Genomic DNA, 106,945 nt, shown 5'->3' on the forward strand with positions numbered 1-106,945 from the left:
TCTGGCATTTCTTCCCATTTCTTCGACCATTCGTCTCTGATTGAAGAAGGGAATGGCTAGGGTTTCGTGGCTCTTGGAGTGTCGGTTCCTCTCGAAATTGTGGTAGGAATCGCTAGGGGTTTTTTTTTTTTGGTAGGAATGGTTGGGTTTTGATGCGTTTGGTGGGAAAAAGTTTCGGAAAATTCAATCTTGTGCCTTTTTTTTTCTTGCATTTTGTGTGTTTTTGCTGGAATTGCTGCGTTTCTGGAAATCGCTTTTGATTTCATCGGAGAGAATTAGGTTTTGGATGCGGTAGATGTGGGAGAAATCCCAAAGGTTTTATTTTTTGCATATTGTGCATGAGTTGTGGTTTGATTTGTAGGAATTTGCTTTGGAGTTTCTGAGATTGGCACCTTTCGGAGATCTCTCTTTGACTCTTTTGTTTGGAAATTAGGGTTTTGGCCTTTTTTTAAGCAATGCTGCGTCTGGTGAATTTTCAGAGAAGTGGAAATTCAACAAGCATTTTGTCTAATAAATCAGATACTTTGATGTTCTTTTCTGAGATTTTGTCTAATGCACCTGATTTGGAAGCATATATGTGTATAGGGGAGATTGGTGATGTTGCTTCACCTCTTCATCAACACATGGAAGGTTGCTCGTCATATGGGTATTGACTGTTGCTAGTTACCAAAAAATCTCAATTTTTGTGAAGAAGTTTCATGTACCATCCTCTTATGGCTGATTCTCAACTTCTCTGTTAATGTTTCTTGGTTTAGTATGTTCTCGGCATGCCCAAGTGCTCATCGAATGCATGTGATCCTTCGACCAGCTGCAATCCACGTGAAGCAGGTTCACATGTTGCAATGGAAGGGAGTTGTCAATCTGCAAATAATAGTGGTGATGTTGCTAACCTGTGCAAGGTTAATGATGAGACTATTTGAATTTTCTCAAATCACATGAGTTTCATTAAGTCATGTCATTGTTATTTACAATCACCTTTCTCTTTTGTTTCCTAGGTATTCTTCTTGATTGATAAGCTTGGTTATGTAGGGTAGAGGTTTCGAATACCTACCAAAGGGTAGTGCTAATGTGTATTATGGTTGGATTATAGTATGTCCCATGTTTGAGGGGGATCCGAATTGTGCAGTGGCATAAGAATCTTGTGTTGCAGTTGTTTCTATCTATAGCTGCAATTCTTCATTAGGTAGTTAATGGTTTCTGTCTAGGCTTTTGATGCTTGTTTTGACCTGTAGTTGTAAAACAATCTGCTTGTGCTATGTAGTTTGTTGAATATGGGATTGAGGGAAGCATTGTACTGCTCCAAGCCTGCTTAGATCAAGTGAAATTTCAGAGCGAAGACTTTCAGTCAAAGCCAGATCTTCTATCAGCTATCTTTAGATACTTTTTGGGTAGACCAAATTTTGCCACAGTTTTCTGTGAAGCACTGAGAAGTAAAGTGATCAGTGAAGTATTTCTAGAAGGTCTCTCCAAGCAATTGCATTTGTCTACACCTGAGAAAATTGTTGTTGGTCTTGCTCTGTCAGATTCAGGAAATACGGATTTCAAAATCAGAGGTAAGTTGAGTTTCTTGGAGGAATGTATCACACGCTCCATGAATGACATGGTGTATTTTTATGACATGAGTTGTGTTTTTAGCATTCCTTGAGTTGCTTGATTTGGAGATAAGTTTTGAAACATATGTTCTAAGATACCTTTGTACAAAGATTCCTATTGCATTTGTTTTTTCTCCCATGGTGTTTGCATTTAAATCTTGGTCATTTTTCCAGGGCAAAATTTCTGCATGGCACATATTGAGGAATTATGTACAAAGCCTGCTTCTGTTTCTCATAAGAAATTCAGAACATTGTTTTATTTCTCTCTTAGTCAGAGGGCCTGGCAAAGCATGTGGATTCTTTTACAAAGATGTTGTCCTTGTTACAACTCAAAGAGAGGACTCATTTTGTACTAGCCCCAGTACTGGTGGATGATTCATCTGATGTCAACTCATTGAGGTACTTTTTAAGGACCACCTTTCAGTTGATTAAATATTCATGTTATTGGTCATTGTATTCTCCAGTTAGAAAGTCATATTTTTTTACTTCTATTTTGGTCAATTTTTCTGCAGGTATTTGGAATCATTCTTTGAGTGCACTGAGAATGATTTTGATGCTGTTCTAGCTTAGATAGAGAAGGAAATTAGCATGGAAAATATTGATGTTTTTGTCTTATTGCAAGACGTTCTGCGAATGATTGTGCCAGCCATTGATGCTTGAATTGGAAGCAACGAGCATGTTTAGGTCTTGTGTGGGTAATCGAGTCTTATGTGATGCTAGGAGTGAATTTTGGTAGTGATAAGTTCTTTTGGTTTCTTGTTGCAGAATTGAGGGAGTAGAGATCAATAAGAGCCTTCTGGCACTAAAGGAATGTATCTGTGCTCTTGACAATGATCAGGTTCATATCCCATTTCATGGGAGCAAACTCACAGAGGTGCTTCATGATTCTTTTATGGGCAACTCGAGGACTCATGATTTCTTGCATTTCCCCAAATGCAGACTCCTGTGAACGTACACTTAATACCTTGAGATATGCTGATCGGTATGATCATTCCAATTTTGAACCAAAACTAATTTAATATATTTTTGCAGTGATGATGTAGAAGTCAAGTTTTAATAAATGACAACATTTGTGCAAATAGGGTTAAAAGCCTCTCCAAGAGTGGTAATGCTAAAAAGGATCCAGTTCCAGGTCCCACTGCTGGTAAGGAATCTTCATCAGCATCGTTGTTACCTGTTTCTGGGAGGTTAGAGGATCCTTTTGACCAAAACCAAGAGGTTAAAGTGGTTGATCCGAGTGGGAGAGTTGTAGAAAATTTCTCGTATAATTCTACTGCCGACTTTGATAGACACTCTTCCAGCTTCACTGCAAATTACCCCTTTAACGGAAGGGAGGAAAGCGGGGCAACTTCTAGTTCTCTGGATTGAGAGATGGTTGATGTGAAAAATGGCTTTGGAGGTTCAATTAGTAATAAACCATTTTCATCTGCTCAAAACTCATATGATATAGCAAAGGATGAGAAAGTGCAGAAGGTGTCCCCTCGCAGAAAAGTTTCAAGAGAAGAAAAATCTGAAAAGCAGAGCAATTGGACTAAGAAAGATGGCGTATCTGATCCGCCCACCGTCAGTTACAAGCAACATCCTATGTATGATTCTAGCTCAAACAATGTTGCACCAAAACAATATGAGCATGAACCTCGTACAAGTCACGAGGGAGAAATCAATGCAATACTTGATGAGGTAGGCTTATTTTCACTCCAAGCTTCTTTTCTGTCATTTCTTCATTTTTCTGTAGCCAGTTATCATAAGGCATTTTCTGTATGCAATGGTTTTTCTTTTCTTTTTTTGAGTTTGGTACTGTGTTCTTGCTTCACTTGTGTAGGAAGAAAAGGCTCTCATTTTAGCTCATAGAAAAGAAATTGAAGAGACGATGGAGATTGTGCGTGAAGTAAGTCTGTCTTACATCGGCTCTCTGCTACCCTTTTAATTCAAGATCACCAAAGGTTTCTTTTTCTTTTGCTCTCATATGTTTTTGCTCGGATATCCATATGCTTGTACATGTGTGAAACAAGTCTATTTTAGACTTCATATGGTAACTATGTTTTTTTGACATTTAAATGCTGAGAAAGAAACCTCTATAGTTGTTAAAAGTAAAATTAGGAGCCAGGGACATGCCAGTGGAGCAATCTGAACTGTCAATATGATGGACTCCACTATAAATTATTGCTAATGGCGAGTTCTTCTTCTTTGCAGATACTTTCAGACAGCCGAACAAGCTGTAGTTGTTCATCAGCCAAGCATAAGTCATACCCAAATCTTGTGTTGTGACTTTGTATTAATTGTGGAACCTAATGTTGTGTAATAGTTTGATTGAGTTTGTTTTGAAAACTTTAAATAGTTAACAAGTGAGATTGATTGTTTGATTGAGTTGTTAACTATTTTGTTGGTATTATGGCTTTCATGATTGATTATTTCATGAGTGGATTGAATGAATGGATTAGTAGTTTAAATAAATATTTAAAAAAATTAAACAATTTTAGCCTCAATTTTTAACCGAGGCTTGGATTTAGCCTCGGTTGTTGAGAACCAAGGCTAAAATTCCCGTGGCTAAAGGCTTTAGCCTCGGTTGTTGAGAATCGAAGTTAAAAATAGATTTAGCTTCAATTGGAGGCAACCGAGGCTAAAATTTGGATTTGGTCTCAGTTGAAAACAATGGAGGCTAAAATTTTGATTTAGCCTCATTTCGAGAAAACTGAAGCTAAAAAGTCCTTTTAGCCTCACTTGAAGAACTGAGGCTATAAAAGTCATTTTAGCCTCGGTTGCTAAAACTGATGCTAAAACCTTTAGCCACGGGGGTTTCAACCTTGGTCTGGATAACTGAGGCAAAACTGAGCCTTACTTTAGCCTCAGTTTTTAACCTTTTTAGCCTCAATTTTGAACCGAGGCTAAAGCCCCCTTTTCTTGTAGTGCTGGCACAGTGTAATGAATGATATACAAGCACTTAGAAATGCTAGACCTAGCACAAGTAATTAAAATTAAGTTGTCCAATTTATTATGGATCCTAGTTTAGATGTATGATGAACCAAAATTTATACTTGATTATCTAACTATGAGATTGGTTGACGTTTATTGGACAGTTAAAAACTATATATATATATATATATATATATATATATATATATATAGAGTCATGCTCACCTGCGCACGTGTGCACCTTTGCACACGTGCAATGGGTGTCTAATCTGAACAGTCCATGTGATGCGGAATCCCATAAAATCCCATATGACAAATTTTCACCCCGATCTAATATTTTGGTGGGCCATAGCAAATAGAAACGCAAATCAAGGGAGGAAACTGTTTTCATTTTTCATGGCCCAGCAAAGTTTTAGATCAAATTAAAACTTGGGCCCGAGAGGCTTCAGGAGGTGCTGCTTCACATGAACGGTTCAGATTTTGGATCCACATCACGTATGATGGGTTCTCAAAAAAGTTACGAACTGGTTCGCAGGTGAACGTTTCCGCGCGCGCGTGTGCGTGTGTATATCAAATGGTCTTATTTTAACAAACAAGTGTTCACAAATCAGAAGATAGAATTGTTTGATTAATCTAGTTTTTTTGGGACTTGACATAGAGACGTTGAGTTCCACAATTTCACCCCGCTCATATATGGCACTCACATACAGCAACCCAAGTTCTGTGCAAGGTGTGGATGAAGATAATGATCAAGATATCCAAACCATCTGATTGGATGGTCCGGATAAAAGATTGGTCTTATTAGCCCATATTGGCCCATAAGTAATGGTTTCAGTGGTGATTGATGCAGTGTACCAAAACCAACTTTTAAACCTTAATTGGTATCAGCAATTCAAGACTCATCTTTGTGTACTGACTCGGTATGTCCGGAGTGACTCAGATGAGTTGGGCCAAGGCACCCTCGCTATTCTCAGGATATGCTGAACCGGATGAGACTTAACTCGTCCCAGTCAACTCAGTGGAGTTACCTGTCGCTTGGTATTGACCAGTACTTCCCTCTTGAGTCCATTGACATCAATAAAGGCCCCCAACTGGGCTGAGCCCAGCTCAATTTTTTTGTTGGGTTTCACCTTGGGCTGAAGATTATTTGCTTCATGGGTCCAAGTTCAGGCCCAAATTTTCAAATTTGATTGAATGACTTTACAGCTGATGGCCAGGAAAATCAATGATCCATGATGTTTACACTAGGAGACGTTAGGATTATTAATTTGGATTGTCCATCATGTAAAACATTCCTTTATTTCTCATTAGGATTATTAATTTGGATTGTCCATCATGCAAAACATTCCTTTATTTCTCATTAGGATTATTAATTTGGTTTGTCCATCATGCCAAACATTCCTTTATTTCTCATGTCTGGACAATCCTAATTCCTAACCAGCTGAGCAATGGCTATGAAAATGCATGTTTGTTCCTGGATGAGGGTTGTCTATCACTTGTGCCCCACCTTCAAGAATCGCTTGAACCGTTTGTATCCATTGAATGAATGGCAAGAAATAGATGATGGTGAATTCTTACTTGATCATTTAGGGCTTGTTTGGATTCATGAAAAGTATGAGAAATGAAATAGTATTTATTGGGAAACCTTATAATTTTCAAAAAACTATGATAAAAGGAAATATTTTTTTCCTCATTTTTTTTTTTTTGAAAAAAAAAAAATCCTAGAAATTTAGAAGGTATTTTCAAGTTTGTTATTTGGCCCAAAAAATTCTTGAATTTTTTTTTTTTTTTTTAAATTTTGAAATGTCATTAACATGTGTTGGTTAGTACATGTGGCACATATGGGATGCTTAAACATGAACAATGACAAATATGGCATACACAGCATATGTAGGAACTTTAAGTTGAATTATGACACACATGGTACATGTGAGATGCTTGAAGTTGTTTGGTAGCACATGTGGCACAAGCCACGCATTAGCACATTTGGCATATGGACACTAAAACTAGATGACAACACTTATGCACATTGGCAACATTAGCACATGCTACATTTGGAAGATTGAAGATAGATAATGGCATGTGTAGCACATTGGCACATGTGGGGTGCTTTGCAAATGCGGGGCACAAGTAAGATGAATGATAGTGCATGTGACATAATAGCACATGTGGGGTACTTTGCACATGTAGGGCACATGTAAGATGTGGGACGCAAGAGGAGATGAATTGTAATACGTGGCACATTAGCATTTTAGGGGCTCTTTATACATGTGCGGTACAAGATAAGATAGATAGTAGCACATGCATAATGGCACATGTGGGGGCATGATGAAAGATGGACAATGTCTTATTTAGCACATTTCACATGTGAGGCGATTGAACATGAATAGAAGTGCATTTGGACTTTAACCCTCGAGAAACAAATTTTTCTTCTATATATAGTAAGAAAATGTATTCTCAGGAATGGAGGTGAGAAAATAAATTCATTTATTTTCTAATAAAGATAGAAAGTTATTAAAAAAAAAATGATATTTCTCACAATTTTCCGCAATATATATATATATATATATATATATATATATATATATATATATATATATATATATATATATATATATATATATATAATTTAACAAACAATGAAAAGTAGGGCCTTATTGCCTATGCATCTCACGTACATCCCAAACTTTCCATGACTCCAAACATGCCCTTAGAAAAGGTGAACATTAGTGATCATATGGATCCCACATTTATTGGCTATGCATCTCAAACACTTTGATCATATGATCGGGGCCATCCAATCAATGGTTAGGATGGAATAAATTGATGATGGTGATCATTAATTTGATCTAGAGCGGACCAGCACATGCATCTAAAATGCAATCCCATTTGGTAGAAAAATCACTTGAATCCAATTTACATTGTTTAATTTGGACGTACAGTTGATTTTGGGTCAATGGTATAACAAAAAAAAAAGGGAGGTGTTTCTTGTAATCTAGGGAATGAAAATTTATCACATTTTTCAAAAGACATCAACCTTCATAAATTTCGAGTGAATCAAGGAAATGAAAAGCTATTTCCATTGCTGCTGCCCTTTTTTCTTTTTCTTTTTTTCTCAAACTCTGAAAAAGTAGATTTCCATGTAAATTGATTTTGTTTGTACAATCCCATTCCTAATTTCAGTTTGTACGAGTGCTGCAGTGGGGCCATCATCATCCAATGATCTAAACAATTGACAAAGACCTCCTTTGTGGACGGCCCATGTATGAAAAGTCCCTCAGGTTAGAAGAATGTGGTAAACAAATTGGCTATAATGAAAGAAAATGCACTACTAAGGAAAAAATATTATTCTGCTAGAATCTTCTAATTGTGGGGTGCATGGACTTTTATATTCTTCTACCAAAATCCTAATTTCTCCCATAGTGTGAAAATGCTCTTAGTAATAACGGCTCAAACATCAACTATTAAGTAACATTAAGCCTAAGAGAAGTACCGTACAAAATAATTTTTTTTCCTTGTAATAGGCTTTGTTAGCATATTGTTGTTGGTATTTATCTTCTGCAATGAAATTTTATCATTTTCCTCCATGTTACGGACAAAATGACATTGAATATCAATTTGCTTGGTCTAAGTATGAAATATGAAATTTTTAGCTAAGTGTGATACTCTCTAACTGTCACAACAAATTACCATTATTTTTGGCTTCAATGTTAACTCTTCCAACAATCTCTTTTGGTAAAATCTTTCTCTACATGCCTATATAATTGACATATATTCTGCTTTGTACTGTTTAAGGCCATCATAGATTACACCTCAAACCATAATATTTTCAAACAATCAATATAAATCATACATCAACTTTCCTTTCACAATTACTATTGCTCCTTCAATCATCTTTAATCAACCATTTTCTCTTAAAAAAATTATAACAATTTTCATCAAACTTTCCAAACAACACAAGAATCTCTTTGTGATCTAATGCTTTCTGTAAATATCGTATGACATCATAAAATGTATTGATTATAACATCTTTAATCCTTATAAAATTTTACACATGCTATCATCACCCATTTAAATTATACTTCAATCACATCATCAATATTTGTAAAAACAAATTTATGTGATGTCATATGGAACAAAGCATCCCAATCAAAATTTCATTGATGGTTCATATTTTCTGCGGAACCATATATAATAATACTTCTTCACCCCCAGGTGAATCACTTTCTTAATTAAATTTTCTTAAAACTCCTTTAATCCTATGTTAGATTATATGAACTAAATTTGAGGTTTTTGTGATTTACTTTTCTTAATTTACAAATTTAGTGCAAGTAATGATTCTTTCATCAATTCAAGCACTTTGTTATTTTATACCTTCTTAACTTGAATCTTAGCTATCTCTCTTATTGATATCTTTGCTGGTGAATCTTTATCTAATCATCACAACATTACTAGAAGTTGTTTTTTTTTTTTTTTTTTTTTTTTTACGGAACTTCTTTGATAAGTAACATTGACATGACTGACCACATCTGGAGATGAGCTGTCCCAAATTCAGGCCCTTTCTGTTTTTCTTTTTTTCCATACATAATGATCAAAACGGGCTTAAATGTCAGGCTCATGCGGCAGGACAAGGATTGCCTACCAGACCCTGTCCCAGTAAGTTCCTGCGCACAGAAGCTAGGTGGGGCCCACTGTGATGGTTGTCAGAAATCACAAGGATGAACTGAAAAGACAAAAATACTAGCCTCACCCAAAACTTCCGTGACCTATGAATGTTTCAACAGTGGACGTTCAATCCTTACTGTTTCCTATTACGTGGTCCACTTGAATTTTAGATCTACCTCATTTTTAGGCTCATGTCCTAGTATGATCTGTACAAACGGATGGACATGGTGGTGGGCCCCACTTAGCTCCTGAGTTCTTATAACAGATTGTCCAGGTAATCCGCGTCCCATGCGGCAAACCCAAAAGCTCACGGGCTAATCTGGCCCATTGACAGCCGCATGACCAACGGACGTAGTTTGGCCCGTGACCCCGCATCAGCCAGGTAGCTGGTGTTAAAGCTCTGTGGGCCCATCATAATGTATGTGTTTTATCCACACGGTCCATCCATTTTTTTCAGCTCATTTTAGTGCATGAGCCCAGAAATGAGCTAGATCTGAATCTCAGATGGCCCACACCACAGGAAACAGTGAGAATTGAACGCCTGCAGATGAAAACTTTTTGGGGGCCACATAAGTTTTGAATCAAGCTGATATTTGTCTTTTCCCTTATCCAGCTCTGTGTGACCTTATCAACTGGTTGGATGGTAAGTAAACATTACAGTGGGCCCTAAGAAGTTTTCAAGCAACAATATTTTGGTGTGGTGTGGTCCACCTGAGATTTGGATCGCCTCATTTTTGGCTCCTAGCAAAATGGATGGACGGCGTGGATAAAACGCTTATGGTGGGGCCCACAAAGCTTTGACACCAGCTAGCTAGCTGATGTCGGGGTGATAGCCAAACCGCGTCCATTATTAACCGTCTTAGACCACTGAAAAAGGGAAAACGGATTGGCTACTCCCCTGCCATCAGCCTCGGGGCGATGGACGGTGCTCTGTGTGCCCATCATGATGTATGTGTTTCATCCATTCCGTTCATCTATTTTTAAAGATCATTTTAAGTCTGGAACCAAAAATTATAGGATATAAATCTCAGGTGGATCACACCACAAGAAAACAATATTGATTGGATATCCACCATTAAAATCCTCCCAAGGCCCACTGTACTGTTTATTTGAAATCCAATCTGTTGATTAGGTCATACAGACTCAGATGTAGGGAAAAACAAAGATCAGCTTGATCCAAAACTTTTATGGCCCCCAAAAAGATTTTAATGGTTGACGTTTATTTAACACTGTTTCCTGTAATGTTGTCCGGATGAGATTGTGAAATACCTCATTTTAAGTCTGATACTATAAAATGATCTAGAAAAATAGATGGACGGAATGGATGAAACACATACATCATGGTGGGGCCCACAGAGCACCGACCATCAGCCATTGGCTGGTGGCAGGGGGAGTAACCAATCCGTTTCCTTAAAAAGGCGCCCAACAAGCATGAAATCGAGGGGCCCACTAACACCTGTTATTCCAGGTGGAGGCAATTGGATGTGGATTCCATCATACGCTTGTAAACCAGCATTAATGAACATCATTGCTGTTGCTCTTCTACTCTCTGATATGAGGGGTAGTTGGGATTTCAGACGTCAGCTGGAGTACCACAGCCATACAAAAGTAAGATAGTCCCTGGCAACTGTGTCGGGCCCACCTATCTAACGCTCGATGTGGCACAACACCACACATCAGCCAACAACCATCACCAACAAGCCCATCTGCGTCAACACCTTAGCCTGCCTTAAAGTCACGGAAATTAGAGACTGATGCTCTGGGCCCATCTCAGCCATACATTTGGCAGATACTTGAGTTGATTACGTTAGCCTCTTGTGGGCCCATCTGTGGACGCACCATATCAAACATTTGAATTCCACCGACCAAGCAATTCTATACACTGATTACAAATGTTCGGTTGGGAGGAAAAATGATGAAGCATAATATTAAGTAGGGTCCACAGGAGATTCAACTCAATGGACCTCGTGATTCCACCTGGGTCCACGGTTCATTGATCCAGGCCATTGATCTTGTGGAAATTACTTCAGATGGAAGATAACCCAAAAAATAAATTGAAGATCCTCTAGCCATCCAATCTTGAGCATTTGTTCTGAACCGTTGCTTCCCTATTTCCAGGCCACCACTGAAGGGTGAGGAATCTCTGATCTAAAAATTTAAAAAATGGGTTGTCTCCCATACACAAAGGACCGTCAGATTAACGGTATGGATCACCGAAAATTGGACCCATTTGCACGGATTGGAGCATATGGACACTATTCACGTCGTGATGAATCAGGAGATTCAGGCAGGACTAAATGACAATTCTCGCCATTTAAATTCCAATTCTCTACATCAGCCGGCGAAGGTGATACGGTAAGACGGCGGAAACAAAATAAAGTAGAGACAATCTCCTCACCGTACACATCACGCGGTGATGTATCAATCGGGACCGTTCATGTAATGATAGCTATCATGGATGACATACTCGTGAAAATTATTATCAATTACAAAAATCCTTTGATCATTTTGTCCACTTTCCTGCCTGAGTGTCAACCGTTGAAACGGTTTTTGTTTTCTACCGTCTCTTTGAAGGGCCCACATGAGGTGCTTTGGACCGTCCGGTCTCTGTGTATTTTAAAGAATTTGTCATCCAAAGCAAGAGAAACTAGATGGACGGCCCCAAATGATAAGTCACATGCCACGTATATTTTGGGAGATGGCCCTACCAAATTCCTGCTACGAGTTCGTTTTGCTTCCGTCGAAGGTCGCGACTCAGAAACCAGCGTGCGTCGCCGCACACTGGGGCCCACCTTCTGAGTGATCCCGTGATCGGAACCGTTCATGTTATGAATTTACGCTATAATCCTTAAAAAAACACTTTTTTTGAACAGATGATCGTAACCATCACTATATGTTGATGAATTTAGAACAATGAAAATAAAAAGTTTCGATGGCTCACATTCAACTATAAAATCAAAGGTTAGGATCATCACTGAAGCTTACTTAAATAGCTTATTTACGGTAGTGAGGAGAGCAGGGACGGTTCAAACCATCGGACCATCTAAACATGGGCGCCAGTCGGTGGCGACGCACGCAACGGCAACATCGTTAGTCCCGACAGAGGCAAAATGAACTCTTCCTGTTCTGCCCCTGAATGGCGCCCGGAGATCTCGTTGATTGTGACGTCACGCAAGGGTATTTTCGTCTTTTCATTGATTCTCTCCTTTCTGCCTCCTCGATCGGCTTTTGCTTCTGTCCCAAATAACAGACAAGCAGCCGGGAGACGCATCCACCCTACAAAATCAAAAACGCAATTAAGTATCCAGTGTCCGTCGAGTGCTGTTTAGAAAATAGTACTAACCCTCCAAACGGTTGGTTGGTGTATTTTTTGTGATGGATCTAGACCGTTCAGTGAGTGTATCACCTCCCAAAGTTCACTCCCATCTGGAAATTCCTTCTAATTGATTCATCATCCAACTTTGGACGGTCAAAATATTTCTAGATCAATGATCCAGAAAAGAGCCATAGATCAAATACTTAGGAACTTTCAATGGCTAGATTCTTTTACGTTAGCCCATCACGAATTGGTCGGTCCAGATTGACTAACATGTTCACTCACCAGACTGCACTTCCAAAAGAAATTTATCAATCTTGATTGGTGCATTCCAGTAAGCCGACCCATAATCTGGACCGTCCATCCGGTGGGCCTCAATCAAGATCATCCGTAAGCAAAAAATCACTCCAATAAGATTATCTAACCATCCAATCAGAGGATTCCTTTAAACCGTTCACTTTCCAGCCCCTCGTTGGATAATTAAAACTCCCTGATTCTCAATGTCTAATCCAAGATACGCCAACCAAACGAACGGTAAAGATCAGATTCCCCACCAGCTAAAATACGCACCAGAGTTCGATCTTCTTACCTTCCGTTGCAATCGAGCGGAGCCCGAGTCGACACGGACGAACCCGACCTGGTGAGGCTCCGAGTCATCGAAACGGGCACGAACAAGTTCAGCAGCACACCTCGCCCGCTGCCGCTCACGCTCTTGCTCTTCTTATGCTTTCCCTTCCACGTCAGCCCGCCAGGCCGATTCCTGCTCTGTTCGGAAAAACTCGACTCGACGACTGAGTCATCGACTGCCGATTGCTTCTCGACCAGGTCCGTGAGAGAGAGCTCGTAGTCCGATTCCGGCACGTTGCGCAAAAGTCCGATCAGCTCTTCCCGGTACTTAGCCATCTCCTGCGCACGTGCGGAAGCTGTGACAGGGTATACAACCGTCTTCCCTGGAAACCAGAGAGACGGAATGGGAATCGGATTCGGATTCTCCGACTCAGCGCCGATCATTTTTTTTTTTCCTCCTCTGTCGGAGCCGCTTGTCTCAGTCGCTTTGTCTCATGTGGTTTTGGGAAGAGGGCATTTTATTTCAAGAGGAAGTTTAGGATCCTCGGCCGAGGATATGCCAAATGTACTCCGGGGTTCAGTTCTCGCAAGAGGTCTATATCTTTATTAATCCAGACCGTTTGTCTGTTGAGGCCCAACGTGGATGGATAATTATAGGAAAATATCATGGATTGAAAGATCCTAACCACCAATCACCGTCCCTTTTTAGTTCAACGTGGACTGTTGACTGATTTCTCTTCTTAAGCGTTCATTTGCCGGTGAAGTGAATTGCGTGGTGTGCCAAACACCACTGACCCTCGGTGGTGTCTTGACGTAGCTAAGTTCTATGGGCCATCATGATGTACATGTTTTATTCACATGATCTGTATATTTTGTGATATCATTTTAAGACTAAGCGAAGCAATCCATATTGAATGTCTATCATTTAAAACTTTTCAAGGGCCACCGAAGTTTTCAATCAAGCTAATATTTGTACTTTTAACTATCTAAGTTCAAGTATCTTTATGAACAAGTTGGATGGCAATTAAATAACATAGTGAATTTTGATACATGAACAAGTTGGATGGCAAATAAATAACATAGTGACGACAGTGGGTATCATTTTTCCTTTTTTAGCCGCGTATTCCATCTGAACTTTGGATCCTTCTATTTTCTAGCCACATCCTAAACTTGTTTTGCAAAAGGATGGACGGTATGGATATAACACATGCAGCAAACCATCTTGGTTAGGACTAGGTGTTTAGCAATAAACTTCATCATAAAAGTCTCCATGGGAGAAAGGTTACCTTTGTCAATGTACAATATGAGATCCTAGCAACTGAATTGAGTGAGCCCAGCAGCTGCAGGGGTAAGCCCTTAGCCTGATGGATCTCATTCTTCAATATAGAGATCTTTAGGTTAGTAGAATTTCTTGAAGTCATGATGGGTCTGCATAATTTGGTGACTTCAACACACCATTAAAGTTGGCGGTGTGTGGCACACCACACAATATGCTTCTACAAATTAATTAGAGGGTTAGGATGGTGAAGGAGATTTGGGGGAAGTGGATGGGACGGTATATCACACACTAGCCAACATTGCCAGTGTGTATTAGGGGTGCACATCAAACCGGTAGAACCGTGGAACCGGACCGAAATCGATCCAACAGTTCGGTTTGGTCCAGTTCTAGACTGTACCGATTCTGGTTCCGGTTCCAGTTCCAAATTTCTAAGAATCGTTGGATATGGTTCGGTTGTGATTTAGGGCCATGTAGAACCGAACCGAACCGTTGATCCGAATTGTGGATCCGAATCATTGATCCGAACCGTGGATCCGAACATTGGATCCAAACCGTTGATCCAAACTTAGGTTTTTTATATAAAAAATTAAAAAACATTAAAAAAAAACCCTAATCTCTATCACCCTTGCCCCTGCCCTCTCTCTCGCCGTCCGCGTGGCTCTCACCCCTACCCCTGCTCTCTCTCTCTCTCTCTCTCTCTCTCTCTCTCTCTCTCTCTCTCTCTCTCTCTCTCTATCTGGGTACTATTGTCGGCTGCCCGGGACCGTGGAATCGATCCGGAACCAAATTGTTTTTCACGGTCCGGTTCCGGTTCAGTTCTAAGGTGCTAATGGTCCGGTTCCAGTTCCGAAAATCGTAGAACTATTAGGAACGGTTCGGTTCTGGTTTCACCCCAAAACCGGAGCGAATCGACCCATGTGCACCCCTAGTGTGTATGTGTCGTGCGAAAGATAAGCGCTGATTAATATTGCTTATGTATAACTCAATGTAACCATTTAGATATTGGACCACAATTAATATGTTTTATTTTTAAAAATGATAAAATAAAAGCTTGATTGGTTACTTATTAATATTTAATTAACTACAACTATAACTTTTGGTATTTGATGTTGGTCCAAATGGACTATTGATCTTCATTATTAGTTTGTTTGGACCATTCGTTGTCAATATCAATGGAAATAAACCGTTCATCTTTAACATCCACTCAATTTGACCATTCTCCTTAAATTCCACCTAATCAAATTGTTCTCTTTTATATTAGCCTAATAAGGTTGCTCATACTCGATATGCAACCAATTCAATACATTTTGATGAAGTATTTCGGACTTCAACAGATACTAAACATTGACATGCTTTGTCAGACTTAGATGGATGGACCGTGACATATTTCAACATATTTCAATTCCCTTAGATGGACTTTAACATACTTCGACAAACATCATATGTAATGCAGTTCAACATATTGGGATGTACATCGATAGACATCCATGGATTTTTACATACTTTAATAGATTTTGATGAACTTTGAAGTATCAAAATCTTTCAGAGTTTTTCGAAGACTATCAAAATCCGTACATTAAAGTTTGTCCAAGTCCATTAAATTTCATTCGAGTACTTATAAATCCTATTTAAAGTCCAACTAACTTCATTTAATCAAAGCGATATTGAAGATGAATACACCGATTACACTTATATTAAAGTTGAACAATTAGATATGACTAATAATTAAGACAAATGGTTAGATAAGGCTAATATTGAAGATCAAATGTTTAATTCCACTTATATTGAAGATGATGAATTCAAGCAAACTTTAGTAAAGATTGATAGTCCAATTAGGCCAATGTTGAAATCAACATCATGATTAAGCTAATAGTGAAGATAAACGTATCAATTATATCAATATTTGTAGTGAATAATTAGATTAGTCGATAAGGATAATACAAGTAATCATACATGATGGACAAAGACTCCAACATATGCATCCTAGTATTATAAATGGACATTAAGCATGCCACTCTCAAACTCAGATATGACCCCCTAAATGTACCATTAATCTTCAATACCCCATATATATATATATATATATATATATATATATATATATATATATATATATATATATATATATATATATATATATATATAACTTTTCATCTCCAATATAGGTGGAAATATTAGATTCTTCATTAAAATTTACCTAATTCGACCACTACGCAACAATATTGGCCTTATCAAATCAATCTTCTTCTATATAGACCTAATCGGATTATTCAAATTCAAAACCAGTCTTCAGATGGATTTAGATGGGCCTTGAACACATTTCGACGGACTTCGATGGACTTCAATACACCTTGACGAATGTCAACAAATTTTAAAGAACTTTGATGGAATTCGATAAGCTTTTGTCTACTTCACATACTTGGCCAAAGCTCATCGATGTTTGTAAATGTATATTAATGTCCATTAAAGCACATTGAAGTCCACAAAGTTCTTTGATGTATGTCAAAGTATGTCGATGTCTACAAAGTCGATGGAGTCCAACAAACTTTGACTTACCCTAATGCATATTCATAAACTTCGACATACTTAGCAAATTTTGATAGACTTTGACAGACATCAATGGGCTTTGATGCAATTCGAGGGGCTTTAATACTTCAAAGTCGACCAAAGTTTATTGAAGTATGTTGAAGAGCATCGAAGCCCATCAAAGTAAGTCAAAGTAGATCAAAGTTTATCAAACCCCATCAAAGTATATTGAAGTACGTCTAATTATAGTGATAGTAAAGATGAATGACCTGATTAGGCTAATATTAAAGTTAAGCAGTTAAATTCAACTAATATTTAGGACAAATAGTTCATCCCATATCCAAGGTGAAAGGTTTGATTCTACATATATTGAAGATGATCAGTCCAAATGAATTCATAATGAAGATCAAAGACTTGATTAGGCCATTGTTGAAGACAAACCTTCTAACTAGGCTAATATTAAAGATGAATTGTTAAACTAACTAAAGGCATGAGAGAGTGCATATGATACACAAACACCACAAAAGATGCACCTCACAAGGATGAATGGACACCTAAAAATTGAGCCACCCAAAAATTAGGGTTGAAAGTTGGGTTGGGTTGGGTTGGGTTGGGTTGGGTTGCGTTGGGTTGGGTTGGGTCGGGTTGGTGCTCAACCCTAGCCCAAACCCAACCCAACCCAACCACGGGTTGGGAATTCTCAACCCAAGAGGGCTCGGTCGGGTTGGTCGGGCTGGTCGGGTGGATACATGCTAATATTTTCATTATTACATTAGTCTATTATATTTCAATACACATCTTATTTTTTACACCTATGAATTTATTAATTATTTATATAATTATTTATCATAACAAACTTTATTTTTTTTCTAAATAAACAAAATAAAATATAGGACAATTACTCCTGTAAAAGTCACGTTGTATAGCACGCAATCTATTTGGGAGAGAGAAATCCAGCATTTCATGTTAGCTTGAGTCATCGAAAATGACGTAGACTAATGAGACCCAACGACACTGGAATCTCCTATGCCTTCGACACAGACGTCCACACTCAATTATAATTTATAAGTAATGTATATATCGATCGGGTTCGAGTTGGGTCGAGCAACCCGGGACCTCAACCCATGCCCGACCCAAGTTTTATCGGGTTGGTGTTTGTATAGACCAAGCCCATGAACCAAACCCGATGCATTCTGCCCAAGCCTAACCCAATGTCAGGTCGATCATGGTTCAGTCAGGTTGAACCCGCCCGACTTTCGGCCCTACCAAAAATCAGGCAGCCACTTCCGTGATTTTAAAGGTTTTAGGCATGATCTACTTCATCCATTATTTATATTAGCTCATGTTAGGAGATTATCCCAAAACTCAAATAAGGCAGCCTCCATTATGCATATATGCCATCCACATAACTCAAAGGGATTCCAAAACTAATTAAATGGGTCACACCACGTGAAATAGTTGGGACAGGGTTGCCCACCATTGAAACCCTCTTGTGGCCCACCATTTTGTTTATAAGCCATCCAACATTTCACAAAAAGTGATTAAGAATGAATGGAAAAAGGCAAATACGAACTTGATCCAAAACTTTCTTCCTAAAGAATGTCTCAACGGTCGATGTCACATTACCACTTTTCTAATGTAATGTGATCACTTGAGCTCGTATCAAGCTCATTTTTTAACTTGTATTCCTGTACGAGATGAAAATGATAGATATAGTAAATCTCACATATATGCCAGAGTTAGCTCTACAAAACTTTACATATTTATCATATAAAAGGCCTGAATCACGAAAGACCCGGATTTAAAGGCTAAAATCCAAACATATCTCATATATATTCTAATATGTAAGGATCTTTTGGAGCAAACCTAAGCTTGGGGCTACCATAACATGTGAGTAACTTCACACCTGAGGATATCCTCAGATCTGCCAAGACGGCTGGCCGGCCATTGCCACCGCTACGATACCATATTTAACTTTTTGGCCAAAGAATGCATCAAGGTTGATGTCTCATTCCTACTTTTCCTGCAATATAGTGTGGACACTTGAGCTCGGTATCAAGCTAATTTTTTAACTTAAGCTGATGAAAATGATAGATAGAGTAATCTCACACATACGTCACAATAAGCTCTACAAAGATTTATATATTTATCATATAAAAGGCCTGAATCATTAAAGGCTAAGATCCAAACATATCATATATTGTAATTTGTAGGAATCTTTTGGAGCAAACCTAAGCTTGGGGCCACCATAACATATAAGTAACATCCACTACTCACATATTTAACTTTGGACTATTTCATATTACCAAAAGAAAATTGATTTATAATAAACTTGCTTTGGCAGATAACGAGAAACATCACATCTATATATATATATATATATATATATATATATATATATATATATATATATATATGGGCCAAAACGGCCGTCCATTGCCACAGCTATGATACCATGTTTAACTTTGGACTATTTTATATTACCAAAAGTATATAAAATGATGATACTACCAAAAACTGGGCGGATTAGTGAGACCAGGGATTCACCAAAGACAGTGCAGTCCATACCATGAGGCCCATCTTGATGTACGTATTGTGTATCCACGCCATCCATCCATTTTTCTAGATAATTTTATTGCATTATATAAAAAAATGAACTAGATCCAATTATCAGGTGGACCATACCATATGAAATAGTGGTGATTTAACTCCCTATCATTAAACACTTATTAGGGAGCACCTTCATGTTTCTATAGTGTGTATTTGTCATCCAATCTGTTGATAAGGTTACATAAGCTTGGATGAAGGTAAATAACAAATATCAGTTTGATCCAAAACTTTTATATCCCATTAATGGTCAATCAAAACTGTTTCCTATGATATGGTCCACCTGATATTTGGATATGCTTTATTTTTTGGATAATACACTAAAATAATCCGAAAAAACAGATGGACGGCGTGGATTAAGAATACATACATTAAGGTGAGGCCTACGGTAAGGGCCTCATGGTCTTGCATGAGTCGGGGGTATCACCTAATCAGTTCCGTCACTTCCTTAACTAACTCTACCATGATAGTTCACCATCACTTGAAGTTCAAATTACTCAACCGTGGAGAGGTATGACCAAAAACTAAAGTATCAAGAGGATAGAAACCATTTGATTTGTCCTTGAAACTGAAACAGCTCAGTATTTTATTCTTAACTGTCTGTTTCATAGCCATCAATTGGACGGTTAGGATTGCTTGACCGGTGTGATTTTAGATATATCAACCACCCACAAAAGTTGGATGGTCTGGATAGCTCGTACATGAGTGCCAGGCAGGGGATGATCCACCACCATTTTAAAAATGGCTGTGAACTAACCTACGAAGCTAGCCCTTAAATAATGAAGGGTCTTCCTTAGATGCTGGTTGTATTGTCGTCGTTATACATGCTTTTGTATACTTTATTGCTTTTCGAGCCCTTACTCCTTACATACCGGTGATAATGTCGCCACTCATTACATTACATGTTTTAGAAATGCTCGCAATCTCACATCCTACACGTTCTGTACAGATCGATCTTCACCGTACACGTGGATCAGGTGGGCCACCTCATGGATGAGCTATAGGCTAAAAATTAGTAGTCATCGGAAGATCACATAGAGATGCTCGTGACAAATCCACTCCGTCCATCAGTTTTGCATGACCACAATAGTTCAGGATTCGAAAAATAATGAAGATCCAAAACTTATGTGGGCCACACCACACGAAACATCAGTTATTGAATACCTACCATTGGAAACTTCGTGGGGGCCACAGAACTTTTGTATCAGGATGATATTTGTAACTACATAATGGTTTCAATGGTGGACGTTTCTTTTTTAACTGTTTCATCTAGTGTGGCCCACCTGAGTTTTGGATCTATCTAATTTATGGAATCCTATCCTATTACGGTCCTTCGAAACTGACGGACGGAGTGGATCTTTTCATGGGAATCTCTGTGGGCTCCACATAGCTTCGGACCACCGGAACTTAATGTGTCCAGGGCAAGTCATGTCCGTGATCAGGAGCTGCATAGAACCTCAGCATTATTTAAGTTAGCATAGAGCAGTACTGTTATCTCCACACGTGGCATACACGTACAAGATCTGAACCATCCATTTTCTGAGCCCGAGTAGACATGTCCCAAAACTAACACTACAAGAGTATCCTATCAACTGAGAATTGCAAATGGACGGCTAGAAAAACAAAAGTCCCACAAGAGAGTTAACCGTTGATGGAAAGAGGTCCTCAAATTGGGCTGCTAGGATCATTCAACCTATATGATATCTGGTGAATGGCTTAGTATCTTACGGATCGAATGATGAACCGTCCAGATCTTGTATCCGTATGCCACGTGTACATAGATAGAGAGCTTGAAAAACATGCGTTTCACAATCGATTTTTCAATCAATATTTTATATCTTCTTGAAAATTAGAATTTTGTATGGATTGGGTCCATTTGTCCTTTGTAAGAGTCTTTTCCTTTTTCTTTTGTGTCGGTCTCTCTGATTTTTAGTGCTTTTGCCATTTCCATCCGATTTTGACCGTTGAAAACAATGTCCTAGCTAAGAAAAGTAGACCTGCGAAGAGGCGTTGTAGATGATCGACCAGAGAAGTGGGGCCAAGAATGATTGATCCAAACCGTTGATACAATGTCCCCACCGTGGATGCGACGAAAGCACTCTCTTACTCGAATATCCCTGCAACTGAAACTCCGGAAATGTTTTCTGCATGTAGACTGTAGCTGTTTTTTGTTGCTTAACCGTCTATTTTCTAGATTTGAATTGAAGGGTTAGGATCTTCCTATGTAGGAACTTTTTGGCGCATTGCCAATCTAGAATGGACCCCACAGTATCAATGGTTTGTATAACCGAATCATGGACCCCACTTCTACAATTAAATACAGGAGCATATTGCAAATATCCAGAGTAGAGCATTATATGATACCTCTTGGAAAAAAAAGTCTCGTCCTGGCTTCTAGAAGCAGCAAAATCGGAGCAGGGAATATAGAGATTAAGAACGCGTTTGGAGGTGGGTGCATTGAATTGTGAATTGTCATTTTATAGATAGTAGGAAAACGCCAATTTAAATGTTGTATCTGCAAAGAAAAATAAAAATATCTATATGATTAGTTAAGTGTACGTTTGGTTGTAACAAATATCATGAAATTATATGATGTTTATGGACTAATCCTCAAATTTGCTGCAAGATATCATAAAATATTACGATACTTGGTGCAACCAAACAGGGTATAAATGTTTAAAATAATATATATTTCACAAAACAGCTAGTCTTTTTGGACAAACTGAATTAAATCTTCTTCTTTTTTTTCAAAAAGCTTGTTTTATTTAAAAAGAAACTTTTAAAGGTGGTTCAAATATATATGTATATATATAGAGAGAGATTGGACGTCACCATCCTTTAATATAATGCGTAGAATGCGGAAAATTTTAGAGAAAAGTAGTCAATTTATCTATAAGTTATTTGATAAAGGCAAAGAACAATAATAATATGCTATTTAAACATAGAAATATAACCACTTTCATTTAAATTTCATGCATTTCTTGGAATTCTTTTTTCTTTGACCTCCTTTTTCAGTTGAAACCGTGTTAAACCCCAAGCTTTTCTTTCTCTAGTTTTTTAGATTTCCACTTGTTTGACTGAATTTTCAATGTCTATTTAAGAATTCAAACGGCTTAAACATGAATATTTTCCACACCTTTTTATTTTATTTTATGGCGCTTTCTCACCATGGTTTTGACCATAAAAGATGACTAAACATTGTAACGATGATTTCATGTTAACTTGTATTCCTTTAAAGTCCCATTAAAAAAGCAAAGCTTAGGAAAAGAAAACATAATGATGATTTTTATGAGCACTATTAATTTTCATATTTTTTTAATTTTAAGTGAAAATGTAATGATTATTATGTGGAATTTCCAATTATTTCTTAAATCAATATATTATAAAATACCCCATCATGGGAGAGTATTTTATTTTCCATTCTTATAGTGCTAACCAAACAAGCGCTTAATTGCAAGTTGGGCCCAATTAACATTTAATGCTAAGAAAGTAATTGCTGCTTGGCCATTACCAAAAGCACCTATAAATGAATTATATGTAAGCAGCACAAATACAGAATTATATGAGAGGGTGCAATGCAGCGGGCGGCCTGTCGGGCCAAGGTTTGGGCCCCTCAACTTGTTTCAAAGGCTAAGATAGGCTTGAAATCTATGCCCAGTGCCCTAGACTGATGATGAATGACCCCTCAAGTTGTTTCAATAATCCAAATTATTTATAAGACTTGGTTAAAATCGGTGAATATATCCAACTATTATTAAGAATTTCATCTTTGACCCAAAAACAAGTAAGAGGTGAACGAAGGTCAAAAGCCAAGCTTCGAGGGCTAAGTTTCTTTTCTTCTTTTTCTTCTTCCTCGATTCAATCCTGGATAACTCATATAAAACTTGGTGACATCAACAAACTTTTTTTAAAAAAAAATCAAATTGTAAGGCAGAATCAATACAATTGTGTTCATGATCCAATAGTAACCAAATTCCATTTAACATAATCCTAGCATTTTCTATTCTCCTCAAACATTGGATGAAGTTTGTACGGGACCAAAAGCATTTTCATCCCACCCAATCCCATCTAATACCATGAGCCAAACGCCCCCTTAACAAGCTAAAGACAAGCTAGGGTTGACCCCGCTCAACCCATGACCACCTCCTAATTCACCATACATGGCACTCAAGTACAAAGATTCAATGTGTTCATCTAGTGGGCCTGAGCATTAGTCATCTTAGCTTTAAACTAATTATTAATATTCATTTTGATAATGCATCCAAACGCAGATACCGATGGACTGAAAGCATCTTTTTAAGGAATGGATCTTTACACATGTCATGCATGTACAAGTTGTGTAATCTTCATCTAGTTGCAGTGCCGTGAGAGTTTGTTCACAAAATCACATTAGTTGGATGATCTTTCTAACTTCCAAATTGGGTCTCTAACCTGGTCTCTAATCCCTCAAGTTTTGTTTTCTTTCTTCTTTTAGCCAAGCAAAATCATACATCATCCCCGGAATTTCCGCATAGGTGGGCCACAAATAAGAAATTGCATAAGCTTTTTTATATGGGTCATCCAAACTATCTCCTAACTTTCTAATAAGTTTTTCTTTTTCTCTTTTATTTCTTAGTTGAACTTGTAAGTGGACAATCTAGATCACTGAGCGAGTGATATTTTCTAGACCATGGAGTAAGGGGCACGTGCTAAGGGGACGACCCAAGTAAATCAAAGGTGGGGCCCACACGTACGTACGATAGGACAGGTGCAGAATAATGCATTGATTCCTCTAACAATGAGTTTTGACTAGCTATTCTATTCTAGGATTTTAGCCCCTCATCCCTCTGGGTTGTCTTCAGCCACATGAAGGGGAGCGGATTAGGTGAGACCCCGGCCTACCGTGGGTCCCACCTCAATAAGGCCCACAAACAAATATCAGCTTGATCTAAACCTTTTGTGGCCCATTATGATCAATCATTGTTCTTTCCTAAAGTATGGTCCACCTGATTATTGGATGACGTAGGGAAGGATGTGTTGAGGTCGAGCACCCTCTTCCTCGGAGGGATAACCGAATCTATGAAACTTTTCTGGACTCCTTGCAAAGATACATCGAATCTACAAGGCAAAGAAGAAGATAAAAAAAATAATTTCTAAAAATTCTGAAATAATTGATTGATGCCAAAAAAACAAGTTTACAACCCTTTAATTAATGTTATATATGAACCCTATGGAGAACTTCAGAATCAAACTACAACTAAGACTCCTATAAATCATGACTTACTATAAATAGTAAACTTACTATTTACAGACGGTCGTGATTTCCACTAAACTTTATGGTTTTCAGCGTAAGTATCATATTTGGCTCAACCATGCTATTCTCCTAATTTTTCCGAGCACTTTTCAAGTTTCACACAACTCCTAAAGTGGAACCGGATGAAGAGTTACAATTAAATTAAAACTTATTATAAATAGTAAAAATGAAATTAAAATTGATTTTCAAACGACAATACGGTGGAATCTCACAAATTTGGCATCGGAAACCGTGTATTGGGTTGGGTGGCTAAAGTAGCTTTTCCTACCCAAAATCATATATGGCACCTCCTACAACTCATTCTGCGAGAAATATCCGTTCTAAGTTTCTGACAGTCCGAATCACTTCCACCTCTGATCAGACTTTCTCTGGTCCATCTTGTCCATAAAATTGTTCGGAATGCGCTCTACATCATTGGATCTGCTTCATTTTTTGGAATAATGCCTTAATATGATCTGGAAAAATAGATGGACCCATGGATGCAGAATGCATACATCAAGGTAGGCCCCACTGTAACAGCCGTATCGTCTACGCTCCCCACAAGACTGCATGAGGGAGAGGACTTGAATTGGAAACGTGGCTGGCATCTTTGCACGGCATTAGCAATACAAGTGGGCCCATGATTTGGTATCCAAATAATTTATTTATGCTCATAACCTCTCATTTTGTGGCATACAGATAGATGGCTGGGATTGAGAATTACAAAGACGATTCACGTTCAACTGAAAAAGGTCCTGATATGGGTCTTAAACGCGTCGATTATGGAACCATGGGATTCACGTGCCAGAGCTGCAAACCCGTGTATACCGTGCAAAGATTTGGGCCACATACCCTACAAACGTTCAGCCATTCAAAATACCGATATGATGAGCCTTACCCGGATGGACTGGACCACCTGCCACAGAGATTGAAGAAATCACCATGGCTAGGATACTTTGGTCCGTGGGAGTTTTGTGCATGGGCCATAGGCAACAAAACCCATCATACCAACGGTTTTTATCATAATTTTTATTTGAGAAATGATTATAAACAGCTTGTGGTATGGTACTGTCCATTAATGGCAATTTTCATACTTCTTTTTTTAAATATGATGTGGCATGATTTGATCGTATGGCAGACCTCTATTAAAGATGGGGCGGATGAGATGGCACTACGTGGGCCCATAAAAAAGGTGGACCTAATCACTCTCTAATTTTTTTAGCTTTCAGAGTCTTCATTTCCACTTTTGCCTTAACAAACTAGATATTTTCAAAGGATGGTTGGACATTTTAAGAGAAAAAAAAAAAGTTTTATACTCTGGCAAAGTGGGATGGATGATACGCAGGTACTAATAAATTACTTAGAAATTGCATACATTGAATGCAAATATTTCAAATTAAAAATTGTCTAATAAATGTCTGTAATTTGGATGATAAGGTAATCAAATAAGTATAATTTTCTGTTCTTGATATGTTTAGGCCAGATCTACACCTAAGTCTTCATCCTACCTCCTCTGCCCGACCTGATATACGACTGCTGGGATGAGCCCGAGTGAGTGCTGCTTATACTATTTTCTAGTCAGTTTAGTGTAAGTTAATGGATGACCTGCATATCAAGCGTCACAAGCAGCAGGAGCATAAATAAATCCCTTCTAGAGATTTCCAAAATGTTTAATTAATTTAAATAGAAAAAGATCCAATGGCTCCATTGAAGAAGAATTTTCGTGGCCCGAAATTAATGTAGGGCACGCATGGCACATGTTTGAAACGATCTGAGCCATATGCATCCTGCAGGCTCCACTGTTGGATGGCCACTAACGAAAATTTTCTTTGATTGGCCAATCTAAGTATCCAATAAACTATTCTATTTCTAAATTAGTGTGAGCCTTTGATGAATTGTCTTCTAAGGTCCGTTAGTATCTCACTGTCCAATCTTACCCAATCATAAGATGGTCACATTGATTGTATACGTTACAACAACGGATCTATCGGGTCGATGTCATGGATTTCCGAGTAGCCTGAGTTGTACTCAACTTGTCTGAGTCGACTCGGACTCGATCAGGACCAGTAATGAACCATGATCGATATCCATTTGAAGGAACCTGTTTAATATTGGGATGTGATTTTTATGATGTATCTAGTTTTTATAACCTTAGCATGTAAATTTGGATGTTTCATTTGTTCGTGTGGTTTACTAGAATACATCCCCACAGATACGTCAGGTCTTTAGCCTTCGAACCTGGGTCATCTTCCAATGATCTGACTCATTTATGTGATGGGCCTCACTTTGTATGGTGGACTTGTTTGCACTCATTGTTGATGCCTTGTTGTGGTCCAATAGAAAACTGTAAAATGGTGATACTATGTGTTTGGTACACACGAAAGACGAACCATCCAAAGATATCTTCGGTTGATCTTTCTTTAGCGTTACGCATTCTGTTATTAATGTAATGGTACAGACCATCACGCATGTTTTTAGAGAATGAATCATCCCATGCCACGGGGCCATGATTAATTAGGGCTGAAAGTCGGGTGGGTTGGGTCGAGTTGGTGGTCAACCCTAACCCAACCCAAGGTTCTTATACCTCAACCCTAACCCAACCCAATCTTGGGTTGGGAATTCTCAACCCAAGCCCAACTCAAGCGGGCTCAGTCGGGTTGGTATATACGTGCTAATATTTTCGTTATTACATTAGTTTATTTTATTTCAATATAGGACTTATTTTTTATATCTATGATTTTATTAATTATATGTGATTATTCATCATAAAGAACTTCATTTTTTTCTTTAAAAAAACAAGCTATATGACAACTACTCATTTAAAAGTCATGTAGCATAGCACGCAATCTATTTGGGAGAGAGAAATCCGGCATATCTTGTTAGCTTGAGTCCTTGGAAATGACGTGAACAAATGAGACCCGACATCACTAGTATGCCTTCGACACAAACAATCCACACTCAATTATAATTTATAAGTAACTTATATATTGATTAAGTTCGGGTTGTGTCGGGCAACCCGAGACCTCAACCCGAGCCCAACCCAAGTTTTATCGGTTGGTGTTTGTATAGCTCAAGCTTGAGATCGGACCCGATATATCATGCCCAAGCCCAACCCAATGTCGGGTCGGTCACGGGTCGGTCGGGTTGAACCCGCCCAACTTTCAGCCCTATGATTAAAGTGTCCATTTATGAAGCAACGTACTTAGTATGGCTATAAAAAATCCATCGAAAGAATGGATCTAATCATAGATATGGCGATGATATTCTCGATGAGGTTGTTTCTCATAGTCCTTTTAAAAGGAAAGATCTTTCCAAAGACGTTTGGAGAGGCAATATCGCTTAAGAATGTTTTAAATATTAGGAGATCAGACTATTGTCCAAGTCAATTCGGCTTTGGTTCGGACCTATGTTGGTAGAGACAGACACATCGGTTCGGCCAGGTTCCCCATTCTGTACATTAATCGACATTAAGAAAATGGGAGAATTAAATCCAACAAGGTCCGATAACAAGTCGGTATCAGGTGTCAAATCTCACATTACTCTAAACCATCACCTTATGGATGGTTAAATGTAAGAGTGGTTCGATCAGCATCTAACACCTTGAAGTTGACAAGGTGGGTCATCAACAAAAATGTTGATTGGTCATGATTGGTTTAGGTTTAATCTTTAATGTTTACAAATCTTGGTCTAGTTGTCTTTATCAGAGAAACTTTGGTGATTCCAGACCTAATTTTTAGTGGGCCACGAACATCTCCACGGTGGATCAACTACAAGAAAAATATCGGAGAAGCTAGCAAGACCAAATCTAGTTGGAATCCTTTCTTCCCCATCCAAGTCGTAAGTTCCAGATCAATCGAGGAGATTCTCGTATCCAGAACTGCGACGTAAACACGAATGATCCAGAAGCAATAAGGAAGCTTGGTGAGAGGTTTCACCGCCTCAACAAGCTATAAAAGGAGTGCAAGAAGAAGAGCTTAAAACACCACACCAAACACATCTATCTACTTTTTTTAGTTTAGCCTAATTCTAGTATAAATGGCTACTATATAGTGGCTCTCACTACATTACCTTAAGACTTGGATAAAATATCATTAACTTTAAGTTGTATGATCATCGTACCAATCAAGGCACATCCGGCTGACCGCCCACCTTGATCGTCTATTCTAATAAACAACTCAGATATTTATCTTTTGTTTTATTTCGTATGCAAACCTAAAAAATATTAAAGAAAAAGCCTTTAAGGCCGTAAACTCACGCCTAATATCATAAAGTAAAAAAGAACTCATTCAGAAGAGCTGACCCTACCATTTCACAAATCACCTGAACGAAATGCAAATCGGCAATTGAGAGGATAATTGAATCTCAGTCCAGTCTCCAATTTGCTCATTTCAATGCGAGAGATATCAGTGATTCAATCAAAACTTACGAGTCGAGCAGACTCTGTCACTCCCACACATCTTAAAACTTATGAGTCGAGCAGACTCTGACACGCCCACCAATCTTACCCTCACACAAATAACTAATTCAAATCATCACTTACACGTGTGGCCTAGTTTGTTTGAATTGTCAACAATAGGACCTTTAAATAAAAGCTCCTAAATTAATCATTTCAACTGTTCGATAATTGAAACTTTAGCTTTGAACATGGATAGTCAAACTAAACCTTTGTATAAACATGGATAGTCAAACTAAACCTTTGTATAATCAAAGCAACAAGATATTCAATATGAGAAATTTTTTGGGGCATCTCCCATCCAACGGTATTCCTATCACATAAACAGTCTCATGCAAAAGAATCCAAATACAACCACTAAACTCCATACGCGTCCTATGACAACACATTGGACTGTATTCTAATAAACCTCATTGTTCTTTGCAGTATCTACATACTTAAGGGGTTTTGGTTGAAAACAAACCAAAAATAATGGGAGAATGATTCTCCTTTTCTTTTTCTGTATATGAGACAACCCTGAAGTGTTGAATATATAGAGTTTTTACAATGACTATATAAGGTAAGATGGTAAATACAAAATCTCCTATATAAGGTATGTGGTGCCTGTCTAACATCCCCCCTCAAACTAATGCTTGTCATCAACAAGTAATAGTTTGCTAACTAGAAATGACTATCGTGCAGAAGTTAGGAACTTCGTGAGAATGTCGGCAATTTGATCATGGGATGCAACATGTGGTAGTGAAATGTTCTAAGACTGAAACTTCTCACGGATGAAGTGACTATCAACTTTAATATACTTTGTCCGTTCATGAAAAACCGAATTAGAGGCAATTTGAATGGCACTCAGATTATCTACATGGAGTGGAGTAGGATCTTGTAGATAAAAGCCCCAAGTAAGAAAGAAGTCCACATAACAAGATAATCTCACTACAAGCTGCTGACATTGCTCTATACTCGGCTTCTGTGCTTGATTTGGAAATAGTGGCCTGCTTCTTATACTTCCAAGAGATGAGAGAAGTGCCGAGAAAAACACAGTAGCCAATGGTAAATCTTCGTGTGAGAGTACAACCGGCCCAATCAGCATCTGAATAAGCATGAAGGTCCAGAGGGGCTGTGGAGGAGAAGAACAAAGATCGATCCAGAGTTCCACATAGGTACCGTAAGATGCACAATACTGCGCTCATATGAAGAGTTTGAGGAGCAAAAATAAATTGGCTGACAACTTGGACCGCATAGGCAATATCAGGACGAGTCATTGCTAAGTAAACCAGACTCCCAACCAAATGGCGGTATAATGTGGGATCTGTAAGGAGTTCATCATCGCCACGGTCATAGTGAACATTAAGTTCCAAGGGAGTTTGAACTGTCTTCTGATCCGTTAAGGAAGCCAAAGCGAGAAGATCCTTGGTATATTTATGTTGGCTGACCAGGATTCCACGTATAGAACATAAAAATTTAAGTCCAAGAAAGTATGTCAGATGACCCAGGTCCTTCATCTTGAAAGATGACTGCAGAACTTTCTTTAATGCCAAGATGTTAGTATCATCGCTACCAGTCAGAAGTAGGTCATCAACATATACGAGAACAATGACGATTCCATGCTCAGAAGTGCATAAGAATAATGATGGATCATGACCACTTTGAATAAAGCCATCTCCTGTAAAACATCATGAAAACATTGAAACCATGCCCGAGGGGCTTGTTTGAGACCGTATAGAGCTTTATTCAGGCGACAGACTTTATTGGTAGGGATAAAAAATTCAGGAGGATGTTTCAAATATACTGTTTCTTGGAGGTCTCCATAAAGAAAAGCATTTTTCATGTCCATCTGAGTGAGTGGCCAAGAGCAAACTGATGATACTGCTAGAAACGTGCGAACAGTTTTCATCTTGGCCACAGGAGCGAATGTCTCATCATAATCAATTCTGTGTTCCTGTTTGTATCCCTGAGCGACAAGCTGAGCTTTATATCGATCCAATGATCCGTCAGACTTGAGCTTTACAGAATAAATCCATTTACTGCCAATTAATTGGTGGTCAATAGGTCGAGTAACAATGTCCCACGTATGATTATCATCCAATTCTGTAAATTTTTCTGTCATAGCCTTCTTCCAACAATCATGATTGGCTGCCTGTTCACTCCCTAAGTATAGGGTTGTGATGTAGTAATAAACTCAGTAAGACCGAGGTCGAATCCACAGGGACTGAAACTTGTACGTGATCTGAAACCAAGTAGAACTAGAACTAAACTAAGATGTGATCTAGACCAAATAAAATTTAAGGAATAATTGCGAAATAATTATCGAAAACTTAAGGAATTCAGAGGAAGGAAACTAGGGATTCAGAGGATCCACTTGTAGGGATCAGGGAGATCTTATGCCTGCATTAAGATTCATGGAAATCAAACTGAACCTACTTGATTTAGTCTTCATGTGATGAAAGGAATATGAATCAGAATGGATTCTATCATCAAACCATGCCCAGGAGACAGAGCAAACAACAGAATTAAACCAATTACCAACCAATCAGATGATTGTGAAGGTTAGGAAGGATACCGCCATCCAGCCATGCCCAGGAGACGATGGCGAAGAACACAGCTTCCTGACGTCACAATCAAAATACAGAAAAGGAAATACTCAAAGCCATTGCAAACCCATTGTAATGTCAGTCACAACAGGCCATTAAAGACTACAAATATTCTCATAATAAAATTAAATCAAAATTTAATTCAGTCTAAATAAAAGGCATAATAACAGTCTCCCATCACGCTGCAGGCTTCACCTCTTAGCCCTAGCTAAGAGGTTTAGCCAGACATGAATGGCTTGAACTCAAAGCAAATAAAAAGAAAAAGAAAACGAAAAATAAAAGAAAATAAGAAAAAAAAACTTATTATCTTTTCTTTCTCTCTCTCGTTTCCAGCCCCCTGTTCCAGCCTTATCCCCTGTCACCTTCAGCTTCCTTCTTTTTTTCCTCCTCAGCTCCACGTTCAGCCCTTTTTCTCCTTTCCCATCCTCCTGGTTGAATGGAAAGGCGTCATTTATAGGAAGAATTTATGCACAAGTCACGTTCCAACCGGGAGTTGGATTCCATTCCTGCGTATCCTGCTTCCTACATAGGGGTGATCGGACGCTCGTTATTGTCCACTGACGTGCTTTCGATCCCATCTGTCAGCATGGGGACAGACCAAATCCCCTTCCCTATCATCTGGATGGTCCGGATCCTACACTCAGATCGTATGAATGGGCCACAACAATTCCCAGCGGAGGCCAGTGCGTGCACAACCGAGTCGCGTACTCTGTTCAGCGCAGTGAAAATGCGAAAACAGTTCGCATGTAGTGGCTGTTACGGGGCCCATTGATCAGGCCTTCCTGATCCGATGTCCTGGCCGAGATTGGGACTTGCGTCCTGTGATTTTGGGTGGTGCGGATCGTCCGCCGATCGAGCTGAATCGTCCGGCTTTCATGGACGCAGAAATTTGCGCCAACTTCTTGCGCTGATACTTTGGTGGGGCCATGGTCGGATTTTCCAGATAAATCCACCCCGTTCATCAGTTTCTCCTCGAAAAACCGTTTGGAGATAGACAGTTTTGGATTTCCGATACTGTGGCCCACTGAGTCCGTGCTTCAGCCGTCCAACCTGCGTCCAAACGCTCTCTTCCTGTGTGTGCGTGAATTGTTGTAGATGGTCACCATCTCTATGGTCGACGCCCCCCCTTGGATGCATTGAAAGGTTTGGATCATCGAATCAAATGATGAAGATGGCCCACTGAATTTGTTGGTGCGGACGCTGCGGAAACAAAGTTCCGTTTCTTGTTCTTTGAAAGAGTGGTCTGGTGCGCTGCGAACACGCACACCCATATGCACGTTCGTACTAGTGTAGGGTCCACAATGATGTTCATGGTAAATCCACTCCATCCGTCCATTTTCTCATCTCATTTCAACGGTTGAAACCAAATTTGAAACATATCCAGATAGCAGGTGGGCCCCAGATCAGAAATTTTGGGCTGATCTGTCCGTTGGGCCACTTTCAGAGGGATCCAATGGATGAAATTTTACGTGTACGGTTAATTCATGGTTCTCAGGCCACGTATGAAGTTTTGACTTGATCAGATGGTGGGAACCCTATGATCTTGTATTCTGGACGTCTTTTAGGCCTGTTTAAGATGAGTGGCTGGACTTTCTCTGATCTCTGACGTGTAAATCCTTGATCGTGGTCCCATGGGGCCCCGTCCAATGTCTTGGTGATGCCTGAGCTTTAAATCCATGCTTTTAGCATCCTTTCCAGTCTGTGCTCGTGAATACGCCCTGCATCACAAACATGATTAAATCAGGCCGTTAAACAAAACTATGTTTGTAAATCCTGACAACAACTGGGGTCTGATATGCAATATTCGACCCTCAACACTGCCTAATGGTATGAAGTAGGAATAGATACAGTATCCAGGGTAGTATTCATGGCAGACATAGAGTATATCAAGCGATCAGGCTGTCAATGTACACGAGTGGAACGACGGACGAGGATAAGATCCGGATTGGTTACGGGTACGATAGGGAGAGTAGTAGGTGATGGATCTGTACGTGGTCGTCATGAATAAACCTGCAATGGACAAGGAGGTGTACTCGAGACAACCAGAATGTCAGGAAAAATAGTAAGACCAGGAGAGTCTGGTGTGGGCGAAGGAGGAACAGATGAATGGAAGGCAATATGCTCAAGAAAAACAATATATCGTGATACCCGTACATGACGAGAGACCGAATCATAGCAACGAAAATCCTTCTGAGTTTCTCCAAATCTCAAGTACATATATTTGACTGATTTTAGGAAAAGTTTGTTACGTCCACGTGATGCCAAATGAACATAACATACACAACCAAAAACACGAAATGTGGAATATGTTGGAAGATAACCGGTGAGAACAAAGTAGGGAGATTTACTATTTAGAACTGTGGTTGGCAATCGATTAATCGAGTAAACTGAATGCATCATAGCTTCCGCCCAAAAGGAATGGGGAACACTCATAGCTGTTATTAAGGTATTGACAGTTTCAACAATATAGCGATTTTTTCGTTCAGCCACCCCATTCTGTTGTGGAGTATCAGAACAGGTGGTCTGATGAGTAATCCCATGACCCTGAAGATATGTACGAAAATTGGTGGAGAGATACTCTCCCCCTGAGTCAGAGCGAAGAGTTTGAATTTTTACTTGAAATTGTGTGTTCACCATATAATGAAATATTTTGAATTTTTCAAACACTTGTGACTTAGAGTGCAGAAAGTAAATCCAGGTGTAATGGGTGAAATCATCAATGAATATAACATAATATCCCAGTCCAGAGAGAGACATAATTGGGGAAGGGCCCCAGACATCCGAATGCACCAGTTCAAATATACATGATAATTTTGTAGTACCTAGAGGAAAAGGAATATACTTACTTTTTGAAAGGCAACAAGAAGAACAAGAATAATCCAAATTACTTTTATTAAGAGAAATATTTCCTAACATGCCAGAAGAAAATAGCTGGCTCAAACGATTAGAATGTGGATGACCCAGGCGAAAGTGCCAGAGTTTCCACAATTTTTTTGCCGAATAAATATCCGAGGAAGAGGGAGAGAAGAAACAACGAGCTGGAGTAACGGATGGGTGAAAGTCCAGTATGTACAAACATTCATGCCGCCTACCCTTCCCAAGTACCTTCCTCGTTGCCAAATCGTGCACAAAACAACAATTTGGAAGAAATATGACTAAGCAATTATTGGATGTAAGTTGACCAACAGAAATTAAATTTGAGGAGAGTTTAGGGACATGAAACACATCATGAAGGGTAAACTAACAATGGTCAGAATGAGAGAAAGTTAAGGAACTAACGGACTGAATTGGTAGTTTAGTGTCATTTGCAGTAGAAATAGTCTGATTGCTAATATAGGGACGAATATTGCAAAGATGGGATACATCACCGGTCATATGATTGAAGCACCAGAATCGAAGAACCATGGAGAAGATGCGGTGATACCTGACATACCGGCCGCAGAAAGGGCATCGCAGGAGATAAAGGTGAGGAAAGACCTTCAACAGAACCACTGGATGTAGTATCACTAAAAGAAGGCTCGGAAGAAGTAGTCACAGAAGTAGCAGAAAGAGCACGATCACAGCCACGACCTCGACCACCACGTCCACAGCCGAATGAGGATGCGTAGGCATAGGAACGACAGTCCTGAATACCATGACCAGTCTTTCGACAATATACACACCAATCTTTGCACTGAGTGACGACATGTCCCACTTTGTTACAGCTGCGACAAGTTAAAGGAGTGGAACCACGGTTTGGTGCAGAGGTAGATACAGCAAGTGTCAAGTCAGATAGTCCTTGAGATGTCCCCTGAGAGAGGACCTGCAGTCATTGTTCCTCGGATAATAAATCACTGATAACCAAATTCATTGAAGGAGTTGAGCTACAGTTTAGGAGAGTAGCCCTGCAATGCTCAAATTTCGGACGCAGTTTCATAAGAAACTGTCTAACTTGCGCACTCTCGCGCATTGTGTGGAATATTTTAAAGTCATTTGGGAAGTCGGGATCCATCATAGTCATCTCTATCCAAATTGTAACCATTGTAGAGTAGAAAGATTGAATACTCTTGTCACCTTGAGTAAGGTGAACCAGATCTTGTTCCAGGCGGTATAACCTACCCGCATTACTCTGTTGATATATTGTCTGGAGATGCTCCCACATAGCCTTAGTAGTGTGATGTGGCGTGAGGCCAACAACTATTGATCGATCGACTGAATCAAGAATCTAGGTAATAATTCGTCCATTTTTCATTTCTCAATCAGTCATTCTGTCGGCATCAATAGAAGCGGGGACAGTAACAAATCTATCAATCATTCCCCACAAACCACGACCCTTGAGAAAACTTTGAAAGTGGATGGCCCATAGATTGTAGTTGGTGCCATCGAAACTACATCGTGGGGCCCCTGTATGGGAGTCTTTATCCATAGATAGGACGAGATTAAAAAAACGATGCAAAAGTAGAAAGTACCTTACAACCAAAGATCAGAACAGCAACCAGCAAAAGATCTGATGAAGCAACCAGCAAAAGGGGATCAGATGTAGCAAAAGAGTAATAGGGACATGCAGCAGTAGGGACCGGATAGAGCAGTAGATCGGCTGTATATGTTGTAGAGCAGGAAGTGTAGCAAAGATCGGACGCAGCAGAGATCGGAAGCAGAGACGCAGCAGAGATCGAACGCAGAGATCGGAAGCAGAGACGCGGCAGAGATCGAACGTAGAGATCGGAAGCAGAGACGCAGAAGAGATCGGAAGCAGAGATCCGAAGCAGAGATCGGACGCAGCAGATCGGAAGCAGAGATCGGACGCAGTAGAGAGGCGCGAAGGGTGCAGGGAGCGTGCGTGCGCAGGTGCAGACGCAGGGACGTGCGCATGTGCGTGCACAGGGTCATGTGCAGGAGACACGTAGCAGGGGCGTGCGGACATGCCTGGGGAAGATCGGACGAGAGTGGGGAGGGCCGGATCTGACAGGGGAGGAGCCGAGTCGGACAGGGGAGGGCCGAATCTGACAAACGGTAGGTGATGAAAAGATGCCGGATTAGGATCGCTCTGATACCATAAAAACAAACCAAAAACAATGGGAGAATGATTCTCCTTTTCTTTTTCTGTATATGAGACAACCCTGAAGGGTTGAATATATAGAGTTTTTACAATGACTATACAAGGTACGATGGTAAATACAAAATCCTCTATATAAGGCATGTGGTGCCTATCTAACATTGGTTTGGTCCCTTTCATTGATGTAAAGTTCTAATTTATCTAATAAATTCTTAGTTTGAAATTTACACCTTCACAAAAAAAGCCTACAAGATATGGAACATGGATACCATTAACAAGTAGGAAGTATTGTCCTCTAATGCCCAATTTCTAGTCCATTATCTCTTATATGTCATTTTAAATCATTGTTTTATCAAGCTATTTAAATAATTGATTATAACACTTGATACGCATGCATTTAGAACTTTTACACGTTTTATATGCTACTTGGTTTTAACTGTATCGAATGGAGAACCTTTTGAGACTGGGTCATTAACTAAAAACAATGTTATCTAAATAGTCCTAACCTTTGATTAGTGGACAGATGTCTGGTACATTCAGACCATTGGATTTTTTGTTGAACTGTCCACTAAATTTTCAACAATTCGCTATTTAGATAATGAAATCAGTGTAATATTTTCCTTTATGGTCTTTATGATTGCGGGTAACAATTTGGATTGTTTCTTGAGTTTGGATGCGGCCAAGCATAGAATTTCTCCACGCCTATGTATCAATTGTTACTCTCTACTCGAGTATCAAAGATTTTCTCTATCTAAAAAATAAATATGTTTGGCAGACATTACAGTGATTTGGAGATTTTTAAATAATTAAAAAAAATAATAAAATAAAAAATAAAAAATTGAAGTGTGTATGGTGGACAACGCAAGAATTCACCTCCAAAGTATCTAAATGCACTTATGTTTAATTTAAAGCTCTTCTCATGTCTTTAATAATAAATAGTTGGAAGTGATCCTTGAAACTATTTCCGTGGAGATTTTTTCCCTGGGCTTCTCTAGTAGGGACTCTTTTTCTTTTTCTTTTTCATAAGCATCCATCGATGGTGGCCCTATCAGCTGAGATTTTTGTTCCAATGCTGATATCAGGCATCCATTACTGTTGGTAGAGTCCTTCCCAAATATGAGTGGATCCTTCATGATTTAGGTAGGTTGATCCGTGATTCAGGTGGGCCACCTATACAAAATGGCATGTGCCGATTCATGCATAGCATATGAATTGGTTGAACGGTTTAGATGCCACATGCAGAGCACGGTGGGCTCCGTAAAAATCAAGGGTGGAAATTGTTATAAAATATTGCTTCTATATATTTTTTAAATAAAAAATATATTATATATATTATAAAAAGGTTTGCAAAATACTCTTTTCAAGTGTTTTGGGAATAGTCCCGCATTGAAAAAAGAGGAGAAAATTATTTGGTATATATGAGAATGGTGGAGTATTGTTATGTTTACCCACCTAGTTCGAGAAGTATTAGGCTCGGGCACGGGCTCAGTGCGAGGGCATAGGCATGTAAGTCGGTGTGGTTATAGAAGCGCTAGTGGTGCACTTTGCATGTCCGCCTAGGCCTAGATGAGTTTCCAATCCATTACAAAATCAGCAAATACTCCCGAACCATTAGCTGAATATAAGACCAGTGCAGTGGTCTAACATGAATTTTCTTCTTCTCCTTTTGAGATTTTTCCTTTTTTTCTGTTCTACCAGACAATTTGTGTAACAAGAGTTCCATTAGTGGGTCTTCGCGTTTGTTGAACGCAGATCCACATCAGGCTCGTTGTATCCTATAAGCGATTTGCCTGTAACCTATTTGAGTAGGGGCAAATTGCACTTTAAGGAGAGCGTTTCATACATGCTTGAGCATATCCTAATTCCATGTTATTTTTGACTTTTTATAATTTACAAAAAATCATTATTTTTGTGTTAGTTTCAACAGAAATCCTCCTCCCAACTATTTCTTTTGTTGTGGCTCATGTGAATCACGGATGTGGCTAATATGCCTAGCAATGATGCATCTGATGGTCGGTATAAATGTCACATCCTCAGTATGGTGGGGGTATCCATGCCAACTATTTCCTCTGGTGTGACCCACCTAAATCATAGATTAGCAGAAATTTTGGACCCTAAGCCTATCATAGGCTGATGCATTTGATAGTTTGAGTGGATGTCACATGTTCATCATGGTAAGGCCACTTGCTTGAATGTTCCCCCTATGCAATGAGTTCACCACGTCCCACCCGGTATTGGTGCAAGTTGATAAATACAAGAAATACGTTTTCCTCCATTAAGAATGATCAAATTATATTATTATATACAATGGAGGGCTTTCCTAAGCCCACATGCGTGTGCAATAAAGCTCATGTACAATCCATACGTGCCAGCATGGCATGATAGGTCCGAGATCCAGTCCATCTGTTAGAACAATGCTAATATATTGATGCCCTAGCCTAAGAATTAGGTTGATCCACTGTTCAGATGGGCCACGGTTTTCAAAACAAATAAAAGGCTCTGAAAAATGTTGCTGATGTTATCTAACCCATGTACTTGTTTACGATATTGGGGCCAACATGTTGAGTGGACCAGATTTATTTTTGGGAAAACATGTAGAAGGTTGGACCAAACAGAGGGCTGGATTGGACCTCGCAACTACGTGCTATGCTGGCCACGCTTAGCAAAGCTTATACAAGGGAAATGCGTGTAGAATACACTTATATGGATACGCACTTAAATTATAATAAGACAGTCCAATCCATTGATCTAGCTTGTTAATTAGGTCCAGGGCACATTTCATTGCCTACCACACAAAAGTAATACTGATCTGACAAATATTAGTCATTAATTAATGTCCTTTAACCTGGACGGTCAAGATCATTTACACAAAAATAGGTCAAATCAACAACTTAATCCATCTATTTGTTAGTAGCCACCGTGGATCGCGTATGATTCTAAAGAATCACTTTTATTAGGCAGTTGTAACCATCCCATCCATGGCATGGAAAAAAGGATGGCTATGGAAAATATACCTAATCAAGGATAGATTGGATCGCCCGGTCAATGCCATTTTCATAATCCATTCCATGAAATGTGCTGTGAACTTGATGAACAGTTCAGATCAATCGATTAGATTGTCCAATTGAATCAATGTAACTAGGAGCTATAAGTTAACAGTGCTCAAAGAGCTCTGGAGCATTTCCCATTAAATACAAATCATGCTTGGTTTATTGTAAAAATGACGAAAAACACCCGTGATGCATGCAGTATGGTTTTCAGTTTGTACTATGCCCAGAAAATATCTTCAATAAGGCAATTCTAGTATTTCAATTTCTATCCAAAACATGCTCAAGTTGGTTGGGTGGCTAGGATCTTCCAATCTGTGATATTCCTGAGCATGGTCCAACCATCATGGGGTGCAACAGACCAATGGTGTGGATCACTGAACCATAGGCCCCATTTGTGCAAACTGAAAACCTGAGTATGGTGTGCCAGTCTTTAAAATCATATAATTCTTCCACTTCAAAACACTAAAGATGATGAATGGGGAAAAGATACGAAGTGAACGATAATCAAATGCTATTATTGAAACACGATGGCAATAATGATAATAGAAGTTGGTTGCATACCACATTTTACACCATAGTCTTAAAAATCAAATCGAGTTAACTCGGTAGAGTTTCTGTTGTGTTTTGCTGAGTCTGGACCTTTTTGGTTGCATGTGAACCACCACTGGCTGTGAATTGAATGGTTGAGCTTCTTACCTGGGAAAGTTTAGGTACATGAGCCATCCACAGCAAAACCCATACTGTCAATGGCATTTGCACAAGCTAAAAATCCTAGCTTATTGCACAAATTCACTGCCCGAATCTTGCTTAATACCTCATTACTACACATACAATCAGCTACTCTATTTCAAAAGCTGTGGATGACATTAGCAGAGACTACTTTGATTTATACACAACAGTGATTCTCCATTCACCTTAATCTAAAAATAATGATATAACACACACAACAGACATCTAACCATTAATAAGAGAGGCCAGGAATGCTTAAACCTTCAAGAACTACTTATCAAGCTCCTAAGATCCCTCTTTACAAGCATTGGGGCTCTATGCCGCATCAAGTTTCCGGAGCTTCTCATATGGTTTCCTTGAGACCTGTGAAGCAAAGCTAAGATGAGCAAGTTTGATTGAAGTAATAGCATGAAACCAAAAAGGCTAAGATAAGCAAGTTTGATTTAAGTAATAGCATGAAACAGAGAGTCAAGTCAAAAGTACATCGTTTGTAGAAATTAAACAAGGAATTGCAGGATCCATGGCTCCCAAAGGCACTGCACAGTACATGGGTTTTAGGTTCTGACAAGTAGAGCTTGTGGTTTGGGAGTCCAGGTCATTTGTATGTTGCATCCAACTGTAGATGGATCATGCCCAAAAAACTCCGTGATTGGAGATCCTATCCACTAATCTCGAGACTTTTTTTGCTTCTTTTATTTTATTTTTTTTCCTTTGGAGAAGGTGGATGGTACTGCCGACAGTTATTGATTGAGAGCTAAAAATTACAGTGGGGTAGAGATTATTTTTTTTCACTTGAATGGTGGACAGTTGTATTTCTCTTATTAACCATCTACTTTTAGGCCACAAATTGAAAGGTTAAGATTGTCCTATAGAGGAAATTTTTGGTGGATGGTCCATCCACAGTGGACACAACAGACCAACAATCTAGATTGTGGAATCATGCACCCCATTCATCAGAACAGAAAAGTCAGGGATGCATCACAAACCCTCAGGTCAAGGATCCTATAATTCCTTAAATTCTAAAGAGTGTGAATGCTGTGAACCATGAACCAAATTCATTTTTGTAGGAGTTAAGTTTCAACTTCCAAGCAATCCATCTCCACGGGTTGCTTGCTGATAGGTAAAGAATCTGGCCTAGTCTAGTGCCTCTGGTGATTTCTACTGATTTTCTTCTTTCTTTTTTCCTTATCAAACATGTATGATGGTTGGTGACAACGGACGACCTACATCAAAATAATAGGGTCTTGAAATCATCATTGAAGGAATAATCACACAATTCTTCCAAAAGCAATATTTTTCATTTAAACCTAGTAAATTATGAAATTAGTTTTATACGCATAGAAGCTATAGAAGTCATTAGAGCAATCTACCATCTGCCTTAACACTTAAAAGGCACCAACAGATTTTCTAACCATGGTCCGTATGTGATTGAGGCCATGTTTGGAAGCACCATCAAATCAGATTGTGATAATTGTGTCACAGCAAAGTGAAATGTCCAAGGTCGGGTTAGTCCCACACAAATCAGAGCGAATAATCAGTCATGATTTGTGATTACGTATTTACTCTCAGTTTTGAGTTGAACTGGGAACAAAAACAAGTGCAAAAACATTGAGAAGCAACTAAAATCTCTTAACTGGAAAAACATTTTGATTAAATTAATAATCGCACTGTAAGTTGACTGTACATCAAAACGGGTCCCCAAATAAGTTCTTTTTTTCCTTTTTCTTTTTTTCTTTTTTAGGTAGGTACATTGGGCTCAAACCCGAGATGTCAGTGTTGAAATGCAGGCTGTCTATCACTGAGCCACAAGGTCAAACCCTCGAAGGAAATGGATCTGGCTGCTAATTCAATGGCTCCTAGAAAAACCCTTCCCAATTCAATTAAAGAATATAAAACTTAATTTTCGTAATTAATATATGTGATATATTAACATGATTCAAATGAATTCCTAGGTTCTCTGTGCATATCCTGTATTTCATTAGGCCCTTAGATTTTGTAGAGAGATGTGTGCGCATTTATTTGTGGTCCTGGGGAGTACTATATGTTTAGTCCAATTAGACTAACAGATACTAGTCCTAGATCCTTCATCTCTCCTCTCTCCTTCCTCTTTTCTCCTCCTCTAAATCCTTTCTTCCCCAATTGGAACCATTGTTTTGTACAGCACTGATGCCAGCCATACGGACTGCTAACGTCAACAATGATCGCTTTCTTAATTCAAAAGACAATTAGAGAATTGATTTGATCTGATACCAAGTAGAAAGAAGAGTAGAAGAAAAGCATGTAAGGAAGAAAGGATTTAGAAGAAAATAGCAACAGAGAGGAAGGAGTGAAGAGAGAATGGAGAGGAAGGATTTAGAGCACTAATGTGTTAGTCAAGTGGAATAACATTTTCTTATTGATAATAAAACATATGGTACTGGAGGCTACCAGATTTTGTAGAGAGATGTGTGCGCATTTATTTATGTGGTCCTGGGGAGTACTATATGTTTAGTCCAATTAGACTAACAGATACTAGTCCTAGATCCTTCATCTCTCCTCTCTCCTTCCTCTCTTCTCCTCTAAATCCTTTCTTCCCCAATTGGAACCATTGTTTTGTACAGCACTGATGCCAGCCATACAGACTGCTAACGTCAACAATGATCTCTTTCTTAATTCAAAAGACAATTAGAGAATTGATTTGATCTGATACCAAGTAGAAAGAAGAGTAGAAGAAAAGCATGTAAGGAAGAAAGGATTTAGAAGAAAATAGCAACAGAGAGGAAGGAGTGAAGAGAGAATGGAGAGGAAGGATTTAGAGCACTAATGTGTTAGTCAAGTGGACTAACATTTTCTTATTGATAATAAAACATATGGTACTGCAGGCTACCACACAAATAAACACACACATAACTGCATCTCTTTACATAATAGAAAGAAGGGAAGAAGGAAAGGATTGAGGAAGAAAGGATTTAAGGGAAGATAAGCACAAGTGAAGAGAGGACAGAAAGAGGAGAGAAGAAAAGAAGGATTTAGGGCACTAATGCGCTCGTCTAATTGGACTAACACTCTTATTAATAAAGATTAATACTACAATGATTCACCGTATATTGATGACACATGTCCCCTCCGTCCCTGCGTTTGCCAGGAAAGCACATGCAACAAAATGCTCTCTAAGGTCCACCGTGATGTGTGTGACATCTACTCCATGCATCAGTTTCCCCAGTTCATATTAGAACAGAAGTCCAAAAATCGGGTTGATATAAAACTCAAGGTGTGTGCTTGAGTGCATCCAGGATGAAGGGAAAAAACAAATATCAAGCGGATTGGTGGTCCCCAGGAAGGTCCTAATGCTGTGTGACACATCCCCACTGTTCCATGTGTGTGGCCACTTAACTTTTCGATCGGCCTGATTTTTGGGCTCACATCCTACCATGAGCTGCCACAAATGATGGACAGAGTAGATGTCCCACACATATCAAGGTGGGCACACGAAGATTTTTGCTACAAGCGCTACCTCCATCCAATTAAGTGGGGAGGGGACGTGTTAGCATAACAGGGTGAATCGCTCTGCTGAATAGCCATAGCCTTACTCAATAATGAAACATAAAACATATAGTACTCCAAAGGACGACATGAATAGATGCACACGCACATATATCTCTCTATAGATTTAATACTGTGTTTGTGTTATAAAAAAAATGCAAGTATCTTGTCAGTTTGTAAATGAAGCAAAAAGTCTAATGATGATTCATGATATTATCAAACATTGAGCTCCTTAAAGAAATTTTTCTAGAAAGAGTAAATTTCCCTGATACTGATAGCCAAAAGTGTTAAATGATGAGGCAAACTAGCTGTAAGCTAGAATTCTTTATTATTTCAAGACCAACTGTCATAAATATCAATTGTAATCCCAGTACAGGGTGACTCCCGATATGATTAATGTTCTATACATCATTGACCACAAATATATTTTTAAGAGGAATTAGATAATCCTCAACCTTGTAGAGTATCCTTGGATCTTCAGCTTGTGCAAATGAGGCCCATGGCTGGGTTATCTAGACCATTTGAACTGGTGGGCCACACCATAGATGAACCATGGTCCAATATCTCCCTGATGGACCAAAACCTATTTTTTAATCTGTAGCTTGCAAATAGACGGTTAAGGAAAGAAACACAGCACAGATCCACATTCAATGGAAAAAGGGCAATCAATGCATGTCTAGGATATTCCAATCTGGGAGAATATTTGAGCGTGTTCTATCAAATATTGGACCCTGGAATCAACGATCTAGATCACCAAACCAGGGGTGCCACGTGTACAATCTGAAAACCCGACGATACTTAGCATATCCTCATATGCGGGATCGTATAATTCCTCATTCCTCATACCTCAACAGTGACAGTTCCGTAAGTCAAAATTCTGCCACACAGTGAGGCCTATTTTGAACAAGTCCTAAGCAGCACTGACCATCAAACTCATGCCACAGTAACCTACTGCTCAGTAGCTAAGTTGGTAAATACATCCCCTTTACATAAGGGAAACCCTAGGCTTTGTGTCCTGTTGATGTAATGGCTACAGTTTGTCTGAAGAAACAATTGTGTAATCCACCTAAAAAAACCATGCTGTAGTAAGTAGATTGTGTATGTTTCACTTACTCGATGTGAAGCCGGTGAGTTGTGACCAGGACCTCTAAGCTCTGCTGGAGAACTTGCTAAAGATTTCCCAGGTGAGGCAGATAGCGTTGGTCTTGGACATAGAACTTGAATATATGGGGAAACAGGTGATCGCCATACAGGAGTATGATGATAAGAGGCAAGTGGGGATGCAACTGGAGTTCGTCGTGGGAAATGAGAAATAGATGAAGCTCCGGAAGATCTTGGTGACGACCTTCTGCAGGGTAGCATATTTATTCGAATCCTGGGAGGCAAATCAGAATTATATTCAAATCCTTGAAAGATAAGTGAAGAAGAAAAATGGAAATCAGATGGGTTATTACTTGTTGTGGACATCAACATACTCATCAGTTTCATCCAGTATTTCTTCCTGCAAAAACAGTTCCAGAGAAAGTATTGAGTTCCTTTACATGAGATGATAGAAAAATATAGATAGTCTCATCCATAAAACTTGGCACATGCAAACTGGGGCTTGGGATATATGAGCAATAAATTATAAAAAGAGACTTATTGGCATCTAACTCTTATGAAAAAATGTGTTATCAAGTAAGAAACTCATTCAGAAGTGGCAAAAAATATATTTGGATTTTAGTAACCATGACTTTAAGTATTCATGCAAAGGTACTCTGCTTTTGTTACTTTTTCTACTTACAGCAATAGACAAGTGACTTATTTGAGATAAGTAAGTTTGGTTAAAGATCAATTAAAACTTTTTTACTTAAAGTTAACCAGAAACAAGCATTTAATTTGTGTGTTTCAATACAAAAGCACGTTAGTGGTTAATACAATCCCAAAGGCAGCTTCATGATTCACCCTGTTGCATAACCCAGATTATCTTTTTATAGATAATCAATGCCTTGATATATTAACACAACAAAGACAGAACTGTACCATAGAAGAGAAGAAGAGGATTGTGGAAATTTTGGGAGTTAAAGAGTCTAATTACTCCCTAACCTTATTTTATTAAAACATATTCAAACCTTAATACAAGAAAATATATGGTGGAGGAGCACCAAATGTTGGCGGTATACCCTAGAAAGCCAATGTTGATCTTGACCATTGATTATGATAACCATGGATCTGGTGCAGACATGTTATTAATGGCGTCATTGATGTGCGGTTTTACCTCAACACTGCATGTATTCATGGGATAAAAAAGGGGGTTTCCTCTGGTTGTCTTCAGGCACTTCAGAGTGAACACCACAGCTACTGGCCAAGGGAGAGTTGTGGGCAATTGATCTCATGCCTAGAATGTCCATGACCATTCAAGCAGGTTTGGGCCACCTATGGTAGCAGGTGGTCATCTTGCTTGAGAGGACTAATGACGAGCTAGGGTGGAAAGTCTCCGGCATCGGGCTCAACGACAAGTTGGCGCCTTTGCCCTACCCCACATAAGAGTGATTGTTCATGGATTTGGGAAATTGTTATTAGAACCTTTGGACACTTACGTTAAAGGATCATTTCAAGTCTTTGGATCAGGAGACCAATCATGTCCGATCCAAAGCGATCGTGTATGTACCAGCTTTGACTAATCCTTAAACCTAAGGACATATGGGGATTTCAAGTTCCTACTGTAATGTACTTTGGCCCTCATGAAGTCACTTTAGTAGTTCCATATGTGGGTGTGGTTGGGTGTATGCATTAGGATAGGGATCCATTGGTTGCCTGGGAACACTTTTATGGCTTAAATCTTATTGATCAAATCATCTACCGGGATGTTTTTAGCCGGGCCCGGCACTTAAATGGTTTTTAAAAATTTTGTAAATGTTTTCAACCGTTGATCTTTTGTTTTAACCGTTAAAAATGTTTTAATCACACTTAATGGATTTCTGATGGCTAAGATCTTGTGGTTCACCTATTAATTTGCATGGTTATTGGATCAAGGGTGGATGTCCATGGTTAGTAGATTGATTAAGTCAATTTGGTTACGTGGATAGGCAGGATCACAGACTTTTGATGTAGTGGGGCATTCGGAAGTCTATAGGGATGAGGTGTACGATAACAGGTGCATCTCATGAAATCCTAACTCCTCATATACGGATCTTATCCTAGAGGAAGATAGCTAGCAGAGTCCAGACATCCCTACCCCTTTGATATCACCTAGAAAGGAGTAGAGAGAAAAAGAGAAGAAGAGAGAACAGAGAGAGAGAGAGAGATCACATCTCCAGGCTCTCCTCCTCCCACACCCACACGTCCACAAGTGCAGGTCCACCTCGTGGATGACTCTCCTTGCTCACACCCTAGCCTAGCTCTAGGGTGGTATACATTAGCTCTCTACTTTCTCCTTCATTTGGGGTAGATCAAGAGAGATATATCCTACTTTGGAGAAGCAGCATTGGCATTGTCTACATCACAATCAACAAACCAAATCAAAGATATGTGATTTATTTTGTTTTAGGGTTTTGATTGTATTCTACATAAGGATCCTTAGGCTAATAAAATCATTTGTTTTACAAAAGTTTTGCTCCCACATTTTTAAAATCCTAACACCAAATACAACCTATACCAATAAATAAATAAATAACAGCCATACTCTAACACGTATGAGCATGGTATAACGAAGCAGGCCAAGTCCATAACTGATGCAGGACATGAAATTCAAGTATGATGTGCAAGATTTTCAGGCTTTATATCACACTAGTTTAGAAACAATTACACAAAATTCCACATCCCACACAAAAGTTCAAACACTCAATCAAAGGGAATCTTATGCGGATCCAGGCCTACATATGCTAGGGCCAGATCAATCAAAATTATAGACCAAACAAGAATCAAAGGAGAGTAAATTCATCCACACATGCACAGAAATAATTCTTCAATCCAAAAGGTTCCCAGATTTCAATTCGGGAAACCCTAAGGTTGAAGAAAGGGCATAAAATTTGAAATTTGAGTAATTTAGGGTTAGGGTTAGGGATTTGGAGTGAAAGAGGAGTGAAAGAGAGGAGAGAGATGAACCAGAGAAGTACCACATGTGTGGACAGCAGTAATGGCCTAGACACACGTGAATGTGATCCCGGCCGCACGTGTGTGGGGCCCACTATTCAGAAAAATGCCACCTTGGCCCTAATCAGCCAGGGATGGACTCCAAAACTCCCAAATATCAACTCGATCAGATGCACGGTTTGTGTGCGGTGCCACATGCTGTTGAAACTCCTCCTCAGTGAGCCACATGCTGTCTGAAGCTGGGCATGACTTCCACTTAACCAGGTACTTCCAAAACTTGTCGTCCGACGTTGAAACTATCTGATGGTCCAGGATATCCTCTATTACCTCTCTAGGTGTGTGAAGGTTAGGTATGGGAAGTAGAGGCTGGGAAGAAAAGTCGGGAAGAGGTCATGTATCAAGGGACAGATCTTGGGAATCAGGATGGGTGGACGAAAGGCTAGACAAAGTATCAAGGGTCCCCTGAAAAGCAAATAGATCCTCCACATTGAATGTGGAACTAATTCCCATGGAAGGTGAAAGATTTACCACATACGCATTGGGACCGTTTTGTTTTATGATTTTGAAGAGTCCACTGCTACGCGCATGTAATTTACAAATGGTCCCCTAAGGATACCGCTCGGGCCTAATGCAGACCATCACAGAGTCCCCTACATTGAATTCCTTGAAACGTTTATGCTGATCTGCAGAAAATTTGTAATGTTCATTACTAGTATTGATCTTTCGTATGATTTCTTGATGCAATGCATGGATGTGATGTGCAAAAGACTCTGCAGACTCTGATGGCCTATGGGACAATGACATAGGGACAAGATCAATAGGCTTCCTAGGCTTATAACCAATAACGACTTCAAAAGGACTTAGACCTGTGGACCTATTGACAGAACTATTGAATGCAAACTCGGCTATGGGTAGTACGGCGTCCCATGTCTTGGTATGCTCCCCTACTAAACATCTGAGCAAATTTCCTAAGCTCTTATTAACCACCTCAGTCTAACCATCGGTCTAAGGGTGGTAGGCAGAAGAAAATTGGAGCCTAGTATTCATCATGTGCCATAGTGTCTTCCAAAAGTAACTCATTAATCGCACGTCACGGTCAGACACTGGTTTTTGGCAACCCATGAAGTTTGACAACCACACTTAAGAACAGCTTGGCAACATGAGATACATCAAAGGTCTTAAATCAAAGAATGAAGTAGGCCATTTTAGAAAAACTGTCCACGACAACAAATATGGAATCGTGTTTCCAAATAGTCTTGGGGAATCCAAGCACGAAGTCCATACTGATGTCTTGCCAAGGGATGAATGGGACTGGCAAAGGTGTGTATAATCCCGTGTTTTGTTTTCTTTGCTTTGCCAATTGACAAGTACGACATTATCCTACAATTTTGGCCACGTATCGCTTGAGGCTTGGCCAATGAAATCTATCCTCCACTAGGGAAATGGTCTTGTCTCGACCGAAATGACCCGCGACCTCTCTTGAATGTAACTTCCATACAAGAAAATCGCAGAGGGAGGTGCGTGGTATGCACAAGCAGTCACTCCTAAACAAATACCCATCTAAAATCAAGTACTCACTGCTAGCTCCTAACGGACTGTCTAACAACGACCCATATACAACTCCAAAATCTGGACACTCAGAATACTCTTCTTTGATGGGTTCGAGGCCCGTGACTTCAACACTCATAGAATAGAGTAATGCGACTTAACGACTCAACGCGTTGGCAGGCTTATTCTCTACACCGGCCTTGTGCTTAAGCACAAAAGTGTACTCTTGAAGGACTTGAACCCACTTGGCATGCCTAGGGTTTAATTTCTTCTGAGAGTTCAGATATCCCAAGGCCTCGTGATCTGAGAATAAGACGAATTCTTGCGGCAATATGTAATGATGTCAATGGCACAGTGATTGCACTACTGCATAGAATTCCTTGTCATAGGTGGAATATCTTTGTTTCGCCTCATTCAGTTTCTCACTAAAAAAGGCGACAAGGTGCCCTTCCTGACTAAGTACTCCTCCTATGTCGACTCCTGACGCGTCACATGCGACTTCAAAAGCTTTTGAAAAATCTGGGAGTCGCGTGACTGGAGCTTCAGTCATATTGACCTTTATCTCCTTAAAGGCATTCAAAGCCGCCTTTGTCCATTGAAACTCTCCCTTTTTTATACAATCCGTGATGGGAGCCATAATGGAAATGAAACCTCGAATGAACCGCCTATAGAAGGTAGCCAAGCCGTGAAAGCTGCGCACCTCATGAATATTGCGGGGTTCAGGCCAATTGACGATGGCCTTGACCTTCTCGGGATCCACCGATACACCCTCAGCTGACATAATAAAACCTAAGAAAATCACACCACTAAACAAAAACGCACACTTCTTTAGGTTGACATACAACTTTTCGGCCCCAAGGATCCCACAAATCTCCCTCAAGTGATTGAGGTGTTGCTCCTTGGTCATGCTATAAATCAAGAAATCATCAAAGTATACGAGCAGGAACTTCCCCATGAAGGGCTTCAACACTTGGGTCATCACACGCATGAAAGTGCTTGGGGCGTTAGTTAACCCAAAAGGCATAACTAGTCACTCGTATAGCCCATCCTTCATCTTGAAGGCCGTCTTCCACTCATCACCAAGGCGTACACGGATTTGGTGATAACCACTTTTGAGGTCAATTTTTGAGAAGATAATAGCATTGGTCATTATATCCATCATGTCATCAAGACGCAGTATGGGAAACCGATACTTGACTGTGATTTTGTTGATGGCCCTACTATCAACACACATCCTCCATGTGTCATCCTTCTTAGGTGTAAGAAGGGCGGGCACGGAACACGGGCTCATGCTCTCTCGAATGAAACCCTTCTCTTGGAGCCCGTCAATCTGCCTCTTCAACTCAGCGTGCTCCTTTGGGTTCATTCTGTAATGCGGGAGGTTTGGTAGAGTCGCCCCAGGGATTAAATCAATGGCATGTTGTATATCCCTCATAGGGGGAAGCCCATTTGGTAGATCATCAGGGAAGACATCATGAAACTCATGTACTACCTGAATGGCCTCAGTGTGTAACTCTACACTAGCCTCTGGTACACTCTCCCTAGCCACAAGGGCGTATACTATCGAATCTGCCTCCATTTCTCGCTCAAAGTCCTTGGCATTTAGAATATGGAGTGCTTTGGACTTGGACTTCGATTCCTTTAATTCCTTTGAGCCGCTCGCACCACACTGTGTGGTGGATTCTTTTCCAATCATGTTCTTAGGTGGCAGTGGATTTAGCTTGACCTTCATGCCCTCGAACCAGAATGTACACACATTCGAACGACCAAATATGGTAACATCCCTGTCATAGAGACACGGTCTACACAGAATGATATGGCTAACATCCATGGAAACAACATCACACCAAAGTGTGCCTTTATATGATCCAAATTGAATAGGAACAAGACAACGGTTCGAGACTGGAATGGATGTTTCATCAACCCAGGAGACTCTATAGGGTTGAGGATGGGCTTCCAGCTTCAAGCCCAAACAGCTCACAATTTTAGTCGATGCCACGTTGGCACAACTACCACTATCCACGATCATCTTACAGCTCTTTTCCCCACATTTTGCATAAGTATAGAAGATCGTGTTGCGGCGTCAATCATCAGTGTTCTTGGCCTAAGCCAAGCCGCAATGCACAATCGCCGAGGGTCGCAGACTCTTGCGCTCCCTCTTCCTCATCACTAGGGGTCTCTACTACCTCATATTCTTCTTCTTCACCGTCACTCTCTGGGGGCACTACTTCTACTTACCCATCAATAAGGAATACTTTGGCGCCCTCTTTCGTGCCGCACTGGTGGGCAAAGTGACCAAACCCCTAACACCTAAAACACCTAGTGACCCCGCTTCCACGTGAACTAGACCCGGCAATCTCTTTACCCATATCATCCTTGGGTCTGGGCTGAAAATTGTTGGAATGCTTGTTTTGGTATCCAATGTTAGGTCTAGACCCAGAGGGGTTGGCCTTAGCATTATACCTGCAAAAGTCAAACCGCCTTCCCACAGACGCTTTGAGATATTGCTCGACTTCTAACACTACTTGATACAACTGTTCAATAGTGTCTATGTCTTTGGCGAGCAACTCTCTCCTAATGTCAGGACGGAGGCCCATTTTAAAAACGAGCAAGGGTAAGTACGGGGTCCTCATCAACCTCGCCACGGGTCAAGTACTCTTCGAACTTCTCAAAATACTCAGCAACACTCATGGAACCCTGTTGAAGAGACTGTCATTCCTCAATCAACTGCAAGCGATAAAAGAAAGGGAGGTACTTCTCTTTAAGCGTTTCTTTCATCTCTCCCCAATGGACTATTGGGAGATCTCTCACTCTTTCTTCCGCTCTACTGTTGCCCAAAACCTCTTTGTTTGACCCACAAGCTTCATATTGGCAAATCGGACTCGACGAGCATCCAACATGTCATACCACTCAAAATAGTGGTCCATATCCGCCAACCAATCTAAAAAGGCTTTAGGGTCCAAGCGGCATCTACTCTAACTCCCTTGAGGAGTTGCGCGTCTAGGTCATATTGGTCTTGATGTCCCTCGCAGGGTGGGTGCATAGGTGCGCGCCCACGACAATCTCCTTGGCCGCCTCCAGTCCTTCATTAACCTCCTAACGACCTGCCTGAGATTGGACATCTTCCCCAATGGTGGGGTTTGCCCCGAAAGAGGCCTCTAGTTGGGCAACGCGAACATTAAATTGGTCAAAACGTTGATCTATGCATTGTTCCAAGCGCTTACTCAAAGAATCAACCTGTTGGGTTAACTTGTCCATTGATTCTTGCAGTTGCTCCATGTTTAGTGTAGGGTGCAAACCAAAACCACAACCCGTACACGTGGGCATGCAACTATTAACTCGACCTAAGGACCTACTACGACTATATGCAACTAGACGGGACTAAATGATCCTATGAGACTATATGAGAAAAACTACGCAGTGCTACTAAAATCCAGCAATATAGTTGTCAAAATAAGGGAATAACATAAAGTTACAGCAATGTGAATTGCTGGCTTCCTGATAACAGAAATTTCAGCAACTAATATCAGGATTTATGGATCTCTAAATAGCTATATGTGATGAGACTTGATGTATGATGGACATAAACAAACTAAACCCTAAGAACCCTAGGCTCTGATACCAAATTTGATGCAGGACATGAAATTCAAGTATGATGTGTAAGATTTTCAGGCTTTAGATCACACTAGTTCAGAAACAATTACACAAAATTCCACATCCTACACAAAAGTTCAAATACTCAATCAAGGGGAATCTTATGCGGATCCAGGCCTACATATGCTAGGGCTGGATCAATCAAAATTATAGACCAAATAAGAATCAAAGGAGGGTAAATTCATCCACACATGCACAGAAATAATTTCCCAATCCAAGGGATTCACGGATTTCAATTCGGGAAACCCTAAGGTTGAAGAAAGGGCATAAAATTGGGGATTTGAGTAATTTAGGGTTATGGCTCGGGAATTTGGGGTGAAAGAGGAGTGAAAAAGAGGAGAGACGAACCAGAGAAGTACCGCACGTGTGGACAACAGTAATGGCCCAGACGCACGTGCATGTGATCCCGGCCGCACGTGTGTGGGGCCCACTATTCAGAAAAAGGCCACCTTGGCCCTAGCTGGCCAAGGATAGACTCCAAAACCCCCAAATATCAGCTCGATCCGATGCACGGTTTGTGCGCAGTGCTCCGCCAAAGTTTCAGCCCTACTATAGGGCCAGATTCTGAAAATCTGCTGTAGATGGAGAAAAGCCTGCAAATATTGATGGATTTGCAGATGGAATACTTGTAGGAGAGGAGAAATATGGATGGAAGAAGGTGGGGGCGAATTGGGATAGGTGTGGCTTCGCACCACGCTAGTTAGCCCTTCTAGGAAAGGAGGGCTTCGCACCCAATTGGATTTTTTCACAACTCAAGAACTCAGAGTAGAAAAAAAAAACGCAGAATTTTTATTAAACTTCAATTAATAAAAAAGCTACAAGGGGTGCCTATTTATAAGAAAAGCGATGAAGTAAACCAAAATAAAAACTAATTAAAGAAATCTAATCCGTCAATGATATTCGAAATAACATTATTAAGCAAAGCCTAAAATATGAGATCAATCAGAATAGTGAGCCACGATCATGAAATCCCATGATGGCTATACTTGACTATCGGGCCCACTCCAACGAACCAAAACTCCATCTTCTAACTAGGAGGCCCTCCCTGGACGTTGTCATCGATCCAGATTGACGGTGGGGCCCTCCTCCTGGCGTACGTGCGTAGGGGGGCGACATGCATGTGCGTGTGCACATGATGTTCCCATCAATAATACAATAAGAAGGGAGTTCAACTACTTAATTTAGCATATAGCCTTGGCCACTAACCACAGTCCATTAGGAATTCACTTGTCGTTACCCCAATTTCACATTCATTTTCATAACAATAAATATGCATTATTTATTTGATAATACTCATTCTTTTTGTTAATGAATGTGATATGGGACTACATAGGCCCAGTGTTTTAAATAGTGGTAGCGTGTTGGACAGCACTCAACCCTCTGTAGCGTGTAGTGTAAATAGCGTAGCGTATGTTGGGAGCCGCGAAAGCAAACGCCAGGTAGAATCACACAAGCGAAAGATAAACGCAAACAAAGCAACACACGATTTTATGTGAAAAAAACCCTTTGGAGTAAAAACCACAGCACAAAGTGACAAGTAATCCACTATGAAAACGAAAGTATAAGAGATTAGATCAATTTACAGATGCAAAAACCCTAGTTTCCTCCATTCTGAACCCTAGGAACGATTTTGCTCTCCTTTTTTTTACCACGTTCTACCCTAATCCTGTATTACACCCGAAATAGGAAATAAATCACGCGGTTATGCAAAACCGCACGTGTTGTCGATCTAAGCTTCGAGCCTCCATGTTCGATTAATTGAACATGCTTAAAACTGTTCATCGAGCAAACTAGGAAATTTGGGGAATTTAGATCAATCAATCAGTCTGGTCAATCGATCGATGACCCATGTTTCAACATAGATTGAAGGCACCCAATTTCGACAATCTCCACTATGGCTTTAATCTCCATGCTCCACTGCTCCAAGCTTCATCCGCAATCTCTAATCGTCTCCATCATAGCATCAACACCATTGTCGCTTTTCGTGCACACTCTGTATTCATCAAACCTTTGCCAATCCTAGAGAAGTTAAACAGAATCTGAACTTCTCTAAGAGGAACCACCTTCGTAAGCATATCCGTCGGATTCACGCTCATGTAGATCTTCTTAAGACAACATCGCCTTCCTCTAGCACCCATCAGATAAAATGATGACGAACATCAATATGCTGAGTATGAGAACGATATACCGAATTCTTTGCCAAATTAATCGCGCTTTCGGTTTCACAATTAACAGACACGACCTCCTACTGAAGCCCAAGTTCATTCATCATTCCTCTCAACCAAACACCTTCCTTGAATGCCTCTATCACTACCATACACTCAACTTCGATTATGGAGAGAGCAATTGCATATTAAAGCTTCGACATCCAATTGATCACTCCACTCAGCACAAACGAGTAACCGGAACTCGACCTTCTATTATCCACATTTCTAGCGCAATCCAAATCCACATAGCCTACAAGTTTGTCCTCTGATTTTTCGAATATCAAAAAGTAGTCATTCTTATCTCGTAGATATCGAAGTAGCCATTTCACTGCCTCCTAATGTTGCTTGTCAGGATTTTACATGTATTTGCTCACAACACCGACTGCATGTGAACTATCCGGTCTCATAGAGACCATGGCATACATCAAACTGCCAACCGCACTCGAGTAGGGCACACGAGATATAAACTGTTTTTCTTCATCTGTAATGGGACATTGCTCTAAAGAAAGTCAAAAGTGAGCAACATGGGGTGTGCTAACCGGTTTAGCCTTGTCCATCCCAAACTTGACCAACACCTTCTTAAGGTATTCTGCCTGAGACATGTAACATGCTCCTCTCCCTATCTCTGTGTATATCAATGCCGAGAACAGTGTATTAAATAGCGTGGTAGCGTAGCGTGTAGCGTACGCTACGTAGCGTAGCGTACAAAAAACGCTACATAGCGTGCGGAATAGCGTAAATACGCAGTAACGTGCGCTACCAGGGCTGTAGCGTACGCTACACATAAGTAGCATGTAGCGTATATAGCGTACGCCTCAGGACTACCGTAAGAATTTTAAAATAAAAGTCATTTTAGTTAAAAACTTGTTGTTAAATGGTGGTGACTGGCCATCTTTCTTTTTGAGTAGGTGGTGTTAGACTCATATTATAAGACTTGTTTTTAAAACTTAAAACAATTCGTATTAGGGCTTTCGAACAGCCCTATCGCGGTGCCGCAGCAGCCGCAGGTTCCTCATTTTCGAAGCTTTGATTCCAAGATTTCGAAGAGCCCTTCTTCAAATCCAATTTTTGGAGTTCAATCGGAATTACAAGAGCATCATCTTGCAGGAATTTCAGAAGCATTGAAGCCCAAACAAGTGAGAAATCGCGTATCCCTCTTTTCGCAGCCGCGCGGACACGTAACTCCCAAAAATCAATTTTCAGTTGATTAAATCTCTATTCAAGGTATGTTTTAGCCCTTTAATCTTTGTTAATGAGTTTTATTTTTATTTATACTGAAATGTTGTGTTATTTTTTCATTTTTTTTCGATTTTTTTTCTTTTTATGGGGACTGTGGTGTCTATGGCATGGATTTGACTCATCCAACCATCACGTGGGACACATGCGTGGGGTCCACTGTAGTGTTCTATGCTACGGCCCACGTGTGGGGGTCCTCTGTGGTGTTTTATGCCATGACCCACATGCGCGGCCATGGCCCACATTCGTGGGGTCCACTGTGGTGTATGTATGGCATGGCCCACATGCGTGGGGTCCATTGTGGTGTGTGTATGGCATGGCCCACATGCGTGGGGTCCACTGTTGTGTGTGTATGGCATGGCCCACATGCGCGGGTCCACTATGGTGTGTGTATGGCATGGCCCACATGCGTGGGGTCCACTGTAATGCATGTTTTTTTTTTTTGAAGAGAGTGACTTTTATATATTTTGCTTTTTTCTTAATATTTAATATTTATCATATTTTTCTTTTCTTTTTTTAATAAAAAAATAGAAGTATTGTGTAGCTTATGCTACACGCTACGCTATTTCGCTACACGCTACGGAGGGTTGAACGCTACGCAACACGCTACCGCTATTTAAAACACTGGCCGAGAATCCTCTTTGCAGCCCCCAAATCTTTCATCTTGAGTGTCCTTAATAACTGAGTCTTCAATATATTGATCTCAGAAATGTTGTGACTAACAATAAGCATATCATCATTATACAATAAAGTACAGTGAATTCTCCATCACTCAGTGCATTGAAGTAAACACAATAATCATATTCATTTCTAGTAAACCGTTGACTCACCATGAAAGAATCAAATCTTTTATACTACTACCTAGGCGACTGTTTCAAGCCATAAAACGACCTCCTCAACTTACAAACCTTATTCTCTGACCCCTGTATCTCAAACCCTTCTGGTTATTGCATATAGATTTACTCTTCCAATTCCCCATGTAAGAAAGCAGTCTTCACATCCATTTATTTCAGTTTTAGATTGAATTGGGAGTCGAGGAAGCAAACTCCGAGTAGAATCACACAAGCGAAAGAGAAACGCAAACAAATCAACACAGAATACACAATTTTACGTGAAAAAAAACCCTGTGAGAAAAAATCACGGCACAAAGCAACGAGCAATCCACTATGAAAACGAAAGTAAAAGAGATTAGATCTATTACTTGTCGATGACCAGCATTAGTTTGAGGGGGGATGTTAGATAGGCTCACATGTCTTGTATACCTTGTATAGCTAGTATACCTTGTATAGTTCGTTTCCATAGGTAGAGGATTCTGATTTTATTATTTTCCTTGTATAGATGACTGTAATCTCTATATATTCAACCCATTTGGGTTGTCTCAAATACTGAAATCTTTCAACTCCTCTCTGGTATCAGATATTGTAATCTTTGTTTACATGGTATCAAAGCTTCACTAATCCAAAACCGGCACCACCTGTCAAATCCGACCATCCCTGCGTCCGGCCACCATCTCTGCAGCGTCCGGTCCCCATCCTTGCTGCGTCCGGCCACCGTCCCTGCTCACCCGACCGCCCCTGCATCGTCCAGCCACCCCTACTGCGTCGTCCGACCCTCACAGCATCATCCGACCACCCCTACAGCTTCGCCCCTGCATGTCCGACCACCCCTACTGCATGCCCCTCTGCTCTCTGATCTGTTTTTGTTGCCAAACTTCATTCCAAATCCAGCAACCCCTGTTGTTGTTCCAGATCTAGATTTTTCAGATCCAGCAATTACACCAGATCCAGCACCTGTTGCTATTACGCGAGATCCAGCAACCTCTGTTGCTGTTCCAGATCCAAAGATTTTCCAGATCTAGATTTACCCCTGTTGCTATTACGCCAAATCCAGCACCTGCAATACCTTGGGTACCTCCTGCTGCAAGGTACATCTAAAACCTTCTTCTGCTGCGACTCTTTGCTATTACTTCAGATCAGTGGACAAGGACTCATCACGTTCAGAGGCTCCATGTTGTAGTTTTGATGGTACCAACTATTCTCTATGGGCCATCCATTTTCAGAACTTCCTCAAGGGTCGTGGTTTGTGGGAACTAATTGATGGATATGTTACCATCCCCACTTCCATAGATGCCGATAAATTAGCTAATTAGGAAATGAACAACGGACGGATTATTACCTGAATTCTCGATTCGGTCGATCGGCCCATTGCTGTTGACCTCACACCTCATCGCACTGCTAAGGCAATGTGGGAGCATCTCCAGACAATTTATCAACAGAGTAATGCGGCCCGATTATATCGCCTGGAACAGGATCTCGTTAACCTTACTCAGGGTGACGACAGTATTCAATCATTTTACTCCAAAATTGTCACAATTTGGACTGAGATGGCTATGATGGATCTAACATTTCCTCATGACTTTAAGATATTCCAAACTATACGCGAGAGTGCGCAAGTTCGACAGTTTCTTATGAAGCTGCGTCCAGAATTTGAGCATTGTCGGGCTGCTCTCTTGAACCGTAGCCCTACTCCTTTATTGAATTCAGTTATTAATGATTTATTGGCTGAGGAACAACGACCGAAAGTTCTCTCTTCCTTCCTCAACTCCGGAATCATCTGATATGTTGTTTGTTGTGTCCACCACTACACATTCCACTCCTTTAACTTGTCGCGGCTGCAACAAGGTGGGTCATGTCGTCGCTCAATGCAAAGAATGGTGTGCTTATTGTTGACGGACTAGTCATAGTATTCAGGACTGCCGTACACAGGCCTATGCATCTTCTTTCGGCCGTGGACGTGGTGGTCGTGGTCATGGCCGTGGTCATGCTCTTTCTGCTACTGCTGCCACTATTTCTTCCGAGCCATCTGCTAGTGATACTGCATCTACTGTTTCTGTTGAAGGTCTTTCATCACCTTTGACTCCTGCGATACTCCAGCAAATCGTTCAGGCCCTTTTTGCGGCCGGTATGTCAGGTATATCCCCATCTTTTACATGATTCTTCGATTCGGGTGCTTCCAATCATATGACTGGTGTTGTATCCCATCTTTGTGACATTCGTCCCTACACCGAAAATCAGGCTATTTCTACTACGGATGGCACTAGACTACCCATTCAGTCCGTTGGATCATTGATTTTCACTCCTGCTCATCGCCAGTTCACCCTTCATAATGTGTTTCATGTCCCTCACCTCTCCTCCAATTTAATTTCAGTTGGTCAACTTACATCCAATAACTGCTTAGTCATATTTCTTCCCAACTGATGTTTTGTGCAGGATCTGGCAATGGGGAAGGTACTTGGGATGGGTAGGCGGCATGGTCGTCTGTACATGCTGGACTTTGATCCATCTGTCACTCCGGATCGTTGTTTCTTTTCTCCATCTTCATCAGATATTTGTTCGGCAAATAAATTGTGGAAACTGTGGCACTTTCGCCTGGGTCATACACATTCCGATAGGTTAATTCAGTTATTTTCTTCTGGCACGTTAGGGAATGTTTCTCTTAATAAAAAAGATTTGGATTATTCTTGTTCATCTTGTTGTCTTTCAAAAAGTAAGTGTATTCCTTTTCCTCTAAGTACTACAAAATCATCTTCAATGTTTGAACTAGTGCATACGGATGTCTGGGGTCCTTCACCAATTATGTCTCTCTCTGGGTTACAATACTATGTTATATTCATTGATGATTTCACACATTACACCTGGATTTACTTTCTGCATTCAAAGTCACAGGTTTTTGAAAAATTCAAGATATTTCACTCTATAGTGGAGACTCAATTTCGGGTTCCAGTTCAAACTCTCCACTCTCACTCAGGGGGGAATATCTCTCAACAGATTTTCGTACATTTCTTCAGGGTCATGGGATTATTCATCAGACCACCTGTTCTAATACTCCACAACAGAACGAGGTGGCTGAACAAAAAAATCGTCATATTGTTGAAACTGCCAATACCCTAATGACAGCTATGAGTGTTCCTCGTTCTTTCTGGGCGGAAGCAATGTTACATTCAGTCTACTTGATTAACCAGATGCCAACCAACGTTCTGAACAGTAAATCTCCATACTTTGTTCTCACTGGCTTACCTCCTGCATATTCCACATTTCGTGTTTTTGGTTGTCTGTTATGTTCACCTGGCTTCACGTGAGCATAACAAACTCTCCAAAATCGATCAAATGTATGTACTTGGGATTTGGAGAAACTCAGAAGGGTTTTCGATGTTATGATCCGGTTTCTCGTCGTGTTCGAGTTTCACGACATTTGTTTTTCTTGAACATATTGTCTTTCATTCATCTCTTCCTCCTCCGCACACCCCAAACTCTCCTGATCTAACCACCTTTCCTGATATTCCTTTTGCCTCGCGTACTCTCCCTCGTCCATTGCAGGTTTACTCGCGTCGACCACATACAGATCCACCACCTATTACTCAACCCGAACATACTGTACCTGTTACAGATCCTGAACCTACCTAGATACGTCGTTCCGCTTGTGTACATCGAGAGCCTGGTCGCTTGATATGCTCTGTGTCTGCCATGAATGCTACTCTGAATACTGTCTCTATTCCTACTTCATACACTCAGCCAGCCACTCATGATTGTTGGAAGAAGGCTATGGCAGAAGAACTTGTGGCATTGGATGATAATCATACATGGGACATTATCACTCGACCCACTGACCCACAACTAATTGGTAACAACTGGATTTATTCTGTCAAGCTCAAGTCTGATGGATCATTGGATCAATACAAGGCTCGGCTTGTCGCTCAGAAATACAAACAGGAATACGGAATTGATTATGATGAGACATTCACTCCCGTGGCCAAGATGAAAGTTGTTCGTACTCTTCTGTCAATATCTTCCGTTCGCTCTTGGCCACTTGCTCAGATGGATGTGAAAAATGTTTTTCTTCATGGAGACCTCCACGAAACAGTATATTTGAAACCTCCTCCTGGCTCTTTAATCCCTGACAATAAGGTATGTCGCCTAAAGAAAGCCTTGTATGGCCTCAAACAGACACCTCGGGTATGGTTCCAATGCTTTTATGATGTTGTTACAAGTGTTGGCTTTACTCAAAGTAGTCATGACTCATCCTTATTTTTGCGCACCACTGCTCGCGGAATTGTTATTGTTCTCGTCTATGTTGATGACCTACTTCTGACTGGTAGCGATACTACTGGCATCTCGGCTTTAAAGAAAGTTCTGCAATCATCCTTCAAGATGAAAGACTTCGGCTATCTAACATACTTTCTTGGGCTTAAAATTTCACGTTCTAAACGTAGGATCCTGGTCAGCCAGCGTAAATATACCAAGGATCTTCTCGCCTTGGCATAATTGACAAATCAGAAGACAATTCAGACTCCCTTAGAACTTAACATTCAATATGGCCGTGATGATAGTGATCTTCTTGCACAGCCTGACTTATACCGCCGTTTGGTTGGGAGTCTGGTTTACTTAACTATAACTCGCCCTGATATTGCCTACGATGTCTAAGTCATCAGTCAGTTTGTTTCTGCTCCTCAGACTCTTTATATGACTGCGGTGTTGCGCATCCTATGGTACCTATATGGAACTCTAGATCGATCATTGTTCTTCTCTTCCATGGCGACTCTGGACCTTCGTGCTTATTCGGATGTTAATTGGGCCGGTTGCGCTCTCACATGAAGATCTACCACTGGCTACTGTATTTTTCTCGGCACTTCTCTCATCTCTTGGAAGTGTAAGAAGCAGGCCATTGTTTTCAAATCAAGCACAGAAGCCGAGTATCGGGCGATGTCCGCTACGTGTAGTGAGCTTGTCTGGTTACGTGGACTTCCTTGTATAGTTCGTTTCCATAGGTAGAGGATTCTGATTTTATTATTTTCCTTATATAGATGACTGTAATCTCTATATATTCAACCCCTTTGGGTTGTCTCAAATACTGAAATCTTTCAGCTCCTCTCTGGTATCAGATACTATAATCTTTGTTTACAAGATCAACTTACATATGCGAAAACCCTAGTTTCCTCCATTTTGAACCCTAGGAACGATTTTGCTCTCCTTGTTCTACAACATTCTACCCTAATCCCGTATTACACCCATATATATAGTGTTACACCCAGAATAGGAAACAAATTGCGTAATTACGCAAAATGGTGTGCACCGTCAATCTAAGCTTTGATATATATATATATATATATATATATATATATAGTGGTCTAAGTCAATCCAAGTTTTCTCACGGTCAAGGGAAATTTGAGATATCTGATAATTAAAAAAAGTATTACAAGGGCGTAGCGCTGGACCATTCAAAATTATAAAACGAAACGGTCTCAATGCGTGTGTGGTAGATCTTCCACCTTCCATAGGAATTAGTTCCACATTCAATGTGGAGAATCTAGTTACATTTCAGGAGAACACAGATACCTTGTCCAGCCTTTTAGAGAATCATCCTGATTCCCCAGACCTTTCCCTTGATCCATGGCTCATTCCCGACCCATCTTCCCAGCCTCTACCTCCCATACCTACCCTTCTCACACCCAGAGAGGAGATAAAGGATATCCTGGACCATCAGATAGTATCGACGTCGGACGGCGGATTTCAAAAGTTCCTGATCAAGTAGAAGTCACGCCCAGCTTCAAATTGTACGTGGCTCACTAAGGAGGAGCTTCAGAGGCTTAACCCTGACATCTTGGAACGGTTCAGGAGTTTTGTTTCGCCAATGGCGAAACCTTCGCAGCCGGAGAGAGTTGATGGGGACATCATGCACACGCGCACACCCCCTACCCTACGCACATACGCAAGGAGGAAGGCCCCACTATCAATCTGGATCAACGACAACCTCTATGAAGGACCTCTTAGTTAGGGGGGTGTGCTATGGAGCATTGGAGTGGACCCGATCATCATAGGGATTCCACCATTGGATCTCATGATCGTGGCCCGTTACCCTAGATGATCTAGGATTTTGAGTTTTGGTTATTATCTTTATTAGGAACATCATGAACAGTTTTGATTGCGTTGATTTGTTGTTATTTTTGTTACTTCGTCTCTAAGTAATATTGTGTGCACATGGCATGGCTTTTGGGGTTTAGGGTTTTTCTTATAAATAGGCAACCCCGTGTATATTTTTTTCATTGAAGCTTATGAATAAAATTCTGCATTTTTTCTTCTCTATCCCTTTGAGTTGAAGAAGGTAATTGGGTGTGAAACCCTTCCTTCCTCAAAGGGCTAACTACTGTGGTGCGAAGCCACAACTATCCCGAATCATCCCCATCTCTTCCACCCCACATCCACTATCTTCCACAGCCCTCCCTTCTTCAGATTTATCTTTTTTCGTGCCTAAGTTCTCCACTACAGCAGATTTTCAAATTTTGGCCCACTAGAGGAGTTGAAACTTCAGCGGAACACCACGCACACACCAAAAGGCGAATCGTGGCGAAACTTGGTGTGAGAGTGAGCCTCCCCTAGCTAACCACACTGAAGGAGTCATTTTTAAATTTTGTGGGCCCCACACATGTGCGGTCAGACAGCCACGCACGTGCGTCCAAGTGGGCTTGTTGTCCACATGCAGGATCCTTCTCAGGTTCTTCTCTCCTCTATTCCTCTCCTCTCTCACCTTAAATTCCAAACCCTAACCCTAGAAAATCTCAAATCCTAAGTATTTCCAACTTTTGCAAACCCTACGTTTTCCCCTATTTGAAACATGGTGAATCTCTTGAATTGGGGAACAGTCCTTTGTATGATTGGATGAATCTAAACTCCATTGGGTATTGTTTGGTTTATAATTCTACTTGATTCAGCCCTAAACGTGTGTAGGCTTGGACCACCGTAGATTCCCCTTGTTGAATGTTTGAATGTATGTGGGATGTGACTTTTTTTTGTGATTGCTTAGAAATTGGTATGATCTAAAGCTTGAAATCTTGCACCTCATATTTAATTTCATGCCCTGCATCAATTCAAGCTGCAGCTAGAGAACCCCAGATGCCTATCTCGACTGAGCGTGAAGTATAGTCCAGCCCGACCTCTCCTAACAAATGTAAATAAAGGCCGAGCTCAACCTCGTCACCTAGGGCCGAGCCTTAGGGGAACAAGCTAACCTGCCTCAAGTCAGGAACACCCGTCCTTGGATAACCGCGCCATCAACCCCGACCAGGGATCAAGCCAGACTGGCCCGGGACGGCTGAACACACGCCCTGAGATCCGAACTAGTATCGACCAGGTCGGCCAATGTCCTCAGCTAAAGAGCACAAGAGCCGACCTGCCCACAGTCCGCTCCGATAGTCTAGTCAAGGATCTAGAAAGATCCTCACGACACTGCGACATCCGAATCCTACTACAACTCTACCTCCTGTATAAGGAGGCCTCTCGCGCCACCACCTCTTCCCATCTATAAATAAAGACATCCTCAATGGTGGGAGGTACGCACAATCTATAGCCCTAAGCCATTACTACCTAACTAGACCCAGGTTCCTGACTTTGGCATCGAAGGGTCCCCCGCGCTAGCCAGGGTCTTCCTTGTCCGTTCTTTGTGCAGGTACGTTTGGGTTCGAAGAGGGCTAACCAGATTTCTGCATCAACAATGAAGAATCCGGTACTTATGACCAATGCGTCTAGGTAAACGCCCAAATTATGTCCTAATTATGAAATCATATGGAACATTGTGCAAATGTCATGCTTTTACATATGGCTAAGGAAGTGTAGTATGCTCTACAAAACATGTGTTCATCTAACATAAAAAAAAATCTCTCATACTTGTCAATTATATGAAGAAATATTTGAGCTTCAACAAGGAGATAAAACATTTAGTGAATGCTATTCCATACTCAAAGAAATGTGGGAAGAGCTGAATGTGTATCAGCCCTTGACTACCGATTTAGAGAAACTACATCAACAACATGAAGAGTTCTGAGTGGTCTAGTTCTTATCTGGATTGAAACGTGAGTAGGAAACGGTTCTTTCACAAATTTTGGGTGGCAAAGATGTGTCATCTTTAAACGAGGTGTATGCATGCCTCCAACATTTATCTTTAAGTTGTACAAGTGGAGCAAATGACAGCTCAACTCTAGCATCGTTCTCTGGACAAGGCCGTGGCGGTGGCCATGGTGAAAGAGGTTGTCATGATGACATGAAAGGTGATCATGACAAAGGTCACGGACCTCGAAAGTGCATGCATTATGGGCTTTCGAATCATTCTGTTGAAAATTGCTAGGACCTCCATGGGAAGCTTGCATGAGCTAATTAAGCTTCTCACACTGGAAGGAGCAGGGGGCCTCCTCTGGCTAATTCTGCATCTACTACTCCACTACACATATGATTGGTGAGATGGTTACTCTAACTCGAGAAGAATATTCCAAGTTGTTGATCAATATAGAAAATCAGTTTTTTGCTACTACTTTTGTAGCTACATCCACCCCTATGGACATTCGTGACCTCAGGTCTGGCTTGTTTAGGATTCAAGTCTCATTCTCGATTGGTAATTAACTCTGGAGTGTCTGACCATATTACGTTCATTAACACTTTCAAAGGGAGAAGCTTTCTAAAACAAATGCTAAATCCTAATACCTCAAGCGATAGCCTGTAGGGGGTGCTTCATATTGTCAATTTTTTTTTTTACAAAAAAAGTCGATGATTGAGGGAAACTGCCTAAATGTAATCCATGGGATGACTCCATATACTGTTTTATAAGATCGCCACATTAAAGGTGATAATAACATTCCTATCTCATAAGACTAAAACAAGCATTATTTCATTGGTAATGCTCAATTGTTTCAACGTGAGAATCTTTGGGAAGCAAGTTTTTTTTATCCTAGAACTTCAGGTTACACCTTGTTGGAGTGCTTCACGTTATGTAATATACTGGGATGACTGCAATTACTTTTTACAAGAACACTATGTTAGAGGAAATAGTAAAACAGTGGGTATTTCTACCAATTAGTATACAGTCATAGCTGGCAATATTATTAGTTATTTGTTTGGGGATTCTGCTCCATGATTTTTCTTAAATTATTGATATTGGCTCATCCTATCTGCTTGCGCCTTGGTTCTTTATATTTCACATGGTAAGCAGAATTACATAGCTGCCTTCCAAAGATTAAGAAATAACTTCTCAGAGGAAAGAAATTCTGTTTTCAGATCCTAGGGATTTTGAATAGCATCAGTTTTTGACTTTCTAATCACCAGAGACCAGACAACAGGAACTTTTCAAATCTATTGCACAACCATACTTTTCCATCAAATTGAGACTTGAGAACAGCTGAAAATCTAGTAAATGACCATAGTTGGCAGACATATATTGATTGACACTAGAAAAACAAAAAACAAAAGATGAAGCAATGTGCGATAGAGAGACAAACAGGCAGAAAAACAGCGGATGATAGACAGGCAGATGGACGGAAAGGTAGACACACATATAACACTACTTAACCATGTAGAGAAAAAGACATAATAGAAGAAATGAGAGAAAGCTGAGATACATGGCACCCAACAGAAGTTTGCAAAGCCCACACACTTGTGGAGCTCTGCCATCCACAGGAAAGGACACAAGTTGATATGCACGTGTGCAAGATCTGAGCTCTTCATCAGTTTGGCCACTGTTTAGATGTTTTTGTCTAAATATCAGGCCATTTCACTCATTTGGGCCAGTGTGCAAAAGAAATTGATAGCTTGTTGTTCGGTTATTTTTTCAACAAGTCAGGCCCACCAAGGAGTGCAACAACCTGATTCCGATGTCAGAAGACCTAAACAGGTGGCCGACTCAAAGGAAAGCTTAGATCTCACATATGGGTGCCATATCAGCATGTGTGCTTGTGTGTGGATGCACATAGCTCCATGCAGGCACATGGGCCAAGAAAACCTTGAGTAAGCAAGCAAATAGAGAAAATAAAGCAATGCAAATTTGAGAATTCTAAGAATACTTTCCAAGACTCAAACATTTTCAACCTGTAGTAATTCCTCCATAACATCTTCCATTGTTATGATTCCGATGACTTCCTCATCCAGTGGATAGCTCGAAAGAGATTCCAGATCAACATCAACATCAACAATATTGTCATGTGCTCCGCGATCCCGCTTCTTTGGTTGTTGAAGCATATCTCCATGTCGCTCCATGATGCTCTTTAATGTAGGGCTATGACTGACATCAACTCCATGATTCACCGACGAAGCATTGGTAACAATAGTCACTTGCTCTTCAAGAACCATTTGAGAAACATCACCTGCAAAGTCAAGATCAGTTACCTCAGAATCTGCAAATCAAATGCTCTCTTGTAAACTTGTCATGTGCCGATGAAACATTGAACAGCTTAAATTTTAAGTGCATGAGAGAGGAATAGATAATCATGAGGATGTATGGTATCCGCATACTCAGTTTGTACAAGTGCACATGGTTGGGTGATCCAAATTGTTGATCTGATGGACCACACAGTGGATGAATGATGCCCCAAGAATCTTCTCAATGAGACAATCCTAAGCATTTGATTTTTTTGGTAGCCTGCAAATAAATGGTTAAGAAAAGGAAAACAGCAACAATCCACACTCAACTGGAATATCCAAAGTTAGGATGGGGAGGATCTTCCAACCTGGGACATTTTGGAGAATGTTCCGTGAACAATGGAGCTCATCAGATCACCGCAAAGGATCACATAACCATTGGCTCCACTTTTACAAATTGAATAACCAAGCACACTACGCACAGATTTTTACTAAGCCAAAGTGCATGTGAAGCCCTGACCATCTGCATGCCATACGTGCGCAAGATTCAAGCATTCCATTGGATGGGCCTCACTGTTTGGATCTTCTGGCCTACAAAATACGCCATTTCACTCCTCAAGTGGGCCATAGAGTACAAAACAAATTATGGCTACCAAAAAAAAAAAGTTTTACCCAACCATTTGTTTCTACATTGTGGCCCACCTGATTGAAATGGCCTCACTTTTGAGATAGAAGATCTAATAAAAGTGTACCACCTGATGGAAAGTTTGATATCACATGCCTGTGCCATATTGGCAAGTGTGCTGATGTGTAGATGGCCAGCGCTATACATGCATGTGGGCTTAACAAACCTCACCATACATATCCTCAAGTATCCCTGGGTAGAGAATCATATGCTCGTCCACACGAAACTAAAATAGGTAGCTAATCTATCAATCATGCTTCATATTATTTTCACAGAGCTTGTGGGAAAATCAAATTCCTGATCAGTAGTACCCTTATCCTCTGCTTGTGTGCTTTTCCTATTCAGATGCATCCTATTCCCAGGCATACTAACACTGACTTCTGCATTTCCTGTGGTTCCATGAACATCCTTCATACCCTTCACAACCACTGCCATGTGGCTGTGACCCTTCTGGAATTCATTCAATATCTCATAAAGTGGCAAATAATCAGGGACCCTGGTACACAGCACCATATAGTTAGACACTAATTGACAAATAACAAACATGTTTTCTTTGGGGCGTGTTTGGTTTTCAAATTTCCGGTGTAATTCAAAGTAAATGAGCCAACATTATCTTTTCAGGGTGTTTAGTTAAGAGAGAATAATGGCACAAAAAACAAGAGTCAAATACAGATGTAAAGTAAATGGGTAAAGGAAATTATTACATTTTTCCATACCAAAAGGCACCTTTTTACAGTGATGCCCCTGTAAAACAAACAATGGTATAATATAATCATGCAGTCAAATGTAAGTGATGACATGACACAATTACAGGGGTAAACAATCATTACCCATTTCCAGCCAATTACCGTTGTAATTGGAAAACCAAACAGACTCTTAGAGAAAACCAGAGCACATGCATACAGTTACCACCTTCCATGTCAAAAGGCCAAATTCTGGTAAACTTAAATATGCATTGAATAGTCTTACACTGTGGAATATGATTCAAAAAGGCAAAGTAAGCTACATAAAGATATTCATATACTTAAATCACGCAAGAAAAGCAGGCAAAAGTAACATGCAGAAAACTAAAATAATACTTTCATTTGAAACTTTGAAGGCCAATGGAACTTACAGCAGTTCTATGCTGATAAAATTTCACTCCATCCTAAATCCAATATGAGGAATGACGATTGCATGTTTTGCACAAAAATTCTCATAAGGGCATGTAGCATACATGTACAAGATCCATACCACTCATCTGGTGGACTACACCATCTATGGGTCATAACCCAAGAATCAGACCAGTTGGAAGACCTGCCTACAGGGCCCACAAAAAGGGTGCCCATCATTTCTTTCATCAGATTGAGAATTTATAATCGCCCGACTAGCCTGGTTTTTGGTGATAGACCATAGATGACAGGCCTGCTGGACAAATGGCCCATGACTTGTAACAGATTCCACATGTCCCTATAAGAACTCATTTGGCTAAGATCTCTGTGTAATGAGGAAGCATTCCTCATGTATCAACACAAGTGTTGTCTCATCCATTCCTGATAGGGGACAATTAACCACTTGCTCTAAAAGCTTGAATTGATAGAGCATTGTTGAGGGTCAAATATTGCATATTAGACCCCAGTTACTACCTGATTTTACGAGCATGATACCATTTAACACCTTATTTTAATCATGTTTGTAATGCAGGGTGTATTTAGGAGCTTGAACTAGAAAAGGGTACTAAAAACATGGAATTAACGCTCCAAAGTCACCAAAGCAAGGGACGGACCCCAAGGGACTGAGATCGAAGAAAGTACACACCAGAAATCCAAGGAAATCAGGCCATTCACGTTACACGGGCCTGAAAAGCATCCAGAATGCAAGATCACAGAGTTTCCACCATCCGTCTGGCTTGAAACTTTATATCTGGCCTGAGGACCATAAATGAACCATACATGTCGAATTTCAGCCATTAGATCCATGTGGAAGTGGCCCAACGGACAAATTAGCCCATAAACCATTGATTTTGGGCCCACCTGCTATCTGTATATGCTTCAAAATTGGTCTTGACAGTTTAAATGAGATGAGAAAAAGGATGGATGAATCAAATCTCTCATTTACATCAAGGTGGACCCCACATTCATGGGTGTGAGTGCACAGTCGGTGCACAACCGCTGTGCACCGAGCAAGTGAAACCGGTCAACATGGTGTTGACCGACTACAATTCAAAAACGGCAAATGCCGTTCTCTGTTGCATCAAACAGAGCTTGCGGTTGAACGTCAGTGGGCCACCACCGTACATCAACGGTCCGATCCAGACCGTCCATGAGATTCACATGGCCCCTATCACTCAGGCCTAGGTGGCAAAATTTCACAAGACATTGGAGATCGGTTTTCGATCGTTCAAACAGAAGACGGACGGTGGCTTTACAGATTCCGTGGGCCGCATCAAAGGATGGCCAAAAATACCCTTTACCATCTGAAATTTCGAGTAGAATTTAGTGGACGGCGTGGATTTCTCAAAACAAAAGCGAAGTGGGCCCCACCAACGTCACCACGTAAGCTGTTTACACAGGCCCTGTCTCTGCGTCCGAAACCGACCGATTCTGGGGTTGTTGTATGCCCATCGTGATGATCGGATGACCGATCTAGACCGTCCATCATGTAGGCCTGTCCAAAACGCCCCAAGGGACATTATTCTTTTGGACAAATCAAAGGAAGAGGGGAGTTGGGAGGCTCCGTTCTTGGCTGCGTAAGGAGAGTTGCGTAAGGCTCCAAACCGACTCCACTGCGCACGTGATTTCCTTCACCCACTGTATCAATCCATAAAAGGAAGAGAAAGGGAGAGAGAGAGAGAGAGAGAGAGAGAGAGAGGATATCCAGTGCTTAAACGGAGAGACGTCCGAGAAGAGAGAGAGAAAGAGAGGATTTTTTAGTGATTTATTTAGTTTATTTACTGTTTTTGTTTTCTACGAGTTTTGAGAGATCTAATCCCATCATGTTGGGCTAAACCTCTTAGCTAGGGCTAAGAGGTGAAGCTTGTGGCGTGATGGGAATAATTCTACGGCTCTGATTTATGTTAGACTGAACTTATGTTGATTCTAGTTTGATTTTAAGGAATACTTTCAGTTTTTAATGATGTGTTGTGACTTAAATTACAATAGATCTGTGATGGCTTTGAGTATGTCCTTTCCCTTATCGTGATTATGCAGTTAGGAAGTTTTGTTGTTCATCATTGCCCCTTGGACATGGTTGGATGATGGAATCCTTCCTAACATTCATACATCTTCTGATTGGTTGTGGATTGGTTTAGTTCTGTTGTTTACTTTGTCTCATAGGCATGGTTTTGTGATGGAATCGACTCTAATTCTCATACCTTTCATCTCCTTGAAGACTAGATCAAAGGAAGTTCAGATCGAGCTTTAGTGATATATCTTCCAACTGGATGAAGATGGGACTTGAAGTCCAGTTGAGTTCATGAACCAAGCGTAGATCTCCCTGATCTCTACAAGTGGATCCTCTGAATCCCTAGTTTCCCACCTTTGAATTCTGCAAGATTACTATTTCACCATTATTCACTCATATTCACCTAATTTAGATTACATCTTATTCTAGTTCTAGTTCGAGTTGCTTTCAGATTACGTACAAGGTTCAGTCCCTGTGGATTCGACCTCGGTCTTACCGAGATTATTACTACATCACAACCCTATACTTGGGGTGTGAACAAGCATGGCGAAATAATCCCTTTTATTTCATAGCCCAAGCCCCAAATCCATGGGTTAGGTCTTGGCCGAACCCTTATCGTGGGCCCCAAATCCACAGCTTCCGTGGGCCACTCACTCCGAGTGTGCCCCTACATTCCACAGGCCACCCCACTTGAGCCCGGTGTGAAAACGTCCCTGCATTAATCACCCCCGGTGAGGAGTCTCGAACACAAGACCTCCCACTCTGATACCAATTTGATGCAGGACAATTAACCACTTGCTCTAAAAGCTCAAACTGATAGAGCATGGCGAACTAATCCCTTTATCTCATAACCCAGGCTCCAAATCCACAGGTTAGGTCCTTGGCCGAACCCTCCTCGTGGGCCCCAAATTCATGGGTTCCGCGGGCTGCCTATCCCAATTGTGCCCCCGCATCCCACACACCAACCCACTCGAGCCCGATGTGAAAATGCCCCTGCATTAATTCCCCATTACTGGAACTAGGTTTCACAGACATAAGTGTCGTACCATCTATTCCCCACTAATGGGATTATGTTTTCACCATATTCCAAGTGTCCAACTTTACATGTGTCCTTTGAACTCTGTTGCAGCCCTCCAAACCTCAGAAGATGTTCATTGTCTTTTCATCAACAATAGGTGCTGATTTCAAAGATTCAGTGCCAAGTTCGAAATCTGGGATCTTGTTATTCTTCTTCTTTTGCAGTCAGTACCAATCTTGAAATTTCACTCCCAAAGGACAATATTGGCAGATATTTCATTCCTATCTCAAAAACATGAACCTGCTATACAACCACTTAACATATGAGTCAGTTATGCTGTTTGTGGCTGTGTTGAGGTTTCTAGTCTACAGGAAACCATTGCATATAATACTTTTTCGTTTTTCCAAGAACGTGCAATTATGAGTAGACAATGTTGATGAAATATTTAGAACTGTACTGAATGTGGTCTGAGATGTGAAAATTGAAATAGACCCTCTATCAAGAAAGAGAGGAGAAGCAAGTTAAATTAGAACTAAACGAAGGTAAAGAAAAGGAACCAATGTAATATATAGTGGATACGTAGCTTAGTAAAAGAATGTGTGGGAAGAAAAAGGAATGAAGGAAGATAAGCAAGAAAGAAGCATCTGTATTATTTATAGTTATCTAATCAAGCACCACTGGATCATCAAACAATAAAAGGATTATCTAAATCTCAAAATGAGGGGTTTCCTCCCAAGTACCATAAAGAAAGTGAACCACATACAGAAGCATTGACAACACACACATGTACATGCATATGAAGGACATATATATCACAAATGTTGTTTGCAAATGGGGTGAGAGCATGTTGTAAGCATATGATCAAATAAGTGCTAAAATTCTGATAAATTTCAAAATCAATTACGAAATACCCATACCTAGGAATTTTCCTAATCGTAGCATTTCGGATTGGGATTTCATCTTCAGGGCGGCAGGTGATTAAACTTTTAACCTGAACCAAGAGAAATGGTAATGTAGTTATCCGTGACCCAAAGATTTTCATATCAAGAGGTTGGAAAAAAGAAAGTGTCATATGAATATGCATTACTGCACTCAAGGATTGTAATAAGTAAAACAACAAACTATCATTAGGAATCTAATTCAATTAAAAAGAATGGAATATAAAAAGATTTTGATGTTTAATAAGGTAACCACAGCAAGCTATAGCAATGAAAAAAAAAACAAACAAATTCTTACAATTTTTCTTTTCTTCTTTCCCTTTTTTAGTATAAATAGGTCGCTTTTGTAATGACCTGGGATTTTGGTGTGCATGCATACATGCATACATATGCATGCATGCTTACTTGCATTCATGTAAGCATACATGCATAGATCCATCCATTCATCCACACATCCATCAATCTATATAAGTTGTGACCAATGGTATGTGTGATCGATCTGTTAGTGTGAACCATTGACGTATGTAATTATCAATTATATAATTTGTGTTTGTACATGTACACTTGTACTCACACCACTTAACTTACAAGACCACCCGTTTATCCATAAACTAGCTCATATCTAACTGTTGAACATACCCTAAAACTACCTGATCATGACACTCAACCCGTGTGTCAAAACCACTCAATTAAGGCCTTGTAACTACACTAAAAATCTGCTTAAATAGACTACTCGCTTGTACACCCAATCAGCACAATCTAAACTGTCTAATCCCGAGTTATAACGACTGATAGCAAACCTGTTAAGTTAGAGATCAATCCGTCTTCATTTAACTCATGATCTTCACCATAAACATGCATCACTAATGAGCATTGAACCCATGATTTAGATCAGCCCTCTAAGACATGTGATAACGTGCCTAAACTGTTCAGAATGATCCAACTGAGATGGACTGATCCCTCAATTCTTATCATTAACCAATGCATACAAGTCCTCCAATTCCATCACTAATCCTAGACCATTCATTCATCAACCTTTACATCTCACTCGTATAGGCAATCATTCGCCAACCAACCACAAAAATACCTATTTAGACTTAGACCTAACAATCTAACTGTTCACATCACCTTTAGACCACCCCATCATGGCAAATTTGCCCCAAGATGATCTAAACCACATGTACGCCTGTCCATCCGTAAATCTAAACCATCTACCCTATTTCCAATACACTAATGAATATATTTCACTGTTAGAATATAATTCCAGTAGTTATTAACAAACTATTACTCATTTAAGGGCTTTCTACAGTGTACACATCACTGCCCTACACTATCATTCGAAAAACCTATTTTTGGGAATCTGATCGCAATGGAAATTTAACCAAGCTTATCCAACCCAGTTGATCCGTACATATTCAATCTAGACACCTAGTTCACAAGATCAACTGTGCATCAAAATTCGCATCATATCCGCTAGATGGCCCGCTTGAAAATCAGACGACGACCATCATTATGATCCATAAGCGACCCCCAACAAATTTACCGGTTTACTTCTTACATTGGATTGCATCTAGACCTATTTTCAGACTTTTCAAATCTGCCGAGAAGAATCCCAAGCATCCTCCAATTTTTAAAACCAAAAATATTTTAGTAAACACGCATACGTCCAACACCATAACCCTCGCTCAATAAACCTCGATCTGACGATAGATATGAGGAACCACTCGTGCATCTACACCTAGACACCCAAAAAAAAACCCCTATAGACCACTCCTCTCGTATTTCTAAAACCTCTCAATCGTCCATGTTATCAACTAACTTGTGCAACCACCCATTCACAACTCATTTGGTTTCCAAATTTACCAACCCAACATAGATCTAAACCGCCCAGTATGAACACCATCCAACTAATAACCTACCATCTGATCTAATCGTCCAAATTCCCCACGCTTCACACGTGTTCCCAAGACCTAACTTTGGCAGCAGTTGGTGCAACGCACGCTGCTGAGAAGTGCATTATGTTCCTTTCTTTGTTTTCATTTGAGTTGCAAAAGACCATCATAGCAGTATTAGGATTCCACAACTCATTCAAATTTGTACCATCCAAACTTTGATGGCCAACCATCATCAGCCAACCAAACATCTAAACTATCCATCACATCAATCCAATCGTGTATTAAGAAGATATCCCAACTGTCCATTCTTCTTCCAACATGTGCCTAGGGGATGCGAACCTCTTTTGATTCCCTGTTCCTCAACACTGAGAAAGACGCTAGCCGAGTCCTCCCGTTCTCCGATTCTCTCCGCTGCGAAAGAGAGAAAGAAGCAACGAAAGAGAGCCTTAGGGCCTGTTTGGATGCCTGTAACTTTTCTAAAATGTAACAAAGTTACAAGTGACTTTGTTACAGTTGGTGTTTGGGGAGGAAAGTCACAGGTAACTTTCTCTCAACCTGTGACTTTCTTACAGGAGAAAGAGGGGAAAATCTTACAGGCGCTTGAGTCATTTTTCAAGTTACCTGTATCTTTGATACAGGTAACGGTTGAAAATTTTGAAATGAAAATCGTTGGGAAGAATCGTACATGCCATGAAGAAGCGTCCCTCTCTCAAGTCTCCTTCTCCCTCTCTCAGTCTACTTCTCCCTCTCCCATCGAGCTTCCGCAAGGTAGGAAACCCCTTTTCTCTCTTTTTCCTTTCTTTCCTTTCTTTCCTTTTTTTTTTTTTGCTTCTACGTTGACGGACGCATCTTGGTGAGGTGGCGTGGATAATGGCTGATGATCTGTGGGGTCCACCATATTGTATTTGTTTTATCCATGTCGTCCATCCATTCTTTTGGATCGTTTTAGGGCTTGATTCCAAAAAGAGGGATTTCTAAATCTTAGGTAGACCATAACACCGAAAACAATATGTTAGACACCTCACATACCTTGTATATCTTGTTACCTTGTATATCTTGTTTCTATAGGTAGGGGATTCTACGTTTACTACTTTCCTTGTATAGATGGTTGTAATCTCTATATATTCAACCCCATTGGGTTGTCTCAAATACACAGAAAATCTTCTGCATCTCTCAGTTTTCATGGTATCAAAGCGAGGTTGATCCGAAACCGTCCCTGCGTCGTCCGTTCATCACCTCTGCTGCGTCTGGCAAGTGCCTCTACTCATCCGACCGCCCCTGCGTCGTCCAGCCGCCTAAACCACGCCGTCCGACCGCCCCTGTTGCATCGTCCGGCCATCCCTGCTGCGTTCGGTCATTGTTCCTGCTCATCCGACCTCCCCTGCGTCGTCCGGTTGTCCCTGTTGCATCATCCTGCGACCCTTCTACTTCAGATCTGCTCGTCCGACCCTGCTGCGTCGTCCGGTCGTCCCTACTCGCCTCTGCTCACCTTTGCGCCTCTGTCCCTGTGCTCCTCTGTTCATCCCTGCTCGTCCGGCAGCCCCTGCTCGTGCTCCTCTGTTCATCTCTGCTCGTCCGGCCAGCCCTTGCTCGTCCGGCAGCCACTGCTCGTGCTCCTCTGTTCATCCCTGCTCGTCCGGCCAGCCCTTGCTCGGCCTCTGCTCGTCCAAATCCAGATTCAGATCCAACGCACTCTGCTCGTCCAGATCCTGTTCGTCCAGATTCAACCTCTGCTCATCCAGATCCAGATCCAGATCCCTTGTTGTACGGTACATCTGAAACTTTCTGTGTATTCTATTACTTCAGATCAATCAATGGATAAGGACTCATCACGTACAGAAGCCCCACGTTGTAGTTTTGATGGTACCAACTATTCTCTATGGGCCATCCATTTTAAGAACTTTCTCAAGGGTCGTGGTTTGTGGGGACTACTGGATGGATCTATTACTATCCCCACAGATGCCGCCAAATTAGATGATTGGGAAATAAACAATGGATGGATTATTATCTGGATTCTCGATTCGGTCGATCGGTCCATTGCTGTTGGACTCACGCCTCATCGCACTGCTAAGGCGATGTGGGAACATCTCCAGTCGATTTATCAACAGAGTAATGCGGCCCGGTTATACCGTCTGGAACAGGATCTTGTTACCCTTACTCAAGGTAACGACAGTATTCAATCATTTTACTCCAAAATTGTCACAATTTGGACAGAGATGACTATGATGGATCCAACATTTCCTCATGACTTTAAAATATTCCAAACTATGCGCGAGAGTGCGCAAGTTCGTCAATTCCTTATGAAGTTACGTCCGGAATTTGTTGTCAAACAACCATTTACTCTAAAAGCTTAAGCTGTCAAAGTGTGGTGTATCAATGTATATCGAGGGACTGTATCACTCCAACACCCCCGCGCACGCGCGGGGTGGGAACTCCGCACGGGAACATACCGACAAGGGTGGAGGGACACTCACACCATAAATAGGCCGGGCTTGATTTCTCGGTCCCTGGGTCGGACCTGATTTTCCTGACCCCCTGTGGGAGAATAATATATTAGCAAGGCATATTTGCTGCTCTCGAGATTCAAACATCGGACCTTCCGCTCTGATACCATGTCAAACAACCATTCACTCCAAAAGCTCAAGCTGTCAGAGTGTGGTGTATCAATGTATATCACGGGACGTTTATCACTTCACAACCCCCCCGCACGTGCGAGGTGGGAACTCCGCACGGGAACATATTGACGAAGGTGGAGGGACACTCACACCATAAATAGGCCAAGCTTGATTACTCGGTCCTAGAGCCGGATCTGATTTTCCTGACCCCCCGTGGGAGAATAATATATTAGCAAGGCATATTTGCTGCTTTCGAGATTCGAACATCGGACCTTCCGCTTACCTCCTGCATATTCCACACTCCGTGTGTTTGGTTGTATTTGTTATGTTCACCTGGCTTCACGTGAACGTAATAAACTATTTCCAAAATCGGTCAAATGTATGTACTTGGGATTTGGGGAAACTCAAAAAGGTTTTCGATGTTATGATCCTGTTTCTCGTCGTGTTCGGGTTTCACGACATGTTGTTTTTCTTGAACATATTGCCTTTCATTCATCTCTTCCTCCTCCGCACACTCCAAACTCTTCTGGTCTAACCACCTTTCCTGAAATTCCGTTTGCCTCGAGTACTCTCCCTCGTCCATTGCAGGTATACTCACGTCGACCATGTACAGATCCACCACTTATTACTCAACCCGAACCTACTGTACCTGTTGCGGATTCTGAACCTACATCGATACGTCGTTCTGCTCGTGAACATCAAGCGTCTGATCGCTTGATATGCTCTATGTCTGCCATGAATGCTACTCTGGATACTGTTTCTATTCCTACTTCATATTCTCAGGCAACCACTCATGATTGTTGGAAGAAGGCTATGGCAGAAGAACTTGCGGCATTGGATGATAACCATACGTGGGAGATTGTCCCTCGACCCGCTGACCAACAGCTAATTGGTAGCAAATGGATTTATTCTGTAAAGCTCAAATCTAATGGATCATTGGATCGATACAAGGCTCGACTTGTCGCTCAGGGATACAAACAGGAATACGGAATTGATTACGATGAGACTTTCGCTCCTATGGCTAAGATGAAAACTGTTCGTACTCTTCTGGCTATATCTTCTGTTCGCTTATGGCCACTCTCTCAGATGGATGTGAAAAATGCCTTTCTTCATGGAGACCTCCAAGAAACCGTATATTTGAAACCTCCTCCTGGCTCTTTAATTCCTGACAATAAGGTATGTCGCCTAAAGAAAGCCCTGTACGGCCTCAAACAGGCACAGCGGGCATGGTTCCAACGCTTTCACAATGTGGTTACGAGTGCTGGCTTTACTCAAAGTGGTCATGACCCATCCTTATTTTTGCGCACCACAGCTCACGGCATTGTTATTGTTCTGGTTTATGTTGATGACCTCCTACTGATTGGTAGCGATGCTACTGGCATTTCGGCTTTAAAGGAAGTTCTGCAATCATCATTCAAGATGAAAGACCTCGGCCATCTAACATATTTTCTTGGACTTGAATTTTCACGTTCCAACCGTGGGATTCTGGTCAGCCAGCGTAAATATACTAAGGATCTTCTCACCTTAGCATCACTGACGGATCAGAAGATGGTTCAGACTCCTTTAGAACTTAACGTTCACTATGGTCATGATGATGGTGATCTACTTGCACAGCACGATTTATACCGCCGTCAGGTTGGGAGTCTGGTTTACTTAACTATGACTTGCCCTAATATTGCCTACGCTGTCCAAGTCGTCAGTCAGTTTGTTTCTGCTCCTCGGACTCTTCATATGACTGCAGTGTTGCGCATCCTACGGTACCTTCGTGGAACTCTAGATCGATCTCTGTTCTTCTCCTCCACGGCGACTCTAGACCTTCGTGCTTATTCGGATGCTGATTGGGCCGGATGCGCTCTCACGCGAAGATCTACCACTGGCTACTGTGTTTTTCTCAGCACTTCTCTCATCTCTTGGAAGTGTAAGAAGCAGGCCACTGTTTCCAAATCGAGTATAGAAGCCGAGTATCGGGCGATGTCCGCTGCGTGTAGTGAGCTTGTCTGCTTACGTGGACTTATTTCAAACTTGAGCATTCCTCTAAAGAATCCTACTCCACTCCATGTCGATAATCTCAGTGCCATTCAGATCGCCTCTAACCCAGTTTTTCATGAACGAACGAAGCATATTGAAGTTGACTGTCACTTTATTCGTGAGAAATTTCAGTCTGGGCTCATTTCTCTTCCACATGTGGCATCTCATGATCAGATTACTGACATTCTCGCCAAATCTCTCACGTCTGCACGTCACTCGTTTCTTGTTGGCAAACTATTACTTGTCGATGACCAGCATTAGTTTGAGGGGGGATGTTAGACACCTCACATACCTTGTATATCTTGTTACCTTGTATATCTTGTTTCTATAGGTAGGGGATTCTACGTTTACTACTTTCCTTGTATAGATGGTTGTAATCTCTATATATTCAACCCCATTGGGTTGTCTCAAATATACAGAAAATCTTCCGCATCTCTCAGTTTTCACAATAATGATTGAAAGTCTCCTTTGTTAATGAAATCGTTACCCTGAGCTTTGCTAATCCCACACATGCAGCCATACATGCCAACCTGTCATGTATGGGAGAACCAGGCCGTGCATCAAGCGGGCGCCCTTGTGTAGATGTATTGGCCCAAACATAGGCCATTTTGCTAGCAAATGGATTGTTTCAATGGTCCACGTTCAGCGTACAAGTTGGCCTTCTGATAACTGGACCATTCTAATTTTATGGGCTAGTCATTGGACACAGTGGACCCATCTGATGGTCAGCTAGGATGTCAACCACACATGTAGCTCAAGTTTTTTGCCCACATTACTAGCATTTTGAAAACATGGGCCCACTTTTATGGCCCACCTGTTGATTAGTTTAACCTAAGAATCGGCCAAACTATTCATTTACATGGGCTTAATAAAATGGAATAATTTTATCCCATCTTTTTTATGTGTCAATTTGATTTTTCAACGATTCCCTATTTCAACTCTATCTAGTGTGAATATCCAACATATTAGCTGTAGCAAAGTTACAGGTTATCCAAACACAAAAACAAAGTTACCTGTAAGTAAGTTACAACTTACATCCAAACAAGATTACCTGTAACTTACTTACACCTGTAAGTAAGTTACATGTAACTTTCTTACAACTTTAAAAAGTTACAGGCATCCAAATAGGCCCTTAGCTCATCTACATCGTCCAATCCTATTCAATATCGTCCTCATGCATGCCTAAGATCTCTAGCAAAGCAGCGCTGTCGAAAAAGGAAGCATCGACCCGTCTTTCTCTTCACTTTTCTCAGCAAATTCGACGACAAAAAAAGGTTTCAATCTCGAAACCCACCGAGAGAACTGATCCAACCCATAAAACTCTCGTGTCTCTGAGCTTCATGGGATCAATCTAAGACTGCCCATGAGCATCGATTCGAAGAAAGACCCCTCGGACGAGAATCTGCCATTAACGCAGTCGTTATCTCTCCGAACAAGAGTCTACCGCTGATCTTCACATGGGCCCTAATCTCATATCCGAAACAGCCATGGTGCGGCCCATCCAATGGATATCTTGAAAGCAAAGAGATGCAGAAGCTTTTCTGTGTATTTGAGACAACCCAATGGGGTTGAATATATAGATATTACAATCATCTATACAAGGAAAGAATAAACGCAGAATTATCTATCTATAGAAACAAGATATATAAGGTATGGATATACAAGGTATGTGAGCTGTCTAACATCCCCCCTCAAACTAATGCTGGTCATCGACAAGTAATAGTTTGCCAACAAGAAAAGAGTGACATGCAGACGTGAGGGACTTGGTGAGAATGTCAGTAATCTGATCATGGGATGCCACATGTGGAAGAGAAATGAGCCCAGACTGAAATTTCTCGCGGATAAAATGACAGTCAACTTCAATATGCTTCGTCCGTTCATGAAAAACCGGGTTAGATGTAATCTGAATTGCACTGAGATTATCGACATGGAGTGGAGTGGGATTCTGTAGAGGAAAGCCCAAGTCTGAAAGAAGTCCATGTAACCAGACGAGCTCACTACACGCAACTGACATCACCCGATACTCGGCTTCTGTACTCGATTTGGAAACAGTGGCTTGCTTCTTACACTTCCAAGAGATGAGAGAAGTGCCAAGAAAAACACAGTAGCCAGTGGTAGATCTTCATGTGAGAGCGCATCCAGCCCAATCAGCATCCGAATAAGCACGAAGATCCAGAGTCGCTGTGAAGGAGAAGAACAGAGATCGATCTAGAGTGCCACGAAGGTACCGTAGGATGCGCAACACCGCAGTCATATGAAGAGTCCGAGGAGCAGAAACAAACTGACTGACGACTTGGACAGCGTAGGAATATCAGGGCGAGTCATAGTTAAGTAAATCAGACTCCCAACTAGACGGTGGTATACATCGGGCTGTGCAAGTAGATCACCATCGTCACGGCCATAATGAACGTTAAGTTCTAAAGGAGTCTGAACCGTCTTCTGATCCGTCAATGATGCCAAGGCGAGAAGATCCTTGGTATATTTACGCTGGCTTATCAGAATCCCACGGTTGGAACGCGAAAATTCAAGTCCAAGAAAGTATGGTAGATGGCCGAGGTCTTTCATCTTGAAGGATGCTTGCAGAACTTCCTTTAAAGCAGAAATGCCAGTAGCATCGCTACCAGTCAGTAGGAGGTCATCAACATAAACCAGAATAATAACAATGCCGTGAGCAGTGGTGCGCAAAAATAAGGATGGGTCATGACCACTTTGAGTAAAGCCAGCACCCGTAACAACATCGTGAAAGCGTTGGAACCATGCCCGCGGTGCCTGTTTGAGGCCGTACAGGGCTTTCTTTAGGCGACATACCTTATTGTCGGGAATTAAAGAACCAGGAGGAGGTTTCAAATATACGGTTTCTTGGAGGTCTCCATGAAGAAAGACATTTTTCACATTCATCTGAGAGAGTGGCCATGAGCGAACAGAAGATATAGCCAGAAGAGTACGAACAGTTTTCATCTTGGCCACAGGAGCGAAAGTCTCATCGTAATCAATTCCGTATTCCTGTTTGTATCCCTGAGCGACAAGTCGAGCCTTGTATCGATCCAATGATCCATCAGACTTGAGCTTGACAGAATAAATCCATTTGCTACCAATTAGCTGTTGGTCAGCAGGTCGAGTGACAATGTCCCATGTATGGTTATCATTCAATGCCGCAAGTTCTTCTGCCATAGCCTTCTTCCAACAATCATGAGTGGCTGCCTGAGAATATGAAGTAGGAATAGAAACAGTATCCAGAGTAGCATTCATGGCAGACATAGAGCATATCAAGCGATCAGGCGCTCGATGTTCACGAGCGGAACGACGTATCGAGGTAGGTTCGGGATCCGCAACAGGTACAGTAGGTTCGGGTTGAGTAATAGGTGGTGGATCTGTACGTGGTCGACGTGAGTAAACCTGCAACGGACGAGGGAGAGTACTCGAGGCAAACGGAATTTCAGGAAAGGTGGTTAGACCAAAAGAGTTTGGAGTGTGCGGAGGAGGAGGAGAGGAATGAAATGCAATATGTTCAAGAAAAACAACATGTCGTGAAACCCGAACACGACGAGAAACAGGATCATAACATCGAAAACCCTTTTGAGTTTCCCCAAATCCCAAGTACATACATTTGACTGATTTTGGTGATAGTTTATTACGTTCACGTGAAGCCAGGTGAACATAACAGATACAACCAAAAACACGGAATGTGGAATATGCAGGAGGTAAGTCGGTGAGAACAAAGTAAGGAAATTTACTGTGTAGAACTTTGGTTGGCATCCGGTTAATCAAGTAGACTGAATATAACATGGCTTCCGCCCAGAAGGAACGAGGAACACCCATAGCTGTCATCAGGGTGTTGGCAGTTTGAACAATATGACGATTTTTCCGTTCAGCCACCCTGTTCTATTGTGGAGTATCAGAACAGGTGGTCTGATGAATAATCCCATGACTTTGAAGAAATGTACGAAATTCGTGTACAAGTCACCTAAGAAAAGAGTTATAAAAACCCTATTAGACTCGCGAATCAAGTCACAACAAAGGTCGAGAGAGAGATCGAGTGAAAGAGAGAGTTTCGATTGAGAGAGATCGAGTTCAATTCACCGAGTCAAACTGAGTTAAATCGAGTCCAAACCTTGCTGGACATGTTGGTTGGAAAGACGAAAGAAAAGAAAAGAAGAAGACAAGAAGAAGAGAGGGAGAGAGAGAGAGAGAGAGAGAGAGAGAGAGAGAGAAGGAAAGAGAAGAAAGAGAAAGAAAAGGAGTCGAAGCTAAGTCAAATTCACTATGCTGAGCCCACAGGTCTAAGTTTTGGACTGCATCAGGCCAAGTCAGTAGATAAGCCGTTTATACAGATTTTCCATTCAAAATTTAGGTTTCTGTTCTTCTCTAGTTGTATTTATTGACTCACCAAGTCAACTTACTGAGTCATGACAAAGTTCGGGTCGAGTTTAGGTCCAATAGATGGAAACTTTGGAGTAAGAGTTGAGGAACCAGCCAGAGTGATTTCATGCTGAATTCACACTAGGTCACGTCGAAATCTGACCGAGTCACACCAAATCGAGCCGAGTCAAGCCTAGTTCGGGTTCCATTTCCCGCCAAATCTGGCAGGTGATCCTCCCAATTTTGTTAATTCTGAATTTTATAAATAGTATCAAAAATTGTCTAATCCAAGTTATTCAGCACCGAACATCTCAAACCTTGAATTGATAAAATTTTGAAATAAAATTTTGAAACTAAAACCCTATAATCACAAGTTAGAATTCATTTAGTTGGATTTTGAACTAACAAAACGTATAAGATTAAATTATATTCTCAAACTAGACTTGAATTTTAGCGTTAAACTGATATTTGACTTGAGATCTATACCGATGACAAAATTGGGGCATTGTAAGATGTATGATGATATTGAATTTAGTATTTTGTATCTTCGAAAAGAATGTTCATTGTGAACTTACATTCATGTTACATGCATATTTTTATTGAATTTGAATGAGAATTGAGATTGAGATCATTGGTGCACTGCCTTGGGTTCCCTAAAAGTATAACCACAAGTGTTCTGCCTTGGGTTCCTTAAAATGTAAGCACAAGTGCTCTGCCTTAAGACAAAAAATGAACACAATGCTCTGCCCAGAAAGTCCTAAAAGTATATGCACGGGTTCTCTGCCCTAGACATTCCGAAAAGAACACGGTGCTCTGCTCTAGATTCCCTAAAACGTAGCACGGGTGTTCTGCCCTAGAATCATCCAAAAATGTCTTACACAGGTGCACTACCCTGGACATTCCTAAAAGTAGGTATTGACAAGCGATAATGTTGGTTAAGTTATGATTCGTGGAAAGTATTGCACGTATCACATCTTTTGAACTGTCATTCGTGATATTACTCCATTTATACTTTATTTCAAATTATTTCATTAACTATATAAATTCAGAAATCTCAAAAGTAGGCAGGATATGATCCCACTAAGTTGTTATGCTCACCCCCATCTTGATAATATTCCAGGGCGCAAAATTTAGTCAAGGAGCAAAGATCTAGTCATAGCCGTCTTTCCTATTTATATTCGATGAGAGAATAAAATGTGTATAGTGAAAGCACGGAGGAGAGTTTAGATTATTTTGATGATATCTAATACTTTATTGAATTTATTTAATGAATGCATGGTTTGAAGTTATGTGATGTTGATGAGTTGTGGTTGTGAATACTTAAAATATAAATCATGACTTGGAATACGGAGTCGGTTCTGGCCGACCAAAGTACCGAATTTTGGGCCTGACACTTTTACTCCCAAATTAGGCCTCCAATCCAATGGCACAAAATGTTATGGGAAGACGTATGACATCTGAATAATTGCATGAGAATGTTTGCAGGGTTAGCTATATGTGTGATGAGTATATTTTATATAACAAGGGTGAATCAAGACCACCATGTTCAACATGAACACAGACAATTTGTTACCATGAACAAGAAAGATTAGCCACCATTTTCCAAGATCGGAACTAACTCAAAATGCAAATGCATCAGTCTATTGGGAAATGAAATTAGCTGTTTTTGGACTCCAAGCCTTTTGTTAGGAAAGTTTATCTGGAAACCAATTTCACCAACTTATGAAGCTCTGTCTGAAAACTTCAATTAGAAACTTCCTCGTTTGCATAAATCATGGAAAGTTGGCATGCACAAGCATTTTCTTTGGCATTATTCTCTATGTTATCATTGAGGCAGTATGGGTTGATTTTTAATTGGCATTCCTGTGTGTATTAGTAACGTGGTTCTTTCTGATTTTCATTTATTTCTTCCTGTTTATTTCATGCACATTGAAGTCATCAGACCAGTTCATTTGGACTGATGCCTTCGAATGTGGGACTCCCCCACATGGAATAGCTGGTGGAGGTTCAGTTATAGCAGTTGGTCAGTGTTAGCTGTCAGAGAATGCATTGACATGGGTAATATTAGGGGAATCATGATTTTCAGCTTCCCATAACTTACCACACATGAAGAGGTTCTATCCTGATCAAATACAAGTTACTTTAGTGAAGTTTGACTCTTAATGTGAAGTGTTAGTCGCAGATGCAAAAGCTACTACAGACTTAGGATCCAGGTCTTACGCATGAATTTGGGATAGGCTGGATAGCAGATTGTCACTTCAATTCGGGGCCAAAGCACAATGGTCAAATCGCAGCACTTACTCTACTTGAGGGGCATTATAGGGAGTAGGTACCAGGAAGCTTGGTAGATTGCTACCAGCGCAGTTCAGCTATCCATTTGTTCAGAAAACAACTAATAGATATGGTGTTAAAATGGAATAGCAAAGTGACATGTGGAGTGAAATGATGGCATGCCAAAGTAGATATCCAAAAAGGCAAAAGTCAGTATGTAAGCAGATTAGAACAAATTCGATAGCCCCATGCAATAGAGTTCAGATGATGCTCATGAATACTCATTGTAATGCTGTTATAGTTATAAGTTCTGTTTTCAAGAATATGCAGCATGGACTAGTTAAATATCATAAAAATGACTCTCCATGGTAACTATGGCCCCCAAGAAATGCACTGCCGCAGTACATAAGAAGCTGTGCTAATTCAGTCATTAGCAAATACAGCTTACAAAATATTTCAAGCAAAAAAGAATGGAGAAGGAAACATCCAAGAAACAAGTATATCCACATGCATGACTGACATCTAATAAATAAATTTAGTAAAACTCATGATTCTTTTAAGTATTCCCTTCCATATCTGCACATCTCAGAAACAGTTGGAGTTTCCATAGACACTAAGCAGCTGCAACGCTTACCAAAATAATGCCAATAATATTTGACGGGCTTCCAGAGTAGATAGGCACACGACTGTGCCCTTTGGTCATGATTAAACGCATTGTATGCCTAAGGATAAACATAAGTTAGTAATATGAGAAGTCATATTAGAAGCAAATACCAAAATATCGAGCAAAATTAACACATACATGTCAAGTTTAGAGTGTATATCAAGGGAAAAGGTTTCTGATATGGTCGTCATAGCATCTTTGGCAGTCTTTTGTGTCAAGTCCAAAGCTCCAGTAATAATAGTAGTTTCATCATGTGTCAACTCTCCACCCTTCCCGGCCTACACATCAATAAGAGCACATCAAGATTGTAGCACAGCCAGCTTTCATGGATGTAATCATCTTTGGTTTACTTATCGAAGAATGTAGCAACACACCAGAAGTTCAACGAGTAGTTTCGTAGAATTTACATGTGCAACCAATGATTCATGACAAATAATAAGCAGACTGTCATGTTATTGATGTTAGAACCAGTGTTTTAAATAGCTACGCTATTTAGCATAGCTTACCTTTAACACTATGTAGCTCATGAAAATAGCTCAGGTCGGATGTAGCCTACGCTATGTGATAATTTGCGTACGCTACATGCTACATAGCTCACATTACAAGTTATTTTTCACCATAACATTAAAATCAATTAATGTTTTCTATAATTGACTACATTTTTTTTTTTCAATAAAAAAAAATAGTTAATATTTTCAATGCTTTTAGTAAAATAATATTAGTAACGAGATTAAATCAGTTTTGTTGCTCTTTCTTTACCTTTATATTTAATCATTGCCCCTTCCATTTACTTTAGGTTGCATTTGGTTGCACCAAATGTCATGAAACTTTGTTAAATTTCATTATTTATCAGTCTAAGTTGGTGCAAAATATCAAGAATTGGTGCAACCAAGTGCAACCTTGATTAAAAATCTAGAAGTGGAGTGTAGCTTGCACTACACACTATGTAGCTTATGCATCGTGCATCAGTGGGGTGAACACTAAGCTACATGCTATTCACTATTTAAAACACTGGTTAGAACTCATACATAACATATCAAACAAATGCTGTAATAAGTTTGAAAATAAGCAGCATTTTGAAATGTTAAGGTAAGAAGGATACCAACACAAAACTGCACCTAATGATTTGAAAGTTACCATTCAAGGATTCCTTTAATAGATTTTCACCTTACAAAATGAGGATTTTACATCAGTCTAACGTCTAATTCATATAAACAGTTGGTATTTTCTTCTAAAATGCCATGCTGCAAATTCCAATTTTGTTATCATAGTAGAGCCTTCAGATATTTCTAGGCCTGACATCAGAAATAAGATTTCAAGGCAAGGGAAAGAGTTCCATCAGTCCCAGTTCCAGTTCTGGAAGTGGTGAGTTTCTTGATTCAAACAGTTATACGTATGTGACCCTGATTTATAACATTTAAATGCATTCAAGTTGGGAAATCAAAAGGAAAAAACCAAATCACAGCAGTTGTGGGTCCCTGACTTCAGCGAAATTCAGATGTTCCTCCGTCTCGACACCTGAAGCAGTTCCCTCTCCTCCAGTTTCTTCTTTTCTTTTTCTCCTATTTTCCGTTTGCCAATTAGGCAAAATGATAGGTGAGGCCCAATTTTATTGTGGAGCCCACCCGAAAGTTCAGTCTGTACATCCTCGTTTCAAATTAACAACGATACAGGGGGCTAATGCCCATTTTTTGGGAAAAAAAAAACACAGTACATAAAATTGAACAAGAGACTTAAAAGAGAAAATTTTGTAGATGAATGTGTTAACTTGTACTTATATGTGTTATTGTGTATTATTGTGTAAATTTTGTAAATGAATGGGTTAGCCTATACTTACATGTGTTATTGTGTATTAAGGGAATTTGTGCAATTGTACTTATAATACTCATGTGTTGTTGTGTGTATTAAGGGAATTTGTGCAATTGTACTTGTAATACTCACTCTTATATAAGCCCATATGGATCAACCATATGATATGATTGTCCTCCCCCATTCTACTATTTTTCTTCTTTTATATGTTTCTACCTTGTCTATATTAAAATTCATATGGTATTAGACACACACAATCAAGCAATGCGCAATTCTCTTCCCTGCCCTCTTATTTTGGTAAGCATATTCCCCCAACTCTCTTTTCCTTTCAACAAATCTCAATTGACAACTTGAACATTCTGGAAAGATAAACTTAGAGACATAAGAGTATATAGTTCAGTAGTTGAAGGCTTAGACTAAGAATCAATATCTTCCCCTTGATCAAAAGATCTATAAATTTGACAGATTTTCCTAGTTAGGTTGGCAATTAACATGTTCAAATTTTAGGAACACTCATGAGTCATGATATATTTAAATTTAAATATTTCCTAATATAATATAATTGGTCTTTGGACTTTTTTAAAGCAATTTTTAATTGCCATTGGCTTTGCTTCTTAGGAACCATTCAGACCCAAGAGCCAGATGATTTGTATTTACTGGCTACTGCCACTAAGGGGCCATTTGGATCATAAGTTGCTTAAGATAAGCTACTTATGCCACAAGTAGCTTATCTTAGTTTCTACTTAATAAGAAGATAAGTATGTTTGGTAAACAACATACTTATCAGCTTCTCTCTTTCGTCTCTCCTGATGCCTCTCTTTAGCAACTCATGAAAAGTAGAAAAGCTAAAAAAATTAACTGACGTGATTAAGTACTTTTAGTAAAAAAGTTACTTATAACTAATCATAAACCAAACTTACTTATCTGAAATAAGTCACTTATCTACTGCTGTGAGTAGAAAAGTATCTTATTTGTTGGTATCCAAAAGGGCTCTAAGATGTCTTGGAAGAGAAAAAGGATGTGTTGAGAGATTTCTAATGTTAACAGTAAACACCTTATGGAAAAGAAAAGACCATGGATGATGAATATCAGAGACTAACCTCATTTCCATGCATATTGACCAATGTCTTCAGCTCTGCCCTTCGCATAAGTGCAAAGTGCCCCTTCCCCAGTATCCAATCCAGTAACTGCCCACAATAGGAATCCCACAATTCTTGTTTCAATTCCAACTTTTAACAAAATAAATTGATAAATAAGGCCAAATAACGAGAATATTTAGTGTAGAACACCAAACCATATGAGGATGAAAAGCTACCGATAGTTGTGTGACGAAACAAACCATTTAAGAATGTTGAAACACTGAGAATGTCCTCCGACTCTCCAAGGTAGGGTTACAATGAATTAGAAAATTAAGATGGTGAAATGAAGAAGCAGAGATGTGTGTAATAGAAGCAACTCCAAAGAGAATGTTACAAATTGATGATATGATTAAGATCATAAGCAACATACTACAACCATTTCCATAAGAAAAGATGAAATGCTACACCTTGACATCAAGGATATTTCAATCACATCAGAAAAGCATGCTAGCTTAAAGCCATTTGGAAGTTAGTTTCTGCTATTGTCAAAAGCTCTGATTGAGAAATGAGATCATTCCCTCAAACCACACCCACAAGTCAAAACCAAACTATTAATACATGTATATATAACATGGTGATGGCATGGGAAAAATCGATTTCTCTACACCCATGATCACCTAGACATCATACATGCATGTTGACTCGCGTGCCTGGATTGGTTGCTTACATGTGAGGTAACTGCACATACATAATATTGCACCTGCACTCACAGACCAAAAGCACTAACAGCATGCAACCAACACTGCAGACTCACATAGCCTGGTTTCACAAGACCATGAACAAGGAGAAAGTCTTGTACTTGTCCTACTATGCTGAAGCCAAACTATTCTTGTTGCCAGGACATCAACAATGAACGACGCAAGGAGAGTAAATTAGCTTGTGAAACCACAGTACAACACAGCTCCTACACATTCCAATTTGATCCTGACATGTGATTCATTGATCCAGGATAAGAAAGATTGTGATGAATGTGTTAACATTGAACTCCAATAGCATCTAGCCTCTTCTATCTCAATGCATTTCAACCCATCTTCCAAGCACCCGAAGAAGATGAAATTGCACGTATCAACTTGATCAAATATAGAAATAAAACTAATGATTGATGTCTGATTGAGTTAATATAAGCAAGTGCATAACAGACAAGTTTTAGAGGTTAAAATCATTGAACCAAAAGAAAAGAACAGAACAAACAGACATCGCATAAATAGACATACATTTATTTACAGGAACAAAATAATAATAATAATAATAATTAATAATAATAATAATAATAATAAAGACAACAAGCATAACATCTCCTTTTTCAATATCAATGGCATTTCTACCAAATAAGTAGAATAGCAAACTACCTTGCTGATTGGGTAAGATATGGGGAAGAAGACCAAAAGAAGCAAGCGGACAACCACAGCCAATTTAGCTCCAACTGTCAGTCCGTAGCGAGAGCAAACCGCTTGAGGGATGATCTGCAAATAAACAGCCAATTTACTCCCATCAAACTTCTCCAAACGGGACAAAAGACCATCAGAAGAGCAAAGCACATTCAACAGTTCCATTACCCACATCTCATTCTATTTAATTTTGAGAAATGTTGATTGATTAGTAAAACTTCATGGAGTTTCATGTAGATTACCCACATCTCATTCTATTTAATTTTGAGAAATGTTGATTGATGAGTAAAACTCCATGGAGTTTCATGTAGTGATGACCGAAAAGTCTCTACCATACACATGGCATGTCATGTCTAAAAGATGCTATGAACTGTTGATTCAGTGGGTCATCATGTGGATGGGCCATACTGCAATTATCAAGGAAATGGAAATGGGGCGATCAGATCAGTGGGCTTCAAATGGATGGTTAATACAAAGTTGAGGAAAATTTAAGCAACAATCCACACTGAATGGATAAAACTCACAAAGACCGAATGACTAGCTAAACCAATCACAGCGGACTTTGGGCTATGGTCGATGAATGAGGCAGGCAGATCAAGCAGTCTCAAATCACACATTTTCTACGTGGTGGTGATTCCGCTTCATGGAATTTCCATTAAGTGTGCATCATAATAGCATTTCTAAGCAAGGAACCAACAGATAAAATGTACCTCTCCGAACGCAAGAATAAGAGTGACAGATATCAGTATGGCACCCCAAGCAGGGACAAGCGCATCAAGAAAAATGGGCAGTGCCTACAAAAAGTGAAATCCAGAGTCATTCAAAAACAAGCCCAAAAAGACCATACATTCAAAAAAGAAGCAGTGAATGTATACCTCCATCGCCAAAGAATTTCCTATGAGCAAGGTGCAAAGGAGCAGATGTTGATTCTTCACAACAGGCAGAATCTTAGCTGCCCACGAAAAGTTAAATTTAGTTTAGAATTGATATGAATGAGAAAGAGGAGGAGATGTTAAACAAAATACCAACTCCACTTTTTGTCTAGGTGGGTCAGATCCACTAAAAGACTCAACCTGGTTTACTCAATGACTGGATTCAGTGATCACCCACGATTCATTGGATTTGAATTTCACATGTACATGCAACAGATCATGTGCCAATATGTCATGTGCGTGTATGGATCCAAGTCTGGCATAAGGTGGGCCCCACCATGAACATCAACTAAAGCAAAGCTCAGGACAGTCCAATCAACACACGAGCACCCTGTATCTAAATAATTGACGATTTAAACCAGACATAGCAACAGTCTTAATTGATGCACATATGGGACTCCTAATTCATGGACTGGCCTGAATTTTGTTTCAGGTGATCTTCACTATAGCATCCACCTTATGCACAGCCCAGATGCGACACACGCACGACATATTGGCACATGAGCAGGGGTGCATGTGATCTTTCATGATTTCATGTAATTTAAAACACTCTCTGCATACACGACTTCTTCAGCAATTGAATACAGGAAAACCTAACCTCAGCTAGCACATCGGAATGTAATTTAAAATACTCTCTGCACACATGACAGTCATGACTCATTCAGTAATTAAATAAACGAAAATCCAACCTCAGCCATTGCATCAGTTTTATTATACAGCGCAATCCCCTCGAATTGGACACATGGAACAACAATCCACGATCCAGGACATTCATTGGGTAGATCTCACTACAGCTGGACCAATAATCGCAAATCACACCACTTTACAGATCCTGCCCACCAGATCAGTCAACCTTTTCTAGTTCAATGATGGCCATCACCAAAATTCTCTTTTACCACCCATTCAAATGCTCAATCAGGTGCCATTCGACCCATGAGGATCTTCTACTGTGATTTATCCGCAGTAGGACCCACCCAGTGAATGTTCAGGATCATGAACAGGTATGCACCAAGTTCAACTTTCAGGGAAGTTCACAATAACTGGCCCAGATGCATGGTCTAATGCAGATCCCTACATGCTTCCACACCTGCAAAATCAAAGGCGTGTGGGATATCCAAACCACACATTAAGTACAATGCACCACGTAGACGACCCTGCCCACGAATACGCTAGCTGGTTAACTTTCGTCAGGTCAAACACACATCTATGGTTCAAAATTCACCAAAAGAGAGCCTGGGCTGACTGATGGTCCAGATCATCTACAAGGCAAGCCCATTTGATTGGTGCCTTGGATGTCATGTTCCAGGCCTAGCACATGTGACTGCATGTAGAGTGTGAGGACCTAGCAAATTTCCCCCAGAAAATTACACAAACACAAATATTCCCCTTTCAGTTAAAAATTTTCCAGCATAAACCTTTTCTTTTTGCATTTTCACATTTGAAACAGTAACCGGAATCCGGTCGGTAATTCAGCTAAAAAAGGCGAGTTGACTCAAAATTCAACCTGCTTGAGCCAATGCATCTGAATTCCGAATCAATTTCGGCCAGATTTTTTTTAAAAATGAGAGGGAGGGAAAGAGGGGGAGGAAACAGACCGGCGTTTTTACGGTCTTCGGGCTGGCCGGCCTTGATGAGGACCTCGAGATCCACGAGGCTGAGGGACATGAGGCCGAGGGTGAGGCCCGACATAAGGCCCGCGAACAAGACGAGGGAGATGCTTATGAGTAGGTAGACCCAGAACATGGGCTTGCAGCATGGCTCGTCGGCCGATGCCATGTATCTGCTATCACAACACCACCAGTAGCAAAAGAAGAAGAAGCTCTACTTTTGAGTGAGAGAGTGAGAGAGAGAGAGAGAGATGTGACTGCTATTACAGCACCACCACCAGAAGAAGAAAGAGAGATGTGACTGCTGTTACAGCACCACCACCAGAAGAAGAAAGAGATCTGGTTTAGAGAGAGAGAGAGAGAGAGGACTCGCCCGTCTACCTGAAGAGGAGACGCGCGGGCTTTTTTATTTGGCGGTTGGCATGAATTGAACTTTCCAAGTGTCACGCGCCTGTACACGGCAAACATTTATAGGCCACCATACGTTCAAGTGTAGCAAGCAACTGCAATATCTAAGCCGTTCATCAGGTAGATCTGACCTTGGGTTCTAATTCATTCATTAACTGGGCCAAATATAAGAATCATGTATGGAGTTTATAATATATCCAAGCTTTCCAGCCGTAGATTTGTTTTAAAATTTTGTCCTACCTGATCAGTTCACTAACCTGATTCTTGGGTTGGGACGTCAGCATTTTCCGACCCTCGTGATGGAACGACTAGATTCCTTACTTTTATGCCAGGCTGGCAAAATTGGCGGCGCGTGCATAATTCACGCGCTTAGGCTTACGAAAGCTCACAAGGTCGGGAAGCGTGCGAGTCAGACGCCGAATGAGGAAGGGAATCCCGCCTGTTCATCGTAGAGGTCTACCTCGGGTAACATGCTGAAGGGTCAGCGGATTAGGTGAGACCCCGGATCCACGGAGGTGGGTAGGACCCCTGACTGTGGGGCCCACTGTGAAACATGTGACTATATCCACGCCGTCCATCTGCATTGAAAGCTCGTTATAGTACATGATCCCAAAAATGAAGGAGATTTAAATATCAGGTGGAGCATAACACAGGAAACAGTGGTAATCTGCCATTAAAAACTTGCCGTGGGCCACAAAAGTTTTGGATTAAGCTGGAATTTGTGTGGTCTCTCCAGCCAGATCTTGGTGACTCTGTCAACGGGTTGGATGGCAAATAAACATTCCTGTGCCTCCACGAAGTTTTTAATGGTGGGGATTCAATTGCTACTTTTCCCGTGGATTGGTCCACGTTCTTCATTTTTGGGTTCAGCCCTAAAATGAGCTTTCACAACAGTTGGACGGTGTGGCGTCAGGAAACGTGCGTAACTGTGAATCCAACGGAGATTTGAGGTCTCACCTAATCCGGTAGGGACTCACCCAAGATGGTGCGCCCTCACCATGGGGCCTACCTCGATGTATGTACTATGTATCCATTAGTCTTTTCAAAGCATTTTAGGAAATTATCCAAAAAATGAAGTATATTCAATTATCAAGTGGACCATGTCATAGAAAACGGTGGTGATTGAATGCTCTACCATTAAAAACATTTTAGAGCACTCCTTAATGTTTCCATAATGTTTATATGCCACCCGATCTGTTGATAAGGTCACATGAGCGTGGATGAAGAGAAAAAACAAACATAGCTTGAGATGAAACTTTTGTAGCCCGTTAATGGTTAATCACCACTGTTTCGTGTATATGGTCCACCTGATAATTGTATCTACTTCATTTTTGGAATACTACCCTAAAATGAGGAAAAATTGATAGACCATGAGGATACATGATACATACATCAAGGTGGGCACCATGTTGAGGGCCTCATCATCTCGGTGAGCCAGGGTTCTCACCCACGTTAAAAGGAATTATCCATGTAAAGTTTTATCCTGCCCATTGCGATGTACGTGCCTTATACATGTCATTCATCAGTTTTACGAGCTCATTTTACACAAATTTGAAACATAACCGTTCAAGTAGACCACCCCATAGGAAACTATGTGAATTAAACACTTGACATTTAAAACTTACATGGGCTCACAGAATCTTTAGATCAGGTTGATATTTCGTTCTCCATTCATTCATGTCTATTATACCTGCGTGAACAGGTTGACTGACAAATAAACATTAATCTGGCCCTAAGAAGCTTTCAACGGCGGATATCATTATTCCACTATTTCTTGTGGTGTATTCCACTTGAGTTTTGGATATGCTTCAATTTTAGTCGCATGCTCTAAAATAATCTAGAAAAGGATATGGATGGTACGAATAAGTCACGTACATCCACAGTGAGTCCTGTAGAGTTTACACTGCAGCTGGACTGCTTTCCATACATCACGCCGTTTTGCAGATCCTACCCACCTGATTGGTGAAACTTCTCTAGTTCAATGATGGCCATCACCAAAAATCTCTTTTACCAGCCAATTCGATGCAATTCGACCCATAAGGTTCTTCTACTGTGATTTATCCATAGTAGAAACCACCCTATGAATGTTCAGGATCAAGAACTGGGATGCAACAAGAGCCACTTTTGATGCAGGGATGAACATGATGAGGTCGAGCACCATCTCCCTCGAGAGGATAACTATTTTGAATCCACAGAATTTCTCTTGACTCCTCACAGAGGCTTCTCAAATCCACGGGGAGGCTTCTCAAATCCATGAGAAAGAAAGCAAGTAAGATATGAAATCAAATTTATAAAATTCAAAATTGATTAATGAATGAAATAAATGAGTTTACAACCCTTTAACTAGGGGTACCAACTAATGGGAGAGAAATCAGAAGCAAATTACAACTAAAACTCCTAAAATTCGTAACTTACTATAAATAGTAAACTTACTATTTATAGTTGGTCGTGATGTCTGCTAGTACGCAAGGTTTTCGGCCAAAAATAATAAGTATCCTATTTGGCTTCACCAAGCCATTCTCCTAATTATTCTAAGCACTTTTCATGTTGGACATAACTCTGAAAGCCCAAACGATGAAGAGTTATAATCAAACTAAAACTTACTATTTATGGTAAAAATGGAATTAAAATAAGGAAACGAACGTCAATCCAGGGGTATTCTGCAAATCCGGCTTACGCAAGCTGGCATAGAAGGGTTGGTTGGCTAAAGTAGCTCGTTCTACCCCAAAATCATATATTTTATGCCTGATAACTCATTCCGGATTGTGGGATACGTCCGATCTAAGGTCCGACGGTCCAGATCACTTCTGTCGTCGACCGAGCCCTTTCTTATCCATCTTGGCCATGAAACTGTCCACGACCCGCTCTACATCAACCTTTCATGGAAGCTGACAATAAGGGGGCATTGGGATCATACATATGTCACTTTAAATAAGCTACTTATGCCACTCATCATTAGGCCAACTTTTGATGTGGACTATCCATTGCATGAGGCCCACCTTGATGTGGATCATCCATTATGTAAGTCTTACCATTATTAATTGCCCATCACATGGAGCCCACTTTTGATGTGGGTTGCCCATAATGTGGGTCCCAGCCAAAGAGCTCGCCTTGGATATGGGTCATTTATCATTAGGGGCAAACTTTTGATGTGGATCATCCATCATATAGAGCCACGTTAATATGGGTCATCATCATGTGTGGCTTATTAGATCATATACCCATTGATTTTTCAATTTCATGAACTTAAAAAGAGTTAATGACCACAGAGAGCAAACTCTCTTAATAGCTTTCTGAGTTGTTATGCCCCCACGGAAATGAAGGAAATAAGTTACATTAGTAAGTTGAAAAGCAATAAAAGGTAACCTTTTTTTTTTTTAACACACGCACCTGACACACACCCATGCACACCATAGTGGGATTTCACCACCTATGGGTAGACTTCTAAGGAGTTTCAACACGAGGTCTTGGGCAATAAAAGATAACTTATAAAAATAAGTTGCTTAAAAGAAACTACTTACTTAAGTTTAATAACTAAATGAAATTATTTAAGAAAAGTAACTTATTTAAAAAAAAAAAAAAAACTACTTATTTCGTAGTATTCAAATGGGCCCTAAGTGGCCCACATGCATGGTCCACTGCACTAATCCCTATATGCGTCCACGCCTTCAAAATGGTAGGCATGTGGAATATCCAAACCATGCATTGGGTGTAGGAATTTTTGGATATGTAAATTTGTGATTATGGAAACTTGAAATTTAAAAATAAAAATACAAAAATAGAAATTTAAATAATAAGGAATTTAGAAAATTTATTTAATTCAGAAGCGCGACAAAAGTCACTCGGTTTGAAATTGATTTATTCTCTTTGGACGATGTTTATATTGCAACAGGAATACCAGACAATTAATCTCCAAGATACCCTCAAATGTTATATTGTTACATCGATGTATTAAATATACGAAGACCCAAACCATCACTGTATGTCTAACCTAAAGACTAAAAGATAAAATCTTCACAAAGATTCGAAGCGAGAGAAAGAGAAAGCCGAAATATTGAACTTTATTGTTATTAAATCTGAAACCAAAGAAGCCGATTATATAAACTTAAAAGGTTGTTTCGAATGAGTGTGTACGCACCCCTACTAACAAACATAGTTGTTGGGTTTTTGAAGAAGAAACATTTTTGTTCTTCTGACTCTATTCGGAAATCAAAACAAATAACCACTTCAAAACGGAATTTTAAAAAAAGGCAACAAAATTTTTAAGCTTGCAAGTATATTTATATGCACACACGCACACTTTATCCCACGGCGCCACGTCCACAGCCTAGCATGGCACGTGCGCGTGGTTTTTGGCTTAAGTTGAGGCTGATGGTATAGCCCCAAATAATCTATTTCATATGCCCTCCGGAAGAAGTTAAGCCCTATGCAAAATTTTCATCTTCTAAAGTTATTATTATTTTTTTATTGCCTATCCGATGTGAAACTAAAACCAACACTACTATAAGACAAAATTACTATATTGCTTTTTGAAAATTTAGAGCAAAATTTTTTTATTATTTAAAAAAATATATTTATTTTGAAATACCAAAATTAGGACATTAGGTTACAATGCATCGTTTAGACGACCCTGCCAAAGAATACGCTGGTTAACTTTCCTCTGGTCGACCATACATGTATGGTTCAAAAATCACCAAAAGAGAGACTGGCCTGACTGATGGTCCAGATCATCTATCAACAAGGCGAGCCCCAGCTGATCCGTGCCTTCGATGTCATGTTCCAGGCCTGGCACATGTGACTGCACGTAGAGTGTGCGGACCAAGCAAAGCTCCCCCCAGAAAATTACACAAACACAAAATTTCCACCATCTGTTTTTTTTTTTTTTTTAAAAAAAATCCAGCATAAACCTTCTCTTTATGCATTTTCAAATTTGAAACAGTAGCCAGAATCCGGTCGGCAACTCAGCTAAAAAGAAGGCGAATCGACTCGAAATTCAACCTGCTCGAGCCAATGCATCTGAATTCCAAATCAATTTCGGCCAGATTTTAGAAAAATGAGAGGGAGGGTGAGGGGGTGGAAACAGACCGGCGTTTTCACGGTCTCGGGGTTGGCCGGCCTTGATGAGGACCTCGAGATCGACGAGGCTGAGGGACATGAGGCCTGGGGTAAGGCCCGACAAGAGGCCAGCGAACGAGACGAGGGAAATGCATACGAGTAGGTAGACCCAGAACATGGGCTTGCAGCATGGCTCGTCGTTCTCTTGCATGTATCTGCTATCACAACACCACCAGCAGCAGCAGAAGAAGAAGTTCTTCTTTTGAGAGAGATGTATCTGCTATTACAGGGCCGCCACCAGAAGAAGAAAGAGCTCTGGTTTTGAGAGAGAGAGAGAGAGGGAGAAAGGATTGGCGGCGGATTAGCTATTACCCTGGTAACACCTCAGTGAGTGTTAACCTAACCGTGTGGGGGCCACCTTGATGTATTTTTTGTATATCCACACCGTCCATCTGTTTTTCCAACTTATTTCATTATGATATCCCAAATCATAAGAGGATAAATATCTCAGGTGGACCATACCAATAGAAACAGTAATGAATAACCATTAAAAACTTTTTGTGGGCTAAAAACGTTTTGGATCAATCTGAACTTTCTATTTTCTTCATCCAGAAATTCTTGACATTATCAACAGGTTGGATTGAAAATAAACATTAAGAAAGCCTTACAATGGGCTGTTAGGAATTTTTAATGGTGAGTCACTCAGTCATAACTCTTTCCTGTGGTGTGGTCCATCTGAGATTTTGATATGTATTATTTTTAATATCAAATATTAAAATGGGCTGGAGAAATGGATGAACGGGGTGGATATACAACAAATTACTAATATGGGTCCATGATAGGAGTAACACCCACTAAGCTATTAGCCGAGTAACATTTCGATAGGATTGGGTCGACCGAGTGAAGAGGCGATGCGTAGCCTTTTCACTGGCAATTGGAATGAACTGAATGAGGACGGGACACGTGTGAGTGAGATACCAAACCAGGGTAACACCCACCGAGCTGTTACCCGGGCGCGGATTAGATACTGACAGTAGCCAAACTGCTACTGAAGTGACGTCACCAAGTTCTGTGGACCCCACCATGATGCATGTGTTATATCCATACCGTCCAACTATTTGTAGAGATTGTTTTATGCCATTAGAAAAAGAATGATATATATCTAAGGTTCAAGTGGACCCACCACAGAAAACCGTGGGATCAGTCACACCCACCGTTGAAACATTTATAGGGCTGACCATGACGTATTTTTTAGATCCAAACTATTCATAAATTAACATAGAGATAGATGAAGTGAAAACAAAAATATAAGCTTGAACGAAAACTTCTGTAGCCCCTAAGAAGTTTTGAATGGCGGATGTTACTGTTCCCACTGTTTTTTATGGTGAGGTCCACTTGAACTTTATATCTATCTCATTATTTTTATCATGCCATAAAACGATCTCTCCAAATGGATGGACGCTATGAATATTACACATGCATCATGGCGGAGCCCATAGAGCTTGCTGACGTCATTCATTATCTAATCCGCGCCCCTGTTACCCAGATAACACCTTGTCCGCTCCCAGAGGAATGGGCGGACTATCTGCATAAAAAATTCACAGGCTTTTCATCGGATGTTGGGATGAGTTAAATGAGGACGGGATTTTTCCCAGTGAGATTCTCACTGAATGAGCGTAGCACCTACCAAGCTGTTACCCAGGTAATACCCTGTCATTCCCGAGAGGACTGGGTCGACTATCTAAAGAGAAAATTCATGGACTTTTCATTGGCAATTGAGATGAATTGAATGAGGATAGGATGTGTCCCAGTGAGATTCTCACTGAATGAGCGTAGCACCCACCAAGCTGTTACCTGGGTAATACCTTGTCATTCCCTAGAGGACTGGGTCGATCATCAAAAGAGAAAATTCAAAGGCTTTTCATTGGCAGTTGGGATGAATTGAGATGGGACGCGTGCGAGTTAGATTCTCACTGAATGAGGGTAACACCCACCAAGTTGTTGCCCGGGTAACATCTTGCCCAGTCTCGAGAGGATTGAGTCGACTGTCTGGAGAGAAAATGCATCGGCTTTTCATTTGCAGTTGGGATGAATTGAATGAGGACGGGACACATGCGAGTGAGATAACACCCACCAAGCTGTTACTCAGGTAACACCTTGTCCACTCGAGAGAGGATTGGGTCGACTGTCTGAAGAAGAAATGCACAGGTTTTTCATTGGCAGTTAGGATGAATTGAATGAGGACGGGATGCATACGAGTGAGATACCGAATGAGGGAAGGGAATCTCACCTTCCAAGTGCCCATGTGTCACACGCACTGAAGTGACTTGCCAATAAATGGTAAGGAAGCCACTGGCCATCACCGGAGGTTGAAGAAAGCCCCTGAAAACCCAAGCTTTATCGACCCACCATCATGTTTTTTTGCATCTCCTCTTTCTGTCTAATTCACCTGCTCATTTTAGCACAAGGGAGATCCAAAACTCAAGTGTGCCACATGAAACAGTGGGGATTGATCGTCCACTCTCAAAGACCTCTCTTGTGAGCCAAGAAGGTTTCAGTTGTGGGTGTTTCCACAAGGGATGCAAATTTCTAAGTCAAAAGAAGCTCATGTTGTAAGCAGATTGTGTACCGTGATGTATGTGTCTTATACAATGCGGTCCATCCATTTTATCAGCTTATTTTAGGGCATGAGCCCAGAATTTAAGCCATATGAATCTCAAGTGGACCACATCACGGTGTAAGTTGAATGCTTTAGGGTAAATTATAGGATTAGGAAGGAGTAACAATTTTTTGTTGTTTTTCATGCTTTGAGAGCATACAAAGATAGAAAGCTAGGGTTTTTTGTTGTAAGTTCTCTCCATCTCTATAATCTTCTCTGTTGTGATTTTTTCCACAAAAAATTTTCATATAAAAATCGTTTGTCATGTGCATGGTTGTTTGAATTTTTCATTTTCTTTCATTTGTTTCAGTCCAGATTGAGGTACTTATGCACGGACGATTCTCCTACATATTTTACCTTATGAATAGATTAGATGACAAATAAACATCAATATGGCCCTAAGTAGGGGTGTACACTGAGTTGAGCTGGCCTCAACTCGACCACTAGTTTACCTCAGCTTGACTCGGTTTGGCTAGTAGTTGACCTCAGCATGACTCGACTCAGCCACTAGCTCACTCCAGCTTGAGCTTAGCTTGGCTCGATTCTCAAGCCTAACTGGCTAGCTCGGCTCAGTTTAGTCAACAACTCAGGCCAGTTCAAGCCAAAATTGAGCCTCTGCGGCATTTTCACAAACACATGCAATGTACTTTAAATTTCTCACTGTATGTAAAATAACAACAGTTGTTTACAAGTATTTCGTCAAACACCTCATAGGCAACATCAAAATCAAGGAAAATTGGTATTTGTTTCATATACATACCTTCCTTGCCACTAGCCATCGCTTTGTTGAGTCATTTCACCAAACACTTAGTGAGCGACATCAATATCAAAATAGTCGAGTCACCGAACTACTTTGATCCGAGTTTGATTCGAGTTGGGGTTCGATCTGAGTCGAGTCGAGCTTGGGCAAGCTCGAAGTCGGTTCAAAATTTTTTCAAACTCAAAAAATCAGCTCGACTCGGCCCGAACTCGGCTTCGAACCGAGTCGAATCAAGCTTTTTCGAGTCGAGTCGAGCGAGCTAACCGAGCTAACTCAGTTCGTGTAAACACCTAGCCCTAAGAAGCTCTCAAGTGAACCACATCACACAAAACAGTGTGAATTGAATGCCTACCATTGAATGGATCAGGTTGAAATTTGTGTTTTCCCTTCTTCCATGACTGTCTGTTTTACCTTATGAACAGTTTTGATGACAAATAAACGTCAATATGGGCCATATAGGAAGCTTTCATGGGTGGAGTCCTTATTCCCACTGTTTCACGTGGAGTGGTCCACTCCAGCTTTAGATATGCTTCAATTTTAGGCTCATGCCTTAAAATAATATCGAAAAAAAGATGCATGGCGTGCTTAAAACACATACATCTGCAGTATGCCCCACAGAATTTACACAGTTTGCCATAACTCAATACGCCATCTGCTTCCGCTCATGTAATTTTGAGCTCCATGGGCCCACCGTGATATCTACATTATACCCGCTCCCTCCGTAGCTTGCGCCACGTACGGTGGGCTTAGAAAGGTATAGGCATTTCTCTCCCCAGTAGCACACTTGATTCTTGGATCTGCCTTACTTTTTAGCCCATGTCTTAGCATAAGCGGTTGAAACTAGATTGAGGGAGTGGGTTACACGGACATCATGGTGGCTCCAAGTAGCTTATATCAAAGGTGGGTTTGGGGAAATTCAAGTTTGAAAAACAAAAAGATAAGGGCTTTTTTAGTTGCTAGAGATTTCCTAATTTTTATGTTTTTTTGGAATTGTTAGAGCTGATTTAGCATTTTTAAGGAAATGATTAGATTTTGCTTTCGTTGAAACACCATACTCCCTACAAGAACTTACAAAGAAAAGTCTAAAAGTTCTGTTTAAACTCTCTAAGCTTCTCGTTTTTTGCCTATATTAGGGTTTAAACACAGTAGTACTTCGGGTCTTCGTATATTGATCGTACCAGTGTGATAATATAATATTTGAGGGTATCTTAGAAGTTGATTGTCTGGTGTTCTTGTTGCACTACGGACAACTTTAAAAGATGACAAATCAAGCCGAGTGACTTTCATCACTACTCGAATTCAATAGCTTCTCTTAGTTTCTCTTTTACTTAAAAATTTAATTTCTATTTGTTTTTCTTTTGCATTTAATTCTTTTGAATTTGCATATCCAAAATTCCAACAGCCCACACATCACTCATTCGAACTGTTAGTTTGCATGGCACAATCATAGATGGTGACTTTGCCATAAATCAATTGTATTGAGTTTTCTAACCCTCCAATATGGAGGGGAAAAAATGTAGCGACCGTCAAGGAAATGCGCCGGATGAATGGATGAGTAATCTCTCATGAATCCACATGATAAACGGTTTGAGATCAACGAAACATGGGCCCACTTGTAAAAGACCGAGCGTGCCAGGACATTATTCACGTTGTGGTGCAACGACTTTAATATAAGACAAGAAGAAGAAGAAGAAGAAGCATTGATACTCTGGCAGAGTGTGATGGAATATACACAGGCACGTAGAAATTGCATACCTGGCTTTTATGTGGCTCAAGTTAAACTGTCCAAATTATGTGTTCCAGTTTATTAGATGCATTATTAACTAAAAGAAATTAGGGATATTTGAATATCTGACTATGGGATTGGTAAATGCTTATTGGACGGCTAAAATTGAAAGCTATATCCAATGGTCTGATTTCAAAAAATAAGTGTAATCAAAGGTTAGGATTGTTAAGAGGACCAAAATGGCATGGGACGGTGACTTATAGATACCGGGTCCACAATTTATTAGGTTTAATTTGAGTTGTACGCCACATGTGCAATTTCTCGATGCCTGCGTATCAAGCGTTGCGGTCTGCTAGAGTATCAAATAACTCCCGACAGTTAATTCCTCCATCGGCCTTTTTGTTTTTTTGGCAGCATCCTCTCCTGTTATTTGGCTCACGTCATGGCAGTAGCATGCCATGCAAGTACAAATGTTTGAATTTCTGTTGACGGTGACAATATGAAAACGACGCTCGAGATCTTACCAAAATTCAGAAAAGGACGCTTGAGGATTTCTTTGGTGTATGCGAGACACGTTAGGGACGTACATTGCCTCGGAAGGAACTTCCAGTAAGGTGAAGCTTCCAAGTGATGTTCGTGAGAAATCTACCTGGTTCATCCATTTTGTGGGATCATGTTACTACTTCGCCTAAAAATGAAACAGATCAAAAACTCAAGTGGGTCACGCAACAGGAAAAAAGTATGTAGTGAAGTTCCTAAGCTTTGATTTGTGTACTTTTGTTTGTGAAAATAGGACTGTTGGATAATTTTCATATTTGACCGTCCAATCAAATAAGCCTGATTCTTGGTTCTTGATAGATCTACACTGGGTAACAAAATTTCTAAGTAACTGCATACCATCCATCATACGTGGGAAGAGTATTAAAATTGTTTCTCTCTGAATGTTAAGAGAACTATTGACGGGGTTGGATACATACTGGACAGGGCCATGTAGACCCAATATGACATATGTGTTTTATCTATGCCGTCCAATCATTTTGGATCATTGTTTAAGGGGATGAGCCCAAAAATGATATAGATCCAACTCTCAAGTGGACAACACCATAGGAAAATAGTGATTGACTGCTGAGTATTAAAAACCTAGCTACTAGGTCACATTGTAATGTCATCCAACTTGGATGTAAGAAAAAAAAAACATAAATATTAGCTTGATCCAAAACTTTTATGCTAAGAGAAGTTTTCAATAATATTGTACGTTAAATCGTCACTACTTTTTATTATTATATATTTTTAATTTATTTACGTGCAACCCACCTAAGATTTGAATCTGCCTCATTTTTTTAAAGACGGCTACATTGGGGCCCACATATCATCTTCTAGTAACCCATCACTAAGGTCCATATGTAATCCGTGAACCATTGAATGGTACGCCACAATGATGTATGTGTTCTATCCTTGCTCTCCATCCATTTTGGATTATTATCTAAGGGCATGAGCCTAAAAATGATGCAAATTCAAAACTTTAATTGGACCACGCCACAAGTAAACAGTGGTGATTGAACGCCCACGGTTAAAAACTTCCTAAAGCCCAATATAATGTTTATTTTCTATCCAACCAGTTAATCAGGTCACACAAGCCCAGACTAAGGGGAAATAAAATATCATCTTGAAAAAAAATTAAAAACTTTCATATTCTTGAGAGTTTCTAAGACACTCGGTCACCATTGTTTCCTATGTTGTGATCCATGTGAGATTTGGATTTATATTATTTTTTGTTTGATGGAAAAAATAAGATGACAAAATGGATGGACAGGATGGATAAT

The 106,945-nt window shown here is 40.4% G+C and overlaps 3 protein-coding genes across 3 annotated transcripts; 1 reads left to right on the forward strand and 2 right to left on the reverse strand.

Annotated features, from left to right (window-relative positions):
* Positions 1-767: 767 nt before the first annotated feature.
* Positions 768-4,008, forward strand: LOC131232324 (uncharacterized). Its single transcript, XM_058228559.1, has 5 exons — positions 768-899; positions 1,262-1,553; positions 1,767-1,819; positions 3,415-3,480; positions 3,786-4,008. Exons 1-5 carry the CDS (start codon positions 768-770, stop codon positions 3,858-3,860), a joined length of 618 nt encoding a protein of 205 aa, XP_058084542.1. The 3' UTR covers positions 3,861-4,008.
* Positions 4,009-12,017: 8,009 nt separating this feature from the next.
* On the reverse strand, positions 12,018-13,555 carry LOC131233549 (uncharacterized). The gene is made up of 2 exons (XM_058230304.1): positions 13,076-13,555; positions 12,018-12,446 (listed from the first exon to the last, which is right to left on the reverse strand). The coding sequence occupies exons 1-2, from the start codon at positions 13,495-13,497 to the stop codon at positions 12,362-12,364; spliced, it is 507 nt and encodes a 168-aa protein (XP_058086287.1). The 5' UTR covers positions 13,498-13,555; the 3' UTR covers positions 12,018-12,361.
* Positions 13,556-40,336: 26,781 nt separating this feature from the next.
* LOC131232744 (DUF21 domain-containing protein At2g14520-like) lies at positions 40,337-94,802 on the reverse strand. Its single transcript, XM_058229210.1, has 13 exons — positions 94,503-94,802; positions 92,851-92,927; positions 92,686-92,769; positions 91,937-92,050; positions 90,549-90,635; positions 87,778-87,917; positions 87,610-87,697; positions 73,787-73,860; positions 69,001-69,185; positions 67,735-68,009; positions 45,566-45,612; positions 45,225-45,486; positions 40,337-40,952 (listed from the first exon to the last, which is right to left on the reverse strand). Exons 1-13 carry the CDS (start codon positions 94,681-94,683, stop codon positions 40,905-40,907), a joined length of 1,662 nt encoding a protein of 553 aa, XP_058085193.1. The 5' UTR covers positions 94,684-94,802; the 3' UTR covers positions 40,337-40,904.
* Positions 94,803-106,945: the final 12,143 nt, after the last annotated feature.

Source organism: Magnolia sinica, chromosome 18, assembly GCF_029962835.1.
Source record: "Magnolia sinica isolate HGM2019 chromosome 18, MsV1, whole genome shotgun sequence".
NCBI lineage: Eukaryota > Viridiplantae > Streptophyta > Magnoliopsida > Magnoliales > Magnoliaceae > Magnolia > Magnolia sinica.

Bases quoted from the DNA above. Each gene is read 5' to 3' on its own strand.
- LOC131232324 (XM_058228559.1), top strand. From the start codon at position 768: ATGCCCAAGTGCTCATCGAATGCATGTGATCCTTCGACCAGCTGCAAT. The intron at 900-1,261 runs GTTAATGATGAG...TGTGCTATGTAG, and splicing joins ATGTTGCTAACCTGTGCAAG to TTTGTTGAATATGGGATTGA. The intron at 1,554-1,766 runs GTAAGTTGAGTT...TCATTTTTCCAG, and splicing joins TACGGATTTCAAAATCAGAG to GGCAAAATTTCTGCATGGCA.
- LOC131233549 (XM_058230304.1), bottom strand. From the start codon at position 13,497: ATGATCGGCGCTGAGTCGGAGAATCCGAATCCGATTCCCATTCCGTCT. The intron at 12,447-13,075 runs GTAAGAAGATCG...TTGATTTTGTAG, and splicing joins CCGCTCGATTGCAACGGAAG to GGTGGATGCGTCTCCCGGCT.
- LOC131232744 (XM_058229210.1), bottom strand. From the start codon at position 94,683: ATGGCATCGGCCGACGAGCCATGCTGCAAGCCCATGTTCTGGGTCTAC. The intron at 73,861-87,609 runs GTAAGCGTTGCA...CTCTTGGTTCAG, and splicing joins ATATTATTGGCATTATTTTG to GTTAAAAGTTTAATCACCTG. The intron at 45,487-45,565 runs GTAATAACCCAT...TTTGCCTCCCAG, and splicing joins TATGTTGATGTCCACAACAA to GATTCGAATAAATATGCTAC.